The sequence below is a fragment of the Tachypleus tridentatus genome, chromosome 1, assembly GCF_004210375.1.
Source record: "Tachypleus tridentatus isolate NWPU-2018 chromosome 1, ASM421037v1, whole genome shotgun sequence".
NCBI lineage: Eukaryota > Metazoa > Arthropoda > Merostomata > Xiphosura > Limulidae > Tachypleus > Tachypleus tridentatus.
The window spans coordinates 35728506-35872684 of record NC_134825.1 but is presented as its reverse complement, the minus strand read 5'-3'; the positions used below and the strand labels follow the sequence as shown (position 1 = coordinate 35872684).

Below are 144179 nucleotides of genomic sequence, written 5' to 3'. Positions count from 1 at the left end.
AGTTTTACTTTTATTGAATGAAAACGAGAAGATAACTTATTTCAACTTATTCTAACGTATTCTTCCCGTTTTTTCAAGCAAATTTCATAATAGAGATTTAGTATAAGTTTAGTTTATTAAAATTATATCACGTAACCATCAAACTCCAATAAATTTCTTTCTTTCTGCGTCTTTCAACGACTTCAAATAGAAACAGAAAATTGTTAGCTTGAGAAAACATTATTTCAAATATTGAAAAAGAAAAATACGAATAAGTTTTAAAATTTTTCTTAAATTATTTTTTCCGTTCAGTAAAACATATTCGAATCTTATTCATTATCTAAGAAGTAATGTTTTAAAAGCAAAAACATTACTATACCTAAAGTTCCTGTAACATTATTAGGTGCGTAATATATGTTGTCAAAAACTATGTGTATGTTCAATAACACTATGTAACACAAATTTGTTCCTGGATAGTATGTGTTATTTCTTAATTGCTTATATTGTATCAGTACAGAAAATGGCCATTATTCCCTTCAAACTTTGCTTTTGTGACCTGGATAATGAAATTTAGAAATTAACCTGTTTTCTGTGCAAAAACAGGCAAATTTGCACATTTTCATTTACATAAGTCTGAACAAAACAACATATGAATCAAGATTTACATGTATTTATACTAAAGTTATACAAAAATGTTTAGAAGTGAGAAGTTTTTCGAGATTTGCAACTGTAATGTAAATCACTCTCATGTATCAGCCCCGAAATATATCTCCCATCATGTTTTCGTTATACGCTCCCAGGTCACAAAAGCAAAGTTTGAAGAGAAAAATAGGACTTTTCCATTTACTTTTGGTAAGAGCAATTGGAAAATGATACTTTCTGCCCAGGAACAAGAAAAAGTAAAAATTGTGTTACATAATGTAATTAAGTAAATGTTTTCTTTAAAAACAATACCACTACCTGAGTCAAGAGTATTTGTAGTGTCCTGAAAAATAATATAGTTCAGAATATCAATAATACCATACTACAATCTCTTATATCATCGTACAAATAAATGAATTAGTATAAAAAATATATATATTTTTAAATAGACTCAACTGTACGCAATTTAATTGTAAAAACATTCACTACCTAAAATGTATAAAGACTGTTAATTGGAAATAATAAAGCTGAAATGTAAAGTTAATTTAAAACTAGAAATAAATAAACTCAGTCGTCATTTACTTAATGTAAACGTATTTGGACAGTCGCTTGCCAATACAAATATCTCTACTCAGGAGCCTCACTGCAAGATCCAGATCAATATGTTTGTCTATGCTTTTCCTTAACGTTTTCTTGTCTGGAATTATTTTAATGTAGATTTTCTTTTTCCTGTTGCATAAGTCATAAATTATTTTTCATTGCTACAAAATGATATTTAAATTCGACTTACTATTTTTTTGTTTTGTCCTTTTTTAAATTTATGATTTGCTTGATTGTCTTAAGACTACTAACATTAAAGTTTAATATATTATTAAAATACATTATTTTTGGGAAATAAAATGTTTCTGTTAAAAATGTGTGCCACATCCTTAGTTAAAATCCACTTTCTAAAAGTAACTCAGAAAATCCTTGCGAGGTTACCAGGGACGCTCAGATACATCAGTTTCTCTCCAGCGTCGTTCGCGGAATTAAGGTTAGGTGCTTCTAGAATACAATGATGATAATACAAGGAGGGTATGGTAATTATCGTATTACTTGAAGGGGACTGATTCCATTAACATTAAAAAGAGAAGGGAAGAACTGTAAAGCAGGACCTAAAGTAGAGAAGGTTTAGTTGATCGACAGTGGTAACTTGACAAAGGAGACCAAGGCTATGACAAAGTAACGCGTTTTTGGATTAAGACGTTATAACTGACAAGATAACGAACTGTGGTAGAGTATAACCATAATTTTAAATTAAAATTTGCTTAGACAATGGTTTTGTTTCAACTTTAGTTTTTCATTTAAGTTTTAAATGAGAAGGCACCTTTTCAGGACAGGGATCTCAGGCTCCAACAATTCAAAGCGATAATTTTGCTGTGGGTTGGGTGGAGAACGGAAATACCCTGAGAAAATTCACTTTCACGATCAGGGCATCGAAGAGAATACCCTGACTGTACCCAAAAGTAGCTGAAAGAGTTAAAGAGCTGAAAGGGCTGAAACAACGCTAGAAATAAGATTTTGATATCCGTAGTGGGCATAGCACAGGTAGCCCATTGTGCTCAACCTTAAATAAAGAAATTAAACCTAATTATTTTTAGCTTAAATGTGATGCACGTTCTCGTTTTAGAGTCCGTAATTACAAGAGAATAAAAAATTAACAACTGCGGAAAAAAACAAATAACGATTTTTCGTGGATACGTATTCCTACTGCAATACATGATACTTCTCTAAACATTATGTCTGAAAGTCAAAGTACAATCCAATGGTACTTAGAAGATCGAAGTTGACATGTTAAATCCAATAATGCGCTGTACAACTTCCTACATTTAGTTGTGCTATCTTTGGTTATAACGAAATGTTACGTTCCAAATACTCACACATATATTTCAATAATATAATATTTCTTTATTGCTGGATTAACCGCTAACAGGCTCTAATAACTGAAACTTTATCCATTCTGGAGCAGAGCTTTCTTTATATCAATCTGTTAGACACTATAGAATGACTAATTGATAAAAAAGCAACCAAAAACAATGAGTTTCTTGTGTGATAACAGACAAACTGCTGTGAACTTTTACACGTTGTTGTACGATGTCAGGTTCTTAAGTGAGATGTAACAATATCAGCTTAGAACTATTTTACACGTTGTGGCCCTGGATCGTCAATAGAATATTCAGTTCCAGATCGGATATAAGAATCAGTATTGTCTGTCAGTTTGTAAAACTATTGTACATAAACATCCATTCGTAATAAATATTAGTAATGAACGTTATTATAAAATGTATTGTCTCTATGTTTATATATTAAAATATATTTGTTTTAAAAAAAGAAATTGTGTGTATCGATTTTGTTGGAAAATACCAAAAAACGTAATACTTGTAAACATTCAGTTAACTTCTAAATTCAAATTCCTGGTTATTTTAAATGGTAATACGTCAACATATGTAACGTCATAAATCGGAGACTAGTTCGAAATAAATTAAAAATACGTAACACAGTGTTCACCAGTTGCCTACCCTCTATTTGGTACTTCACACTTAAGAACAACTAGTGCAGATAGTCCTCGAGTAGCTTTGCATGAAATTAAAAAAACAAACAAACCGATCAACTAATATAAACATCTGTCTTAATTATACATTTATACTCTGCAGTTGTAAACCTTGGCTGTGAAAGCACACTCACAGCAACTACAGGCAACTACAACTGATACGTAATGGCAAAAACAGTAATTTTTGTTCCAGTAAAAAGTTTAACATTTCGCTTGTGTTTGTAAATTTATTTAGTAAAGTAAATAAAAAACAAATAACACTCACGTTAAAACTGTTTCTAGAGATTATTTGATTGAAGTACCACCAAAAGGAACATTTGTGTGATTTGTTGCATATACTTATTTTGAATTCCGCGCAAAGCTACACGAGGGCAATCTGCACTATCCGTCCCTAATTTAGCAGCATAAAACTAGAGGGAGGACAAATACTTATCACCACCCATCGCCAACCCTTGGGCTGCTCTTTCTTCAAAGAATAATGGAATTCACCGTCACTTATAACAATCCCACTGCAGAAAGGGCGAGCATGTTTGGTGTGACAGGGAATGAAACCTGCTACCCCAGATTACGAGTTGGGTGTCTTAACTATTTGGCCATGTTGCATATATTTTATATACTGTTGAATCTAAGTCTAGCCTATACAATATAAAAAATACACGAGTACAAGTTTATGAAAACACTATTATAACACGTTAAGTTTATCACTCAGTATTATATCCAAAAAACGTAAACCTGATCATCGAGTTATTGTTGCTGTTTTTTTAATGGATGAACTATTTTAAAATAAAATACAAGATCAGCCTAAAGTTTTGTAAAATTTATAATGTAAGTTTGTATTTCAATGACTAAAAATAAATGTTATCGTTTCTCGCATTCTACTGTAGATCTTTCTAAAGTCAATTAAACCTTAAATATACACATTCCTTAACCAACAGTGGGTGTATCGTTTGAAATTTGTTTTACATTACACTCCCATGTCGCAATTTCAATAGACTCTATAAAACTATGAATATTTTTGCTTCTTTAAAAACTGTGTATAACATATAGGTACTAATGATTTTGCTACAGCGAAGTAAGACGAATTGCTCTATTTGGAAAGCTATTCCCACGTGTGCCTTTAGAAAAAACTAACTACAGTACTGCACCAACATGCACGCACTGTATGCTTCACTGCAAGCTATTGATTTTGTCAAAATTTTTTCAGACCAGAGTAAGCTCAAAATCAAACGTCTGGGTATATATATCATTTAACTATTTTGTTCTAGTGTGAATCTTAGTTTTTGAATTTTGCACAAAGCTACTCGAGGGCTATCTGTGCTAGCCGTCCCTAATTTAGCAGTGTAAGACTAGAGGGAAGACAGCTAGTGATCACCACCCATCGCCAACTCTTGAGCTACTCTTTAACCAACGAATAGTGGGATTGACAGTCACATTATAAAGCCCCCACGACTGAAAGGGCGAGAATGTTTGGCGTGATGGGGATGCGAACCCGCGACTCTCAGATTACAAGTTGCAAGCCTTAACATGCTTGGCCATGCTGGTTCTAGTGCGATTCTAATTAGTATGTTAAATGTTGCATGCTTCCTATGTATAAGGGTCTCGTCCTTGTTCGCCAAACATTTTCTTTCTCCGCTAACAAGGTCATAAAGTCAAACATTGTCTTGGAATATAATAAAACCTCGCAACCACCAAAACTATTTTTTTTAAATTACTATAGCAGTTTGAAAAAATAATTTGTTGTTTTAACGCGAAACTACAGAGTGTGCTCTATTCACTGTGGGAATCGGATCTCGGATTTCAGTATTTTACTTCTGTAAACTTTCTGTACAGTGTGTGCTCTATTCACTGTGGGAATCGGGTCTTGAACTTCAGTATTTTACTTCTATAAACTTTCAGCTTGGTTAACGAAGGGACCGAAGAGTAAGAGGTAGATCCTGGCAAATATTAAATCATCACAATTTATTGATTCCATCAATTGTAACTTGAACAATAACTCATACGTAGAATCCATGCAACACAATATAAGGAAAAAGAAAACAAAATATTTAAGAAACTATCAACTATCATTATGTTGAGCATTTGAGCCCTAGCATGGTTCCTGTGAAGTTATGACTTAGTGCAATTTTTCATAAAAAATGTACAATATTTTTAAAAATAATTTTCAGAAATTCAAATATGATTTTGCAGAAATAGCTAATATTAGTGTGGTCCAGCAAATATATAATTAAAACGATTTTGAATATGCAAATCAACAAGTCAAATAACAACCACATCTGATATAAAGTCGTGGTAAAACGACATATACTAGAAATACGTTTTGACATTGTTTTTAGCTATGTTGATAGTATTACGCCTTTGAAGATTACTAGAATTTTTGAAAGAATCCGTAATGACCATTTCCGAAGCAAAATTTTCGTACAGTCTGGTTATAAACATGTGTTCAGATCATGGATTTAGAATTTACTAGGTTGGATTATCTATTGCACCTATGACACTAAAGAAACAAAAGAACAAATTACCATTCAGAGAAATGTCTGCAACAAGTCGTATACCAGTCGTGGTAAGTAAAATTAAGAGTTTTGTAACAGGTGAGGACCCAAGAACACAAGAGTCAGTTGCAAAAGCTGTCCATGTGCCTCAGGTAACACTACGTAACATTACCATAAACGATCTCGGTCTGAAAATGAGGTTACTAAGATAAAGCTTCTATTCATACCTCCTATTGAACTGTTGCATACTTTAAGCAGGTGGAGAATGCTCATCCCATATCATACGAAGACATACCAGTCAAGTCTTCGGACGCAGCGCCTAAAGATTTCCTTTGAAATCGGATTGTTGAAACGGGGGATTGGGATCTAAAACTGTCGCCCTCGTATAATAGATGGATTATAGATAGCCATCAAGGAAGAAGAGTGTGCTTTGGACACAAAAGTCTTACTAAAGAGCATTTTTTGCAATGGAGTTGTGTTACATGACTATTTTCAAGATGTACGGTCAACAGAACATGAACAAAAGTAGAGGCATAGTGGTGAAATTTCATAATCGTTTCAATATAACGTACTCAACCTTTGTAATTCTACTGCTTGTAATTACACACTTGCAAGTGCGTTTAGAATTCCTGGTTTGACATAACTTTGAGTTATCCTTACGTTGAACAGTTGAATTTTTGTTTACTGTTTATTGACTTCACTTTACCAAGAAATGTCATTGAAGGGAACCATTTATTTCCAGTTTTCAATCTAGTTACGCGTATGAATTAGGGTACAGTGCAGTACAAATAAAGCTGTAATTGGTTGCTAGAATTCATATCACTTTTACAGTACGTTAAAGTTTATTTTGACACTTGGAAAGTGTGTTGACCAAGCAACACATAGGACTTATTTAGACAGTTTGAATTACTTGATTCTAAAGAGGGTTTTACCAAGACACATGATGATCTGATGAAGCTCAATCTCCAGTAGAATAAGCAAACATTTTATCTAAACTTATGACAAATATATATTTAAATGATTTAGGGTTTTTAATTTTTCATATTAACTTACATCAATATATTCTAATCATATTTTGTTTACTGTTTTATGTACTTCCTCTCCTAAGGCCCAGCATGGGCAAATTGTTAGGGTGCTTGACTCGTAATATGAGGGTCACACTAAATATGCTCGCCTTTTGAACCGTGAAAGGATTATAATATGACGGCCAATTCCAATATTCGATAGTAAAAGAGTAGTTTCCAAGAGTTGACGATGGGTGGTGATGACGCGTTACCTTCCCTCTAGGCTTAGACTACTAAGTTAGGGACGTCTATCGCAGATAGCCCTTGTGTAGCTTTGGGCGAATTTCAAACCAATCATCTTCTAAGTATTCGTTTTACATTTTTTCTGGTGGTTTATTTCCGGGTCTTTCGTTTTGTGGGCAGTTTTTGTTATTTAATCAATAGTGACCAATAGTAAGAATGCAAGTGATTGGTAAATGAGATAACTTCAGAAAATTGTTATTTTAAGCGAGTTGCTATAGAAACAAGGTTAATGCAGCTGTTCTTGGGTATCAATTAATAAAAACAACAGTATCATATGTGGAATTGTAGGTTCATCACAACCATCATAGAATGAAACACCTGATGCCATTATAAAAAAAAATCGCCCTAAAGAAAATTAACAACATATTTTAAGGAGGCAATAAACTGGCAATTTATTAATTGGAAGATCGGTGTACAAACGTACTTAAATGTTATATCTATATGTTGAAAAGGTAAATTACGTGAATTATATGTAATACTTACGAATACCACATATTAGGTATATAAAAGTTATTAAATTAGAAAAAAAAAGTTATTTTCGCTTCATCTACTAGATACTTAGATATAAGTTGAAATCAAACAATTTTATGTAGTTTTTGTACAACGAAAATAAGATGATAAAAGACAAATCATTGATCGATATATGAGGCAAGAGAACTCACTTCCTGTACGCCAACTTCATAAAAGCGTGATCTTTTAAATCGAACGAGATATAAGGTTGTAAAGAAACACGTGGCTAATATAGATAGTTATTTCATTTCACTAACTCTGACGAATATATAACTGGTAGTTGATGTTCGTGTTTTATTAATATATATATACCAGAACACTGAATGATTTTGTTTATTATGAATTTATTCTGATAATAGCTGTTAGTCAGTTTTTACAGACGTCACAGATAAATATCATCGTCTATTAAAAGGAAAACTAAAGTCTAATAACGTGTCAAGTTATGGAGTTTGTAATTATAACGTACACACGTTTGTATCTTATTTGGTTTTACAGATAACATACCACTAGCTGGTTATCTTTAAAGGAAAAAATAATCAGCTAAATACCAGTGTTAATTTACGTAAGCTCGTGTCAAACTATAATGAGCAAATCTATGTCATATATGTACAAGCTGTCACCTTCCTTTACGACAAGTGTTCACATTATATCGTGTTCTAGAAGGTTGGTATACACAATTTTCTGATTTAGCAATTAACTTAGAAACAACAAAAAATATATGTAAAAACAAGTGCGTTGTTTCCTTAGCTTTAAATTCATATTTAGAAAAAGGGTTTCCTAATATAGGACTTTTTCTTAGCCTATTTTAAATAAAATACGAAAAAAATTCTATATTATGTTCATAGGAGCTGTTTAAGAGAAGAATAAATATTATGTTTGTTTTAGACTCATTTCCGCGTTGCGTAAACGAGTTACACCTGTGGCTGTAATTGGCCAGCATTTCATTTGTTTTGTTTGAATTAAACACAAAGATACACAATGGACTATCTGTGCTCTGCCCATCACAGGTATCGAAACCTGGTTTCTAGTATGGAAGTCCGCAGACATACCACTGTGCTAACCCAGCATTTCGTTATTACGCTTAAAAATATATATATTAGAAGCATATTTTTATCAATACATTTGTTGAATCAGGTACTTTTAAAAAAAGTGGACTTTTATATCGACGCATGTATGAAAACAAAGTATATGGATCCCGGAAATGATAATTTCGTAACGTGAATCTCACAAAACACGAGGTCGATAGAACCAGTTGTTTATAGTTCCTTGTCATGTCGAAAGAGGAATAACGCAAGTTGACCCAATGTCATGACATACGAATAAACTCGCAAAATTTTCGTTACTGTTTTACAGCATGTACATAAGGTCATCTAGTGCATGTAGTAAAAAGTAGTCGTACAGTGATGACTTCACGCATGTCAGACGGATTTTAGTGTCAGATGCATATTCTACGGATATTACATGGATTTTCATTCATGAAATGACATATTGTGAATGTATATAAGTTGTTTTCTGCTACATTTAGAAATATTTTTATACACCGTTAACATCGTCTTAACGTCTACGATTTCTCAAAAAGAAAAAGTGTTGAAAATAATATATGTACGTGCAATAATAAAAAGATTAGCGAAATCAAAACCATCAACTTAATTGTTTTGTTTGTTTTTGAATTTCGTACAAAGCTACTCGAGGACTATCTGTGCTAGCTGTCCCTAATTTAGCAGTGTAAGACCAGAGGGAAGGCAGCTAGTCATCACCACCCACCGCCAACTCTTGGACTACTCTTTTACCAACGAACAGTGGGATTGACCGTCACATTATAACGCCCCCACGGATAAAAGGGCGTCATGTTTGGCGCAACAGGGATGCGAACCCGCGACCCTCAGATTACGAGTCGCACGCCTTAACACGTTTGGCCATGCCGGGCCTACCAACTTAATATACGCGATTAAATTTTTACAAATAGGATATACATAAACATATAAAATTAATTTTGTTGAGAGGAAAAAAATAAATACATAAGTAAAAATAAATAAAAGGAAAATATACTTGAAAAAAAAAAGAAATTAAAATGTAACCACGAAACAAATATTCAACAAAGCGGCATAAAGCGTAGGATCGATCATTCTGTGATATACTCTATTTCTTGATGTGTCGGCGAAAGCCAGACCCAAATCACGCTGTATGTATCCAGAATTATTTTCCTTAATATATTGACATATTGAGGATTTAATGAGTATTAATAATCCAATAATAAATAATTACACAGGTAATATTTATCCTGGAGTTCTACAGGTTGAGAACACTTCTCTATCAAACAATGAAGCATATTATTTAGATTTAAACATTAAGATAATTCTAGTAATGTAATATCAGTATTTATGAAAAACACGATTTCACATTTCAAATACATAGACTTTCTTTTCCACATAGTAATATACCACCAAACGGCAAACAGAGTATAAGACAATCACAGCTTCATAGATATTGTTTAATATGTAGCAATACACAATTTCAATATCACTATAAATATATTAATGCAACAATTGATTTTTCATAGCTTTGGTGAAAAAAGTCTTGATCAGATATTTTCAATTATTTATAATAAATATAAAAATATTTATATAAACTTGAAAATAATGATATAAATAAAATTATATTGTGTACAATAAAAATAAATTCCAAAATTTATTGGGGAGAAAATAATTAGAATTACTTATTCAGATAATTTTATATAAGTCGACTAACGTAATTCTAATACATTATATATAAGATCTGTTGCTGTAAATATTTTATAGAACTATTAAATATCCAAATAATAGCATGGAAGTAGAAACTATTCTGACAGTAAAGAGTTAGGTTTAATACATTTAATATCTTAATATTTAAGTCCAAATGTCATACTGGGGCGGAAATGCCAATTTTCGAGGAAAATTTTCTTGTCTCCATTTTGATGTATAACATTGTAATTATTTTACTATTTAGTATTTCTTTCCCCCTCTTTCTTAAGTTTTTACTTTCGTGAGCAACTTTCCTGCTCTGGCTGTAGCCAACAAAAGGTTGTAAAGGTGTAGGCCGTTAAGGCCGTGAGCACCCAAATCTGCTCCTTTTTCCCAGTGGCAGGGCGATACGCTTGCGAACTTACAACACTAGAAACGTGGTTTCGATACCAGCAGAGAGTTCAGTGTGTACTTAATTAAAACAAGTTTTCTCTTTTTCAAGCATAATACATCTGCCAAATGGAGGTTTAGTCTGATGTATGGTGTTCTTCCAACGCAATTTGAGTTTTATTTCACCGGTACCTCCAAAAACAAGGGCATGTTGTATAATGACCCGCCCTATGATTTGTTTTATGGCTGCGTTTTTGTTTCATTAGGTATATTTTTTGTATACTTGCTTACTTTTTTGTTTATTTTTTCTTTAGAAAATCAAATTTAATTATTTTATCTAAATGTTGTATAAAGTTTACTATATCTTTCCTTTTGATGTGATCGTTTGTTATTGCTTTATTATTATTATGTGTGCATTAATATTTGAAATAAAAATTAACGTACTACGTTTTATTACAAGCATAAGAACACGCATCTTTCATTTATTGTCATTTTTTAGTTCTTCCAAACAGCCTTAGAGGAATATTTTAAAGCTTAACAGTTATATGATACGTTTTGACATTTAACGCAGTCACACAGCACACATATCCCATTATGTAGCTTTGTGCTTAACAACAAACAAACAAAATTAAATGTCAATAAATGTTATTCGAGTTACGTTCAATAAATTCATAGATTACAACTAATCACAAATATTTAAAATATCATACTCGATTATTGATCAGCCAGTTTATTTGAAGTTTCCCATATTTTCGAAAACATTGATTATTGTAGCGGAATCAAGATATATTAAATATTGTTTCCTTCTAAAACTTTTAAACATTATAACTTGATCGATGTGTTAAAATATAAGTGTTTATATTCATTTTTATGTTTCTAAATACTTTTCATAATTCTTAGAAGAAGGATTGGACAATAAATTATTTATGTTTGCTGATGACATTAATCTTTAGGCTGTGAGGATGTTGCTGTTTTACAAAAGGATTTGGACTGTGCAGTGAGTTAGGGGTGTTGCTGTTTTACAAAAAGATTTGGATTATGTGGTGATTTAAACAAATATATGGTAGATGTTTGTCACTTGTAACAAGTGTAAGATAAGACATTTGCAGTAGATATATGTGAGTTGTGATTGAAATAATTTTAACATTGTTATAGGAAAAACAACGCTTTCTGTTCTGTTTGATCAGTCTTTAAAGCTATCCAACCAGTATGCTGTTGGTAAAGCAAGTAAGAAATTAAGCTGTATTTACTGAAATATTGATTGCAAGTCTAAAGAGGTTATAATGTCATTGCATATGTCATAAAATTGGCCATATATGGGGTACTGTGCATATTATATGGCTTTTTACCTTAGAAAAGACATTGAAATGTTGGAAAGGGTTTAGAGGATGGCTACTCGAATGATACCTTGAATGGAAAGGATGTCATATGAAGACAGGTTCATATTTCTAAAACTGTTTACTCTTGAACAAAGAAGAGTTAAAAGGAATTTGATTGAGGTGTTTAAGATTGTTAAAGGAATTAATTGTGTTGATTTATCATTTTTTTATATTTAACAATGAGAATATTAAGGCTATGGGACACGAATATGAATTTTGGCAGGATAGAAACCATCTTAAGCTAAGACAGCTCTAGTTCTCTAACTGGATGATTAGGTTTTTGAGTTAGATGCTTTTAACTTAAGAGAAAACTTAAGAACTATTTTAATGATAAGGACCGGTTTATTGTTCAGTTTTGTGAATGGGACAGCCTAAATGGACAAAAAGGTCCTCTGTTTTCCTTTAATATTATGTGTCATATGTGTTTATTGAAATATTACTTCAGAAATTTTTGGAAAATAATTGTTTTAAACGTTTTGTTTTCTAAAATACATTGTCGAATCAGAAGCTGGTTAAATAAATAATAGTTTCATGTTTAATGTTTATGTATATAATTACTTACCTACTTTGTAGTTTTGACAAAGGAAATGTTGAAATATAACCTTAGCATATGTTTTTAAAATAATTTTAATGTTTATGTAAACTTTAAAATATTTACAGTGCAATATGGAGAAGCCAAAGAAAGACGCCCCTAGTAGCAGCATGTCCCCGGACCCATACCGCTAAAACCCGGGTTTTGATACCCGTGGTGGGCAGAACACTGATAGTCCATTGTGTAGCTTTTGCTTAATTCTAAACAATTACAATCAGTCAAAACCAAGGAAAGAAACTGCAGTCGTCATTAGTTATAAACCATGAGGAGATGATTGGTCGTAACTTCAAGTTATTTAAAAACAATTAGATTTCAATATTCACTTTTGATAAAGTGTTTTATCAAGTATTACAAACATAAATTAAACTTCTGTTTAAAATAGTTCGAGCTCGAATAGAAATATTTCGGTTTTAATATCTATAATATATTAATATAATGATATATTTTTATATTTCTAAGCGCGTTAAGTACCTTAATAACGATCACATTAAACAACAAAAATATTGTTAAAACATTTTACTGTATATTCTTGCAAGGTGAAACTTAGTTCCTATGTTCAAACACAGTAAGTGGAAAAATATTTTAGTAACAACTTTCCAATCGTCGTCATATCTCGTTTTCATTTAAAAATTTTAGCCTTCAATATATGACAATAATTTCCTTTAACAACTTTCCCCCCTTCCAATGTAACTCTAAGGACTTGTAAAGTTAAATACCGGATTTTGATAACCGCGTTGCGCAGAACTGTGAAATTTTGTGCTTAACAGCAAACAGACAAACCTGTTCAAGGTGATGTGGCTTATTTGGATGTTTCACCTACTTAAAGAATTACACTACAGAAGAGGGCAGACATGCATTCAAAAGTATTTCAGCTGGCATTAATCTTTTCAATCAAACATTACTTGAATTACTGCTGTGGGGCTTAAAGAAAAAAATCACTCGGGACGAAGGGGTATGAACACTTTCTGTCGTAATTGTATTTATATATGTTGTAATATTTCTTTTGTTACAGATTTCGTTGTATTTTTATCTTTAAGATTAATTACCAAAAATAGGAGGAGCAGAAAGTGTTTGTACAGTTCAGAACGTGTGAAAAAAACTGATATTCCTGTAAAAAGTTTGTTTAGTTTGGCGAATAAACTACATTATACCATTCCAGAACTAGACACTTGGTTCATAATTATTGGAATTTAGCCAGTAAAACATTTACTTCCAGCAATTTAGCGTCATCTCCGTCATTATTTGCTTGGTCATCATAACGAACAGGAAACAACTGTCCAGTGATTTCAGAAACCAAATTATTGTAAAATACAAGTCTCGTGTGTCTCTTTCCGGTATAGCTATACAACTTAATGTGCCGAAATCTACTGTTCAAAACGTAATTGTCAAGTTTAAGCTTACAGGATCAACTGCTAACCTCCCTCGTTCCGGACGCCCCACCAAAATTCCAGAGAGAACCAAGAGGAAGGTTCTCAGAGAGGTTAGTAGGAACCCTCGTTTAACATGTAATGACATACAGAAACTAGTTAGGGAAACTAGGGTGGAGGTAAGCACCTCTACAGTTACGAACATGTTACGTTATTCTGGGTTCAAAGCATGCCGTCCTCATAGAACTCCATATTTAAAGCCTGTTCATTTAGAAGCACGATTGGGGTGTGCAAGAAAACATGTAGATAAACCCTTTAACTATTGGAAGAGTATTCTTTGGTCAGACGAGACTAAAATCGAACTTTTTAGCCACAATGATGTTCGCTATATTTTCAGGTAAGAAAAGGGAACGAAATCTTTCAAAAAACACCTTCCCTACAGTTAAACACGGAGGTGGCTCGATCATGATATGGGGTTTCTTCAGCTTTTATGGTGAAGGTAGCCTTCACCGCGTCTACGGAATCACGAAAATAGAAGAGTACGTTGATATATTAGGCATTTATATCAAGAATGATGCTCGGAACTTGCGGCTTGGGCGTCGTTGGATCTTCCAGCATGACAATGACCCTAAGCACACATCAAAATATGTGCAATCCTGATTGCAGAGGAATCATATAAGCGTTCTGGAGTGGCCATCGCAGTCACCCGATCTCAACCCAATTGAAAACGTTTGGCATGAGTTGAAGACCAGGGTTCATCAGCATCATCCGAAAAGCTTTCAAGAGTTGGAGGCCTTATGTAAAGAAGAAGAAAATATCAGTCGAGTACTGTCAAACGATTATGATGAAGGGCTATGAGGAGAGATTGCGCCAAATAATTTACCTGAAAGGCAACACAACTGACCATTAAAGTAGACGCACGAACACTTTCTGCCCCTCCTATATTTGGTTATTTGTTTATAAACAGTTTATTTGTCGTTCAATTTACATAAAAATTTATGTAGATGTGTGTTAGTATAATATTTATAACATACCATACTTTCATTATCCTAATCGTGATACTTTTTACGTTATGATGAAAAAACTACTCACGACGCAGGGGTTCGAACACTATCTGTCGTAACTGTATGAGTATATAAATCTACCATATATCTTTATGTGTTGCATTTGTAATAATGATATACATTATTTAATTTAAGATAGTTCCTTTAAATAAATATTAATTAAATATTAATATGTGTGTTAATATGTATAATATACTATATTTTAATTATCCTACTAGTGAAATGTTTAAGTATGAGGAAAAACAAACTACTTATGACGCAGGGGTACGAACACTTTCTATCGTAACTGTAATACATTACTAAAATGCTCGTTAAATGCATGAAATGTCTAGACAAGTAAATCTTTAGTTTAGTTAATGTATCAGTAACTTATTTATTTAGTATTTTCAGGATACAATGACCCCAGAAAAATTATGAGGTTTCATTCCTCATTTCTCAACTAGAATTAGGCTAGTTTATATACACAAAAATATGTAACCAAAATAAACTGGATCACTTAGGAGTGGTACTAAATTAAGCAATGATATCTTATGCGCTATCGATCATGCATACCATAGAGAGGGAAACGGGTGATAAAGACCAGTAACAGTGCTAATACAGTGAAATGTAACAACTAGCTAATGGTTCTTATTACAAAATATGCCAGTACGAAATTCTATTCCTGCTTATAAATGTGTACGAATATAATTTTTTCAAAACGTAGTATCAAACTGCGATACGGATAACTGCTTTCAAAATAATAAAAAACTAAAGATATTGACTGAGTTATTTACATTTATAAATAACTGTTTTTAAATGTCAGAATGACGTCAGTTTTGATCTATTATCTCTTAATACTTCCTGAAGCCCAGATGTACCGATATATATTTGTTCGATGTAAGGAAATAGGAATTCCAAGGAATAGGATTTAAAGTGCGCATCCAGATTTATTAACATCTTAAAAAAAACAAAAACTTCTGGCTTTAATGTTAAAACCCTGATACTTAAAATCTTATAATCATTAAAAATAAGTTTTTGAAGAAAAATCTAACATTTTACTGTTATATGTAAAGCATTCTATAGCTTGAAAAACTTATTTACTCAGCACACACTCACTCCAAACACGAGCAATTTAGCTTGTGTAGAAGAGAGCATGTTAAGAATTCTGAATAACCCGTGTTGGTTTTCGTGAGCCATCAAGATTAATGAGCGTTGCTAACGCAGGTGATTGTACTAATGTAATCATGTGCATCTCAAAATACGTAAGGCCCGGCATCGCCAGGTGGCTAAGGCAAACGACTCGTAACTCGAGGGTTCGAATCCCCGTCACACCAAACATGTTTGCCCTTACAACCGTGGGGACGTTATAATGTTAAGGTCAATCCCATTATTCCTTGCTAAAAGAGTAGTCCAAGAGTTGGCTGTGGGTGGTGATGATTAGCTGCCTTCCCTCTACTCTTGCACTGCTAAATTAGGGACGGCTAGCACAGTTAGCTCTTGTGTAGCTTTGAGCGAAATTCAAACAAGAATACGTCAACTTTATTTTAACGTTTGCTCACATCTATATTTCTCATTATTATTTATAACATTTTACGTTTACTTTATCCATTGCTTAATGTCTTCTGGTTGCATTTACTTATAAAATTTATTAATAACTTTTGTTCAAAGCTAAATACTTACATAGGAAGCGAAAAATTCTGATCGTGCTATGGGCTTTGCATTCTAATTGGTTTTTAATAGACTAGGTTGTACCATTTATTTGGATTCACTCTTACACTAAATCAACACGCCTCAAATTAACTATAAAATTTAGGTTATTCGTATTGCTGTACCAGATGAAGTCATGCGGTAGTTCACTATATCTTTAAAATTCACATATCAGTCTAACTGTAATTTTTTTACTATTAATCTTTTCCAAACATGTATCTATTGTCAGTATTAAGTCGGTTTATAAAAGCAGAAATTCCATGTTAAACACTGAAATTAAAAAAAAAGTAAAAATATCAAAGTAATACAACCATGCGTAAATTTTAATGTAAGTGTTAAATAGTTTTACCAATAAAAATATTACGGGCAAGAAGAGAAATAGTATTTATTAACTTTGAAATAAAGCAAAAACAAAGTAATTTCAAATAAGAGAACCTGAAAAGCCTTTTTTATTATTATCTTAAAACAATAAAATTACACACATCTAACCCCTTTATTCAAACATAAAATAACAAAGCATTAACTAAATGTAGATAAACACATTTTTATAAGTTATAAAGATTAAGAAACATAAATAAAAACACTTTATTTATCATCCTAATTGTTTTAAGTAAATATAAAACTTATGTTTTGAACTAAGTTACAAAGACAGTATCAGCACATTGATTTTAAGTTCGTATTATTCTTGACAAAACTTGCGTCAGCTGATGAGTACACGTATTTATGAAACTTTTGATAACACTGGAATTCAAGTTACTAGCATAGGTTTGTCTTCTTTTAATATTTACGGTCTTAAATATAAAGATATTAGTATGAGTACAGACAATTATTAACCTAAACTAAATAGGAATTATGAAATATAGTAGAGCTATAATAAAGCCTGATAAAGGAAATATTTCCATTACGAATTTAGTGTATTTGACTAAAAGAAATAGTGAAGTGATATTTCGAGTAACGTGTAAGCTTTGGATTAATGCTTTAGTTTTTCCTAATGGGTTTTAAACTGAGCATTTTATATGCATGTTAACAAGTATATTTGTGTGTTACGTGTTGGCTGCTGAGGTTTGCTTAAACAAACTTTACTATGGGTTTCCCAAACTACTAGTTCAAAGAAATGCCGTTGGTTTTAGGATTAACCTCTTCTGTACTGTCTGCATAAGACATTTTGTAAGTAAAACTAAGGATACACAATTTAAGATATTTACATGTACATATTCTAGTCCTTCCTCTCTGACTTTCGAAACCTATGTACATCACTGTACGTTTTACAAAAGTGAAACATAGAAAACCTTGTCTTGTGCTTTGTAAGTCTGTTAGCAGAAATTCACTGAACACCATTCTCTCAAAATTCATGTTTATAGAAATCATAAAAAACATTCTGCCAACGTAGAAACAACAAATGAATAGTTATGTGATATAAACCATTTAAAGTGTTTCTAAGTGAAATTCAAAAGAAATAACATGAAATATATAATAAAACCATCGTTTAATGTTGATTAGATATTAATATTCCATTGTAAGTTTACTGTGAAAAACGCTGTAAATACACGCATGAACATATGTTGTATGTAAATTAAACAATAATTTAAACTTTCTTTCCGAAATGACGCTGAAGAACAACTGAAATATATGATACAAATTGCTTTTATGTAGAATAGCCGTTAATTTATAGGCATTTCCTTGTAAAATGACAGTAAAAGAAAACAAAACACCTCAAAATACAGATTAAAACAGTTATTTTATGGTAAATTCCATAACGGTGAGTGCTGCGAATATAACAGAATACACCACAAATTAGCTTATAAGGTTTGGTAGTGTAAAATATCAGTCATATGTCTTAGTGTGTATAAACATTTATTGTGTCAACACAGTGAAGAGCTATAAATTAACATAATAAATAATGCAATCAATTATAAAACCCAGCCTTATTGGGAGTACGCAATATCATATAAATAACTTGATTAATGCATTGATTCATGAACTTTGTACCCTTGCTATTAAACTGTTTACAGACGTAATCTTAAGGATATCTCGAATTCTATTTTCACATGTTAAGGAAATATTTTCATTGCAAAGTTAGTTAATATAAACTAACTAACAAACTAATTTAAGTTAAATCACAGAAATCTGTTTGTAGTGACCTTAAGTTTCATTGTAGGCAACAGTTCCAACAAATTATTATGTTGAAATAAACTGATTTAATCACATTGAAATTTGTATGGCAAGATATGACTCACAAGTTGAGTTCGTTTACACAATGATGTGATAGATTTCATAACATAAATTACTGTTATTACTTTGTAGTCAGAGTAAATGAGGAAACGGAAATGAAAGGCTTCAACGAAACATAAATTTGTAGAATTAATCCAACAACTGAAAGGCATGTGGTAATATTTCAGTTTGATATAGCAAAGATACTTTCCATAATTATTATAACTTCATTTATTAAGTACTAAAGAAAAAGTAATATGAAAGCTATGGTCATTTGAAATAATTTTTACTTATAAGAGAACTACATTCCTCTTTCATAAAGAGGTCCGATAGTTTTACACATCTTTTTATGACTTAGTCACTTGTAACCTGCAGTGCCTTGGCACGTCTTAAAGACGAGAAAGTAAAATCTTATTTTGATTCAGTATTCCAGAGTTTATTTTTATTATTTGTATTACTGTGTTACTTTGATTTCTAGTTTAGCGAGGCTATAATTAATTAACTCTGTATTCAAATCGTTAGTTCATTGTAGTGTCATAATCTGTGTAGAATATGTTAATAGACACTCTACTGATTAGTTGGTTTGAAATGAATTAGTAACTAATACACTGCATTTATTATTTAATTTAATTTAAAAGAAGGTGTGGTGGGACATTTTATTCGAGTGAAACGACAACGATCATTCTATTAATAAGTTAACTTTCTGCTATTTATTACAATATTTATCCATGGTGTTTTCAGGCATAGTTGCAAGTTTCTGCACGCTTCTCAGTGGGTTCATGAAGAATCAATGTCCTAAACATTTACAAGTTGTAAGCTTTGATCATTTTCACGACAAAACTAGCATAACATATAGATATCTTTCTTGAATGCTTTTAAATAATTTTCATAACAGTTTTTAAAAGTTCAACGTTTTTTTAGTTTATGTTTTTTTCAGTTTTCGGTTTTCACAATTTTCTTATGCTTACCTAGTTTCTTCCAATAATTGATATCGTAAGTGTACGTGAATAACTTATTGATAAAGATTCTATAAATACGATCTCAATGAGTTAGTAAAATTTTTGTTCAGGTAGAAAAAATTGAAAGTTTCATTTATTATAAAAAAATAAAATAATTTAAATATGATTTTTGACTGAATACCTCAAAACAAATAATAAATTTTGTTGTAAAATTATTGAAAAAGAATAACTTGGCTGAATGTTGTCTTTTATCAGAAATGACAAATCACTTAAGTTGTTTCCTTACAATACCACTTCGGGCAAGAGTGTTATGCATAGTCACCTTCAAACAATACACGAAAGCTAGAGATGAGTCACGTTAAGTTTGTTTGCTTGACGTTAAGCATAATGTTACACAGTGGACTATCTGTGATTTGCCCACCACGGGTATCAAAACCCAGATTCTAGCGTTGTAAGTCCGCAAACATATCGCTAGAGTAATAAAAAAACAACAAATTTTTGCCTCAGTAACTAAGTCACTGGAACCTCATTATTTGGATATGCTTTAGATCTGTTTCTTCCGCCAGTCTGAAGTCGATATCGTTATTTCTACTCATTGTTTTGCAGCAAGACAAGAGGCATTACTCCATTTTGTAATTCATGTTCGTGTAGTGTGTGGCATTACCATAAAATGGTGGGATGACGGCCGGTCTCCAAGTCTAACAGTGATGGAATCTTGGCTGTGGAGATATATCAAATTTAGAGCGTTCGTAACATTTATAGTGACGAATGACAGCGTTGAAGACCGTATAAAGGAAACAACTGTGTATTTCCATAATTAACACATCAAATTATTGAACTGATTTTTTATCAAATTATAAATATGATCTGACTTATTTACATTAAATAAATAAATAAATCTACTCAACAACAGATGTTACTCAAAACTATATTTCCGCTATAAACACTTCCCTCACATATGAGTGTGTTTTTTTTTTCGTATAGCAAAGCCACAAAGGGATATCTGCTCAGCCCACCGAGGGGAATCGAACTCCTGATTTTAGCGTAAATCCGGAGACATACCGCTGTAAAGTACAACATATATAAAGTACAACTTTATATCTCACATATAAAGTGTTTTAAACATTTGTATTTTGTTCACGTGCATCGCCGGACTTACGACGCTAGAAATCAAGTTTCGATAACCGTTGTTGACAGATTAAGAATAGGTCATGGTGTAACTTTGTGCTTAGTTACAAACAGATAACTATATACATCGCAGGTTTATATCCGGCTTATTAGAACCTTTTAGAGGGCATGCAGGAAAATATTGGTAAGAAATTTGTCTTCCGTCACCAGTAGAATCCACCTGAAGAGTAGAATTCTTTTTTTACATATACATGCATTGCATAAATTTCTTTCATTGTATTTTTCAATGAACAAAGAATAGAGTTGTGAACGACAAAGTAGAAATCACATAATAATGTAATATGTTTTTATACTTCCAGGATATTACATATATGGGGGGAACGATCTTTTACAATAGGTGTCTGTAACTTGTTGGTGGCAAATTTCAACATTAAAAGAACGTCATACAATCCACTTGTTTTAAAGTAATATATTTAAAACAAGGCAAACATACATACAAAATCTTCGTTACAATAGCCAGATGGGTTAAGGCGTTCGACTCATAATCTGAGAGTCGCGGTTTCGAATCCCCATCGTATCAAACATGCTCGACCTTTCAGCCGTGGGGGCATTATAATGTAGCGGTCAATTTCACTATTCGAGAATAAAAGAGTAGTCCAAGAGTTGGCGGTGGGTGGTGATGACTAGCTGCCTTCCTTCTAGTCTTACACTGCTAAATTAGGAACGACTAGTGCAGATAGCCCTTGAGTAGCTTTGCGCGAAATTCAAAAACAATATTCATTAGAATCTCTACCACCTTACCTTTATATTGAACTTATTTCTGACAGAATTAGAGTAAATTAATCTACAAGATCGTGGGCATCGTCATATACGTCAATCGAAAGGACTACACTTCCTGAGTCCAGAACTGTAATTAGTTCTGAAATCGGTTATGAGATGACGGAGCTTTAAGCTGAAAGTTTGTACTTAAAAAGAAAACAAAAACTTATAACAATTCTATGAGCTGATATGGCACAGTTATAAAAAGCATTTAATTTCCATTGATCAAGGCCGTTATTAGCGTTCCACGTAGTTCGGTCATGGAGGTATAATGTTTTATGAGCAAGTTTATTAAAGGCCGTATGTATACATGTTTCATAAAATTGCGTAAGATTATCATATTCATTGCCATTTTTCATACTTTATTAACTTTAGAATAAGGGAGGGGGTTATAAGTTTAATGTTTTGTTCCAAATGACTAGTATACTTAAGTTTTATCGACGACTGTCCTACTTATGAGGGAGGAGAAGCTATTCATATCGTTACTTTACGAACTGGCCACAAATGTTTGTAAGAGTCGTTTTCAAATCGTTTGTGGTGTTGTCCGGTACCTCTTGGTTTTGGCTTACCTCAATTCTAGAGTAGTTTCTTTGACAATGGACAGCGTGGAGGTGTACTTACGATTGAAAGAAAACTTAGGAAAATCGACTTGTATGCCCGTCATTCAGTGAAGCACATTCAACTCATATTAAAAGCACACGTGAGCTCATCTTATCTGCAGTGGTGCCATGGGTATATATTCCGTGGATCGACTATCCGTGAAGCAACATTATTTGTAGAAACGAGATTTCTTTGGCCTTTCATCCGTTTAAAAGGTACGTATTCATTGGGACAGAAATTGAAACCAGATTCAGCCGTATTTTCATACAGATATGTGATGAACACGATTATGGTGTGAGTATTCTGTAGGCAAGAATGAGTGTTAGCAGAGTATCAACCCCAAGGAACAGTACAAATAATATCACGTATTATAAGAACCACATCTTATATCCTTTGTTTTGCATTATGTTTGTGCAGTTGATCCTGGTGTCAGTACAATGTATGATAAACTAGCCGACATATCCCTTAAAGAAGAGAACACTGACTTCCTGAAGTGATTCCTACACTCAATGTACTTCAGTATATGTATGAGATGGGATGATGTGAAGAAATTTGCAGCTTCTTGCAAAACAATATCATATACTAAAGATATCCTAGAAACATATCTTTCAGAGAATTTGTTGAATATACCTCGAAATGTGATTTATGTCATGTACTTGTCTTTATTTACCATACTGCATCTTGAAATAAAATGTATATTGAGCTGTTAAGTCACTTCTATAATATGATGAGCACAGGCGAATTCTCAGTCATTTGCATTTTAATTTAATGAATAATTATTAGATGTCTGATTTCTAAGAGAACAAACTGATATTATTTTAACTAGACTAAACTAACAAAAATTCCAATTATTCTTTTATTTACGTTGTGTAGTGAATTGTGACGAAATAACGTTATCAAGTAAGTATGAGTTTCAAAGTAACACTAATGCACTTCGGATTTTTGTTTCTTTTCTGTTCGGATTTTCTCCAATTGCAATACATGCATGTACATGTGTTTATAAGCTGTAAATGCCTAGACATTTATATTTTTCTATACTTATATTACTGCTTAACTTTCACAAAGGACAGACTATCACCCTGTTTCACCTACACCATAGTATTTTGCCATCGTGAAATAAAACACACACTAACACAACCTAGTTCGTCACACCACCTTTTATGTCACCATAAAGAACATACTAACACTCCCTGATTCATCACACCCTTTATATGCTATGTTAAAATTAAACGCACACTAACATAAAGTTTTCCACCAACACTAGCCTTATACGTCATCATAAAAAAACACATTTTGTTTCACGAACACTATGTTTTTATATCAAACCAAATAAAACACACACTAACACAGCCTACTTTACCTTCACCACTGCTTTTGCCATTGAAAAGTGAAACACGCACATTAACACAGCTTAGTTCTTCTATACCACTTTCTAATGTCATTAATAAAGTAAAATACATACTGTCACAGTCTATTTCACTACCACCAGCTTCTAATATCATCACAAAGTGAAGCGCAGACTTATACAGCATATTTCATTCATACATCTATGTACTGCTACAACGTAAAATACACGTGAAAACAGTACATTACCTACACAACCTTTTTTCTCATCATTTTATAAAATACAGACTAACATAACTTATTTAATCAAGAACACTTTTTAATATGAATTCTTACCAGATTTTTTTTACATAAATACATAATTACGAAGTATTCTGTTTTTGTTTTGTTTTTACCTTTTGTAAGAATGCTCCGGGGATACCTCAAGTATGAATGAAGTTCTAATATGTCATGAAAAATAGATAACAGAGTTATTGAGTTGTAATAAGGTTTTTTATGTAAATACAATTATGTAGTAGATCAGTTAGAAACTATCTATAAAGATCTGACAACTTTTACAGAGCATTGAATACGAATATTTGCTGCGATGCAGCCGTCTTAAAACACATTTAAATTTTAAATACGGAAAGAAATGTTACTTATGACCAACACGACCTACAAAACAAATTGCTGCAAACTGAAATGGGTGTAAATAAAAATAAAAACTTTAAAACTTTGACATGTACGCTCTGTATAATAATTGTATACAGTGATGTTTTGCAGTTCATGTATGTAATACACCAGAATAAATTCTATTTTGATAAGCATAAACCAGATAATATGGCTTCCTAACAGAATATCATTTAATTTCTAAGTGAATTACAACACTAATAGTATAGCAAAACCGTTAATCTTTTGGTAGAAAGTAAATTGCACAAGAGCATTCAAATTTACTAATTTTAAAATGAAATAGTGATCCTGCTATAGAAAACAATGAAACAAGAATGAAAATCACTATAATAATTTATAAGATTTAATCCTTAGTTTGGTAGCTTTATACACATATCTGTAGGTCAGAGTAAGAATTGAATGTAAGTTTTTCTTGTTTGTTTACTTTCAATGTTATACCTCTATAAATTATATATACTTTACCTTTAGAAACTTTCGCGTATGTGTTCATCGATAGGTAGCGTCATCCATTGTGTTGAAAAGATATTTAGATAGGCGCATAATACGTTTATCATTTATATTATACTTGTATGTGTGTGTGTTTTTAATCGAGATATCAAAAACATATACTCACAGACCAATAAAGTAAGCTGGAGAAGTATTGTGGTGATAGTCGGAGCCATCCAGGCGCTAGCCCCGCTGACGTGATCAGAAAGGTAGGTAGTAGAAGAGAAAAGTTGCTATTTTAGAATTTTTTGAATTGTTATTCTGAAAATTTTAGTGTTCTTTTAGTTTATTAATAGTATATAAGCGGATCATATATTGAATCTAATACTTTAAATGATAGGTTTTTCGCTTAGAAATTCGATAGGGTGGTTTTCTGAGCGTGAATTATGTGGAATCTTTGTAGATCCTCATGTTTTAAAATCTATCCAACTAGTATCACTTAACTTATTTGTGTGCTTTTTATTTTGTTTTGGATACCTCTTATAGCAATTCTATGAATAACCAAAGATCCTTAATTTCAATTAAAATTTTAATATATATTTTTTGTTTTCATAATACCATGAAAAGCTATTGCACAAAAATGAAATATTATAATATATATGTAATTTCTTCTTAGAGGGACATTACGTATAGCAACAACGCCACTTTTAAAAATATTTAATTTTATTCCAAGTGTATAATAATGAATGATAAGAGTCATATGAAGGTTTTCTGAATGCTCTGTATGAAAACAAGTATTTATTATCTTTACGAACGGTTTTGAATAGTCGTTTCATTCAGATTGTAACTTTCACACTTACAAGGACAAACCATAGTAACCAAACAATTTTTAACATAGTTTTATGTGTTTGTTTATTTTTGTAACATTTTTTTTTCTGTTGTGGAATGAATAAAGGCTTTTCTAAATCTTGACAATGAGTTTTAGTCTTTCTTTCTAAGATAATATACACATGGAAAAAAAAATGAGCAATGTTATATTATACTGACCAAACATAACCAAGCTAATTTATTTAATGTGCTTTACACAATTTAAACATTATCGTTACATAATAACAGAAATATGGACTAATATTATAGCTATAAAATACTTTATAATAATATTTGGTAAAATTAATTGAAATAACTCAGCAGAAACGACTATATTAGAAAATCAAAAAGTTATATTTACAGACAGACTATATAGTACAACGATATATGTGAGACTAGTTATTTTGCAGAAGAGATATGGTTATTAGTTGTAAATGTCTAAGCAAATAAAACAGCACAGATCAAAAAGTCTACAGAAAGGCAAGGGTTTGTGCGCTTCTCACAAAATGTTAACGTTTCTACTGTGAAAACAAGATTTATGTTTATCCTTTAATATATTTAGTAAACAAACAAAAAACAGGATACGTGACATTTCACCGAGTATTTGCTCAATACATCAATCAACCCGTGAAACTGATATTGTAGAAGAATGAAAGAAATCTGTAGAAAAGAGATAGCAAATATAGAGCAGGTCTTTCAGTACCCATGTCTCATTCCAAGTATATATTTGTATGTTAGTAAAATGTAATTTTTAGTTAATACATTAGAATTAAAATCTCTCACATCTGCTTTGAAGAACAGGGTGGCTACAAAAAATACTGAATCACCTTATTTGTTTTGACATATAATTCTGTTATTAAAAGTATGATATAACTTAAAAGCACCACATCTTGTGCGGTAAGCAAACTGCTGATATGTCACTATGAAACTGACAAGTACAATAACAAAATGTGTACTGTTGGTTTATGTTATGACACAATAACTTGGCAAGTACAATAAAGGTATGTGAACTACTAGTGTGTCCTGGTGGAACCTGAGAAATACACGAATGATATGTGAACTACTGGTATGTCATGACACGAAAACCTGACAAAAATAACAACGATATGTGAGCTACGGATCTAACATGACACAAAAACCTGACAAATATTACAATGATATGTGAGCTACTGGTATGTCATGACAAAAAGATCTGACAAGTATAACAGCAATATGCGAACTACTGGTATATCATGATACATGACAAATATAACAACGGTATGTGAGCTACTAGTATGTCATGATGCATGACAAATATACCAACAATATCTGGACTAACAGTATGTCATGATGGACTTGGTAATAGGAAAAGTGTGTGCATTTATAAATACAACAAATACATTACAATACTGTTAAAGATGTTTTACATAGTAATAACAACAAGTTGATAAATACCTGAATTTAAAAATTCCATATATAGTTATATTAAGACTAACTTATGAAGTGTTTCACAACCACCGAATTTGTAGAAATAGTTATATTTGGTCATACGAAACGATCAGCCTGTTTCAGGTTCAAACATTTTTTTTCGAAAAGTCTATAAACAAAAGCGATATACTGTTTTTAAAAGCATTTTTATAGTTTCAAAATTTATGGATACATTTAAAGCCATACCATAAAGTCAAAACTGTGCTGGAAGCTTTCGAAATAAATCGATTATTCGGAGAGTTCATTTAGTCTCTTCATATGAGACTACTGTGAGTATCGCACAAAACTTTGTTTCAATGTTAAGTCATTTTAAACTTAGTTAATAAATATATCTACATAAGATTCTTTGTTGCTAAGTAAAAAAGTTTTGTTTGTTTGTTTTTTTAATTTCGCGCAAAGCTACTCGAGGGCTATCTGCGCTAGCCGTCCCTAATTTACTAGAGTAAGACTAGAGGGAAGGCAGGTAGTCATCACCACCCACTGGCAACTCTTGGGCTACTCTTTTACCAACGAATAGTGGGATTGACCGTAAAATTATAACGCCCCGACGGCTGAAAAGGCGAGCATGTTTGGTGCGACGGAGATGCAAACCCGCAACCCTCAGATTACGAGTCGCACGCCTTAACCCACCTGGCCATGCCGGGCCTAGTAAAAAGGTGCATAATAAGTTCACCGAAAACTTCGAACGCCAACTTTCTACGAAGAAAGATATCTAAGGCAATAACCACGACATCAGCTGCACTCAACTGTGAATTAAGTTTTCTTTTAACTTAAAATTCGTAATCCGAGGGTTCGCGCCCGCGTCGCGCCAAACATGCTCGCCCTCCCAGCCGTGAGGGCGTTATAAAGTTAAGGTCAATCCCACTATTCGTTGGTACAAGAGTATCCCAAGAGTTTGGCGGTGGGTGGTGATTACTAGCTGCCTTCCCTCTAGTTTTACACTGCTAAATTAGGGACGGCTCGGTGCAGGGGGCTAACAACCTACTGACTTACATACTTGTTGAAGAATCCGCAAGCGATTGCGGCCCTATGTTCCTAGACGGAATCTAATGGTGATATCTAAATAACTAATTCATATTATTAATGTACATTTGTTGCAACCTTTGTGCTCATTTTCACTTTTATGGCTGTGATTTCTTACCTGTAAGAACACCGTTGGTTAATATTCGTGCTCGTGGTTATTACATGGTAAAACTCAAGTACGCTAATAATATTAAAGACTTAACAATGCTAGATATTCTGAAGCTACCTGTATTTCTAATGCACGTTGTTACGTGAGTAGCTGAAACATTTTTTGAATTGTGTTTTGTTCTCAAGTTGTATCAATTAATATTTTCAATGCAGTTGAGCTTCCAGAGTGTAACATAGGCAGAGGATAATTGATCACTATTGAACAACTCTAAGTTAACAAAAATACAGTAATTTGTAGACTATATTATTATTAGAACATATAAACCGTATTAATAGGTTCTGAATCAAATGTATGCACTAGAAACATGTTTCATAAATTCTTTAAATTTATGTCTTTAATGAACAATAGACAAATAAAATGTGCTACTTGTGATTCTTAATTATGTTTTGAACAATGTCTGATCATAAATATTCCAAGTACAATTACTTCTTCACGTACCAAGGAACTGAACTTATTAATATAATATTTCACATAAGACAACTCAAACCACTCAAGACATTGTCAACGCATATTTGTGCTTTGGTGCATTTAAAATCAATTGAAACTTAGAATAAGAAGTCATTTCAATATACAAAGAAAAAAATTCAAGTATTCTATACGATATTTCGTGCAAGTCATGATTATGACTTGCACGAGATTTTTATTTTCTCTGGTAAGAAAACAATAGGCAATAAAAGTAACCAAACAAGTTGTTGTTGCTGCTATTCTTGAGAAAGCTAACCATATGTTATGCATGACACTGATTGTATTTGAAAAATATCACCATGAAAAATACACTAGTAGGTACTATCAATATTATTTCAAGTACATTTGAATTGAAAACAAACAATAAATCTGCATGATACTGTATAGAAAATAAGTTATTTCTCTCTGTCATAAACTTGGCATAAACAACACAAGAACAAAATCAAAGTTATAATTCTAGCCGGGATCTATATATTTATTTCTAAAAAATATAAATTTTTTTTTTGTATCAGTCATTTTTATTATATACATTTGGCACGGTAATTGTTACAATTTTGGTATGTACGTTAAATTTCCTTGTGTGATCCTAGAACTTATAAGGTAGCTGTAAATTAAAAAATAATATGCCTTTTATTTATTCAGAATAATCAAAATAAAGGAGGTTTTAGACATCTACTTTTTTCTTTTAAAACCTGCTCTCTTTCTCTAAACTTTAAAACCAGTTCTAATACAAACAAATAACGTGAAAATACTATTATCAAAACTGGTCGTCTCATACGCCAAACGTGTTAATATTTTTATCCTTAAGTGTAGCCAAATAACGAATAACTAAGAATTTATTTGTTCCTTAAGGAATCCTGATAGGTTAATCTTCGTTATGATACAAGTAAGATACTGTATATTTCTAATATTGTATTTAATGAATATGTGCGAATTAATTCAAGAATGTAACAATTATGTCTTTAATCTTACGTTTCATTTAAGTACTATGAAATAAATTAAAAAATGAAAGAATCTCACAAATGGAACATTTAAATACACAAACACACACAATATATTCTGCCAAGTAATTCAGACTTCCTTAACTAGACGTGAGGCTTACGATGACCATTTCGTATTGTTCTAATCAAACCAATTATTGGAAGTTTAATTTTCCTAAATCCTGAGCCCCAAGTCAGTTCAATATTTTCATGATGCAAATTTCATAATTTCCCAGAGGATAATAAGTAAAACTAGAAATAAATCATTTTATAAGATTCAATTTTTACATTTTTTTACGTATATACTTTATGTTAACAACAAGGAACATTAACGGTTGAATAAGGGAAACTATCAGAAATATTTGCTAATTATTTGTTGCTAAAACTATGAATATCATACATACCTACAACATTAAGACCAACAATAAACACTGGAATTAATAAAGTATTTCTCAAAGTAGAGGCATCAATTAACAATATTTTTGTACTGTTTATATATTGGTTTCAATGGCTTTGGAATGAACAGTTCTTCCTGAGACACATGCTAAAGTCTGAAAATATTACTCATTACATCCTTGAAACGTATTCCTTCTCTTCTGAGTAGCCAGACTCATCAGATATGTTATCAGTTTCTTCATCTATTGAGTTGAGCGGTTTAAGAGGACAAGGATTGGGGGACTTCCTCTACAGAGTCTGAATCAAAAGAATCACTTTCTTTGCAAATGACCAAATACTGGTCTGACAGCGAATCTACGTCATCTGGTGCAATATCAGAAGTTGACTCTTGTTCTGAAACTAGCGAGCCATTCGTCAAGTCTTCGAAGTCATCTCCATCCTCTTCCAGTCCTTCTTCGATCTCATCAATGGATGTTAACTTGGGGGCACTCCTAGAACTTTCCATTGGAGGCCTAAAATTTACTGTTCCGGTTATCAACAGCTGTTTTCGCCGTGGAATACTAAGGTGTTCGTCAGTAACATTTGCTAAGGACAGTCGTGCCTTCTGTCGAATGATTTTTTCTTTTCGAAATTCTTGAAGTGCTGCTGAAAGATTTTGATTTAGCTGAATCGCCATTGTTTGGGCCTTCTCTTCTTTTATGCATAGAACTGCGTGACACCGAAGTTCTTGCTTCATACGCCGGCCTTCGTGTCGATACACCCAACAAAATACACGGGGGTACTGAGGATTATGAGTACAAAACGTTATTCTGTTAGCCCAATACTCTGTAAGTCCGTGCTCCTTCGTTACTGCTTTGATTCCAGAGCTACACACCGTAATTTTCATATTTATTTCGTGTTTAACATTGGAACAATAATTTTTCCACAAAGTCAACAGCGGCTTGTCAACACAGTTTTCCCCCTTTGCCCATAGCGTCAAGACGTTTCCAAGATAAATTACTTTATACGTAGGGTCGTATTCCGTTATCGATACAGATTTTTTATTCCAGAACTTAAGTTTCCGTTTCACATTAGAAGGAGAAAATGATTTGTTTGGAAGAGCCATTTTTTAACGTGTTGCTTTATTTAAAGTCACAGTAAACACAGCATAATCTTACAATGTTCATTGTTGTAACTAGACAAAACTCCGTATGAATTCCGAATACCAGTCTCATATTAATCTGCGTCTGTAATAGAAGACTGTAGTTGAGCAGGGTCAGTTCAACGGCTTTAAGAAAGAAGCCGAAATGTGGCTTCTTTTAGACGTCGCCGCAGGGTCCTGAAATTCCCCAATGCCACTAAACCTGGCTTGGCTTGAGATTATCACGCCCTATACGCGGACCAGTGCGCGAGCTGAGGCAGACACTACCGACAACGACCAGCTCACTGAGCTATTCGGAAAAATTACACTAGCTAAACTTCTACTTTAATCACTAGTTGTATTTCTGTTTTCACGCATTTGGTGTCAATGATTTGAAAGAAAGAAAAAGGTTGTTTTGAAATTCTAAACGATTCATCAAACCAGACTCAGCAGATCAATGGATATAGATCTACCTGACACTGGAAAATACAGTCTACTGCTACCTGCGTGCACCATTGTATGACGTAACGAAAACTTACTCAGTTCTCATTGGCTAAACAAATTGGCTGCTGTAGGTGTTGTGTCTCAAGGTTTTTTGAAATATCATTTCTAAGCAAAATTTTTCTTCCTCTTTACCATAAGATTTCTATTTAAGGTTGTTAAAAAGAAAAATGAAACTTCACTTATTACTTTGTGAATACATTTTTTATTATTTAAAACGAATGTAGAGAATATTTAGCTTAGAAAAGATTTGTAAAAAGTAATAAACACGTTCACTAAAAGATTTTTTTTCAGTCAATAACTTGTGTGTTTGTACAATTTAGCCAATAAACATATGGAATACATATACATATATGTATGACAACTTCAACCAGCAAGTTGCATATTTATATTTTTCTGATCTTGAATTTCTATTCATAACGAATCTTACTAAAAGAGGGCTTGGCATGGACTGATGTTTAGAGCACTCATCTTACAATCTCCGCTTCGCGGATACGAAGCAGCTCACTGAAATGTATTGCCTTGAGGAGTTACAATGTAACGGTTAATCCCCCTATTTATTGGTAAAGTGGAGCACAAACGTTGGTGGAGAATGGTGTTAACTAGCTGCACTCCCTCTCATCTACCATTTTAAAAATCATAGACAGCTAGTGCTAATAGTCCTCATTTAGCTTTGCGCGAAAGTCTACAACCAAACAAACTTTCTTTGAAAGACTACAACTAAGCAATGCTTCAGAGGTAAAGCTTCATTAAGTTTCGTTAAGTCACCTTCGTGTATTTTTTTTCAGAGCATCTGACAAATATAATTTTTTATTTTATTTTACAGCCTCTAGAATAATCAATGTATTAACTTGTTTGAGTAAATACCAGCTAAGAAACATTTAAATAATGATACGATTACGAATTAGCCGCTGATAACAATTTAAGATAGTGTATTTGAATAGTTGGATATAACTACTACAGTTTTGTGGCAACCGGACGTGAATCACGAACTTTCGGATTCACGCTCCAGCAAACTAACCACGAGACTACTCCTGGTCCTATTGTTCTAAGCGAGAGTTATACGAGTTCTAAAAGAGCTTATACTGGCCAGAGTGAGTGCTATCTTACAATGGAAACTGAAAATTTAAAACCTGAACGATTCACTCGTTGTTAGTAACCAATATTCTTATTCTACACTGCAGTGATTTAAAGAACTGATCAAGGCCCGGCATAGCCAGATGCGTTAAGGCGTGCAACTCGTAATCTGAGAGTCACGGGTTCGTATCCCCATCGCGCCAAACATACTCGCCCTTTCAGCCGTGGGTGCATTATAATGTACGGTCAATCCCACTATTCGTTGGTTAAAGAGTAGCCAAGAGTTGGTAGTGGGTGGTGATGACTGGCTGCCTTCCCTCTAGCCTTACACTGCAAAATTAGGGACGGCTAGCGCAGATAGCCCTCGAGTAGCTTTGTCACTAGGTGACAGTTTAAAGTTAAAAAAACGTTTTCATTTTATTACAGCTACACAGTTTATGAATGTTTTAATTTTAGTACTGAAATAAAGAAATTTGAGATGTGTTAAATATCACTATACCTACCTTCTTATAATTCTGTAGATATGTGCATTGGTCACTAACTTGCAGCAATGGATGTATATATGGTAGGGTAAAGCTTAATTACGTATATTACTGTAAAGACCACTGTCCTGAACGCTACAAGTAGGTCTTACTGTAATATGCCTGAACTGGCGAAACTTCAATGAGATGTTTACACTTTTAACTTGACCTTATGGTAGCTCTCGTCTTGTTGGTATTTTTTGTTCCTAAGTTCTATTTAATAATTTTTTTCATGTTTAAATACTGAATTTTGAGTCATTACGAGTTCCAGTTTTCTCTTTCTTTCTGAAATCACTCCTTTTATTAACACTAGGGGAAAGCTCGTGCTTCGTATTCAAAACATTTATTTTGGTTGTATTCTTTTTTTTTAGTATGGATGACATTTACATCATGTAGGGATGATGCAAACGCTGTACGTACTATCTTGTTTGCAGTGTTTTCGAAGGCTCGATATTAGCTATCTCTACATTTACTATTTTTATTTTAAAAAGTTGTTTTCCTTGTTTTTTAATGCAATGTTTCAATAGACGTAAGAAGGTTGTTTTACAACAAAGTTCTTATGCAGTAATTGTAATATTTATTGTTTATATATTATTGACTGGATATCATTTCATCCTGTACTTAAAATTTTTTAAAATAAAACCAAATTTATGCACTAAAGCTAACTTCAAGGTGCAATGATTACATCGTTTACACAATAATTATAAATTTTTAAAATTGCTACTAGTTATTATCATTTATAAAAGCGAGTACTCCATTTGAAACCATGTAACCTCAGAAAGTTTGGTTGAACCCATTGTTTTGGTCATTGAGTTATCATTTTATAAAAAAAGTAGAGCAAAGAGTTCAAACTTTCTCCTGTAATATTTACAGACATATGAAATACTAGAAATGCATTTCAGTCAGAATAAGTCATACCTCGTTTGTCAATGATCTTCATATAATAGTACGTTCACATACAAATCGATCATGCATTGCTAAGTTTATGGATAAATGTGAAAGACCCGTATCTTGATTAACACTGACTCAAACCTTTGTAAAACAATGAGTTTAACTGTCGTGATAATTCTGATTCCTTTCTTGGCATTTTTAAAAAATACGTTTACCAATAGAAACATTTATAAATGAAAATAAAAGATTCATGTTTAGCCAGTGACCTCTGACCAGCATTTAAAAAAAATACCATTATCCCATAACTTCTTTGTGAATATATAATTACAAAAGTGGCTAACTTTCCTCCCCGTACTTTCAGAAGAAAATGTTTCTTTTGTTTGAAAAACCTTTCGTAGATTATATGGTAACGTTGCTAACACAAGGCTGGGCGTCCTTGTGGAGCTAATTGTGATTATTATGCATAACCAGTTCCACATATTCTCCTATATAACTTAAGCTTCCACTAAAATCGTGCTTGTTGTCGCAAAATTGTTCCCAATGTTTAAAATATATATGATTCAATAATTGCCCTGGAGTACAAAACAAACACAAACAAATATACAAATAATATTGTAAGTTATAGGTTTTGGAATGCAGAATTGTCAAGGGGACATTATCCATCTACGTTTTGAACTGGGGGACGCTGTTTTCTGTTTTAAATAATACGAACCAAGTGACGAGAGAGCACTGTTCCCTGCTTTCATTAACATGAACCGGGCGACAAGAGGGCACTGTTCCCTGTTTTCAATAACATGAACCTGGGGTGACAAGAGGGCAATGTTTCCTGTTTTCAATAATATGAACCAGATGACACGAGGGCACTGTTCCCTGTTTTCAATAACATAAACCGTGTGACACGAGGGCATTGTCCACTGTTTTCAGTGACATGAACCAAGTGAAATATGTGATTTGTATACAATTAAAAAGTGAAAGAAACACGTGTACTGACAATTGATAAACACCTATTTGGTATAATTTCTCCTTATTGTATTGAAGGACGAACTTGTCCAAAACCTACTCTGAACTTTGATAACGAAATATTAATCATACTCCCAAGGAAGAGAGGTACTACATTAATAAAAATGAGTGTTCACGTTTGAAGACCAGAAAATAAAAGTGACATCTATAGAGTGCACATAATGTATCGTAAGAACACTAGTGTTGATTCAACTAAGTTGATTACATTCCAGGACAATATACAATATGTTCATTTTGTTATGTTAAACCAAATAAAACATGGTTTCAGCCCCTATACAGCTAGACCCAAACTTCTGCTATCTCATCTGTGTACATGTCATAATGCCCGTGGGGAGAATAAAGGATTTCCAAACTACAAGCTACTTTAAATTCAGTAAAAGTTACGATTACAGTAAAAATGTCAATGTCTAATGTACAATGGAAATTTGTACAGAAAATAAGCACTTTAACCAGTTCTATATTTAAAATTATGAATGTAAACATCAGTATAAGTTCTTGAACTTGTATATCTGTATCGTGAAGAAAAGAGAATCTTCATAAATGTGCATATAAATATCAATATATTGTAATGATTCTTTATATCATGTTTCATATCTGTGTTTTCCACTTTCAACTTTAAGTTACAACACTATTTCTCCAACATTTATAGACTGTTCTACTCTTGCACGTAAGTGAACAATTCTGTTTCTAGAACTTTTAATTTGCTTTCATGTTATGTGATTGATAAATCTACATAGAAACACATACTTAAATTTCTGTAAATTAATATATCACCAGTAGCTGAGAAGTAGATTGTTTTTGTTAAACAAAAGGTTGAGATGGATTCATATATAAAGATTCTTATTCCCTTGTTTAAGTGAAACGAGACTTCTCCCTTATCCCCTTCGTACCTTCTCAGTTTTTAATGGATTTGACTAATATTATCAGCATATTACGTGTCAACATTTGTCTGAGATTGTGTTAAAAGTCTGTTCTTTTTATTGTTTTTTTTTAAATAATTCTTTTGAAGATAGTCCCTCGATTTATTTATTTCTTCTCAATTTATATATGTGACTTTGATGTTACAACTTTCCGAACAGAGTAACTAAACTTATTATTGAAAGTTTTATCAGAAAAGCTTATTTAAGGAATTTCTTTATTCGCATTTACATTCACAAATTAACATCATAACTTAACACTATTCTTACTACGAACGTGCCCGGCATGGCCAAGCGTGTTAAGGCGTGCGACTCCAAATCTGAGGGTCGCGGGTTCACATCCCCGTCGCGCCAAACATACTCACCCTTTTATCCGTGGGGGCGTTATAATGTGACGGTCAATCCCACTATTCGTTGGTAAAAGAGTAGCCGAAGAGTTGGCGGTTGGTGGTGATGACTAGCTGCCTTCCCTCTAGTCTTACACTACTAAATTAGGGACGGCTAGCACAGATAGCTCTCGAGTAGCTTTGTGCGAAATTCAAAACAAACGAACAACTACAAAGGTGTCAGAACAAATATTTATGTAGTTTTGGATATACTATGAGGATAAGTAATAAAGTCAGACAAATAAATCCTTTTTTGATAGAATAATGAACAAAGTAAGGGAATTTAAAGTGTAACAGCTTTAAATATGAGATAACTTATTAGACAGAAAATAAAGAACTTATGAAGAATACATAAAACGTGTACGTGATTACGAATCTTTATTTTATGTTCTTGAATGAAAAACAAAAGTTTAATTTATGCTGTCACGCAACATTCCGCAAAGACGAGATGGGAGTCTTTAATATAACTATCCCATAGTCTATGAATAAAATTCGTAGAGAAGCAATGAACATGGCGAACTTGAATTTTTTAAGCTTTTAGAGACAGTTTGGTTTGAATTTCGCGCAATGCTATACAAGGGCTATCTGCATTAGCCGTCCCTAAGTTAGCAGTGTAAGATTAGAGCGAAAGCAGCTATTCATCATCACCCACCGCCAACTCTTGGGCTCCTCCTCCACCAGCGAATAGTGGAATTGACCGTCACAGTAAAACGTCCCGACGGCTGAAAGAACTACTATGTTTGGTGTAACGGAGATTTGAATCCGCGACCCTCGGATTACGAGTCGAGTGCCTCAACCATCCAGCCATGCAGGCATTTTTAGAAATAGAAGTAACTCAAATTGTATCTTTTGGTCTAATTATGATTATAATATTTCTCAAACTAATGTGAAACTGAAACATTTCTCATCAGAAATGTAACAAAACGCTAGAAATTATTTTCCTGACACAAATGTTACGTTCTTAAGATCTGGTTTAAAACCTTAGTGACGTAAATTTATAAAGCAAATTAATCCCGTCGTTTATTTAACGATATTAATTTTATAAATTTTTTACAGCCAGGAAATAAATATGTCATGGCTAGAAATTGAGAAATGCTGTGCCATTAAGGATGGGGTTCGATTCTCCTCAGTGAAATCAGCAGATAGTCTGATGTGGCTTTTCCATAATAAAACACCTAAAAATTAAAGATAATGTACATTGTTAATATCAGAAACGTTATTTAAGGTTTTAAACAACTTTTTTATTATTTTTCAGTAAGACAGAATTATGTTGTGGTCTTCAAGTTCAAAAGCCTATTTTTATTTGGTGTATGTTATTTGTTGTTATAAAATTTGTGGTTCTCGTGGTGCAACCTTTTTTCTTGTTTTCAACATACATTTCGACTTTGTATCTTATAATGCAAACTGAAAATTTACCTTTTACGGTCATGTACTAATAAATAAATAATTATTTCTGACTAAATTTGTTCATGAAATTATTAAAAAGATTACCTTGCCTAAAGGTTTCGAAAAATAAATTCGTATACGTACCTCAAGCATGGTATTTATATTGACATTTCTCTCACTATACTTTATTCGGATTTTATACGCTTCTCTGTGTTAATTTATTAGACAAAAATAATTTCACTTCTTATAACACGTAACTTATTTGATAGATAGTATTTCCTAACACTCATACGCTTTAGAGGCCTAGTTTTAGTTATTTTCCTATATTTGTTTTCATTCGACGTCAGTTATTTTAATTTTATTATTAACATTTCTCCTTCTTGTGTTTTTTAAGACAAACTAATTTACTCCATTAATACCTTTCCTTTTTCTTTTTTTTGCCGTAAGTATTTCTTACTCGTTGAATAATATGTTTTACAACTATAATCATGTTGTTTCTTAAAAGTGTGTCATTGTATATTATTCGAAAAATAAATTTAGTTCAGAACCTGTATAGTTGTGAAGAAAATGCTTTTTGATTAAAGGTAAAATATCGTCGATCTAATATACTGAAATAATCTTTATTTTCAATAATGATGTTCTGGGTTTCATGTAACTTTTAAGACTCAGGTTGATGACCGTTGTTGCTCAACAATAGTTTATATGTAAAAAAGCCTCTGTATAGAACAGCGAGGTCAATCGTAAGCCACGCATTTTGACAAATTTTCTACAGATTCTCCAATGTGTAAAGAACTCTGTTTTTAAGACAACATTAAGAACGTGACAGATAAGTTGTCGAATGGGATCGCTGCGGTTTGGTCATATTTCTGAGACGAATCTCCGATATATGGGTGGAAGATTACAAATCTGAATTACCTTCAATGAACTCCTTAAGGAAACCAAGAGTTCAGGCTTATTGTAATGTTGTTGTTTTTTTAAGTAAGAAAGTGTTTTTTTTTCGTAACCATGTCTTGACTCTGTACATGAAGGCTTTGCTCCAGACTGGACTGATAAACAACTGCTATCCTGAACTGCATGATATGCAAGATTTTGTACGTTTTGATTGTGTTTCTTTATCTCTACATATTTCAATAGTATGTTAACATTTCTCTTCGGAAATATTTAACATATATTTCTCCAGCCAAAAACCGCTACTGAACGCTTGAGCTTTTACACATTTTTTTGTAGAACAAATATATATATACACATGTATAAGCGAGTCCAAACAAAACGAACAAATTTGAGTGATGTGCTACAGCCTTATTACCTTTCCATATTTTAAAGCGTTGAATTATTATTGAAAAACATCTATGCTATTTGCACAGTAAAAATTCCGTAAAACACAAACAGTTGAAGTAATTGACACAGGAAACCGCGTAGTTAATAAACTATGAAATTACACGTCGTTAAGAACAGGGAAGAGAGCTTATAGAAATTTATGAATGACACCTAAATATACGCGTTAAGCTTTCAACTGTTTTCAAATCTTGATCAGAATGAATCGTACGTACATAATGAACCTCTTCTGCATAACGTAAATTATATCTCTCAAACAGCTTTTCATATTCACCACGCGTCGCCCACATCACTGTTTCCAACACGTGACTTTCTAAGGTCATTGCCACATCTCGCATGCTCAAATGTTAAAACTTACTCAATAATTAGTATATACCTTACTAATAAATTTCCCTCAACAATAATAACAGTATATATATATATTACACCTACTCATTTATAGGATTTTAGAAAGCTCTCTAATGTTAGAAAAGCAGTCTAAAGATATTTTATGAGCTTTTGTTTGTTTTTAATTTCGCACAAAGCTACTCGAGGGCTATCTGCGCTAGCCGTCCCTAATTTAGCAGTGTAAGACTAGAGGGAAGGCAGCTAGTTATCACCACCCACCGCCAACTCTTGAGCTACTTTTTTAACAACGAATAGTGGAATTGATCGTCACATTATAACGCCCCAACGGCTGAAAGGGCGAGCATGTTTGGCGCAACTCAAATGCGAACCCGCGACCCTCAGATTACGAGTCGCACGCCTTAACACGCTTGGCCATGCCCACAAAATTCTTAAGGTGACATTTTTATCGGTATAACAAATTATCAATATTGATTAATGTACAACAGATATTAAATCAATTATGCATATGGGGATCATAAAATAGGGTGAAAACCATAGCTTATATAAAGTTACAGTTGAAAGAAATACATTAAAACTCCTTTTTCCTTTTGTTAGGTGCGGGTTGACCTTATGGCGGAGTCTGGATTTTGAAGCTGGTGATCCAGGCTCGAATGAGTGTGATATCACAAAATATTTGCATGCATTTTAGGCTGTAAATGCATTATATCAGAAAAACCAATCCATTAGTGTATTTGTTATGCGGTAGGTAGGTTGGTCTTGATTGACCACTTTCCATGCTCGCCCTTTCAGCCGTTGCTGTGTTATAACGTGATGGTCAGTCCCACTATTCGTTGATTAAAGAGTAGTCCAATAATTAGTTGTGGGTGGTGATGACTAGCTGCCTTCCTTCTAGTCTTACACTGCTAAATGAGGGACGGCTAACGCAGATCGCCCTCTTGTAGCTTTGTGCGATATAAAAAACAAACAAACGTTCCTCTAAATTCCAAGCTTCGAACTCGTGGCCCTCGGATTAACCACCTGGCCATGCCGGGCCTATTGAAGAAAGAAGTTTTCAGATTTATCGCTGATTACTTAAAGGCTCAAAAATATCGTTTCTGTTGAGGGTGTGTGGCAGCTCTTTTTGTCGCAAATATCCCTACACTCAGATCGTAAGAATGTGTTTAGATAAAAGGCTTAAAATTTCCAAGACGCAGATATTAATTGCATTTAATGACACAAGAAGACAAAGGAATATGGATCATCCTTAGGTCTCAGGATCATCCAGAAAGAAACCGGCAATGTATCGTATCCCAGCTCTGATAAGTAAAGTACTGGGTCTTGTAACAGGTGATAATCCCCGAGCACAAAGGTTAGTGACAAAAGTCGACCCTGCGACTCGTTGAGGCAACAATAATTACATAATGAAGGAGGATCTTAATTTGAAAGAGTAATACAATATGTATATATACAAGTTGTTTTCACGACATATTCGTTCAAATACTGAATACGTCGAAAAATGCTACTCCGTACCATATCATATCATCATCTTTGTACACTAAATGGATTATGGAAAGCCTGCAGATAGGGATGTTGTGCTTAGAACATGATAATTTTGCAATGAGAACTACACTTCAAATTATTATAAAGATAAATCATGGCAGCATGGGTTGCAATAATGTGGAAAGATTTTACAGTCACTTAAGTGTAATGTACTCAACTGCCGTAATTTATGATAAAGTATTACAAAAATTAATTACATTCATGAACGAACAAAATGCACTTCTCACGGAAATGTTTATATTGTCTGGTAATGAATCTCCATGTACAGATAATATATAAGCATATGTAAAGTTAGAGAAATTTAAATTATTCAGACGGTAGAAACTTACAAATTAATAATGATACCTACACATGTTTCTAAGTTGAGGTAAGTTTTTACGTTGTATACTTTGACCGCCAGAAGACAGAAATATATTTCATGATTACTTTTCATCTACAAAATTGCTGGCTAGGCATTTCCTAGACAGGTAACTATCACATGTATTATGACACTTCAAAGAGACAAAAGTTGGCTAGCACAATCATAAATTGTCATTCAGTACGGTAAACGTAACCAAGCGAATGATGAACGTTTCGTTTGTTTGTTATTAAACCTAAAGCCACAGAATTAACTATTCGTGTTTTGTCTACCACTTCTATCGAAATCCAATTTTTAGCACTGTGAGCCCTCAGATGTGTCACTGAGCCACTACGTGGAAACATAAATAACAAATAAATTATTTAAGCATAAACAACTCTTAAGCAGAGTAGTGGTGTAAGAATAAATTTATTAAAACTGTTTTTTGATTCTATTCATTTGTATTGTTTCAATAAATATTAGAAATACAATAAATGGTGGATTAAGTCCCCTCCTTAGTGCCACATTTAGAAATCGGGTTTCGATACCCATGGTGGGCAGATCACAGAGTCCATTGTTTAGCTTTGTGCTTATTTCCAAACAAACTTTGAATAAATCAATAATTTAAAATATAAAATTCAAAGTCAGGTAATCACCATTAAAATATTTAACATATTAATCTCCATATTTATTGACAATTGGAGTTAACTTCCGGAATCAGGAAAGCCAGAATCAATGGGAAAGTCACTGATCGACCAGAGTTACTTTAGTTTTCCCTTGCAGTCTTCTTACAGAAAGACAGGCTTATCTTGCCGTTATTGATAATGTAACGTTTGTCATTTTTAAACATTTTTATTACCCAAAGATCTATCAAAACCGGCTACTTTGTGAGCTATCATCAACATCTGGGATGAAATCTGACAGTTTGGAAGAAGTTATTTATGATACTGTTTTGTAAAGCCGTTCAACCTAGAGAATTTCTAATGTCTAACTTTTCAATATTTTTATATTAACAGTGATTTAGACCGAAGCTACACTAACATAACATATTTAAAGAATAACAGGTGCAATGTATTGGTTACTGAAGTTTTCCTTCGATTATCATTGTGTTTTTATAAATATTACTATTTACAGCGTACGTCTTAATTAAGGCCGGTAATAAGTTTTTGTTCAATAATTTTTCTTGTTTCTTTTTACTTTGAATTTCATGCAAAGCTGCATGAGGTCTATTTCCGCTAGCCGTCTCTAATATAACAGTTTAAGTATAGAGAAAAAGCAGATAGTCATCACCACCCACCACCAACTCTTGGGATACTCTTTTACCAATTAATTTTTGGATTGACCCTCAAATTATAACGCCTACGCGGCTAAAAGGGCAAACATGTATGGTGTTAGGAAAGACGAACCCGCGACCTTCATATTGGGAGTCAAGTACCTTAACCACCTAGCTATGCTGGGCCATCACAATAGGAGGAACTTGAAAATTATGAATAAAATTATTGGCCAAAATGAATAAAAAATAAATCTTTTCACTTTCAATTTTTATAAACTGCCTCAATCAACTCTCTGATAGACGCAGCTAGATGTTGTATCACATAAATTATACATTATAATGTGTTTGTTAAAATAATAATTGTTATTATGATTGTGCATTTTATTTATGTTCAGTCAAGAATTCAATTTGTCAAAATATACAGAATTATTTCGCAGTAGAAATCGTAACGAATCTCTCATTATTAAATGGACCTGTTTTGTAATTCTTGAAGGAAATCACTTTTACCCTAACAAAAAAAAAAAACACAAAAAAACACACACACAATTGGTGCAACTAGTGGGAATTATTCACGTTTTAAAAGTAGCTACGTTTTGAGTTGCACTCAACGTCAAATCCTGCAAAAAACAATAAACGTTCAACTTTTCTGAAAGAAAAAGAAGAAACAATTCTTTGATATACATTTAGTTCCACTGCGAACTACGATTTTTCCTGAGTCATAGCTGGCCTTCTCTACCCCATGTGCAAGGCATCATATATTTGTTATCACGTCCGTAGCATGAATTAGATGATTCATGGTTCATGTCCCATTCCGCAAAGTACTTACTGTACTTTGTGATCATAGGTGAACTATGAGAATTACGATCAAATTATATTGTTTGTTCAAACAAGAGCAGTCCTGGAAACTGACAGTTTATGTTAGTGTTGTTAATTATGTGCCTTCTCTCCAGTATATCACTTTAAAATTAGGGACAGTTATTCACAGATTAGCTTTCGTATTACATTTTCAAAGCTATAACGTTACTCAAAAGCCTACCCAGTAGTTTTTAGGTGATAACGAACAGTTGTTTAACAAACTATTAGTTGCTGGTTAAGAGATTCGCCCACATTTGATTGAAGTATCTACTTTTAACCTTCAAGTGTTATTGTCTTACTTACTTCTTATGATTCTCACTTTTAACGTACCTGTTTACCAGTTTATTGCCCGGCATGGCCAGGTGATTAAGGCACTCGACTCGTAATCTGAAAATCGAGGGTTTGAATCCCAGTCTCACCAGATATGCTTGACGTTTCAGGCGTAGGGGCGTTATAATATAACGGTCAAGCCTACTATTCGTTGGTGAAAGAGTAGCTCTAGAGTTGGCGGTGGGCGGTGATGACTAACTGCCTTCCCTCTAGTCTTACACTGCTAAATTAGGAACGGCTTTCGCAGATAGCTCTAGTGTAGCTTTGCACGAAATTCAAAACAAACCAAAACCAGTTTGTTCTATAAAAACTATCATTAAAAACATCTGGATGTGTGTCTTATATTATAAATTAAAAACATGTAGTGAGCTGTAAAAAATTGCTTTTCTATGAATATAAAAGCGTTTTCATGCTCTAAAGTCAATGAATGGGAGCACAAACACACCATTTTAAACATAATATTTATTAACATTTGAAAAAATGTCTGGCGTAAATATACGACTGTGTATAAATGTCCTTCCAGTTTTATCAAAATATGACAAAAAAGCGTTATTTAGCATGTTGTATAAACACTGGATTTAATACAACAACATTTCGATGTAGCTAAAAATTTTGTCATAGGTTAAAATATCATTTTCTCCAAACCATGAAAATATTCAATAGGTTCACTGATTGTGCTATGATCAATAACCGCAGAACTTCTTTTATTTTGTTTTTCATGACGTAACTAAAATACAGCAAGTTGTCTTCTTTTAAGGTAGAAAACATGCGTACTTTTTTTATTTCATTATTTAAATATATCAAGTAAGATAAAATATATCTTGTAAGTATGCTTAGATATGAAATATTTTTATATATTTTTAACACACCTTTAAATTATCATTGAAAACTATAGATTGATCCGACAACCTTCAATAAACGACTCTAAGTATTATAGATTGGCATTAGATTAACTTTGTAACAACTTTAAACAACTAAACATAGGGTGTGGTGTCATTCCAGCTAACTTGGGCTCCTTGCCATCTAAAAATAAAAAGACAAAAATAAAATTGTCAAATACAGGGCCTTAGTGAATGTTAAAAATTTACTGTTATGGTTCATATTTTTAATCAATAAAGAATTATAAATGTCTGAACAACCTTGGACTCATTAGATATCATGGTGATTTCTGTCGGAATCTTTGTTGTTCCAGACAAAAAAAGTAAAATAGTTTACATATATCAAATGATTTTAATAAACCCAGATATCAAATTTAATTTCAAGGAACATGAAACGTTTGTAAATTCAGTTGAATAGCAAAATTCTAAAACGAGACTTAACGTTGCTTTTTTTTTTAACTTCTAAGTCATTATGTATATGTAACGGGTAACAATAATGTGTTACACTTATGTGTAATGACATAGTTCGTAACAGGTGCTCCGTAATTTAAATTATAAACTATTTTTACTGCCATCGATTTTTGTTGTTATTTCTTTAATGACAAGGACGTTGACTGGTGACTTCAGGAAATAGTCCTAGTAAAACCTGGTATGTCTTATTTCAGAACTTGCTAATTCCATATATGTTACCGCTTTACATAGAAATACATGAAAAACAGAAAAACTCACCAGCTTTAGAGATTTTCTTCAACAGCCAACTCGAGAATTAAAAGATTACACAAAAATAACCTTCAAGGCTTTATTTTATAACTTCTAGCAGAACATTAAGAAATTGAATGGGCCTTACGTTAGGGCCCACAACAAGAAATTTAGGGGAATAAATTTATTTTATTTCATAGTTTACAATAACTTATCAAGAAAACAAGTGGACTTTTTTTTTTCACAGCCTTCAATAACAAGTTAAAGAAATGAGTCTGCCTTATTTCATAACCTACAATACAATATTAAGGAAAAGAATGAGCGTTATTTCATAGCCTACAATACAATATTAAGGAAACCAATGAGCGTTATTTCATAGCCTACAATACAATATTAAGGAAACCAATGAGCGTTATTTCATAGCCTACAATACAATATTAAGGAAACGAGCGAGCGTTATTTCGCAGTTTACAATAAAACATTATGAAATTAATAGGTTTTACTTCATAAGGTAAAATAGGAAGTTAAGGAAATAAATGAGCTTCATAAACTACAATGGACCATAAAGAAATTAATGGGTTTTATTTCATAGACTGCAATAATAAATTGAGGAAGTGAATTGGTTTTATTTAAGAGTTTACAATAGGACATTAATTAAAGGGATTATTTAGGTAATATGTTCAGAAATATGGCACGAACCTTCTTTGAATTACAATATTTTCTTACATGTGTTCTATGTCTGGATACAGCAGATGTAGTGTGACTGGCATATTATAGCTTATTCTCCTTCACTTTAATTTACGAGTTCTTAGAATTTTAACTGTAATTTAATATTAAAAGTGTAGTACAGTGTGTCGCTAGCAACTCCTTTAATAAAGTAAAACAAATTGTGATACAATTATTTTTTACTGCTTTCTTTGACGTAATTACTACTTTACAACATAATTTGACAAGCTACTTTATGTTACAGCATATTTTGATGTAATTACTCTATATTACAATATGCTGTGATATGATTACTATCTAGGTCAGGTGGTTAGGGTGCTCAACTTACATTCTGTGGGTCACTTGCTCGAATCATCGTCCACCTAAACATGTTTGCCCCTTCAACCGCGAGATCATTATTATATGACGGTTAATCCCACTATTTGTTGTTAAAAGAGTAGTCCACGAGTTGATTGTGGGGTGGTAATAACTAGCTGCATTCTCTCTAGTCTTATACTATTAAATATGACTCTCTTAAGGTAGCCTCGTCACCTAATTAGTGACGCTCATGAATGGATTAACGAGATTTCCACTATCTCTGTCTATTATCTAGTGAAACCACAGCCAAGAAAATGGGCTTGGAGAAATCATTAGCTATAACTGAGTCAATAGCAGATAGCTTTAATAAAGGAGAATACACTGTCCCATGCTTTCGTGATATTGAAAAAGCTTTTGACACTGTATGCCACAACAGGTCTCCGGTTCCGAATGACAGAAATGGGACTACCGTGTGGAATTATTCGCTAACTTTTTTGGAAAACAGAAAATGCAGAATAAATGTTGAGGGAATCTTTTCAGAGTTATTTACTCCAGAAGCAGGCGTCTCTCAAGAAAGGATGGTTAGTCATATCCTCTTCGCCATGTATTGCTGACAACATGTCTCTGAACGATCCAAATCATGGATATTCGTCGCAGTTCGCTGATGATATTGCAATCTGGAAAAGTCTGCCCCCACATCATTAATAGCAGCTATAAATATACAATCACAACTAAATAGAATAAGTGAATACTGCCAAAAATAAAGAACTTAAATAAACATAACAAAAACCCAACCAGTGGATTTCACAAAATTAAGAAAATAAAAAAAAACAGACTAAGTTATATAGGAAAGCGTTAGTATATTGTGTGAAGGAAAACAATTTTAGTAAGGGTGCTTGTTAAATAGCAGCTGCCTTTTTCTTGTCTGTTATTTCAGAATTTGAACGATTATCACAGATAACTGTTTGTTTTGCATGGAAGTCCAAAACAAACAAAGGAAAATCACACCATTCAAGAATACTACATTTATTGGGTTTATTGAACTCAGTTTCGATTAGTTTGGGCAACATTGTTAGTAGTATGTTAAATGTTATATTTAAATCAATTCCAGGGAATAGTTTAAAATGGAACTGAATTAAGGCACAGGTTAAATTAAACGTAGTTATGCGGTGAAATGGTTTCATGTAGTGTTTGACTGAGGCTAACATAAATTATACTTTTCTTTCTTGAATTTCTGTAGTATTCAAAGTAAAAAAGTCTTTTAAATTGTCGAATAAGACTTTTATTCAGCTTGTACACTGTAAAAGTACGCTTGCTATCAGAACTGTGAGTAATGTTTAGGTAATAAATCATCAGATATTTAACAAGCAGTTAAACTATTCCGTAAAGTTGCTCAACGAGTTACTAGCTGTGAATAGTGTTTACATGTTATAGCACAAATAGAATTACTGTTCAGGTAGAATAGTAGTTGTGCTACTTTTTAATTTTTTAAAGGTAAGAAATATATTCAGTACATATTAAGCAGGTTAAAAATAATTTCAAGCGTCTTTGAAAAGTTTATTCAAGTTTGTTTTTCATTAATTTGTAACATAATCCATATAGAATCTAGTTGATAATCATCTACACAAAAATGTTAATTATTTCTATAATACTAGTGATACGAATTCATTATTTTCTTAACGGTGATTACCTTTTCAATTTATTACCATTTTTAAAACTGTCAGGTTTAGGCTGCTAGTCAAGTTGCACCAGATTGTGGTTTGAATTTCGCGCAAAGCTTCTCGAGAGCTATCTGCCGTCCCTAATTTAGCAGTGTAAGACTAGAGGAAAGGCAGCTAGTCATCACCACCCACCGCCAACTCTTGGGCTACTCTTTTACCAACGAATAATGGGATTGACCGTAAAATTATAACGTCCCCACGGCTGAAAGGGCGAGCATGTTTGCTGTGACGGGGATTCAAACCTGCGACTATCCGATTACGAGTCGAATGCCTTAACACACTTGGCCATGCCGGGCATAATATCTAAGATTTCAGTCTCTCGTACTGTATTGAACATGATGCGCAATTTCAGTTATAGCCAATGCGTTGTTTATTGTACTTTTTAGGTAAGAAATACCAAAATGCTTTGTTCAATACTATTAGATTCTTGGCATTAGGTTAATATTATTTCTCTTTAATCCTTTCAAAAGATTTATTTATTCGCCGATACTTATTATAAATTGATTCATATTTACCACTAGCAACTTCTATTTAAGAACTTTACCCACCGAGAATTATTTTAATATTATTATTCTATAGCTTATTTATATTTAGCTTTCTTTCTTTTGTTATAACTTTATGACGCGGCTAAAAATTAATTGTATCAAGATAAAAAGTAGCGACAGAAAATAAGTATCGTAGAATAGCCCTCATTTTGTTTATTTCAAGTACAAACGTTTAGCTTTTAACTCCATCGTTTCTTGACCGATTTGAGACCGAATTACAGTTTTGGATCCTGAAGGTCAAACCCTTTCGATTTATGTATTTGACCACGCTCAAAGTCTCATAGAATAATTTACTACAGCCATGCCTAAAATATTTTTTATTTAAAGGTGGGCTGGTAGAGATCTTTATGAGAAATAAAACTCTATCGAGTATATGCGCGCCCCACGATGCAATTGCTGGCGCACAAAAATATAGCTAATAGAGAGGAGAAAAATGTCTCGTAGATTAATTTAGTCTAATCCTACCTAAAAGAATTTCAAGTGTCGCGGCTATTGAGGATTCTCTGTTGTTTATTTTAGAAAGTCACTTATTTGTTTTCGTTTTAGCACAAAGATACATACACAAGAGATTATGTGCACTCTGTCCAGGGTGGAGAATCGGACCTCGAACTTTAATGTTGTGAGTTGCTTTATTCGTTTGTAATCAGGCACAAAGCTACATAACGGGCTCTCTGTGCTCTGTACACCAGGGTATTGAAACCCGGTTTTTAGTGTTATAAGTCTACAAACATGCCAATGTGCTAATAGGTGCTAATACTGTGAGAAAGTAAGCTTGCTGCTTCCCCCCCCCCGTGGGATCAATAAGCCAGAAGCAGTTAAGTTAACGAGATCACTCTTTAAATATTTTCGATCAATATAAAAGGCATAAGATGATGATTTATTAAGTGTGGCGTTGACTAGTTGTATGTAAATAAGAAAACAATGTTGTTGTTTTTTCATTTTAAAGTCTCAGTAATCAAAACTGAACTCTTTATGTTGTGTAACAGTAACGTTTTGCAATCTGTCTCAAATATTATAACGTTACAAATCCACTATTCTTTGGTAAAAGAGTAGCCTAAGAGTCGGCGGTGGGTAATGATAACCGTCTGCCTTTGCTAAATTAAGTACAGCTAGCACAGATATCTCTCGTGTAGCTTTGCGCGAAATTTAGAAGAAGAAAACAAACAAACAAGCCTAAAAGAATTCCAAGTGTTATAGCTGTTAAAGTTAGTGTTACCTTTAATATTACTTACTTTGATAATATAACTCTTTCTAACACAGGCATCCTGTACTCATCTTTTGTCTTGTTGAATCTCGTATCTGAAACAAGTAGATACTGACTTATAAATGCAAAAAAATGTAGGAAACACGTAGCACATTGATATTGTTAATAATATTAAAAATACTAATTTATGATTATTTTTATGCAATGAATATATACACACTATTCAAGGTGATATACACAGGTTTAAGCACAAAGTATATATAATTAAATAAATCTCTACCAAGTTTATTTACTGTCGAATTAGATGACGCAATAAAATATAATAATAAAACGTTATGTGAAGCAGTATTAATTAAAAACAGTTTTGAACATTCGAACATAGTTTCGATAATAAATGTGAAAGTCTTTTATATTACATTATCCAGCTTGAGTTTCAAACAATAATTTTTACCATAAAGGTTACGTAAAAACTGTTATGTGACTTAATTTTCAATTATGGAGATTAACAACAGTCACTTGATTACATTCTAACTTATTAACAATACTGTTATATTATCTATAATAATATAATCTCCAATTATGGAGATTAACAACAGTCACTTGATTACATTCTAACTTAATAACAATACTGTTATATTATCTATAATAATATAATCTCCAATTATGGAGATTAACAACAGTCACTTGATTACATTCTAACTTAATAACAATACTGTTATATTATCTATAATAATATAATCTTCAATTATGGAGATTAACAACAGTCACTTGATTACATTCTAACTTAATAACAATACTGTTATATTTTCTATAATAATATAATCTCCAATTATAAAGATTAACAACAGTCACTTGATTACATTCTAACTTATCAACAATACTGTTATATTATCTATAATAATATAATCTCCAATTATGGAGATTAACAACAGTCACTTGATTACATTCTAACTTATTAACAATACTGTTATATTATCTATAATTTCTTTGTTTGTATTATTATTTTATTGAATGAGGTGCCTCTTTATTAAACACACATACACGTATATATTCTGTACAAAATCTAACGAACAACTGAAAATGCCATAAAATTTACAATTTTATATAATTTTTATTTACTATACAGTTATAGTCATATCAATTCTAGTGGTCGACAGCTCAGGTTCTGCGTTGTCCTTTAAATCTACTACTTACACCAGCTTTCTTAATTCAATCCATTTCTTGATAGCAACGAATCGAGTAAGTTTTTGCTGGCCTGTATTTCTTCTTTTTTTCGACTTTACCAATCAAAATCTCCGTCAATCTTACCTAATTATATACAACAAGCAATTGAGTTTCCGTTTCTCACATTTCCAACAGCTATCTCCTTTATTGTTTCTGCACATTAGAGTAATTCCACATCAGGTTTTCTTTCTTCTTAGTTAGTCTTCATCATTCGTCTATACATCACATTTCAAATGGTTCCAAAATTTTACGGTGTGATATACAAAAATATGGTTTGAACAATGCATTATGTGATATAAAAATATCGTTTCAACAGTGCACGACGTGATATAAAAATATTGCTTCAACTGTACACGATGCGATATAAAAATATTGTTTCAACAGTGCACGATGTGATATAAAAATATTGTTTCAACAGTGCACGATGTGATATAAAAATATTGTTTCAACAATGCACGATGCGATACAAAAATATTGTTTCAACTGTGCACGGTGTGATGAATAAAAATATGGTTCCAACTGTGCATAATGTGAAAAATAAATAAAAAAAGTTTCACTTTTCATTTAGGTCGATTGTTATCTAACAGGTTATATCATATCAAATTGTTTTCCATTACGTACCTAATGTTATTACTGTTGGTTCAGGATGAACTAGAAAACCATTGTAATAATGAAGATCGAAGCGATGTTCTGCCCGGTGATCACGTGTTAGGTCTCTACGTGTGTGAAAGAGAACACCGTATTTATTTTGCGAATGTGTGACCCATATTGGAAAAGTCGGCGTTTTGAAGCGACTTCCTAACTGCACAAACATTTTAACAATAGTGTTAGAGATATAACAAGATCTGTCTCTTACTTTTTTACTTAGAAATTAATATTAGTGTAACTTATGTCCAGTACAACTTACTTACACAGATGAGAACTAATGTATTATTTCTGTAATTAATGTGCTTAATTTAATATTCGAATCTAACTCGAAGTTTGTAATATCATAAAACAAGAAAAGCTTATGATAACCATAGAACATATTTATCCATCACTTGGGTACTTTCGCGGTTACCAGTATTTTCGAATCTAATCACAGTAATATCTTATGATGTTCAGATAGCTTACGAAATATAAGTCAGTCCTAAATCTATGTGCTAAACTAACAATGAAAACTGGCCCTCATAATAAAAAAGAACATAATACATAAATAAAAATAACAAAAACTAATATATTTATCAAACATTTTAGCCAATACTCTCTTTAAAATTATGATTATGAAAGAAGAGAATATAAGACATATCCTTTGTTTTATATACCATCACAGAGTCTCTGTGTCTGAGAGAGACTTCACACAAGTATAAGAAAGCCCTCATACACAACTGTTTCATAATATCTAGTAACTAAGTAAATTGTTCCTTGAATGTAACTTTAGATTATCTCAACATTTATATAAATGGATACATACACATGTTACTGTTCAGCTACAGCATCGGGTAAAATACGGTAAAAACTAAAGTTTACGCATATAGAACAAAAGAGAATATAGCTAATATTCTATTTAAAATAACAAAGATAAATACAATATAAAAATTATGCTAAATATAATGTGAGCTGTGTTAATACATAAGTAATCCGATTTTAGGGTCGCACCCATCATTTATACATTTAGTCAGTTTCCAGAGCGGATAGCTTGAAGTGACAAATAAAGTTAATTTACACACTTGGTCAGTTTACAGAGCGAGTAGCTGGAAGTGATAAATAAAGTTAATTTACACACTTGGTCAATGTAGAGAGTGAGTAGCTGGAAGCGATAAATAAAGTTAATTTACACACTTGGTGAATGTAGAGAACGGGTAGCTGGAAGTGATAAATGAAGTTAATTTACACACTTGGTCAGTGTAGAGAGTAGGTAGCTGGAAGTGATAAATAAAGTTAATTTACACACTTGGTGAATGTAGAGAGCGGGTAGCTGGAAGTGATAAATGAAGTTAATTTACACATTTGGTCAGTGTTGCAGAGCTGATAGCTGGAAGTGATAAATAAAGTTAATTTACACACTTGGTCAGCGTAGAGAGCGGGTAGCTGGAAGTGATAAATGGAAGTTAAATAAAGTTAACACATTTGGTCAGTGTTGCAGAGCTGATAGCTGGAAGTGATAAATAAAGTTAATTTACACACTTGGTCAGCGTAGAGAGCGGGTAGCTGGAAGTGATAAATGAAGTTAATTTACACATTTGGTCAGTGTTGCAGAGCTGATAGCTGGAAGTGATAAATAAAGTTAATTTACACACTTGATCAGTGTAGAGAGCGGGTAGCTGGAAGTGATAAATAAAGTTAATTTACACCCTTGGTGAGTGTAGAGAGTAGGTAGCTGTAAGTGATAAATAAAGTTAATTTACACACTTGGTGAATGTAGAGAGCAGGTAGCTGGAAGTGATAAATGAAGTTAATTTACACACTTGGTCAGTGTAGAGAGCGGGTAGCTGGAAGCGATAAATAAAGTTAATTTACACACTTGGTCAGTGTAGAGAGTAGGTAGCTGGAAGTGATAAATAAAGTTAATTTAGACACTTGGTCAGCGTAGAGAGCGGGTAGCTGGAAGTGATAAATAAAGTTAATTTACACACTTGGTCAGTGTAAAGAGTAGATAGCTGGAAGTGATAAATAAAGTTAATTTACACATTTGGTCAGTGTTGCAGAGCTGATAGCTGGAAGTGATAAATAAAGTTAATTTACACACTTGGTCAGTGTAGAGAGTAGGTAGCTGGAAGTGATAAATAAAGTTAATTTGCACACTTGGTCAGTGTAGAGAGTAGGTAGCTGGAAGTGATAAATAAAGTTAATTTGCACACTTGGTCAGTGTAGAGAGTAGGTAGCTGGAAGTGATAAATAAAGTTAATTTACACATTTGGTCAGTGTTGCAGAGCCGATAGCTGTAAGTGATAAATGAAGTTAACATAGTGACTTCTTAATTTTAACAATAGGAAGACTGTATAAATATTACTGAAACCAAATTTTCTATCGTTTGTGCCTTAAAGTTTCTAATTTTCTCTTTAAATGCAATAGAAGTACCAATGACGGTAGATGGATTAGTATTAGATTTATTCTTTTTTTATAATATTACACTATTTGTTTAAAGCCCTTCCATGTACTTCATATCTTTTTTAACAGAGTTGATAAATGTTTAGTCGAAACATTTTAAGCACCAATATAAATCTATGTTTTTATGGTGGCTCGTATAACTTGAAATCCAGAATAATTTATATCTTATAAGAATTCAGAGCGGACATCAAAGTCTATTGAAACTGTAATATATTTATATCTGCTAGTTTCTTGAGATTTACATTTTGGTAGATTGAGCTTAGTTTTAACAGATATTCTTTATATTTTTACACATGGAATCAATTTGTTCGATGTTTTATGGCGGGAGTGAGATGTATCTACTGTGTAAGAAACCTAAAAGTTCCATGTCATCTTTTATTTCAATTCATAATAAATTTATTCTACGTAATAGTGAATTTCTTTACATCTAATCATTTAGAAATTATCTTTTTAATTCTTCATGGCCAGGTGGTTAAGTCACGCGACTCGTAATTTAAGAGTCGCCGGTTTGAATCCTCGTCACACCAAATATGTTCGCTCTGTCAATCCCACTATACAGTGGTAAAAGAGTAGCCCAAGAGTTGACGGTGGGTGGTGATGACTAGCTGCCTTTCCTCTAGTCTTACACTGCTAAATTAGGGACGGCTAGCACAGATACTCCTGAGAAACATTTTGCGCGAAACTCAAAAACACACAATATTCAACTCTTTTGTTCATTTCTTAAAATATATTTACTTCACTGTCGCTAGTTTTGTCATCATCAACACTTATTAAGATGGTAGCTAAAACTTTGACCAAGAGGATTGCTCTCATTATTTTCACTACTTTATAAATGGTATTTCAACCCTTTGAACAGCAGAATAGCTGATGAAAAAAAATCATTTTCCGATAGTTTTAATATCAGGAAATTCACCATGACCACTGAAAATTAAGAAACTATAACATCTCGCTTTTAGTATCAGAACATAGTAAGTCATTGGGAATTATATGTAACAACTGTCAATTGAAAACCAGAACAGAATTTATCTCAAATCCATAAGTATCAAACCAGTATTAATTATAAAAACGCTTGATGTCCATCTTTCAAAGTAAGTTCATATTTAATTAAACAGTACACTATTATTATAGAATTAAATATCAGGCCTTTTACCTGTAGTATTAAGTACTACAATAATATTTTTCAACTCATGTTGTTCGAAATCCCCTTCAACATGGAGATCATTTTTCTCAGCTCTACCTTACCCACTCCATTCTTTGAACTTCTCAGGCACTATGCTATTACCTCTTGTTTATAACTCCAAAAATAGTAGTTATCGTTAGTTTCAATGAGTTAATTTTTTAACTTAGATATACCCGTGAGACAGCAGTCATTCGAGTCTGGTACGACAGCTAAGAGCCGTGTAAATACTAGCAGAAATGTCATACTACGAGAGACTGTTTGTCTAATCCTAATATTTAAACGTGATTAAAACAAATTTAGAAAAAGTGTACATTTTGTAAAGAAAAATTTATTTCTGGAAAAAGTGTGCAGTTTGTCTTTTTAGTCACACGTAACTCAAAATTTTACTCATATAAACTCTGATGTTTTTATATATTAAATTATATATTAATATCGTTTATTCAAAAATTAATATTTTTTAATAGCTGCCGTTTCTCAGTGCCACATTTAAAACATACGTGAATACAGATATAATCAAACCCTCAATACAGTTCTAGTGAAAGTCGTGTTCTTGTTGATAGTGGAGTACATTTTGTTTAAACGTTTGTTCCATTATAAGAAATAGTTGTTACACATACCACAGTTATGTATCTAATTGTCTGAATCTTGAATTACCAACGTGTAAAACTCTTCATACATTTTTCTCTTTGTGATGCCATTCAGTAGATAATGCAGGAGTTTTGGTTACATACATAGATATTGACATGCATACATAATGGTAAGATATGAGAAACTGCTTTTTCGGCTTACTGTACTCTTTAGCATACGAGTGCTAAACCTGCACGCTCAGAAAAATCTAATCTTTAGTCGCCCTCCTATTTTAGTTTTCTCGTTCGAAACAAACTCCACATTACTTTAGTTTTAACAAGCATTTCCAACATCCTTTACCTTCACAAATATTATACTGATAATGTTCACACTTAAACATTGTAAAGAACTGAACGTAGCTTAACATTTGAAAACACATCTTCTCACCTGTTTTGAGCTTTCATCATTTCGGTTCCATACAAGAAAACCAACGTCACTTCTGGACATTAAACCCACGTGTTCTTTAACCTAATATTTAAAAGTACAATCAAGGGTACGATAATTTAATTCTTTCGTTCGAATGTTCATAGGCAAATATGTAGAATAAAATATTGGGAAATATGAGTTTAAGTAACATTGTGAATAAAAATCAAATTTTATTTTGTTAGTTATAAATGTTGAACTTAATTTTGACCATAATACATAGTAAATAAAAGTGTCATTCAATGCTAAAGAGAGTTTCTAAATTTCATAACGTTAAACTGTTTCAGTATCACAATCTTTTCTTTTACAGTTGTTATGTGTATTACATATCTTCTTAGAGTATGCGTTATATATATATATATAACAATCATAATTTTTAAAAATATTGTACAAAAATAATTAGACAAATAATTCGTTATGACGAAAAACCCACATTGAAGTAAAATTGTTTTCTCAAGACGGCTTGTATGGGTATTAGCACTTTAACCTGAAGATAACCTAAGAAGGTCGAAACGTTGTTCTGTACTTTATTATTATTTAAAGTTCCAATACCCATACCAGCTGTCTTGAGAATACAATTAAACAAATAAAATATCTTTCACACGTTAACACCTGCTTGGGTTTCTAAACTACCTTTATACTTAGTAAGCCAATTTTCGTTGCTTGAACACAATTTATGTTATCAATTAAAAATTCTGAACTTTTTATAAGTATCTATACCGTATTTTCTTCGTCTAAGGAACGTATCACACCATTATGGAGGTAAGGTGTCGCCTTTCCTGTGAGCACCAACGTGACGATAGCTTGAGTAGCCTCATATACAGGGGTCAGTAGTTCGGTGTACTCTCCATTCAAGTCTTCTTGTACCCTGTGTCGGTCTTTACGTTAATTTTTTTTTCTACAAAGCGTATAACACTATATACGTGATATAAAAGCAGCTTTAAAAGTCCCTTATGATTTATCTCATTTTTAAAGCTTTAATAATAACAAGTTTTTCAAGATATCTTGAGTTAAACTTCTACGGTGAACGTACAGGGATATCATGCTTTATATATAAAAACGTATAATGTATTTTATAAATTTTTACCGTACTTCCCTTATTCTACGACATTTATATATTTATTTCCAACTGTGTTTTTTTTCTAATAGTGAATAAAATGAGTTATGAAAATTTACCACTGATATTTAAATGTAAATTTTATGTTCCTCTTATGTATACTTTATGTTCCTGCCAGTAGTATATACAAGCTTTACTATTTTTTAATGTTAAATGTAAAATATTACTTTGACATTTATGCTATCTTCATTGGCTCAGCGGAAAGTCAGCGGACTCACATTGCTGAAAACTGAATTTCGATACTTGTGATGGGCACAGCACAGATAGCCTAATCCGTATCTTTATGTTTAAAAACAACCAAAATTTACGCTTATATAGGTATAAATACCTTTTTGCTTGCAGTTAAGCACAAAGTTACACAAAACGATATCTATTCTATGCCTACTACGGATACCGAAACGCGGTTTTTTAGCATTGTCAGTCCGAAAACGTGCCACTGTGTCACTGTGGAGCCTGTATCTCCTGCTTGCACTTATTGTAAACTATACATTCTTAAGTATTTCGTATAAAGTTTACTTTATCTTTTATAATCAATACAAACTTTATTTTCCTGATAATATTTAATGTAAATGTTCAGTATGTTGCTTTTCTACTAATAATTAACTTAATCTCGACTCCTCCATTAATAGTACGTTTCCGATAAAATTTAATATTTTCCAGGTAGATTAACGGTAAGCTTAAGAGATTATAAGGCTAAAATTTAGGGTATGATCTCCGAAATGGACACAGCGCAGATATCTGATTTTACGGCTTACCGCTTAAACAAGCAAATAATGTTAGTGTAATTTTATTGCTCGCTAACATTTAGTTCAGAGAAAGTTTTGCTTTTTTAATTGCGTTCAGCAAACCAGTAGTAAAATGTAATATTAGTTAGTAATTATATTCATTTCTTTTATTTCATATTGTTTGATATTTGGAAACATAAAAAGACATCAGCAAAAAATACTTTGCTCAAAAATCAGTTCAGCTTATATTCAAGATTTTGTCTATTTGTTTATGTAACGTCCTTACTTTTTCTCAATAAAACATATTAAAATTTACTTTATTTTACCAGTTGAGTTATTAATCTACTGGGAGCAATTATTATTTTAGTAGATTTAACTGTTACTGAGATGATGCAAATATTTTCAGTAATTTGAAAGTATATATTTCAGTGTACAATAGATGGCGCGACCATAAAACGTCATGCGTTAAAATGTTGCGAAATATTTTAACAAAATCAAGCAGTCTGTTACTTATAATTAACATTACCTGGTAATACCGCGAGATAGGATTACACTGTATAAGAGCAACATTACCCCACTTCCTGTTCCTTGCTGGAACTGAAGAAAGAAATAGAAACACAAAATATAAAATTGTAAACCTGAAAATGTGACGAGCAAAACCAATAAAATTTGTTTTTTATTTAGATGTTTCAAGTATTCATGATGGAAATAGAAGGATTATTTTCACCTGTGTTGTAACTCTTCGTATAAGGACATTTATAAAATTATTGAACAAAATTTTATATAACACGAGAAAAAATTTAATACTGAATTATATGTATTTTATGTTGATATTAAGTTGAATTACATCTTCCTGTAAATCATCTAATTTAGTGGATTGCATTCTACCTTAAACTTTAATACGATTGCATCTTAACGTTAGCTGTCCTAGCGGGTTTTATCTCATTAAAAAATAGAAATGAAGTTATAAAAGCTCGAAATAATTAAGCATAAAAGTTCAGCTTTTCAACAGCACAATGCTTTTACCTAACCAGCAGTGACTTCGTATAACCTAAGGATTATACATTAAAATATGGCTTTCATAGCTAGTAAAATGTTAATGTGTTTTACTACCTTATAGTTCCTGATGACCATTTTAATTTGTTACTCCAGTCGTATGTTTGGCACTATTTAATGTCATCAGACCCACAAAAACATAATTAAAACGCAACTAAATTATATAAATTGTAAAAAGTAATCGACATTGCAACAAAACCATTCCAGTTACTAAAATAGGAATACTTTTCTACCTCTAATAGTTCGTGATCTGGAAAAAAAATTCTTAATTTGTTTGAAATGATTAAAAATACTTAAATTTATTTTTTCTGTGTAACCTCGAGTTTTCGTATCTTAGCCTTGTTTATTTGTATACTAAATCCAAGCTTGTATTTTATAACCGGCACCAAAATAACAGTTCGTATACTCTTTTTCTTTCAAGTATTGTAATTTGTAATGCAATTCTCCAACTTATCAGGAAAATATATTTTTGAGTTTCATTGCTAACCTGAGCTACTGCGGTTTCAAAAAAATACTTGTTTGTATAATTCTATTATTCAATTATTAATAAAATTTATACATAATTGAAACTTACCATATTTAAATATTTTGTAAGGAAAGAAACCACATCTTCCTTTCTATGAAATTCATACAGATTTATCTATTGAAAGAAGAGGCATACATATCGTTAGTAATGTGATTATTTACTTGAATATCGTTATAAAGTTGATATAAATGAAATAAAATCAGTTTTTAAGAGAGATTATAAATAGTCTCCTTTTTTATAAGTAAAGTTTACATAATTTACTGTGATCGAGAACAAAAATTAGTTTGTCTCCTGTAGCTCGTACCCTTTATAACGCTAAACAAAGGATTTTAGTGTCTACAATGGGCAGTACAGAAGTAGCCAATTGTATAACAAAGAAAACAGTCAGTTCACAGTACTTTCAGAAAGAACTGCACAAGAACTACCTAATTTAGAGCTGATAGAGTAGAGAGGATTTTACTATTCAGTATCACCCACCGGAACTCGTTTTTAGGACAACAGAACTCGAACCATGGACGCTCAGATTCACAATTCCACCAGTGAGGAATATAGTCTTACGAATTTCTTTCTCACTATTCTCAATATAATCGTACCGTCCGCAAAAGTTGTTTATATTTTTCAACACGTTGTAGTGAGAGAAAATATCACAATAGGACTAATAAGTTTTTGTTGTTGCTCCCTGGACTAGTTTCCGGGCTAGAACTTAAATACACTGCTTTGAATAGACATTGTGAAAGCCTTTCCATTCGTTTTAGCCAGAAATTTAGAGCTTAGGAGGGTTGTTTCCCACATTCGGTGAAGTCCTGAACAATAGACGTAGCAAATATCTTACATATTAAGACTTCTAACGTCTGTTCTCTTGTCAGAACTTTGAGGGAAGGGACAGGCGTGAGAAGCAATACCAATATTATGACCTATATAGCTGGCTAAACAGATGGTATATCTTTAACATGAAAGTTTTAACCTGTTGATATGAGTTGGTGAATTAGAAGGATTAGTTTTTCAAATATTTATTTTTTGGTATGTGCGAGTTATTAAAATAATTATATTTTGTATTTAAGGTAAAGAAACCAAGGTTGTCTACCGTTGTCGATAATTTTATTAATAAATATTTGTTTGTTCCTTTGTTTTTGAATTTCGCGCAAAGCTACACAAGGGCTACCTGCGCTAGCCGTCCGTAATTTGGCCCGGCATGGCCAAGCGCGTAAGGCTTGCGACTCGTAATCCGAGGGTCGCGGGTTCGCGCCCACGTCGCGCCAAATATGCTCGCCCTTTCAGCCGTGGGGGCGTTATAATGTTACGGTCAATCCCCCTATTCGTTGGTAAAAGAGTAACCCAAGAGTTGGCGGTGGGTGGTGATGACTAGCTGCCTTCCCTCTAGTCTTACACTGCTAAATTAGGGACGGCTAGCACAGATAGCCCTCGAGTAGTTTTGTGCGAAATTCCAAAACAAACAAACAAACAAAAACCGTCCCTAATTTAGCAGTGTAAGACTAAAGGGAAAGCAGCTGGTCGTCGCTCTTGGGCTACTCTTTTTACCAATGAATAGTGGGATTGACTGTAACGTTATAACGCCCCCACGGCTGAAGGGGCAAGTATGTTTGGTGTGACGGGAATTCGAACTTGCGGCCCTCAGATTACGAGTCGATCGCCTTAACCCCCTGGCCATGCGGGGGACCTAATAACCAAATGAATGCAAACCAGCTACTCCAAGGTTAAGTATTTTAGCCGTCTCTAATTTGGAACATATAACATTAAAAAGGAAGGTGACAAGTCGATATCATCCACCTCCAACTCTTGTTTAATATTTACAGCACAGAGCTGCTTAATAATCATTGTCGATGACTTTGAAAAAAAAAATGAATAAAGAGGATGACTGTTTGATAAGGAACACAGAATAAAGTAAAAGTCGAAATAAATTATGAATTTTGCGGTGAAACAATTATAAACATGCTTGAGAAAAATTAATTAACTATGATGTGTATGTTAAAAATTATAGTATAAATATGGTACCCAGATGGACAGCGGTAAGCCAGCGCACTTACAACGCTAAAATAGGTGTTTCGATTTCCTGCGATAGACACCCCAGATAACCCAATATGGCTTTCCTCTCACACAAACAAGCAAGCTTGAAATAAGGTAAGGGTGTTCAGAGCACGTGACCTTTTACACAGCTTATTTGCGTACCTTTTCCGTAAATCCGTCTGGAGTGTAGTTGAGATCTCTCTCCACATGAGCTTGAACTCCTGGTAGACACACTGTACAACATGAATTCTCAGTTCCAGCTTGCCAGATAATGTCGGACAAAGCCAGCCCCAAGGTTTGCTGCTGTCTCTCTCTGTATGGGCGTAATGGGTCTCTGTAATTATATATGTATTTATCCTTTTATACTATAAGGACAAATCGATTTTTGCAATAACAATACATAAAGAATGTAGATAAATAATATTTTATAGCACTGCATTTTCCAATACCGTCTTTACCACTAGAAAATACCTCGAAGCTCTTAAAGACAACGTTTTTAGAAATCTTACACATTATTCATTAATTTATAGACAACTGGCTATGTCCACATAGAAGAATCACGCCACGGGTTTTAGCGTTTTAGGTCCGTAAAAACATAGCTGACCCAATGGGGCACATTATTTATATTTTAGTGACATTTCACCGATGTTCAAAGCTAGCATCGAACTATAGTATTCAATATGGTAAAACAAATTACTTTTAAAAGTAACTGTCGAAACACTTTAATATCTACGTGTTCCCCTATGGATCAGTGGCAAGTTTGCTAATTCTCAGTTCTAAAATCTGAGGTTCGATTCCTCACTCTGAGCAGAGTAGATAACCCATTGTGTAGTTTGTATTAAAACCAACAAAAAACAACGTTCATAACAGGGCTTCTTTAAAAGTGGAAAGTTGCTAAAATCGTAGATTGTATTGGAATTCATTGTTAAAAAAATAACATCTTGGAAACGTATAACTACATAACTCTAATAATTATTCTTATGCTTGTATAGATCTCTATAACATACCATTTCAAATTATATAACAGGATATGTGATTTTCATATTTTAATCATTTATAAATAGTTAAAGTGTGCATGATCTATTCAGATATCTAGTATAATAATATTCCACTTGCCTGGAGAAGAAGGGAACATCTAACAATCTTCTAAACATGAAAAAATTACACAGGCCTGCAATGGTTTTATTGTCTTTTTTTACATGTTTTAAAATATTTATTTTACGCCAAATCCGAAAATTATATCAATATTTCTCCACCACGTAAAGATTTTTCACAAAACGTCATATGTACTTTCACATAAATGAATCATTTTTATTGAAATAAGATGACATTGTATTATGTTTAAAACGTTGACAACCACTGGCTATAAATTTCTTCAGACCAATCGCGACGTGTGAATCATACCCATCGTTCTAGAACACATGAGAAACACTTGTCCCACGTTTATGTATTGCTAGAATATAAACGGTTAAAAGCCCGCATGACGAATCATTTCTGAATAGTATTTTTTCATGGGTGCACTTTGATAATATTTTCTTTCCTTTCAATATAATTTATTCTTCGCTGTAGCAACAAGATGAGGTGTATATGACCAAAACATATTCTGTTGTATTTGAGGTAAATTTGTTGTAAAGAAACAAAAGCGAAGCATTAAAGAATTCGTCAAAAAAGCGTACTACGTGTATTTTAGAATGAAACTTGAAGACCAAGATAAATCTTGGGCTGCATACAAAGTATGCACCGTTTGTGTCGAAGAACTGTGGCAATTGACTAAAGGCAAGAATGCCAGTGGTCTTGTGTAAGCCTAGAAACCATGAAAATGACTGTTATTTTTGCTAATGTAACTCACAGCTCTTTCAAAAGCAAAATCTTCAACAAGGAATGTTTTTGGACCTCAGATAAGGAAATTGGGTTTGAATGAACAGTTTCGGAAAACAATGAGGAAAGTTGAAAAAGAAATTTTTTTATTTTTTGAATTTCGCGCACAGCTACACAAAGGTTATCTGCACTAACCGTCCGTAATTTAGCAGTGTAAGACTAGAGAGAAGGCAGCTAGTCATCACCACACATCGCCAACTCTTAGGCTACTCTTTTACTAACGAATAGTGAGATTGACCGTCACCTTATAATGCCTCCACGGCTGAAAAGGTGAGCATGTTTGGTGCGATAGGGATTTGAACCCACCACCTTCAGATTACGAGTCGAACGCCTTAAACTGACTAGCCATGCCGAGCCATGGAAAGGAAGTGTGTATTGCTTTGCAGGATGTTATTAGGAAACAACAAGGAAGTGTGTATTGCTTTGCAGGATGTTATTAGGAAACAACAAGGATCCAAATTACGAAACCGTTGTCAACAACGTACTCGATAAACCCAAAGAATTCGGTTCTAATATGAGATTGAACGTTGATTTCTTGCACTCTCATATTGACTATTTTCCTGAATATCTAGGTACCATCAACAAAAAGCAAGGGGAAATACTTCATCAAGACATTAAGGAAATAGAGAGAAGGTATCAGGGAAGGTGGAACCTCATCATGATGGGTTGATTACTGCTAGTCATTGAAAGAAGATGTTCCAGACGTAATACATAAAAGAAAGACCACAACATTTAAATGAAGATAAATATTTGCTTAACATCATTGCTCTTCCCTTTTCTTCATGTTGTTTTTATTTTTATCAACAGACGCAATAATAAAAAATGTTCATTGTGTTAAACTAAATAATAACTTGATCTAAGTAAGTGTTTTTCTTTTTGATTTTGTAAAAATTCCACGTAATAGGAAAAAGTGAGTATTATTTTCTACATCTGCTTAGCTGAATTATGTAGAATCTATTATTAAAATCAAAACAACTTTTATGAAGTTTAAATTTGCAGACCTATGTTATTCCATTTCCCAGTTTCAAGATTACAGCTGTACAAATTTTCATTTGTATGTTTTATCAAATATATCTCTTTTTACCAGCCAGATTAAAAACAGCGAAACTATACTCTGTCCAATTTATATGTATTTCTGAATACTCGACAAGTTATGTCAAACCGAATACTTTATTTGCTGTCATTTATCAACATGAGAATTAGCTATAGATAAGAAGAGAAAAATATTTGTTTTGATATTTAATAACTATTTATACAGTGAAAAGATCGTAGGTTTGAGCCTCATCTCACAAAACATGCTCGCCATTTCAGTCGTGGGGGTGTTATAATGTGACGGTTAATCCCACTATTCATTAATAAAAGAGTAGCCCCAACGTTGGTGGTGGGTGGTGATGACTAGCTGCCTTCCATCTAGTCTTACACTACTAAATTAGGGATGGTTAGCGCAGATAGCCCTCGTTTAGCTTTGGGCGAAATTAAAAAAACAAACAAACAGAAAAGTCTTGATTATTTATATAATGTATGTGTGCATCATCGAGAGAAATAACAGAACTTCATTACAGTCACTAATACTTAAATCAATCAATCTGTTTAACGTCAACAAATACTGACTGCGAAATATGTTACACAGAAATATCCTGAGAACACATACAGTAATTGATTTTTTTTTAAAATGCCTATAACATTCAGTGAAAGAGATTACATTGTCAACACTTTATTGTACTTTGTAACGTAAGCTGAAGTACTTAAAGAAATATATATACGAATGCTCAGAGAAATGTGAAGAAAATCAAAAGCCTGTATGGCTATTTATTTGAAGTCATATTCTTTTATCTTATGTTCAGTAATGTGCGCTATATCCTCCATGTATTCCATATATCAACTATCTTTATAGACTGGTACAAGATATTCTGAACATTAGGTCTTTTGAACATTAATTGGTATTTCAAAATGCTTTGTTTTCTTGTCGCCAGACATTATTATAAGTACATCAAGAAAATACATCTTGAAGAAATATTAAAAAAAAAAAAAACGAATTAGAAGATAGTCAAATATAGACCTATCAAATTTTTAAAAGTTTTATATCCTACAATATTTGACAATATATCTCAAATGAGTGTAGATCATTGATACAGCCACCTGGTGGCTCTGCAGTAAATCTCACAGCTTACAAAGCTAAAATTCAGATTTAGATAGGGGGCGGCAGACAGAGCACAAATAATCCATTGTGTAGTTTGTGCAAAGAAAAAACAAACAATCCGTTTGTGCTGATTTTGAAAAAAAAACATTAATTAACCATCATATTTCCCTATTTCTATTTGACAAGTTTCGGTTAGTTCCTCTCCATTTTATTTATGTTTATTGATTGAAGCGTAATTTAATTAACTATAATTTACACTTAATAAAAGAGTTTATGGCAAACTGATTAATATTAATAATGTAGTTATTTAGTTTCTATTTAAACTAATACGAACTATTTGCTTTGTTGTCGTAGTCCTTCAATAACACTTAATTAATAGTTGTATTTCTCACACCTTGACTACCCCTAGCAACTCAGAGGTAAGTATGAAAACTTATCAAGCTCCAGTTCAGGGTTCTGTCTATTCGATTGCCATAGACTAGATTAACCAACGTGCAGAGTTGCATTTAAGTATAACAAAACGTTTTAACACAAATTTAAAGATATAACTTTGTCTTTATGTTTTAAAACACATATGTTTCTTAATTTTCCTCTATGTTATGAAAAATAATACATAATAATATACATGTAAAGTTAACCAAGTTAAAGTTTAAAAAGATGAATTTAAAACAATACATACAGACCTAACATCAAAATAAAAATAGAAGATTCGAAAATATTAATGTTAAAACTACCCTTGTTCAGAATGTTTATACTATTGAAATTTTTAGTTCAAATTCTGCCTCGCTCTTACAGTATGTGTCAAGCTAACAAAATACGTCTTTCTCAGTCTTCTGTTGCTGTTTAATTTTTTAAAACATTCTAATCTATAAACGGGGAAACCATTTTTAGCACGTTTCAGAAAAATAAAAGTCCTTGCTAATTTATGTACCTTAGTAATGTTTAACCTTTTTTTATTTGTATTTGGGATTTTTTGTACGGTTTATTTGTATAACTTGGTCTAAGGGTAAACACATGTTTGTTATTAATATACATTTTTCTGTTAATACCTCAAGCCCTCTGATGGACCAATGGTGCCCCCCGCTAGTACAGCGGTATGTCTTCGGATTTACAACGCTAAAATCAGGGGTTCGATTCCCCTCGATGGGCTCAGCAGATAGCCCGATGTGGCTTTGCTATAAGAAAATACACAATACACATACAAGATCAATGGTAAGTCTGAAGGCTTGTGGCGCTACCATAACACGTTTGATTTCCTTTATGAGAACAGCTTGAATAGCCCCTTGTGTTGCTTTGTGCTTAACAATAAAATATCAAAATAATACTTGTCCTGCCAAAGCAGTCGTAGTACTTAGTATGTTATACAACATTTTAATAAAATCAGTTAAAGTAAATAATGAAAGTTTTCGAACCTCAGTATTGTCATTATAAGAATTTTAAGGTTTCTTAACAGATCCTAACACAGTTTTTCTGTCTCATTAGATTAGTTGGTCATACAACTATTATGAATTTCCTGGTTTTATCCATACACTTTAATATACTCTTTTTGGCCTTAAAGGGCGCTAAAACCAGGGAATGTGTGTGTATTAATGATAGAATTCACACTAGATGAAAGGTAAATTCCATCATTTTTATACTATTTTCGTCTTCATCAACGTTTTCCTGTTACATTTTATGATATTTATACAATGACAGATAGAGTTACCTAATACAGAAAAAAAAAACTAAGACGATGTTAAAAGTCTATTTTTTAACAATAACGTTTATTTACATATCTAGCTTTTGTTTGTTTGTTTGGGAATTTCGCACAAAGCTACACGAGGGCTATCTGTGCTAGCCGTCCCTAATTTAGCAGTATAAGACGAGAGGGGAGTCAGCTAGTCATCACCACTCACCACCAATTCTTGAGTTACTATTTTACCAATGGGACTGACCGTCACATTATGACGCCCCCACGACTGAAAGGGCGAGCATGTTTGGTATGACGGGGATCGAACCTTCGACCCTCAGATTACGAGTCGAGCGCTTTAACCACCTGGTTGGGCAAAAAAAAAAAAAAGAGGAAGATCAGAAATGAAGGGAAGGGAAGAAGATAAGTGAACATTTAAATACCAGTAGTAAAGAGTAAAGGAATACTAGCCTCCTAGTGACACACCGGTATGTCTGCAGATTTATACTTCTAGAAACCGGGTTTCGATATTATTGGTGGGTAAGACATACATATCTCTCTGTGTAGCTTTGTGTTTAATAACTAACGACAAGAATACTAATTTAAACGGAAGAAAGTAGAGTTAGAAAATGTGTGTTAGTCGCAGTGTAAAAAGAGCAAAGATGCACTGTGTGGCATTTTAATATGTCTGTGGCTTGTTGAATCAAATCTAGAGTCTACGTTTAACCATGAGTGCTTGAGACGCTTGTCATTACCAGAGTATTTTAAATTTAGTTCTCCATGAACATTTATTACTTACTGTATAAAGTTGTTACCGATGTATATGCTAGTTTCCTCCAGTTTCAGTGCATAAAAGATAAAGACAGAAACTAGCATGTTTCAATTTGGATTTTTCATTGGCAATAATTAGTTTATTTACGTACAGTTGTGAAACGTAAACCTTCTATATATTCTGTTTTATATTTTCCGCATCTTGTTTATTATTTATTTCCCAGTTTGATTCTGAATATCTTACGTATACCTGTAATTGTGATGTTTACTCCATATTCTGTTTTTATTTTATCACCGCACAACTATCTTCTCTTAAATGGTTTCAGACAGCGAATCTGCAGTTTGGTTGAAAATGTTGAGGGCTCAAACACCTTCGCCAGGCACTCTACACAACACGTTCAGATACGTTCAACTGTTGTTCCACAGCAGATTCGTACCCATGTTGAAGTATCATTAAAGAATCATATTAATCCCAACACTGTTTGAATACTAGTATACAAACTAGTTTTCATATACAAGTTTTTTCGCAGTGTTATATAATGCTCTTGACTTGTTAGCTTTTACTGACATTCATATTTTCTCGCATTTAGATAACATATTTATACAGTCTTGGCCAAAATGTTTGTATATTTTGTAACAACTAGAATTATTTTTAATAAGAAGAAATGCAAATACATCCAACGCTATTACACTGAACTATGTACGTTATATTAGACAACTGCGTAAGTAATTTGTATAACGAGATGAATTCTATGAGCATCACTAAACATTTACTAGAACAGCAAACAGCTTTATCATACAACTGTAGATAGATGTGTAATTTAGTACTTCGTCTATATATAAACCTTACCAAAACCTATATAAGGTTAAAATATGTCATCAACTGATTATAAATAGTTATATCAGTTCATAATAAACATTCAGTACCTAGTTAATCCTCCTCGTACTCTAATAAAACCTCCGCAAAGCAACGTGATATGTTATCAATGAGGTTATTCATATAATCCACAGTAATTTTATCTCAATTTTCGCTAGAAGGCGCTGCAACTCAGCTACCGTAGCTGGTTTAGGGTCGTGGTAAGCAATTTCTGGTTCAATTCTGTCCAACAGTTCTCCATGGGACTAAAATCTGGAGACTTTTCTGACTATTGCAATCTTGTTACGTCTTCCTGATTGAGAGAGTCCTGTACAATATACACATTGCTGGCAGTGGCTCTGTGCTCCTGGAACACAAACGTTTTGTTAAATCTTGTCCTAATATATAAAAAAAAAGTTATCGCCTTCACGTAATGCCTGTAGGTGGCGACATTAACGTTTCCTGCAGAATAATCTCCATATTTATTAGCAGGCCTAGCATGGCCAGGTGGGTTAAAGCGTTCAACTCGCAATCTGAGGGTCGCACCAAACATGCTGGCCCTCCCAGCCGTGGGGGCGTTATAATGTGACGGTCAATTCCAGTATTCGTTGGGAAAAGAGTAACTCAAGAGTTGACGGTTGGTGGTGATGAGTAGCTGCCTTCCCTCTAATCTTACACTGCTAAATTAAGGAAGGCTAGCGCAGATAGCCCTCGTGTAGCTTTGCGCGAAATTCAAAAACAAACAAAAATATAAACTGTATCAATTATTTTCAACGATGTATGCTATTTAGCACAAGTTTTCCTCATGTCACTAGATGAAATGTCTGGAAATGTCAATTATATTTTATAATTCTCGTTAATTAATTTATAACGTCATACGTTTTGTCCCACATGATGTTCTATTAACTCCTCTCGTGCATGTACATCGCTTCATTTATCTTGTCCACAGTTGCAGTAGATCCATAAAAAAATACAGTTGATGGCTCTTAATGCTCCTCGGTTTAAGTTGGTTTGTGAATAGAAATGTATATACTGTTGATACGATCACAGCTCTAAGAACTAAACTTTTCATTCCGCTATAAGTACAGTGGCCACATACCAAGATCACTAAGCATAGTTTACAACTCGCCAAGTACAGTGTTGAATCAAATAACTACACAGAATGTTCATTAGAAAAATCTTAAAAATATAATTATGCTATTCCTAATTAGATGTACAGTTAGAAGAGAAAGAAAACGGTCTTTAGTTCTTCTGTGCACATATGCATAGTATGTTAAGCAGTTAATCCTAATTTTATTTTTATAGAGCATACACAAAGTTTTTGTTCTATTTCTTACATATGTATTTAATGTGATTACATACAGATATCCTATAATAAAAATACCAAGCCCCTTTGTAGACTTAAAACGTTCACTTAATATTAGCGTATGTTATATACGGTAAAAAACAATGTTTAATAATTAAAGCACTTCATCTGGACGTTACTGCAAGTTATGTGAGAGTCAAATATTACAGTCGTTCTTTTACTATTTAAGTAAAGCAAATATATTTAATATATTTTACATTACAATTATTGAGTATTCTATGTTAAAATTTACAGAAACGGAATATCTTTGTTGAATTTCCAGTTGATTGTTGTAAAGATCTGGTCATGGCCCATAATATTGTTAACAATATAATAAACAATGATTTGGAGTAGATAGAGGTCATCAAAGCTTCCAGACTTATCTTTCCTATAAAAATAGCAGAAATCACATAGAGCATTATAACTGGAAATAGAAAGTCTGTAGTTCTCGATCGTGGTTTCTAAAAAATGCTTAAATAACATTCCGTATACATTAAAACGTGAGTGATTGTGTGCACATTCTTTATATAGTATACATTTTAATACGTAATGCATTCCTCTGGGTGACAAATTGCCGATTTCTGCGGAACGTTAACTGCAGAATTTTAACACTGGAGGAGGGAATTTAGTACAAAAATAGAACAGTGAAAAATATTGTTTGTTTTTTTGAATTTCGCACAAAGCTACTCGAGGGCTATCTGTGCTAGCCGTCCCTAATTTAGCAGTGTAAGAGTAGAGGGAAGGCAGATAGTCATCACCACCCACCGCCAACTCTTGGGCTACTCTTTTACCAACGAATAGTGGGATTGACCGTCACATTAAAACGCCCCCACGGCTAGGAGGGCGAGCATGTTTGGCGCGACTCGAGCGCGAACCCGCGACCCTCAGATTACGAAGCGCACGCCTTAACGCACTAGGCCATGCCAGACAATGTGAAAAATATTTTCAAGTTTGTTTGTATGTCAGGAATGAATACTGGAAATTTTATGATCGTTTGAAAATTGCAATTCAAAATGAACTTTGTTTTCCAGAAGAGTGCACCCTTTTCCAGGGGGTTTTCCTCTTTGTTTTCTTGTTAATTTTTCTTTTTTCTTTCATGAAAGTACATGCAAATAAATGATAATTCTTTTATGATTTCGTTTCTTTTTGGGGAGGGATGAATGCTTATGTTGCCCTTAAAACAAATATAGAATCCATAATGGAACACCTTCCTGGGTTCTTCCTTCAGTCGCTTCTTTCCGTCTTCTTTTTTTGTGCCATTTGGCTGATCCTCCTTTTAATTTCCTAATAATCAGGGAACTCTTTGATCGTGTTTGCCTCCTTTATCATCTCTTATCTTTCTAAAAGAATACTTCTAAAAAATGGTAGAATGCCAGTAGGTTCAGAAAGACCCTTCTTTACGTTATGAGAGCATCAGTACAAAATCATTCAACCAATTATTTTTTTCCGGCTTAAATAGCCCCGTGGGACTGAGAACAAATTCGAACCGTGCATCATGTGTTAATAAGGAAGACATTTAAGATTGTTTTTGTTTGATTTTCTGTAAAGGAGTTCGGCTTTAGTAAACATTGCCCTATATGTTGTTAAATTCGTTTAAGTCTCTCTATTTCATCCTACAAGTTCCTTCTAAAAACACTTAGTTTTCAAATATCAATCAAATACATGACTGATTAGTTGTATGTAACACGTGTAAACTAGGTACTAAATATTTACAAGTCAAAGCTACGTCGAAGATAACCTATGGAATAAAATCTACAACGCTAATGAACTGTAACCACAACCGAAACATCTTAAATCACGCATGTAATCAATACATTTATTTACATAAGCCAACGATATATAAAATCCACTTCTGTCTCACCTGTCTCGCGTTGATCCTGAAGGCACGTCTTTATTATTAAACAACAAATGTTTTAAAACGTAGGCTTGTACACACATGATCACAGACCCGGGATTGTTCTAAAGAAAAGGAACAAAGAAATGATTAATTAATGTATTCTAAATACTTTATTCAAATCACATGTTATTTCCTTCCGTTTTCTGCTCAACTAATGTTGACGTACGATCCAGGTGATATGTAAAGTTCTTAATTTCAATTAAGTATTTCATGTTCCTTTAAAGTTGTTAATGAAACACTATCGAATTTAATTTGTTCATAAACTGTTTTCCTTTTGTTTCACTCATTTAGAAACTAGTATTGTCAGAACAAGTTAAACTATAGAACAGTCATTATAAAAGATTTATTATTCAAATTTTTTTTCTCTTAACAGATTTTTGTTGTTTTTATAGTCATAAACAATACGCAACACCAATTATAATACGTATAATACAGTCTAGTAACCAATATATATATTTTTGTGTTGTCCAAAATAATTTATGGAGAAAGAAAAGGTAATTCATTTAATTTTTGATAAATATTTAATATTTTTAAGGCACTTAGTATGTTCCAACTTGTGTAAACGTTTAATTATAAGTACTTGTAATTCACTTTAGGTCTTAACCAGCTACACGTATAGAATAACAAGGTACTTGGGTTAGGGCGCTCGACTCCTAATCTGACGGCTGTGGGTTCGAATCCCCGTCACACCAAACATGCTTGCCCTTTGGAATCGCAATGGGGGCGTTATAATGTAACGATCAATCCCACTATTCGTTGGTAAAAGAGTAGCCCAAAGTTGGAGGTCGGTAGTGATGACAAGCTGCCTTCCCTCTAGTCTTACACTGCTAAATTAGGGACGGCTAGCACAGATAGCCCATTGAGTAGCTTTGTGCGAAATTCAAAACAACAACAACGAAGAGATATTTATGTAACGCGTATAAAATCAGTTCTATACTTCGTAACTAACCAATTCAAAAACCTTCATTTGAGAAGGATTTTTCCGTCATGCTGGTGGCCCGGCTCGAATCTCCGTCACACCACACATGCTCGCCCTCTCAGTCGTGGGGGCGTTATAAGGTTACAGTCAATCACATTATTTGTTGGTAAAAGAGTAGTCTAGGAATTGGCGGTGGGTGGTAGTTACTAGCTGCCTTCCCTTTAGTATTACACTGCACAATTAGGTAACTGCGAGCGCAAATAGTCTTCGTGTAGCTTTGCGCGAAATTCAAAACAACGTTCTATATTTTATTTGAGAAAAAAAAATAACTTCGCTTCCGTTCCATTTAAAAAAAGGATTGATAGCTCTACGTCCCACTCAGACCAGAGAAGTTTAGAAAGAACTATACCGATAAGATCATGAATGTACAAGATGCATATATTTTCAATTATCATTTATTTTAGTCAACTAACATATATGAAACTATCTTGTGCTGTTTAGAAACATGTTAGAAAATCGTGTGGAGTTTTCTGTTGACTCATTTCCAGAACCAGGATACATTTTAAATTCTTTCTTTTTAATAAATCTAAATGATAATTTAATTTAAAATTAGTTGTTATTGGTGAATTTTGAAAGTTATCGTTTCTTAATTCTAAGTATGAAACTCTTATTTTCAAGTGAAGAGCTTAAGGCTTGATTTGTGTATAACTAGCAAAACTTTGATTAGTAATTAATTACAATGAACAGAAAAACAGACTGGTTTTAAAATATTATTATGTCAATGAAAAATATTTTTGCATCACTTAATTTTAAAATAAATGTTACTTCAAAAATTAATATTGTTAACGGCTACACATAGTATCACAACACCAAAAGTGTAACGATCTGAGTTAAAACTCCTTCGAACAATGTTCTTATTTCTGAGCTTATTTACATTAACGCTTTTTACAATAAAAATAATAATAATCTTACTTTAGAAGTCACAAGACCATAACCAAACACTGAACCAGGCTCACGAAAAACCAGATGTGATTTCATCCACTCTTGATTTCCAATAGAAATGCTTCCACCAAATAGTAGAGTCCGTAAAGACTACAGAAAAGAACAAAATCATTTTCGTGACATTGTTCCCATGAACTTAATTACAAAAATATATAAATTAATCGATCCAGTAGTCCCATATAACAATTAACGTATTGTTAGAATTTTGGAAATGTCTTGTATCACGCAGTAAATGGAACACACGGGCAATCAAATATAATAGGCTAATGCGAAAAAGGAAATGTTAAATGCTTTTATGCAGTTTTTTGCTTTGTTTTAGCGCAAAGCTATATAATGTAATATCTGCGCTCTGACTACTATGAGGAATCAAACGCGAATTTTAGTTCCTTAATTTCTTAAATTTACAACTAATCCACTGGGGAATGTTATGCAGAGAAAACATTTTGAAAAGAAATTTTAGTTTCAAATGAAATTGTTTTGAATTTAGAGAGCACGAAAAGTTAATAAATTAAAACAAACGTGTATATATCAGGTCATTCCTTAAGTAATATCCGATTTTAGGTTTAGAAAAAGAAGAAGGATTTCAAACGCTTTTAATGTTATTTAATCAATAACGTATGTTCCATAATTATTAATTAATTACTACCAACGATTCACAAGCTTTTGAATGCCACTTCTATAAAATTCTTGAAATTTGGAGGAAAATAATGTAGAGATGGTAGTTTTGATACCTGCTTGTGTTCCAAGATATTTTCCGTCAAAATAGTTCTGAAAACTTTGAAATTGATGATTATCAGATGAGATAAGGTCTGGAGAATAAGGAGGACGTGGAAGGTTTTCCACACTAGCTCTTCAAACTTTGCAGATGTGATCTTTGCTGTATGGGGCCGTGCGTTATCCTGGTGTAACACAAAACCTTTGCAATTAATCAAAGCAGGCCACTTTTCTTTCAGTGCAATATTCAAGCGCTCTGATTGTTGACAATACAAGTCTGATGTAATTATTACATTGAGTGGCAGCAACTCAAAGTGGATCACACCAACTTTGTCCCGCCAAACGCTTGAAAAGACTTTCTTAGGGTGGGGGTCCATTTTGGCTGTGCTTTAGCCAGTACCTGCACTGAGCCATTTACTGCATTGTTTGACATTTATATAATATATCCAATTTTCAGCTTCAGTCACTAACCTGTCGAAAAAAACGTGAGCCACATTCGCGAAAGTGTAGTGAAAATGTCCACTCTTGCTCTAAGTTTGGCTTGTGTCTAATCGTGGGGATCCATTTCCAAGTTTTGACACATTTCCAAGCTGTTGCAGATGACGGTGAACTGTTGAATTAAGTTCCTGTGGTAGTTCTTCAACTGTTGCAGCACAATGTTCAACAAGTGCTACCAGCAGTAAGTCATCATTAAACTCAATAGGACGACCTGAACGTGGCACATCACTTAAGCTGTAGTCACTGATCTGAACTTCTGAAACCATCTTCGACATTTTCTTTCATTGAAAGACTCCGCATCATAAACACCTTGAATGTTTTGTGTAGTTTCTGCTGCACTACTGCCTTTTTTTAAACTCATAAAGCATTATATGTCTAATGTGCTTCTCAGACACATCCATCTTCATAAGAGTTTATTTGATTAATGATGTGAGAAAGTGGGGTTGGATAAGTTTCTTTTATTTGTCTAAACATTTTATACACATCCTACTACATATTCTAGTCATTAAAGCCTTCTACAAAGACAGAAATGATGATGCACTTTCTGTATTAAATTTTCGGACATTACATTATGGGTTGACTTCATAGTATGCATAATGTTTAATCTAGACGTTTAATCTATTTTATACCTATTTATTCGCAGTTTAACCTCTTTATTTCATTGGATTTTATTTATCTTTTGTAAAATTCATGCCTTACATTGTCCTTCTAAACGTCTTTAAAACTGCTAATCGTAATTAATTCTTATGTGACAAAGAAAAGAGACCCCCTGGTGACACGGCGATATGTCTGTGGGCTTACAATGATATAAATCTCCTCTGACAATTGCCCATTGATAGCCCATTGTGAAGAAAATGGCAGAATCAAATCGACTAATGCATTATTTTTCTTAAATGAATTAAATAAGCCTTAAATTTGGTATTCAGTAATACCATAATATAGCGTACAACATAAAACCAAAGCGTAAAGCCTAACTCACAGCACAAGGCGAGTGCAATTTAATTCATAAGGGAGTCAACATCACAATATGGCTTGCAGTTTGCAATATGTTGAAATCAACCTTACAAAATGACTACAGTTTTCATCATGTGTGAGTCAGTACCACATGGAGACTGCAGGATACAGCATATACGAAAATGAACTGTAGTTTACGATGTATGAAAAATCAACATCAGACTTCGACTGCTGAAATCAAGTTCATTTCAGGAAACAGAATATTTCAAAAATACTGAAAGAAGACTAGGTTACAATGTTCTTCAAAGAAGTAGAATAACACGTTAAACATCAGAACAACTATTTGCTTTAATATTTTCTATCATTCACTTCACTTTGACACCTAAGCTAAACAAGTTCTCTTTTTCTTATCAGCGGAAAGGTGAGGACTAAAGTAGAGGACAGAGGAAAGTGAGTCAGGAAATAAAACGCCTTTAAATGACGTAAATGAATTATCTTATTTCTTATTACATAACACCTTAGAATATAAAAAAAACAGTAATTGAGATTACAGTAACAAAAACTTGCATGAGTAATTGGAACATTTAACAAAAACCTATAAGGTTTATTGATATAACTCAAAATTCTATGGCTAACGAAAGACAAATAATTTTTTTTTAATATCAGAAAAAGAAAGAGAAAAATTGCTGATTAAAGTAGATAATTAGTTCGTAAGACAGCACAAAAAGTATTTAAAATGTGTAGCAAACCTGACAGCAAAAATGTTAATCCTTTGTAAAAGGAACTTTTATAGAACATATGAAGACGGAAAAACAAATGTTAAGTGTAAAATATGTGTAAAAATACTAAATACAATTAATAGGGTTGTACTTGAAGATGAAAAGATACATATATCTATAAAATTCTTCAGTCTCCGGCTGATGTGGAACTTATAGGTTCCATACTTCTACTGTAGCCATTTTAATAATTACAATGGCATTTCACAATTATATTATTAATACGACTGAACTCTTAATGCCAAATGTGAATCCTTCGATGCCATAAGAATAAGTCTAAACTTCAAAATTGCCATTACATTACTCTAGAAGCTGGGATATTGCTACTTGTCAGATTTGAAAGCTATGTTATGTGCCATCTTAAAACCGTCAAGTATGGCAAGGTGGAGTCCTCGGAATTGATAATCAGGGCCTCCTAGTTACTTAACATCCCTCATGAAACGTTACACCAAAATTAGGCTCAGTATCTTGGCGTTGGACTGATGATGGTACGAATATTCTTAACGGAGAAAGTAATTACAGTTATAACTCTTCTACAACTTAAAGTACCAATTAATTTTAGTGGCATCTTGGGGCTAGAACTTCAGCTCAAAACTCAAAACTCGGCATGCTAACTATTTTATTTTGCCAGGTCCTATATAGTTTAGTAAAGTTAGACTTTCATGTTTACTGCATTTTCAGTCCACCGCTGGGACAGCGATAAGTCTTCTGATTTACACTTGTAAAAGCTGGGGTTCGATTCCCCTTGGTAGACACAGCAAATAGCCCGATGTGATTTTGCTATAAGACAAACACACATACTCTGTTTTTAAGCAAACGTACACTCTAAAGATGACGTTTAGGAATGGAATATTGTCTTCATATGTTTAGGGCTCAACTTTCCACTGGAAAAAACCCTAAACTTCCATCACTAAGACACAAAATTGAATGATGGCTGCTACTAATATAGAAAAAAGTCCTTCTCTGGACTTCCTGAAGACGGGAGCTGATTAGCAGCTAAAACATAGGACAAAAACTAGTTTTCAATGATTTACATTTTCTTGGAAATATTATTGTTTTTATTTTATGTTTACAGATCACGTAAAATACGCTTTTGCATTCTAAACGTGTTGAGATGTTCAATATATGTTTAGACTCTAAAAGGCTTACAGGAACTGAATAAGGTATGTGCTTGTGATCTAAAAACAACGAGTTGAAAAAGATTCACTAAAATTTGAAAGAAAGAAAAATACTCCCCTGCCTCATACCTTTATACTACCTCCAGCAACTAATACTGTTAAAGTGCATGTAGGGTCAAGTGCCTGATGTTATTTTTACTTTACCGTCACTACCAGAAAGATAGAATCAACTCGTTAAGTTATATCGCGTCTCCATTTCATTGTCCATAGTGTGAGCTCTAAGCATCTTTTTGATGTTTATTTGTGAAATATTTGGTTTTATGGCCTGTTGTCAGCTGTCACATCACCGTTTAGCATAATGTAGTCCATAATTGTCGAATCATGACCACCATTGACGAAATTTATCATTTGATGTCTATTGTACCTTACAAGCCTGTTCATTCAAGTTTTTCTCGGTAATTTAGTTACCAAAGATATGGCCACGTTTCCAATAATTACTTGTACTAAAAGAGCACCTATTGTCTTTGAAAACCAAAGAGGTTTTAGCTCTGACCCATTATCCCCTCCAAACAAATCAAGATATATTTTATAAAGCAGTCACCTGCCACACAATATGAATAGTTTATTTTACTTAAACGAACAGATACAGTACATTATAATATGTGTTTGTATGATTCTAATAAGGCTACTATTAGTGTATGATTAAGTCATACTAGCTGACATGCTCGTTTAACACACGTGGAAGACAAGAGTGGCATACGTGGTTGGATCCGAACGTCAACCGTTTCAACATAATTTCCTGATGTACCCTAAGAAGACATCCCAGGCATAGTTACTATCATTTCAGCAGTTCACTAGTTATAAAAGGACACGTGGGAAGAGGGGGCATAAATTCGCTCCTGATAATGATTTTTGTGGGTCGAATCTTAAAGCCAAATCTGTATATATTTCCAAGAAGGAGGGACAGTTTGGTCACAGTCAGTCCAACGGCACGCCAGGCATGAACGAATATAGACTTTATCAAATAATGGATTACATTGTTGTTAAATAACAAAAATAATCTTATAAAAACATTATCTCTTCCAGTTTATGCATCACAAAATACATTTATATGAGTATGTCAGTCGGTCAAACATGGCAAATAAATAATAGTTTTCAAAACGGTTAAGTTCTAAACTAATATATCACTAGTTTGTAGAATAATCCTTTCACCGTTTACCGTGTACTAAAGTATACACGATACTGATGAACCAGTGAAACTTATAACTTTAATGTATCTTGTTAATGAAAGTAATATAGCATAGTGAACCTTACAATTTGCTTATCATTAAAACTTTCCACAAACACGGGCATACTCTAACATTTATCAACCTTTTTACTTGTCACTTACAGGTTCTAGACACTTGAAATTCTATGTACTCTTTTATAATTGCACGACATTTCAATAACACTTACCAGTCTCTTTACTGATACTATAACAGCTTTCAAGAATTTGAACTGGTACTAACACAACCCAAGACATTTATCTTTTACTACAACATTTGAAACATAACATCTAACTGAAGCACTTTAGATCTTAACTTGTCTTCTATAATGCAAGGGGCTGGCATGGACAGGTGGTTAGAGTGCTTGACTCCTAATCTGAAGATCGCCCTTTTAGCCGTGGAAGTGCTATAACGTAACGATCAATCTTACTATTCTTCGGTAAAAGAGTAGCCCAAGAGTTGGCGGTGAGTAGTGATAACTAGCTGCTTTCCCTCTAACATTACACTGCTAAATTAGGGACGGCTAGCGCAGATAGCCCTGATGTAATTTTGTGCGAAATTCAAAACAAACCTATAACTTCACCAACTCTTTACGCTTTTTAAGCATTTTCACTCATAAATTTTTAGCTACTAAACAAGTAAATGTTTGCCAGCCCTTTTTCCCATTCGTGTATTTTTAGTAACAATTTCCAAAAACTTGGACTTTAATTAACATTTTAAAACTCCCTTTGGTGACTACGATGCTTTACGTTTTATTGGTGACCGTTTTTACAAGGAATATAAGTAGTTGTTGTTGTTTTAAATTAAGCACAAAGCTGAACAATGGGTTATCTATTCTGTAACCAACACGGGTATCGAAACCCGGTTTTTAGTGTTGTAAGTCCGCAGGCATACCGCTGAGCCACTGAGGGTCCGTATAAGTTGATATGCTTCAAATGAAACAATAATTTTAAACTGTTGTAATCCAGGATATCCCTAAGTGATGGGCATTGAAGTTTTTTATTTTGTTTTCAGACACTTTTTATCTAAAACCAGTTGGAGAAAAAACATTTTATTCTCCAGATAACGATAAAACTTATTTTCTTTCTTTAGCCTACGTTTCACCATTGCTGTCATCAGGACTAGTGTTATAAGGGCTCTTGTACAATTAGCCCTGATGAAACCGCATTAGCGAAACTTTGACTGAATGTTTTTTATCATTACCTGAAGAGTGAAGGTTGTTTTTCTCAATCTTATTTTGGTATCGTGTAATTTTGGTTTTAACAACAAACGAACAAAAACTTCCTTTGAAAAATACATAGAAAGGCAGGGGAACAAACGCGCCCATGACTTGAAGTCTTTAGTTGAATGACAAAAAAATTATTTTTGAAAAAGAAGGAAAAACGTTATCAACTATTACAAGAACATTAAGTTGTTTGATTTTATTTTTTTTATATTTTTTGGGTAGGAATTTTTATTATATCTTTTCAAAATGTATCGTGAATGCCAGTTTTATTCACAATGTAATGATAAAGGGAGGCTTTGTACAATTGATTTCTGTACAGGTTCAGAAATCATTAAAACCGGTCAGTTATTGGTTAGGAATTCTAAGAATTTTAAATCATGAGACGAAAATCGCCTGTGAAAATGTAGGGTTTAACTACAACACACATCTTAAGTTCCCTTACATTTAATCAACTTTTCTGAGCCAACCAATGTAAGTTCATATTTCAATACTAAACATATATTTAGTATGCAACCATATTCATTTACGTATTCGAAATGTAATGACTAATGACAACAAAAACGATTTACTTATTATATATTTTTAATATTAAAGTAAAGGCGATAATTAAATTAAATACATTGCAATTTTACTTTTTTCTAGTAAAAATATCCCATTAATTGATAAGCTATAACATATCATATTTATTTAATAAGTAACGTTACTGTTTCTAAATTAAAAATCATTAAAAGCAATTCCAAGACGTTAGTACTAAATTAAATATATATATATTTAAAACATAATACGCACTATCGCAATAATTCCTGTCACAGGTGTACCACCAGATGGAAGCTGAAAGTTGGTTGAGTTTCTTGTTTCTTTACTACGAGGGTAAATAACGCTACCTGAAATACAATAAGAAATGTTATATTTGAAAATATTAGTTTACGTTGCTAGAGTCATTTTAATCTGTAGTTTTATTTATTCAATATTTACAATATATTTAAACTACTTTAAACATTTTATTATAAACTTAAGAAATTCTTCCAGAATATTGGACATTTCTTAGTTTTACTTGATATTTACATTGTTTAAGATATATACGAGTTTATTGTCTATATATTCCTACCTCTCGTAAGCGCTTCGGAATTGTTGTAAATTTTCATGTTAGAAAAATTCCTAGACAATGGAACCAAGCAGAACTCTTCTTGTTTCGCCATATTTTTGTAGGTTCTCTGCAATAAATGCAACCCTTAATTTTATGTACATTTGTAACAGAAGACAATTTCACAACTAGATGTGATTCACAACAAAACGTATAAGACATAACCGTACATATAAAACACCTATTAGCGAGTGCGTTGCCTATTTTCACGTTTACCATATTTGAATTTGGAAACTGTTTTTGCTGTTTGGTCAGTTTCACTGGTCAGAAGTGCAACGTCTTTATGCTGTATATCGGATAGCAGTGTATAAAAAGAACAATTTTTTTTTTTTTGCAGTTAAGACAAAAGCTACACTATGGGTATTCAAACACAGTTTCTTAGTTTTAGTATTATAAAATCTTAGACTTACCGTTGTGCCACTGGACCAAGGATATTTTAACACAATTTTTTTTCAATGTAATATAAAAATGTACACAGCTTTTTCAACAAAAGCAATTTATCGTACAACTTGGATTTATATATTTATAAAAGACAAGAAATATATGAAATTATTTATGTATGTGTATTCACGCATGCGCATTTATTCATTATACATGTATTTACATATGTGTGTTTAGATTTAGAAGTAAAGAATAAACATGTACATAATAAACGTGTGTGTGTGTTTTCTTATAGCCAAGCCACATAGGGCTATCTGCTGAGCCCACCGAGGGGAATCGAATGCCTGATTTTTAGCGTCGTAAATCCGTAGACTTAGTTTTCACCATTATTATATATTTATCTACGTTGAAAAATCTGGAAGAAGGCTTCAAATAGAGGCAAGTCTCTTATTGTTACGGTTATGATATCCATAGTAACGTGTAGGGTTTTGGGGTTTTGTTTGTTTTGAATTTCACTACTCCAGGGTTATCTGTGCTAGCCGTCGCTAATTTAGCAGTGTAAGACTAGAGGGAAAGCAGCTAGTAATCACTACCCACCGCCAACTCTTGGGCCACTCTTTTACCAACGAATAGTGGGATTGACCGTCACATTATAACGCCCCCACGGCTGAAAGGGCGAGCATGTTTGGTGCTAGGGGCATTCGAATCCGCGATCCTCAGATTACGAGGTGCCTTAACCCACCTGGCCACGCCGGACCATAACGTGTAGGGTAATTTGTCTCCATTGCCGTCGGTTTACTTACTCTGCTGACAACTGGCTCCTGCATCGTTCTTGCCTTCGCTTTCCTTTTCCTACCAGACTCGCATTTTCATCTTCTTACAGACAACACTAGCCCATTCGGTCCAAAACATACGTCAGTAATGTAACATAGACATGTAAACTTTACCTCGTGTGGTGTAAGGAAGATTTTTCAATCTTCGAACACTCTTAGCGATTATTTTTTTTCTTCGGAAACATTTAAACTAATACCAAAGTAACTGCCAAGAAATAAAGGTAGAAAGAAAGCTTACCGCAAAAAACTGAAACGAAACAACTCCATTACAAATCCTCATAACCAAACCATATTGCATAAAATTTCTTCTACGGACAATATGAAAAACATAGGTATAATTATATATTTCTTTTGATCTATTAATGAGCTTACACACACACCAAAAAACTATAAAAATTCAATAATTTTAACATTTCTCATTACTTTTTGTTTTTACGACACCTCTGAATCAATAAATAATATATTTTCATATAATATTCTCTAATAATATTAACATATTTTATCGTCGTTATTGTTTTTTAAATTAGTATAATCAAAATTAGCTAGGAAAATTACTAAATTCTGTTCTATGATATTGTAAACATAAAAAGAAAATTTATTTTTAAGAGTGCAAATTTTGATCATTTGTGATGTTCCAAATTCCTCCTCGTCGCACCAAACATGCTCGCCCTTTCAGCCGTGGGAGCGTTATAATTTAACGGCCAATCCAACTATTCGTTGGTAAAAGAGTAGCCCAAAAGATGGTTATGGGTGGTGATGACTAGCTGCCTTCCCTCTAGTCTTATACTGCTAAATTAGGGACGGCTAGCGCAGGTAGCCCTCGTGTAGCTTTGCGTGGAATTCAAAACAAACCAAAGCAAACCAAATTCCTATAAAATACGAAACTACAGTGTATTTGTTTGAAGTTCAGTATTATACATGTTCTTTATATTAGTTCAAAAACATTTTAATTCTTCAAATTATAAATGACGTAGTGTTTTATGACAGTATTGAAACCACTCGTCGTGTTATGCGCTTATTATTTTCTGGAGGTCTTCTTGAGTAATATAACTTAAAGCGACAGTCAATTAACAATAGTTTGACATTGAACTTGGCCTTAACTTTTATCAGAGAAAAACTCCCTTAATAATGTCATTAATAATTTGTGACACAATGCTAATGAAACTTATGATATTAAATCAATCGATCAGTATTGTATTATAATGTACAATATTTAACGTTTTAAACAAGTGTTATATTAATTTTATCAGTCATCCTCCGATGACTTAATTGTCAGTCTCACGACTTATAATGCTAAAAGTTGGGTTTCAATACCCATGATGGCACAATACAGATAGCCTATTGTATAGTTCAGTGTTATATAAGAAAACTAAAGTCTGTTTACTTTTGTCTGTAACGTATTTACCGTTATACATTTATTTTAACACCTACGTTTTTTCAGTTTGATGCACGTGACCCATATTGTTGGATGTATATTGCTCAAGTCCTACCTGTTTTCTTAATTTGTAGAAGATTCTTGTGAGCAAAAATTACCTATATGTAATTTACGCGTTTTCGAACGTTGTTGAACGTTCGAAAATCTTGCGTGAATCGTATAAAAGCAGCTAGTCGAGAGACAGTTATACATTGTTTATTAGCTACAGTCGGTATGCTATAAGCCTCGGAAGCTATAATTGTGATTAAGTTTATTGATCGAAAAACTATAACATTTGATCAGGAACGAACTAATCAACTTCAGAGAATTAACTTCGGGCGTTAGTATTTCTACAAGTACATTAGATATCTACTTTCCTTTGTGAAAAGTAAGCTCGTAAACCCCTATAGCGTAAACAAAAATAGAGTTAGCTTGCATTTTCTTCAAGTAAAGTATATCTATGTATCAACATGAAAGCAATTTGCACCTCGTGGACCAAGATATTGTTTGTAAATTTTTCACTTGAATTAATTATTTGAAATAAATATTTGTATCAATCGTTTTTATAAATTGTATTTTCTTGTATATTAAAATATATTTGTGTTAAAAAGCAATACTGTGTGTATCAATCTGGTTGGCAAATAGCATAAATTTCACACATAGCCACATTCAAATAACTTTTAAATTAAAATTAAAATTCCTAGTTATTTGAGATCGTCATACCTAATATACTAAATCGGAGACTCATCCAAGATAAATTGTAATATGTAATATATCATAGAAAGGTTAACTTTCAGAATTTAATTATTATGTGAGTTTATTCTTACATTTTCTATTGAGAGGTGATTGGTTTACTCCAAGAACACTCATGGCATAATGGTTAGCATTCTCCGACTGTGTATTTGATGATTCTTCTTATCGTAGTAATTTGCTTCTCAGTTTGAAGCAATAGGTGTGTTGTAAGAGTGGCAGTCAAATGCAACGATTTGTTGACGGTCCTTTGTGAAACTTTGCGGGGAAATTCTGAAACAAACAAACACTGTTTAATATTCATATTTTATTTAATTGTGATTGTTATTAATCGAGTGTCTAGAGTGACAGTGAATAAATCCTGTCCTGTGCGTGTTGAGCACGAATGAAATTCTTCTCTAAAAATAAAACTGCTTGTATTAAAGCCATATGTTTCATCACATAAATTATTCAACACAAACAATAGAACCTGCAAGATCGTACAAAATAGAAATCGAGCTTGGTTCTTATTTCTAGACATGTAAATATAAATAAAAACTCAAAATACACCTCTCTGTATGAATTGCTGTAAAGAAATATGTTCTGTAAAAGAGGCAAGTTTTATGTAAATTTTCTCACACCTGTATTTTCACGCAACGTACAAGTTCACTGAGATTTTGTTTTTTTTATTCACTTTTATGTTCCGGAACCAAACAAATTATAGTATGGCCCCATTTTTAAACTGTTAAGTTATCAACAACTGATTTCGTAACGCAACTTTGGTTTTGGCTTGGTTTGTTTTGAATTTCATGTAAAGCTACACGAGGGCTATCTGCGTTAGCCGTCCCTAATTTAGCAGTGTAAGACTAGAGGGAAGGTGGCTAGTCCTCACCACCCACCGCCAATTTTTAGGCTACTCTTTACCAACGAATAATGGGATTGACCGCACATTATAACGCCCCACGGCTGAAAGGGCGAGCATATTTGGTGTGACGGGAATTCAAACCTGCGACCAGTAGATTGCGAGTCGAGTGCCTTTACCACCTGGCTATGCTGGTCCATGAGATGTAAGTATGTCACTTGTTTGATATATCTTGGTAAAAGCAAAATTAAAAACACTTTTTACGTTGGCCCATAAACCCAGTGACACAGTAGTATATTTAGGGACTTACAGCGCTAGAAACCGGGTTTAAATACCCTTGATGAGCTAAGCACAGAAGACCCATTGTTTAGCTTTATGCTTAATTACAAACTATTTTAATGTTACTTTTATTTATAAAAATTCATTCATTGTTGCCCGCCCAGTAACTCAGCAGTATACTTGAGGGCTTATATCGATAAAATTCAGGGTCTAATCCTTGTTGTGGGAACGTTACTTATAGTCACTGTATAGTTTTTCCTTTAATAACAAACAAGCATCAAGCGCTTTAAATCCTTTTTGAATAATAAAAAAGCAATTCGTCGCTATATGAAATGCGTTAATTAATCTTTTTTGATAATGCTTTAAAACGTTAGAAGATTAATGGTTTATTTTTAAGTGCAAAGATTCCAAGTTGATTAACTGTGGGATTGAGCTGATGAACGAGTTTTATGGGTAACACGTTTAAGATTCATTACATTTCTTAAACTCAATTAATACTGAAACCTTCTCCGTCCAGAAATTGACCTCTCCTCCAGAACGTCAGTTTCATTTCCATTCGAAATAGACTTTCTCAATGTATAATATTTTTGTTGCAGTAATTCTATATAGGCTATATTTTGAAAGTAAAATAGTAAAAGCAGATTCAATAAGGCAAATATTTCACTCATGCGCAGTATCCCACAATGCTATTCGGTAACTGTTGTTCACTTTCGTTACATAGGCCGTAGCCTACATCATATTAAGCAGACTTTTATTCTACAAAGTGTAATTTTAACTGTTTCTTCAAGTTTGAAAGATAATTGAAATTTAATGAAACAGTAAACATTTTGTAAAAAAGAATAATTCCAAATTTTAGTTACTTATTGCTTTAATTGTTACTTACACATTTATATTTATCTGTAGGTTATTTACTTACTTATTTTGTTTTCATGTTTCGTAATTTTGTGTTTGTTTGTAGACCAGATGCACCAAAAAAGCGACACATCGCGAGAGACCAATCTGACGTAATTGTTTAGCATGCCTAAACATGTCTAATTGTCGAATAAACTCTTTTTGGGATAGTGTGATTGCTATGAGAAAAATGGTCAAACCCACTATTAGGTCAAAGAAGAGTAGCCCAAAAGATGCAGGTAGAGTATTTATCTAATTGTATTCTCTCTGGTCTATCCGATAAAATATAGAGACAGATAGCCCCTATACAGTAGCTTTGTGCGAAAATTCTAGAAATACATACGTCACGAATCTGGTGATTGTCATAAAAATGTCTCACTAAGATACTTCGATTAAAATTAAATTCACAGTCAAAAGCATTATGTTTTTTAATGTGACACACTTTATTGGAGTGCTTTAACGGTTTTGGTTTTCGATGTAAATAAATATATACCTAAATGTGTCCATTAAGAATTATTTACTGTCACCAAGAGATTATTGTAATATTTTGGGAATCAACATGAGAAAGGTTCTTATCAATAGCCTAGACTACGCCTAAGATTATTAGAAATTATCAACAGTTAATCAGTTATGCAACTAAACAATGATTAAAGAAGTACTTTAAATCAACCAAGAAATATTTTTATGAATACATGTGTACGACACAAGTTATTTAATTTATTACATGTTCTTGTTACAGACTACTGTTTGCAGTTCATTTAAATAAACTTATATTTCTTATTTTCAAACTGCTTAATTTTGATTCTCAACTTTACATGTTACAACTATCTTTTTCTCGTGGCCCTCCACGTTCCTCGGATGTTCAACAGTAAGATTGAGGTCTTATAAAGCAAAACGATTTACATCATCTTAATGTTTGCAAATAAGCGTGAAATTGAAAACAAATGAGTGCTAATATAAACGTTTACAGTAGTAGTAAATCAAACAGTTCTAATATAAATGTTTACAGTAATAGTAAATCAAACAGTTCTAATATAAATGTTTACAGTAGTAGTAAATAAAACAGTTCTTATATAAATTTTTACAATAGTAGTAAATCAAACAGTTCTAATATAAATGTTTACAATAGTAGTAAATCAAACAGTGATTTTTTGTGTGCTTTCTCTTTTTAATATATTTACCTACTAATGTTAATTTTTACAAAAGGCTAGAAAGTTATTTATTATGTTAAATGTTAATAGTGACTTTGCAATGGAAAAGGGAATGGATAACCACAATAAATATTACATTTACGTTCGATCCACAATAGGTGTTCATATCGATGTATATTAACGGTGTAACTAGTTATAGACAAACCTAAGTTTTTAGCGTATATTATGCAGCAGACTATGATTGTTTTTCGTATGTAATTATCGTTTTATCAACAGATTTATCCAGAATGACTTTCTTATGAACAGTATCAGAATAAAACTGTTAAGTAATATTTGTATAAGCTTAAACTATGTCAGTAAATATTGTACAAGTTTCATACGATTGATAGTTGGTAAGGACTATTCAACAATTGATCAATGATTTCACAGCCACTAACGAGTAACGTTTATTTTAAATGATATAGGTACTATCGTTACATTAGGCCGGAGTCGGTCAGATACCACCGTGTAGACAGAAACTCATGAAGATAACATTAAAAGAAATAAATACCAATATAACTCGAAAGTAAAAGTTGCAAAAAATCAAAATTCACTTTAGCAGCTCCAAAGACACAAGTCACAATCTCTTTAACGGTCTGCTAAAAATAATTTATAGCCATCCAAGTTTTTAAAGTATCTTATAATTTTGTCAGTTTAATATATGGTTCAAACCTAACAAAACAATCCACATAAAGTACTTTTAACTTATCTGTATAAGCAATTTTTTCATAGTTTAAAAAAAATCAAAGCAAATCCACTCAGATTTATGGCTACCATAATTACAAATCGCGAATGCCAATATCACACTTCCCACAGATCACGTGATTTGGAAAAGTCTGATAATAAAGTATTCCAATAACTTATGGACACCACGTACCATTTTAATACCAACTATGATATTGATTTTTGTCACTGGATTTCCAGTCATCTTTTAAAAAGATTATTTTTCTTGCTTTAAAAAAACAGAGTCAAAATTTACAGATATAATGAAATTCCCGGATATTTAACTTATCAAAATGGCTGTGACTTTCAATCACCTTAAATTCTGAGATAAGCTTTTGAGATACGTTTCTTCCCATTTTGAAAACATTATACAACAAAAAGAATAGCGATACATTGGTCGATTCTTTGAAAACACCTTCATGTTTACTTAAATAGATGATTTGTTTAAGGCACGGTATGGCCAGGTCGTTAAGGCACTCGACTCGTAATCCGAGGGTCGCACGTTCTAATCACACCGAATAGGCTTTCTCCAACTTTTGAGCTATTTTTTACCAACAAATACTGAGATTAGCCATTGGTGGTGTTGACTAGCTGTCTTCCACTGCTAAATTATGGATGGCTAGCGCAGATAACCCTCGTGTAGCTTTGCACAACATTAAAAAAAAAATCCAAACAGCTTCAGTTAATGGAAAGATATAGTTCTGCTTATGACGTACCAGATAACACGCGCATAACATTCGACAGTTGCTCTTCTATTCGATTACATGTTATAGAATAAATGTTGAAAATTATTTTCACAAATTGATAAGAAATATTACGAACAAAATATTGTGTGGACAAGTTTTAACGTTTTACTCTAAATAATTTAGTTATACTTCTAATTCTAATTCTTAATAATTCAGTTATAATTCTAATTCTTAATAATTCAGTTATAATTCTAATTCTTAATAATTCAGTTATATTTTTAATTCGAATTCTAATTCGTAATAATTCGAATTCGAATTCATAATAATTCTAATTCTAATTCTTAATAATTCAGTTATAATTCTAATTATAATTCGTAATAATTCTAATTATAATTCGTAATAATTCTAATTAAAATTCTTAATAAATCAGTTATAATTCTAATTATAATTCGTAATAATTCTAATTAAAATTCTTAATAAATCAGTTATAAATATAATTAAAATTCTTAATAAATCAGTTATAAATATAATTAAAATTCTTAATAATTCAGTTATAATTATGATTACAATTATAATTCTTAATAATTCAGTTATAATTATAATTCTTAATAATTTAGTTATAATTCTAATTCTTAATAATTCAGTTATAATCATATTTCTTAATAATTCAGTTATAATTCTAATTCTTAATAATTCAGTTATAATCATATTTCTTAATAATTCAGTTATAATTATAATTCTTAATAATTCAGTTATAATTATAATTATAATTCTTAATAATTCAGTTATAATTATAATTATTAGAAATTCAGTTATAATTATAATTATTAGAAATTCAGTTATAATTATAATTCTTAATAATTCAGTTATAATTATAATTCTTAGAAATTCAGTTATAATTATAATTATAATTCTTAATAATTCAGTTATAATTATAATTCTTAGAAATTCAGTTATAGTTATAATTATAATTCTTAATAATTCAGTTATAATTTTAATTATAATTAAAATTCTTATTAATTCAGTTATAATTATAATTATAATTCTTAATAATTCAGTTATAATTCTAATTCTAATTATACTTCTTATTAATTCAGTTATAATTCTAATTATAATTATAATTCTTAATAATTCATTTATAACTCTAATTCTTAATAATTCAGTTATAATTATAATTCTTAATAATTTGGTTATAATTATAATTCTTAATAATTCAGTTATAATTTTAATTATAATTAAAATTCTTATTAATTCAGTTATAATTCTAATTATAATTCTTAATAATTCAGTTATAATTCTAATTCTAATTATACTTCTTATTAATTCAGTTATAATTCTAATTATAATTATAATTCTTAATAATTCAATTATAACTCTAATTCTTAATAATTCAGTTATAATTATAATTCTTAATAATTTGGTTATAATTATAATTCTTAATAATTCAGTTATAATTTTAATTATAATTAAAATTCTTATTAATTCAGTTATAATTATAATTATAATTCTTAATAATTCAGTTATAATTCTAATTCTAATTATACTTCTTATTAATTCAGTTATAATTCTAATTATAATTATAATTCTTAATAATTCAATTATAACTCTAATTCTTAATAATTCAGTTATAATTATAATTCTTAATAATTTGGTTATAATTATAATTCTTAATAATTCAGTTATAATTTTAATTATAATTAAAATTCTTATTAATTCAGTTATAATTATAATTATAATTCTTAATAATTCAGTTATAATTCTAATTCTAATTATACTTCTTATTAATTCAGTTATAATTCTAATTATAATTATAATTCTTAATAATTCAATTATAACTCTAATTCTTAATAATTCAGTTATAATTATAATTCTTAATAATTTGGTTATAATTATAATTCTTAATAATTCAGTTATAATTTTAATTATAATTAAAATTCTTATTAATTCAGTTATAATTCTAATTATAATTCTTAATAATTCAGTTATAATTCTAATTCTAATTATAATTCTTATTAATTCAGTTATAATTCTAATTCTAATTATAATTCTTATTAATTCAGTTATAATTCTAATTCTTAATAATTCAATTATAACTCTAATTCTTAATAATTCAGTTATAATTATAATTCTTAATAATTTGGTTATAATTATAATTCTTAATAATTCAGTTATAATTTTAATTATAATTAAAATTCTTATTAATTCAGTTATAATTTTAATTATAATTCTTAATAATTCAGTTATAATTTTAATTATAATTCTTAATAATTCAGTTATAATTCTAATTATAATTCTTATTAATTCAGTTATAATTCTAATTATAATTATAATTCTTAATAATTCAATTATAACTCTAATTCTTAATAATTCAGTTATAATTATAATTCTTAATAATTTGGTTATAATTATAATTCTTAATAATTCAGTTATAAAGGTAGATTGTTGGGGTGGATTTGTTTATGCCACCGTTTTTGGTTTGGCAGCTTAGAGATACCAAATTGATAACATTTACAGATCACCTAAATAACGTTGATCAATCTGAAGCTATGAAACTAAACAAGACAACTGTCTATCTTTCTCAGACGAAATTGTAAAAAGAAATAATAATAGAGCTATATTTGTACAACTATTTACAGAAAATCTCACTCAGTTTATATGCTGTCACATCAAATATCGTAGCACCCAAGTTCTCAAAAGTTAACAGGTTTTTATACTCATATAAACCGTGCATGTAACATTTGTTCCGATACAGTGATTTAAAGAAACGAATTTAATTATATAAAAGTCTTTGGTAATGACGGAAGTTACACCGTTGGCGTAATTGAACGTTTAATACAAAGAAAATACAATTTAAATTTAAATTAGGAATGCAGTAGACGAAGCAGTGTTTGTGATAAGAAAAGAAACAATATTGTGATATTGACCTACGTAAACGTTGTAACTGGGTGAGTTACCAATGTATTTAAAAGGCATGTTTTTTCCCTCATTTTATTAAAAGTATAATAATACTTCTTAGCACTAAATATACAGTAAGTATTATACACAAAATGTATGTATGAAATTAGATTTGATTATAAAAAATATTGGCCAAATTAAACGTAATTTGAAATACCGCATTAATTGACGTTAACGTTTTGCACGTGAGGAAAAGACTTCAATTTGTCTGCTGACCCAACGCATTGTAGAAACAGGTCACTCAATACAGCGACATAAAACAATAATTTTAAATGAACTCAATACAGTAAATGACTTAATATCAAACAATCTATTGACGTTTTGTGTTGTATATTGAGTTCATACGTGCAGTATTCATGCCATCCAAGTGAATTACAGTGAGTTTGACCATTCTTATATAAAATTTCGCTGTTCGGGTAGATTGTTTTTTACTTTTGATCATGGTGTTGGAAGCTGTCAAAATATGTTAATTCATTTTAAGTTTTATTTTATTGCGTAACGTAAATTGTTTTCCTCACTTTTTTAAACTAAAGTTTATTGTATAACAATGTCCTGTTTATATTTTATATCCATATGTTTTATCGTCTTTTGAGCCTAGCATGGCCAGGTGGTTAAGGCACTCGACTCGTAATCTGAGGTTCGTGAGTTCAAATCCCCGTTACGCCAAACATGCTCTCCCTTTCAGACGCCTTATAATGTTTCAGTCAATCCAACTATTCGTTGATTAACCCTCATACATACGGTGGGGGTCAAAAATGGGCCCACTTGTGTTTAAGTTGTTATAGAAATATCAAAGGTGTGACTTTCGGGCCTAAAAATGTACCTAATTTAATCTATACTAATAACATACTATACTAATACGTTTTACATGTATTTTATGCAAATGGGGTATTACACCCCTTGTCTAATGTCGAAATTCACGTTTTCCACATTGGGGGTCATTTTTGACCCCCGTTTAAAAAACTCAATTACAATTCTGGTAAACAATCAAATAATATATTGATATGAAATTTTGTGTTCTAGAACATTCTAGAACACTCTATAAATGTTCTCGAGCATTCTAGAATATTCTTATCTACGTTGCATAGAGAGCCCTCAATCGATGATGAATCAGGAAACCTGAAATAATATCATACTATAACTCCACCAAAGGAGGAGTCGATACACTAGACCAAATAGTTAGATTCTTTTCCACAAAAAGAAAGACCAGAAGGTAGCCAATGGCACTATTTTATAACATTCTTGATGCTGCCGCATACAATGCTTACCTTCTCTATCGCCAGCGCCATCCAGAATTCACATCAAAGTACCAAAAAAGAGCAAGACGTGAATTTCTGAAGTTGCTTACTGATGAATTACTGCCTGAAGAAGATACAAATGAAGTGATCCCTCCAAAAGACAAAAAGTTGCTGAAGAGAACGTTAGGAAATGGTGTCAAATATGCGCACGTGATTCAAGGAAAAAAACTTCTTCAAAGTGTATCAAATGTAGTAAAATGGCTTGCAATGACCATAAAGTTACCCAGAGTGTATGCATAAATTGTATAGAATAAATATTTTGTCCAAATTTATACTTTGCTTATAAGAAAATAATTTTTTTTAATATTTTTGGTGGGGGTCAAAAATGACCCTCAGTGTGGGCAACGTAATTTTTTTTAGTGTGTGTACTAGGGTTAAAAATAATAGCCCAACGGTTGGTGGCGATAACTTTTCCTCTAGTCTTACACTGTTAAATTAAGGACGGCTCGTGCATATAGCCCTCGTATAGCTTTGCACGAAATTCAAACCAATCTTCTGTTTAGTTTTAAGGGAGGCTGATACCTTTTCAAAAGTCTGCTCTGTCGTGGGAACGAAAGAGCGTCGTCCGGGTAGACAAAATACCAATCACAATAGTTTTATTTCGAAACCCAAGGTGTGCAATCCAGAATGGTTACATAAGTCAACCAACTCGAGGACCTTTACAATATAAGCAAGAAATAAATTACACTGAGTCCCATTCTACAGAAAAGGATATACACTTTATAAACAATTATTTACGTGAAGACTTATATTGAACTAACATTTGTCAACGTGAAGGATTATACTTCCGTCAATATTGATTGATATAGAGGTTTATATTTTTAATAAACTTTCTTATTTCCATAATGTTTATAACCTGAACACCTTATCTATATTACTCAGTTTACTTTAAACTTTTGTACTACATGGTTATAGTTCCTCCTGGTAATACTATTAGTTAAGGGAAATAATTTCTTTATTTATTTGTTTTGAAATTAAGCACAAAGCTACACACTAGGTTATCTGTGTTCGGCCCACCAGAGGTATCGAAACCCGGTTTCTAGCGATATGAGTCTGCAGACATACCGCTGTGCCAGGGTGTAAGAGAAAGTAGCAGTTAAACCTTACATGGCGTTAGTGTAGAGCAAGTCATGCACGTGTATATAAATACTTTTCCAGTGTTCTTGTATATCACGAAAACTTAGCTGAAGAACCGGAACAACTGGAAAAACCTGGAACTCTCTGGAACAGTCTCGACACCGGAACACTTTGATGTCTGGGACAATGAGCAACTTATGTTCAAGAGACATCAAGAGACATAATGGGATTGACCGCACATTATAACGCCTCCACGGCTGAAAGGGCGAACATGTTTGGTGCGACGGGGATTCGAACCTGCGACCCTCAGATTACAAGTCAAACGCCTTAACCCACCTGGCCATGCCGGGCCTAACATGTCGCAACCCATTTGCTAGTGTATAGCTTAGTTAATTAGAAAATTTCGTTGAAGCATGTGTTTATTTTAAAGTGGTACATTGGCTCTGAGAAAGCCAAGTCGAATTATTTGTTTAATATTACCCAACAGGTCCATGGGTCTGTCACTAGTCCATATGGAAGTGTTGTTGTAAAGTGTTTGTTTATTTTAGTTCTTTCACTTTACTTGTAATGGATAACTATGTTACTGAGTTATTCCAATAACAAGCATTTTATCTTTCTTTGCTTCTCTCCGGATTCCCACTGCTAGATTACATGTTACTTTGATTTGCTGATACGGCAACAGTAGCAAATTATCGTAATTTTATAAGCAACATAAAAGTGAAAAGAGATAAAAATGACTAATAAAGCTAGCCACGCTATCAGAAATTTTCAAAGCAAAATCCACAATTCAATATCAGAAATAGACTAAAAAATAATGCATCACATCAATAGATGAAACATATTTTTATGAGTCAACGTCAGTTTTGTTTTATTAATTATATTATATAAACAGATAATTTTATGTTTATGGGATGTTTGTGTATTTTTTGTGAGTATTTTGTATTATGTCTTTATCTCATTCACAAAATGAGGTTAACATAAAAATAACTTTCATAAATATTCACATAATATTATATACCAGTACCTCGACTTCTCAGAAAGGAGGACCTGCTGGTATAGCAGTAAGTCTACGGATTTACAACGTTAAAATCAGCGTTCGATACCCCTCGGTGAGCTCATCAGATAGTCCGTGGCTGTGCTACAAGAAAAGATACACACACATAAAGATGTGTTACATTTACAATGAAAGAAGAGAAAATAAAGGTGTTGATGAGTCCTTTCATGATAAAGGTTTGTCCTGAAAAGTATTATCTATCACCTTTATATATTTTAAAATTTGATTCCTCTAAATTTTGATTGTATTTGCTGAAAGTGAGAGAGTTGCTTTAGCTCTTCGTTATTGCGTTCAAATAAACCGTAAATTTACGGCCTGTATTAAGTGTGAATTTTTTGCTTGTAATTAAGCACAATGTTACACAATGAGATATCATTGGTCTGCCAAGTATAGATATTGAACCCGGATTCAAGCGTCGTAATTCCGCAGATATACCACCATCCCTAGTTGGAGAGGGAGTGCATTAGGTGTGTAACACAGTTTATATTTTATATTTTGAAATATTTCATAATAAAAACCATAATCAAAATAGATTAAATGTACTAAAATGTTAGTTATAGCGGTAAATATCGCTAATTTTCATGCTTTGTTGTTGTTTATTTGTGATTACAACTGAAATGAGTATATTTTATTGATTTTACAACAGTTAGACATATAACAAGTTTTTATTATAAAACATCAAAAGAAAAACAATTTCTTTAGAAAAAGTAACAGTTTTGTACAGGAAAACTTAGAAAAGACGAGAATACATGACTTACTGCCGTTGAAAATATTTAATATTCAATACTATGTTAAACTGATTTCTTTCAAAGATTACATATCTTATAAAAAAGAATGAATAACATGAAAGTTGAGGCCAATAAATATGAATTTAAAATATAAAAAATGTTAATCTGTCATTTTAACACACATGTTGTTCCCTAATTTCCATCACATTTATCATAAAACACACTTTAATTGACCTAAACCTTTTCAATCAATAACTGTATGAAACTGCTGTATATTTGAAAATATTCTTAAGTAAAAAAATATTGGTTTTAACATTTAACTGTTTGCTTAAAAAATGTAGCATCTTTGAAAAAACTAGCGGTAAATTTTAATCTATTCATATTAGATAAAATAAATGCCCTCCAGTAAGTCAGCGGTATGTTTGCGGACTTACAACGCTAAAAACCGGATTTCGATACCCGTGGTAGGCAGAGCACAGATAACCCGTTGTGTAGCTTTGTGCTTAATTCAAAACAACAACAATAAAATAAAATAAACTTTCGAAACAATATTTCGTTACTAAGTAAATATAGTTAACAATAACGATATAACCTAAATGGAATGTGCAAATATCAATCAAATGAAGGGCATCCATGTTTACGAGTTACAATAAAATAAATCAACTGGACAGACTGGCTTCGAGTTTGTTAAATTGTGAAATGTATTAGAAAAAGTGAAGAGTTTGGCAGCTGTAACTCATATACGTATTTTCCTTTCATTTGCGGTTTCCTACAGTATGCACTTAAATTTAAAAATACAGTACAAATGTAAGTAAAAAAAAGAATTTAATATATAACAATCTAATATGATATTTTGAAGAATCAAAAATATTTTGTGAATTAAAAACCTTCGGCAAGCTTGAGGTTATAACTGCAAACGTGTGAAAAGATTTGGAATGAAAAATCAGCACATGTCAAACTTAAAGGCGTATTTTGGGTTTGTATTTATCCTATGTTACCAAAGACATTAAAAGCTCACCTACCTCCACTTAATATAAATATAAATTCCATGGTGTAATGCTGCGTAAGAAATCAGAGTCAAAATACTATTAAAATACTTTCAAAATTGTTGCTTATTAAATGCAGCTTATACCATATAAATTTCCGAGACACATCAGTTTCTTTTTCAAACATTAACACAATTGTGATGAGAAACTACGAATTTACTGAACATGCAGTAAACATGAAAAATCGGCACAGAATTTCAAATTAATCATTATTTGATTTTTTTTTCCTCTGCCACTACTCAGAATTTTAACATAGAGAACAGGACTGTAGTTCAATTCTTCTATTGTAGAGCTCTAGTTTGTATTAGGTATAAATCTTTGGGAAAACAACGAAAGAAATAAGTTACTAGAGCATTGATTTGTGTTTTGTTTTTGAAATAAGTGGATTATTACAAACATAGAGTGGTTTAATAATGTTATATATGTGATCTACTTTACTTGGCTTTGTTCATTAGTAACAATAATGTTCTAGACACTGAATGTTATGCTCTTCGGATTGACGAAATTCTATGAATTTTTACTTCTTTCAGCATGATAATGTATCGTTTCACAGTGACAGCAGTATGCAACTATAGTGTGACATGAATAGAGCCCAGAACGCAAAAAAAATGTTCTCGAATGTTTTGGAACGCCGACTGAGAGGCGAAAAAGAGACACGTCGAAAAATATCATTACACGTAAAGCTTCTTTGTAAAAGGAGTAATGACTTATTTTAATAAACATGTGGTGATGTTAGCAGCAAGATTCAGTAGCAAATCACACACTGTAGTTAATACCAAAGATGGACATACTCATTGAAAGAGGCATCAGTAGCAACTATAACACAATATTTTTGATATCGTACAGATGGGTAACTAGCTGACGAACTATGTTTAAATTACCATGTAAGTTTTTATTATTTCTTACTTACTTGAATGGCAAAAAAATCGATCTTACAAACGGGTTCCTATGAAGTTACATGTTCTCGTTTTAAAGCGTAAGAAGGTTTTTTTTTTAACAAACATTTATTATCCGACTAAATATTAAACTGAAGAACGTGGATTTGTTTGTTTGCTTGTTTTTAATTTCGCGCTAATATACTTAATGGTTATCTGCGCTAGTCGTCCTTAATTTAGCAGTGTAAAGCTAGAGGGAAGGCAGCTAAACATCACCATCTACCGTCAACTCTTAGGGTACTCTTTCACCAACGAATAGTGGGATTGATTGTCACATTATAACGCTCCCACTGCTGAAAGGGAGCATGTTTTTATGGATAGCTTAACAAACACTAGTATAATTAAAACCAGCATTTATTTCTTATGGATGGTGTAATAAACAATAATATCATTAAAACCAGCATATGATTCTTACGGATAGTGGATTGATCGTCACATTATAACACCCTACTGCTGAAAGGGCGAGCATGTTTTCACTCGGTATTTCTTATTTCCTTTATCTATAAATATAATTTATTGAAGCGTTCATTAGACTAAATTATTAATATCTTTCCGTAGAAAAGTTCCATTAAATGTATTATTCTATCCATAAAAATATACTTAGTTCGTTACTGTATTTTATGCATCTGTGGTAATGCAATGAAGTGCTTAAAATAAGACCACCAATTCAATCAGTAACAGCAAATATACAAAATATTGTTTCTTCTATTTTAGAAATCAGTAAGTATTGGTCGCGACATATCCTTATAAATTTTAATCCGGTTTCATTTTATTGTGCGGCTCGTCATGGCCAGGTGCTTAAGGCACTCGATTCGTAATCTGAGGGTCACGGATTCGAATCCACCGTCACACTCTTGCTCTTTCAACTGTGGGAGCGTTATAATTTGACTGCCAATCCCATTATTCGTTGGTAAAAGAGTAGCCCAAGAGTTGGCGGTGGGTGGTGATGATTAGCTGCCTTCCCTCTAGTCTTACACTGCTAAATTAGAGACAGCTAGTGCAGATGGCCCTCGAGTAGCTTTGCGCAAATTCAAAATACACAAAACCATTATATTGTACATATTCAAGAAATATCCAAGTAAGGTCTAAATTATTTTGGTATAGTAAATTTCCATGCAATTCTCATTGAGACACAAAATAATTCTATCTAACTGCAATAGCTTCTTTTTAACAAGCAGCTGCAACGAAGTTTCATGGTCAAAATATGTTGTTTTTTCTCAAGCCTAACATAGTTTCGTAACTGGTTAAAGAAACATGGTAATTTCTTATTTATAAATGCACATGTAAAACATGTTTCAGTTAATAGATCAGAATACAAAGCTATACAAATTGACATGCACACTTCTGTTGACTTTCTCATACTGAGTTCGTCAATTTAAACACGATTTATGCATTATTAAACTTCTAGAAAATAGATGGAAAACATACAATGCATCCTTCTGCATATTGTAACCTCTACCGGAGCTGCAAAATGGCACAAATAAAATAAAATTTGGTGACATTTAATGATTTTGAATACTCTGTCTATGTTTTTTTATACTATTAAACGACCTAAAGAATATTGTATTGAAATAAAACTTCTAAAATCTGTGTATGAAAATGAGAGTTGATTTGATTTTTCTTCTTTTGAATTTTATTTAGACATTTTTAAAAAGTAAGTTTTTATATAATAATCCACATCTCTTTCTCTGTTAACTAGGGACGGTGAAACCCTTTGATGAGTGCACCACATTGTAAATATAAGTTACTGTAGTTTCCTCCCCTTTGCTGCTTCTCATGGACACAGAATAACAATAATGATAAAGAATACGCTCTTCACTGTAGGATTATGGGTACGTTATGATAGTAGCAGTCAAATTCCTCTATTGGATGACGACAACCAATGAGTTGAACTGGTTAACTGGTGGTGGTATTGACAAGTTTTTTTTTCCAGTCTATCAGTTCAAAATTAAAAACGGCTAATACAGATAGCCTTCGAATATATTTGTGCAAAGTTAACAAAAAACGACATACGAGAACCACACATTGATGTATTTTATACAATTAACACATATAATTACTTCTATTCATGAATGGAGCCTATCGGCCAAACTGAAAAATTTCACAACAAAATATAATAATCTTATTAAGTAGAAAGTGCCAGTAAATACATATGTAATTCGTTCTTTATTCGTCTAGGTGTATCCTTACTAGATAGTATTTAAATCTTGAAAGTATCTATTGACAATTATTAAAACAAAATTAAAGAAGCCTGGAAAACAAGCTGATACAAAATAGGAGTCATGTATGCATTATTAAACAATGTACCATAAATTATGTTTCCAGCTAAATTTTTGTCTTAAAATATACTTATTTGCTTCTCTGAGTAAAACACTATGCCAGTTTCCCACTCTTATGTTCAGGAGCATACGTAGAAGTACCACTAAATAGGAAACTGTTTCTTGAACTTTCTCAGTATTATAATGGTAATCAAAGCCACTGTTTATTCAGAAACGTAAATTTGTCTCAAGTACCTATTCTATGACTGTATCTACTCTCTTTTTCATATAAATGGTTTATTATTGCTTCAGGTTTATTCTGGTCACAAGATATAGTTAATTAAAATGAGATGAATGATGTAGTTTCCACTGATTAATTCTTTACTGTTGGCGTAGTTGTGTATAAAACTGTACCATGAGCATCTTGTGAAAAAAAGAAACATTTACAAACATTGAAAGAGAATTAATGTTATGTTGATCTTGAAAGTTCTTTTCCACCCCATGGTGAGGATACTTAGTAATAAATCAAGTTCTCTAAAGAGTTTGTTTGTTTGAAGTTAAGCACAAAGTGACACATAACTAATATGCGTGTTATTTGATTTCTACCCATTTTAAACTACAGTACAACATTAATTCATCTGTCTAAAACTTGGCATTTCTCTGCAGAAAGTCAGGCTATAATCAATTGGGAAGTTACGGAAATGTTACTACAAGTTTTTCATTAACTACGTTTCAGACGTTAGTTGTTATTTTGCACCATGTAGGTTACTCCAATCGTAATTAGAATATATCTATGCTCTGCCCACCACGGGTATCGAAAGACAGTAATTAGCAGTAGAAGTTCTCAAACATACTGCCCTGCCATTAGAGGGCAATCGAAAGAGAACGTATTTACATAATCCTCGATGGTTGATCTGTCACAGATACCACACCTTTTCCTTATTTGTGCTTCAATACTTTCAAGAAATAAATCATCCGAAAGTTTTATTTTGTCACAATTCCAGGAAACATGCATGTTAAGAGCACTAACAACATTGCACATTGATATGTCAAACACCTTTTTTAACTCTGATATTTTATCGCTAATTAAGCTATATCCATAAACCATGAAACACAAAAATTAATATGCGTGTTGATTTCTACCTGTTTTAAACTAAAGTACAACATTAATTCATCTCTCTAAAACTTGGCATTTCTCCACAGAAAACCAGGCCATAATCAACTGGGTAGTCACGGAAATGTTACTTCATAATTCTTCAGGGACTACATTTCAGACGTTAGTTGGCTTATTTTACACTATATAGATTATTACAGGGGTAATTAAACTATGTTTTAATCGAAAGTAAGATTGATTAAAGCAATTCTTTTGTTTCTAATTTCCTGTTGAACGTTTCCTTGAACTAGAAGTAAGTTTTTTCTATCAATTTATGGAAATAACGAAATGTTTTCTTTCTTTATTTGCCCACAACAACATCTTAAACAAAGTTATCTTAATATGCTTTATTTCTACCAATGGGCCAAAATATGTAGAATCTTCAGTAGTAGATTATTAAAAGTGTTAAAATAATTTTATTTTTATTAGTTAATTTTCCCTCCAGTTGTTCAGCTGTAAGATTGAAGGGTTATAACACTAAAAACTAGGTTTCAATACTCACGGTGAGCAGAGCACAAATAACACTATGTAACAATTTTTTTTACTTTTTCTTGTTCCTGGGCAGAAAGTGTTATTTCCGAATTGCTTATGCTTAAAGTAAATGGAAAATACCTATTTGTATCTTCAAACTTTGCTTTTGTGATCTGGGTAATGAAATATTCAAATGTGCCCATTTTCCAAAACATTCCAGGTAGATTCAATGCTGAATAGCTGATAGAGAGTTTTTTCGAACTTACAAGAATTTTCAAGAACTTTCTAGAATGTTGTAGAACTAACGAGAATTTTTAAGAACCTTTTAGAATTTTCTAGAACTTTCCATAGTAATACATATATAAAGGGGCTCATCACTACCACTTCATTTTAGTTCTAGCTGCCCATGTGAGCACATAGACCTATTTAATTTCATCAAAGATGGCGTCAAGAAGCTGCAAGCATTCTCCAAGCGCATTTTGCAATGTATGTGGCCAATTTATCAAGACAAGAGCGAAAAAGTACTCTGTGACAGCATCTGCCAAAATGTGTGAAGCCTACAAGGCATATTTTGGCATGCCTGTTGGGGATCAAGACAAACCATGGGCACCTCATTTTACCTCCGAGCACTGCAACAATCTCCAGAAGGTAAGACGGACAAATTTTGGTTGCTTAAATAGTAAGGTTTTATATTATACAATAGGAAGCACTGGTCACAAAGGACCGAATGGGGAGGCACAATATCAAGCGTGAGCCATTAGTGGACCTCCAGAAAGTGTTGTTCTCACCATTGCACATAAAACTGGGTCTTATGAAACAATTTGCCATAGCTCTTGATAAGGAGTCTGCAGCCTTCAAGTATCTTCGAGACTTCTCACCTAAGCTATTTGATGCAAAGGTCAAAGCTGGTGTCTTCGTTGGACCACAAATAAAGAAGATCCTGAAGTGCACAGAATTTCCCAAGAAGCTCAGAAGGAACGAAAAAAAAAAGCTTGGGGTCAACTTTGTTGCAATGGTTCCGGGCTTCTTGGGCAATCACAAGGAAAATTATGTGGAACTGGTTGAGGCTCTGGTGAAGAACTACGGCAAAATGGGCTGCAGGATGTCCCTGAAAGTCCACATCCTTGACGTTCATCTTGATAAATTCAAGGAGAACATGGGGGCATACTCAGAGGAGCAAGATGAGCCCTTCCATCAAAATATACTGGACTTTAAACACCGCTACCAAAGGGCGTATAACGAAAACATGATGGGAGACTATATTTGGGGACTGATACGTGAAAGTGATTTACATTACAGTCGCAAATCTCGAAAAATTACTCACTTCAAAACATTTTTGTATAACTTTAGTATAAATACATGTAAATCTTGATTCATATGTTGTTTTATTCAGATCTTGTGTAAATTAAAATGTGCAAATTTGCCTGTTTTTACACAGAAAATAGGTTAATGTCTAAATTTCATTATTCAGGTCACAAAAGCAATGTTTGAAGTGAATAATGGTTATTTTCTGTACTTTTACAATATAAGCAATTAAGAAATAACACATAGTATCCAGGAACCAAATTTGTGTTACATAGTGTAATTCGTGTGTAGCTTTGTGCTTAAACAACAACCAGTTTGTCTATCTTTATTCAATATTGCAATGAAGGATAACATCTAGGATATGTTTAACTTCTTCAAACCCTTCTAGTGAAGAGAGCCTTCTTTTCATCCAAAGTATTATCAGTACACAAGTCCATTGATACAGTGAAAATAAATTTAAACAAAATATATTTAAGTAGTGGCAATGTTCATGTTTGTCAATTCCGTCTCCTGCAGAACAAAAAGCAAAAAACACGGAAGTTTAATCAATATAACGGTTTAATACTCTGTGTGTGTGTCTGTTTTCTCATAGCAAAGCCACATCGGGCTATCTTCTGAGTTCACCGAGGGAAGTCGAACCCCTGATTTTACCGTTGTAAATCCGTAGACTTATCGCTGTGCTAGCGGGGGACTTGATATTCCCCTCACTTTCATATAGTGTTTCTCAAATATCTTTAACTTTCCATCTTCCACAGTTACGAAGACATAGTTTTTGCATTAGATACCTCTGTCTTTACAGGTAAGGCAGGTCAGTGTTTTTCTAGTAGCTCTCTCCTTTAAATTTTCAACAATTCAGTTTTCCTACTGCAAAGTACTACGAGCACAACTCGTGAAATTGCGCTCGGGGTATTTTTTTTTTTGGTTAAACGCTGTTTTTTTATTATGTTATCTATTTGATGAAATTGTTTAGCTGGTTTTATTATCTTCAAGAATAAAATGGGACTTTTGTGATAACGTCCGCTGTTTCCCAAAATGCCTTAATATTTGTTATATTTTGTGATAACTTGACTTTTCATATTAGATTTCTGAGGATTTTTGTTAAATCACTTAACATAAAAGCTGTTACCTAAAATTATTCTTTTCAGTATTATAATGAATTAACACAGAAAATGACATCTATCACAATAACGTAAATAATTTTTGTTTTGTTTCAGAAAGGCTGTTCGGCTAACTCACATTCAGTAGATATGATTCTTTTCTAATACCTTCTATTCAAACAAACTTCTGTGGTACAACATTGGTAGGATATGATTAATTTTAGTAGAACCAACGTAATACTCGTTTGTTGTTGTTGTTGTTGTTTTTGAAATTTCGCACAAAGCTACTCGAGGGCTATCTGTGCTAGCCGTCCCTAATTTAGTAGTGTAAGACTAGAGGGAAGGCAACTAGTCTAGTCATCACCACCCACCGCCAACTCTTGGGCTACTCTTTTACCAACGAATAGTGGGATTGACCGTCACATTATAACGCCCCGACGGCTAGGAGGGCGAGCATGTTTGGCACGACTCGGGCGTGAACCCGCGACCCTCAGATTACGAAGCGCACGCCTTAACGCGCTAGGCCATGCCAGGCCCTACTCGTTTGTTACAAAACACTTATTGGATTTGGTCCTATTGAACCAAAGTAAAATGAAACATTAGTCAGGTTTTTAAATGACGAAATTTTAATAATTTAATTTTGATATAAATATAAAAACTTTCGAACTGAAAATTGTGTTAAGTGTTTTAAGCTAACAAATAATTGAAGAAAGCAACATAGGACTGAGAAAACCTAAGTGTCAGTTGAAAAGATAAAAAAAATATTTTCATTATTGTTCATTGCTTTTATTCATGCAACGTGAATAACTTATGAAAGTCATAAAAATAAACACATATATTTGACTCGTTCCTAATCTGTTTTGAGGAGATGTCTAACTAACATATTATTTACATTTATTTATTGCTAATCATAATATGATTAAACTTCACCATCGTAAGAGCTGTTGTCATCATTTACTGATAAAAATAACAACTTATCCGATACTATGTTTGTCGTATCCCAACTGAACTGAAAAGACCTGGAATTGAACGAAAAGCTTTCTTTCATTCTTTACTTTTTGCCAGAAGTTTTTACATTTTTTCACTATATAATTTGTGTGTAATTTTTATGCAAAATAGATTTTTTTTAAGTTCAAATCGCTTATTCTACAAGCGCAATTTCAATATATTAGTTTTGTTGTTGGTAAGGCAGTATCAGATTTTTTGGTTTGGTTCTTGATCATGAATGATCTTTATCGGTCTTATCTTTTAAGTTAAATTATGTAATACACTCATTTATTATATAAATTGAACATAATTTCATGACACTGTTTTGTTTCTTGAATGGTAAGCGTAAAGCTGCAATTGGCTGTCTCCTGTGTGTCCATATCGGCATCAAACCTCGACTTTTAGCTCGATAAGCCTTAAAGACTATCTCGGCTAGCCATCCTGAATTTAACAGTGAACAATTAGAGACAGAAAACAGCGATCATCAACATTCACCGCCTAATCTTGGGCCGCTACTTTACCAAATGAGTGGTATTGATTGTAACATTATAACATCCCAACGGCTAAAAGGACGAGCATGTGATAGAAAGGGGCTTCCAATCCAAGGCCTGCAGGTTGTGATTCTAGTGCATTCTGGCCATGTCAGGTCCTGTCTGAGAGATAGAAATATTCAAGAGACGATATGCTGCTGAGAACTTTCTGTACTTTAAGCTGTGATGGTGTTATGACTATGACAGTCAATTAAGAATATCATGCTAGTGGAGAATGCTATTTACTGTTTCTTTCTCTCTTGTCAGCAACTTTGCATTATATATATTTCTATCCCAAAATCGTGGTACGTCTGATGCTCAAAACATAAAACACTTTGGTTTAAGATATTGAAGTTGTTACTAAGAGTTGTTAAAAATGTTTTTCCCCATGTGTTATCCATTTTGAATGTTTTAGTGGAGTCTTATAAGCATCTTGTCGTAAATGATTATATACATTCTATATTAATTCAACATAAAAATATTAAAATAGAAGTCTCCAACTGTGTTCCAATACTTTTAATTCAATTCATTTTTTTATTATTATGTAAGCAAAATATTCATATGTCGTATCCCATTGTATATAAATGAACAAAACTTCTATTACAATGAACGATTTTTTACAGTGCTATACAGAAAAATTATATATTGCGCATGATTATATAACTGTATTCTGTAGAGTTAACCACTACTGTTTTAACATTATATTAAATTAAATGATACGAATAATATTAAAGTCATATAAAAAGAAGAGCAACATGAAATTCGGAACACGTGGCTGTAGCTTCTAGAATATATAAAATGAAGTGAGCAAGTAAAGAGTACATTGCCTTGTGCTGTTTTGTTCAAACCTACATAACATTATTCATTTACAAATAAAAAGACTGCAAAATTTCAGTTGGAAAACGGTCACGAATTATAAATTTATTAATAAACTTTCCGTCAGGTGAATTCCGATATTAATGTCACACACACTTTGTTGTAAACAAAACATTAGTGATTTAAGTTGTCTGATTTATATTGCGTGCTTCCTATGTTATTTCCACGGTTTAATAATTTATATTATTCATTCTAATCACTTCTCAACTCAGGTCTACAAACGCACGGAACATAACATATACTAACACAGTGTCAAGAACACCACTATAACGACAACATGTGCGTCTAGTAGTTTACATTGTAAAGAAAACTAGGCCCGGCATGGCCAGGTGGGTTAAGGCACTCGACCCTTATTCCCCGTCACACCAAACATGCTCGCCCTTTCAGCCGTGGGGGCGTTATCATGTGAAGGTCAATCCAACTATTCGTTGGTAAAAGAGTAGCCCAAGAGTTGGCGGTGAGTGGTGATAACTAGCTGCCTTACCTCTAGTCTTAAACTGCTAAATTTGAGACGGCTAGCGCAGACAACCCTCGTGTAGCTTTGCGGGAAATTCAAAAAAGAAACAAACAAAATTTTTGTTTCAAAAATAATTACCTTCAAGCTTTCGAAACAAAAAATGGAAGCATATATATATTTTAAAATACTGGGTATGGTGACAATGTTTTTATCTTTAGTTTCCTAAAAAACGTCAACATTCTAGTACTGTTTTTATCTAGATATTTCTGTTCTAAGCTGAAAGACTATTGTACCTCCTATAATATGTTGGAAATCTGCCACATGTAGTGTAATTTAAATAAAAGAAAGTGCATGAATGTAAGCTGAATTCAACATTTAGCCCCCTGATTTGGTTCTATGACAGTAATGTATCATTTGTGTTTGTAAAATATATTTCTATGGTGAAATAATTCCATACAGTAAAGAAAAAAGAAAACAACAGATGAATACAGACATCATATAGTTTTGATAAAACTACAAGAAAAACAAAGAACAAGAGAGAAGCACAGAGATACAAAGAGGAGTTCGAAATACACTGAAAATAAAAATTATCTGCTTGTCACGAAAGTGCATACATTAAAAAAAGTACAGGACCACTTTGGCAATGTACCATTCCAAGCACGCAACTTAGACTTTCTGAACAAAGTACAAAAGTATGTATTAATATATGTATTGTTCTGCAGACACAACCATAAGGTGGTCTACCTGCCCAGTATGCCTCATGTTCAACCATAACATTGCTTTCCCATCCAATACGCGTTAAGTTCAATAGAAGACGGATACCCTGCAGGTGAAACACTGATTGAATTCCGCTTTCTAAACATCAGAATTTCTTAAACAGGTATAATAGAATAGTGATATTCTTTCAAAATATTTGAAACTACGACAAAAGTTCGTCAACGTTGATGGGAAATCATTTTGGAATGATTAAAGATAATTATAGAATTTAGCAAAAACAAATTTGTTTGTGCCTTCAAAATGCATCTACTATTCACTTATTTCATCAGTCTTAAAATAATTCTTTTTCTTAGAAATTACGCAGAAAAAATGAGATGTATCATGAGAAAAAGTACGTGCGTACTCTAAAACAGATTTAAATAGCAATATTGAGCCTTTTCACTGTATTCTAGGTCATAAAACATAGTACGGACGTTCCAACACGCACATTTTGACTCTGTCGCTTGTACAAAGGAGAAAAGATATTTTGTAGTAATAAACTTTTATTTTGCTTTATGTTTTAAGGGCAAGTACGTACTATATTTGAATTAAAATATCAAAATAATATTTATTTATTAACATTTTTCCCACCTAAAACGTTTTAAACACTAACTCTAGAAAGTTAGTAATAATATGACTGTTTGTAGTCTAATTTAACCATTAAGCCTAATAAGTAAACGTAACGAAGGACTAAAACATTATTTAATTATACCTGTTATGCTGTTATATCTTCGAAGTTAACAAAAATAAAGAATTAAAACAAACCTTTCTAAAAATCAACATTAATATTGAACATTCAACAACATGAACACCATGGTTGGCCCAAGAACAATCAGTTGATAGTTTGATGCTAAGCGACGATGTGTATTGTTAAGCACTTCCAAAAATAAATAAAAGACAGAGAGTACAAGCGTTCTCGAGAGCGTGACAAAGAGAGTAGGACTTAGTGAATAATGCTTGTTTGTTTCGAATTTCGTGCAAAGCTGCACGAGGGCTATCTGCGCTAGTCATCCCTAATTAAACAGTGTAAGACGAGAGAAAAAACAATTAGTCATCACTACCCACCGCCAACTCTTGGTATACTCTTTTACCAACAAATAACAGAATTGACCGTAACACTATAACGCTCCCCACGGCTGAAAGGTCGAGCAACTTTAATGTAACGGAGATTGGAATCGTCATCCCTCAGACTGAGAGTCGGACACCCTCACCATCTGGTCCTGCCAAGCCTGTGTGATTAATGTACCACTAGTTCAGTTTGGATAATTATAACATAACAACAAAACATATAGTGATTTATATGAATATATCGATGTATGTATATCTTTATGCCAAACTGAAACGTTTATTATAAATATGTTTTAAAATTCGTGTGTGTTAAAACAGACTTCTGAGTGTTATCGGCTTACGTTAACAATTTTATTTCAAATACACTTAAAGTTAATTTAGTGTAAGCTCTTATGAATCGTGCTAACAGAATAATAAGAAAAAAATTGTTAAATAACTTATACATGTAATTGATACGTTATATTAAAGTGATTTTGCATTCTTCTAATTTGATAAAGGCTATGTCACTACATCTGATCATGCTCTATCTGACGACCGTACATCTTGACAATAGCTCTGTAGCATAGTTTCTATTGAAAATGACTCCAACGCATTCTCACAATCCTGATGTTTCCACGAGCCTTTGGTGCACGAGAACGACGATTTTAAAGCAGATGTTTCAACAGTCTGATTGCACAGAAATCCAAAGACGCTGCTTCTCCAGCTGTTTCAAGTATACGATGGTTAAACATGCGTTCACTTGTCTTGTGTTGATCTTTTAGACCGAGAAACTTCTTAGTAAGAATACGCAGTATTGACAAGTGAAAGCTTTTGTTATCAAAATCTGGGATTTTACCAGTGAGAAGATGTCGTACGCTACTTACAACAAATGTGATTCGACTTATTGAAGTATCTTTCTGGATGGTCTTAGTACCCCAAGTTGATCCACATTACTTTTTTCCTTTTGCCGTTAAGTACAAGAGATAATGCCGTTTTCGAAATTCTAAATACCCGGTTTGAATGTTTTTTTACAACTTTAATATAGGAATATTTTAATCTGAAAATACTGTTATATCTCCTTTTCAAAAGCAGTCATTTTTCTGTAACATCACTCTGTCTACTTAACGCCACACAAAATCAAGATGTAGTGTTGATATGTTCCGTTCTACCGCGACTTTATATGTACTTTAGTTGTCGTCACGTGGCTCGCTGATCGACATATTCAATATAGATTAAACCTACTTAGATCTCTATATTTACAAAGTTTCAAATTTAATAATTAATAAAGTTTATACGTTCAATGCTTCACCAAGTGTCTTTCATCAAATTTTAGAAGCTTAGTATCCCTAGAAGAGCATTTTCAGATCCTATTGTTTGTTTATTTTATGTTTGGAAACGCTTACAATTTTGTTTTATCTGTTCTTACACATACGTGGTATTATTAGTCGCTGGAGAAAGATGGAAGAAAACACTATCAGAGTTGTTAAAACGTTGAAAACATAAGGGAGTGGCAGCTAATTTTAGTATGGCCAGGTTTAAGCGGGCTATCTATACCCTGCCTACCGCAGTTATTGATCTCAATTTCTACCATGATAAACTTTTAGTCTTACTACTGAACTACAGGCTGGAAAACATGGAATATTTTTTGTTTATTTGCTGCTATGCACAAAGTTACACGATATGCTAACTACGCTTTCCATATCGCAAATGTCAAAGTTTAATATGCCCCCAGATTTAACACGGAACCATCGGCAAGTCTGAAGTGGTGAAGTTGTGGACAATAAAATTCGTAAGTATGTGAAAGAGCCTGGACATTCTGAAGAAAGATAAATTATGTTAATCAATAACTACTATTTGGAATCGTTAGTCAACTCCCTGCCCTATGGCATAATATGGACCTCAAGACAGCAACTGTAAATTTCAACTCAACATCACATTACATATGTATTTCTAATGACGTAAAAGTGAAAATAGAGAGGAGTTTACAACACTATGTCATTTACACTATATCTGCCGTATTGATTGCCAACGAAGTCTTTCCTTACAATACCACGGTTCTTCAAGCAATTTAGAATATGATAGACGCATTACTGTTGAGATGCTAATTATATTAACAACAACTATTATGGTGTGAAACAAATTAAGTTAGTTAGTTAGTTTGTTTGTAATCAAGCCCAAAGCAACACAATGGGCTATCTGCGTTCTGCCCACCAGAGGTATTGAAACCCGGTTTTTAGCAGTGTGAGTCCGCACACATACCGCTGAGGCACAGGGGGCATTAAGTTAGTGGAATGTGATTTTTATTAAGTCTATACGAGTCATTTACCAATCATAATTAAAGTAAGCATTAATAAAATAGTATGGTTTATTTATTCTTTATACCAAATACTCTTTATTTATTTATCTATTTTTCACATGAATTAACTTTACTCATCACTCAGAAGAAATGGTGAACCAACAAACTATTACTGTTGACGGTCAAAGTGCCATAGTGTCAAAAGGATAAGACTATATTAGTAATTATATAGTGTTATTTGTGAAATTAAAGATAAATATGTAATTACAATGTCATCCATTCTGTGTTTGCAATGTCCAGTGCCGATGATGCTTTGTGCCTAGAATTAGTATAACAACAAAAACAATAGTGGTAACTGGTATTTTTATCAATTCTATATTATTCAGTTGTGGCATCTTTAAAACGTGTTGCCAAGTAATGTCTTGCACAGAGAGAACTCTTCGATAACGTATTACTTACGCATAGAACAATGAGAAATGTTCAACATTGTCTTCCAATTTTCCGTATTAGTGCAATAAGCTTCTAGCCATTATACTTCGGGTCAAGAAATGCATTTTACTAAAAATAAATTGTTTGTTTAGAATTAAACACAATTGGCTATCTGTGCCCTGCCCACCACGGGTATTAAAACTCCCTTTTCCGTGTCCGAAGACATACCATTATGTCATCGGGCGCTACAAAAGAAAATTATTTTACCAACATTAAGCTGGTTTGATAATTTCTGATATACAGCAGTGGCAACTTTGCCAAAACTTTCTTCTATAATTGTTTTCAAATAATCATTGAGATAACAAAGAGTAATCCAAAGTAAACCTGATAATCTGGTAAAAATTACAAAGATATGAATTTTAGTGTCACAACAATATTTATTCAATGTCTTTTACATTAAATTTGTCTTCTTAATTCTAGTTTCAAACATGTAGTGTTTTTAAAACAAAAAAATAATATTTAAGAAACGATGAATTGTTTTACCCAACACACTGAACGAAAGTTATCCCAAAATTATTTTTTAACTCTAATCTCAAGAAACACTATGATTTAATTCATGCACAAAAAGAATTATTAAAGAATTATCAAAGATCTTTTACTTGTTTTTCTATCCCTAAAACTTATATCATACAACAATACCAAATTCAGTCACAACGTATGTGTATGATTGTTTGTTTAGAATTTCGCGCAAAAGCTACTCGAGGGCTATCTGCGCTAGCCGTCCCTAATTTAACAGTGTAAAACTAGAGGGAAAGCAGCTAGTCATCACCACCTCCCGCCAACTCTTTTACCAACGAATAGTGGGATTGACCGTCACATTATAACGCCCCCACGGCTGAAAGGGCGAGCATGTTTGGTGCGACCGGGATTCAAACCCGCGACCCTCGGATTACGAGTCGAACGTCTTAACACGCTTATGTGTATGATATAAATTATGAAAAGCACTTGTTTTTCTAACTTCCATGAACAAGAGAAGGGAAACAAAAATGTGCTAGAAACACTTAAAGACAAAAATGTCGTCAAGACTGATTTTTATATTTACATTTAAGAAGCACAAAGAGAAGTTTATCACAATAATTTTGGCACCAAAGATACATGAAAAACCTTTCTTAAATATTACCGATCCTATAAACATACGACAGATTCAGTTATGAATTATATTAATCATAATTTTGTTTCCTAAAGCGATATATACACAAAGAGAAGAAGCCGTTGTGTGCAACTCTTACAAAGAAACAAAGAATTAAAAACAAATCATATACTAGTATTAGCAGCTACGATATAGTCAATGAACACTCAGATACTGGTAGAAAAATCCGTTGCAATAGCACTAGATTAAAGAGAAGTCGATGAAACTGAAGTCACAAAATACAATTAGAAAATATGAAACAACTATTGTAATTAACTACTGTTTCATGTTTGAAAAACTTCGATACACAAACAGAAAGTTTAGAATGTGAAGTCCATCTTTTCCGTCTTTGTCAACGATATTTATTAGCACAAAGAGAAAGGTTAGAAATGTGAAGTACATTATCTAACTTTTTTATCAACGCTATTTCTTACCACCAAAGAGACAAGGGCCATTAATACAACTGTATTTTTAACATTTTTTCGGTCGAGGTAATGTTGATTATATCCTATGTGGCTTTAAAAAAGAATAAACCTTGTTTTTGTTTAAATACATTAATAAACAAGATTTAAACCTAAAATTCCTCACACAAAAAAGAAAAATGTTTTCTAAACTTCCTAAAAGTGAACATGAAGGAAAAAAACATTTAATTTGAAAACTCATCAAAGGAAGACACACGAAGAAACTTATGTAAACTGTTTTTTTCGCACGTGATAAAAAGTAAAATCAAAACATTAAAAGGATGTATAATAGTAGTAATTGGACTGTGCACCAATGAAAACTTTAGAAACGAAATAAAAAATATTAAAGAATATTTCAAGACAAAATAATTACCCTTTAAGTATAACTAATGACACAAGAAATTAATGAATAAAAAATTAACACAAATTAACAGCAAGAGAAATAAATGGTCAAAGCACTCAAGAAGAGAAAGAAAAGAAATATATTTTGGGGTCAGTACCATTTGTAGGTGTTATTAACGACATAGTAATTAGTTTAGGGCATAAATTAAGCAAACCAATTTACAATTAAATACAAAAAGTAAAATGTTAACTAAACTTGGAACTAACGTTAAAAGTTTTCTTTCGAAGTTATGCAATACTGAAAAATACAACAATGGCGCAGGGTACAAAACAGTATTTCTAGATTACAAAACTTTCTACATTGGAGAAACAGATAGGTAAATGACTACCAGGTAAAAAAACAAACAAACATGAAAAATGAAAAGTGTAACGTAAATAAACATGATTCAAATACAGCCCAACATAGACCCTCAGAGGCGCAGCAGAATGTCAGCGTAATTACACCGCTAGAAACTGGGCTTTGATATCATGGTGGGCAAAGCTCAGATAGCCCATTGTTTAGTAATGTGTTTAATTCCGGATAATCAGTCAGTCAATCACAACTCGAAATAAACTTTTGAAACATTAAGATATTAAATATAGATAAAAAACGAGCAAGGAAAAAATCTATGTATTAAATGAACTAATAAAAATGTAACATTAATAAAGCATCAGGAGCACCGTTATATTTGTATTCACTTGACTATATTTAAAACCATATAGAGCTAGTATTTGAAACTGCAATGTATTTGAACCTTAAATGTAGTACGTGATCATGACTTACTTACTGTTAGAAACGTAAAGTTGTACAGAAATAAATATATCATTTCACAAGTAACAGGCCCGGCATGACCAGGTGGTTAAGGCACTCGACTCGTAATCGGGACGTCATGCGTTCGAATCCCCGTCACACCAAACATGCTTGCCCTTTCAGCCGTGAGAGCGTTATTAAATGACGGTCAATCCAACTATTCGTTGGTGTAAAGAGTAGCCTAAGAGTTGGCGGTGGGTGGTGATGACTAGCTGCCTTTCATCTAATCTAATACTGCTAAATTAGGGACGAATAGTGCAGATAGTTCTCGTGTAGCTATTCAAAACAAACCACAAATAACTATTTCGAAACTTTGTGTTATCGGTTACTAAATCAGATTTTTTTTAATAATATATCTCTAGTTGCAACCTGTAGAACACGAGTACACTCAAATTCAAAGTGGTCAGTTTAAAGTGTTAGTGAATCCACTTTATAACAAGATACTTAGTGAAGCGTATGAGCTGCTTCTGATACTGTAATAGTCTATAGGGCATACTTTTGATCAGTTAACCTCAGTAAGGATAACGCTAAACTTACTGACATCATGTAGTTTTTGAGTTGCTTAAGGATATTTCAGAGGAGTTTTACGGGAATTAGATCCAGATATCTTGATAATCAATCCATGATTCCTTCAATTTGTTGCACAAAGTAATCCACCATAACGTCTAACAGTAAATCACCTGGAATTATCCTGGATCACAACAGAAACTGGCCCAAATGCGATCCCCAAATGGTGATTCAGCTGAACCAGAATGTCAGTATGTTCTCTGAAACACGATATTTCCTCACATCATTATTGAACTACTAACGAAACGAGTTTAACAATGTTGCATTGAGAACATAATTCATTCTAGCTTCACAGAGTGCCTGTCCACCACAAACAGAAACATGAAACATTGAAATATTTATAAAATAACATATATTTACTCTTTTATTTGATTTCGACAAAAGTCCAAATAAGTTCTTCTCGACCTTAAATCAGTTCTACTGATCCTCTCGTCAGTTGTTGTTATTAAGTCCTCATAGAGTCCCTGAATACTAGAATGACAGTTACAAATAAGGCCGTTAAGCAGTAAGCAGTTTTTTCGTGATAAAAAAAGAATTATCTACCATAATTAGGCCGGCTAAAGTAAAAGTCAGCTGTATAATAACATATCGTCCTCAGCTGGGACAGCAGTAAATCTTCGGATTTACAATGCTAAAATCAGGGGTTCGATTTCACTTGGTGAGCACATCAAATAACCTGATTTGGCTTTACTATAAGAAAAACACACACAAATAATAAAGTATCTATAGTCATCTAATCACAGACCTGTATATATCAAATTATTAATCACTTGTTTAATGTAATAACCCAATTTACGTTATTGGAAGAACTCCAATATTCTGAACTTTCATTAAGGTCCTTTGGCTGTTGTTAGCTGGCAATAATGTCACATAACTATGTAAAAACAATAATTAAAATAACGTCTATCACCGAAACAGCAAATCAGCATATACTCAAATCTAAAACCAAAATTAGAATATTTTTCTCAGGTAACACATGTAAAATGCCGCGAAATAACCATGAACTTTCAGAGCAGTTTACTTTGAATATCATTTATTGTAAAACACATCTTCAGAAAACTTATGTTAAGAAACGTGATTTGAAGTTTCTCTAAAGCTATAAACATTGTGTGTATCCTACATAAAAACTAAAAAAGAATAAAGACGTATTACTGATACCAGAAAGAACAAGCAAAATTATTTCTTTACAATAACGCCAGGTGGCTAATTCACTTTACTCGTAATCTGAGGTTCGCGAATTCGAATCCTCGTCACTCCAAAGATGCTCTCTCTTTCAGTGGTAGGAGTATTATAAGTGACAGTTAATTTCGTTATTATTTGAATTTCGTGCTAGCCGTCCCTAACTTAGCAGTGTGAGACTAAAAGAAAGGCAACTAGTCATCACCACTCCACCAGTTATTGGGATACTCTTACCAAAGAATAGCGAGATTAACCGCCACTTATAATGCTAACAAACAAACTTTATAATAAGAAAGGGATAATGTTGAAACGAATTTTTCAATTCCTGTTTTATCTTTTGTTTTGTTACCGATACCAACTGGAACGGCTTGGATTAAGAAAAGCAATGCACTGATGACACGTTAAAAAAATTTCAAATTGAATCAATCTGAAAGAGTACATAACATATGGGAAATTGTTTAAAAACTTAGTTAATCTGAATTTATTTAATGAAAACCGTGGAGAAAGAAATGATACAAACACGTAGTTTGAGTATTTATCATAAATTAATAATAAACTAATATATACCAGTTGCACATTTTACGGCGTTATAAAGCACATGCATATGTAGACATTAATATATACGTAAGGACACTGCAGTGGCTACGTTTGTAAAGAATTTTCGCGTGCGTCAGGACAGACGTGCGCTATTAAAGTATACAGGATACATTAAACAAATGAGATGGTGTTAGTAAATACGAAATGAATTAATAAAACTGCTGTTTCAAATTTTGAATGTAGTGGTAATAAAAATTCATTTAGTTTGGGAGACTAAGTTTAATTTTTTGAGCTTCTGATAAAATAAGCTTCCTACTTAAATTGAAATTAAAAATAAACCCGGTAATAAGTAAAGTTGATTGAATATACCATTCTTGTATTATTTGAAATGACTCGTCACTTGGGTATTCTCGCTTTTAACGACAACAAGGGTATACTGCACGACGCAGAAAGTACAATAAGTATATAACACAAATGTCATAACACAGTCCGACAAACTATTTAATTCGATATAATTTCCGTGCTGTATGAAATATTACCACGTAGCGTACCAGCAACAATATTGCGGATCAGAAATAACATGAAAATAAATAACTAAAAAACTAGATCAGTTCCTGACGATTTAGGAAACTGTGTTACTTATCTGTTTTATTGAAACCATTAATATCAGTCTGGACATTGTTTCAAAACATGATTAACAAAAACAAGATTTTTTTAGACCAGGACAGAAAAGCCAAATTATGAAATAACTAGAGAAATAATAATAATAACAAATCAGAAGATATCGACTATCTAAATGTATGGCATGACCACATGTATCCATCTTTTCAAACTGAAAAAACAACAACAAAAACTGCACTCTGTACTGTGGAGCCGTGAGTGACGTTAAAATTCTCTATACTGTTCGGCCAAACCAGAATAGACCAAGATTTGGCGTGCATGAGGTTGACTAGCTGCCTTCTGTTTAGTCTACCAGTTCAAAATTGGGAACGATTAGCTCAGACAGTCATTGTGTAGCTTTTCGTGAAATTCCTAAAGTTTATTTGTTGTTCTTAGACACAAAACCACCCAATGTACTATTTGTGCTCTGCCCACCACAGGTAATAAGCGTTATAAGCTTACTTACAACTTTTCCGCTTTGCCATTTGGGGTTGGCTTCCAAACAAAACTGTGAACTGGTTTTTCATAATATCAATCAATGTAAAAGTGACTTTAAAAACTGAAAACAAACTAAAAATCAAACAAACAAGACTTGTATTTTTTTCTGGTTGTGCTAAGTAAACATACAGCTAAACATGTCATCGGCTTCGTAATATATGAGTGAAATGATTAGAAGGTCTTAATTAAACAGTGGACACGTATAATTCGTTTCTACTAGCATATAGCTGTATTAAACGAATTAACTATATATATATCAAGTTCATGTGAGTTTTATTTGTATGCTGTAATATTTTTAATTAGTTATTAAGTATCGGTGTTAACAAACAACTACACTGTTCAAGGTAAACGAGGTATAATCAGATTTTTTATGTTACCGCAATCACAAAGCACAACTACCAACAAGTAATGTGATTGGCACCTCTGTGTTTGTTTGTATACGACACGTGTAATTTTACCAGTTAGTGATCAGATTGTACATTTCTTGTGCTTTCTTTAAACTTGTACACCACTATGATAGCAGCAGAAGTTCTAAAGGTAGTCAGGTTGACATCGTAATACTCTATCTCAGGGCGCTAACGGAAAGATATGCACATGTTCATGTTGTAAATAGTAACATGTCCGCTAGAAGCTATTCAAATACACCAAGTCATTGCAGAATTGCAGCAAGTCTCAAAAGTCTGGTTAGCAAATTGTGGACTAGCTTTAAGACTACCAGTAAAGTTGGTCAGAAACACGGTTAGTGTAGACCATTAATGACAATCTCGCAATACTGTTGCTCTCTGACGATGCAATAAATTAAATATTCTGAACAGAAAGTGGATGACCAGTCAGAAAGCAGAGAACCAGAAGCTGGCATTGCAAGAATACTCTTTATACCTGACAACTAACAGTGTACGCTACTTTAGTCCATCACTACAAAACAGCCAACGTACACCGTTGTACAGTTTCTAGCTATTATACAAAAAATCTTAATAATAAAACCAGTGAACTATCGATGAAGAAGCCAAAATTCAATACAAAATAAAAATGTGTCTTATTTTGAGAGTTATTTTTATTCCACTTATTTGTCACAAAGGTTAAAATAAAGTGTCTCATACACACTGTTGACATTCTTCAGTTATTATACCAACAACTTGAGTAATTGAACCAACAATCGATGCTGTTGAATTCTATGTGAGTCAATGACCTTCTGGGGTAATAGAGTCCAGATCTCCTCTGTCATCAGAAAAGCTTCCACTTTGTTAACTCTACTTGAAAGGAATTACCTGTCATTAAGAGTTATTCACAGCATTCTATCCATGTTCAATTTGATTAAACTTTGATGAGCATAGTGGCCAGTACGTTCACTATTACTAATAAACTATTTTTTTTTAAAAAAAGGTTCTTGAACATTTGAACTAGGAGAGGGGTGATGCATTGTAATCCATTACAAGATAGTTCTGACTTAATAACTGTGGTTATTACAACACCAACGATTATAAGGTTGCATCTCAATGTGAACACCAGTGTTATTATCCGGACCTGTATGCTACCAGAGCCACGTGAGTAGCATTCCGTTATATAGTTGGGGCTAGATGTGGTGCTATCATTTCGGTGTACATTAGCGTGTCGTGTTTGGCTGCAGTGTGAAACATGATTCATTTGTCAACATTCACCTAATTGTCGCTTGATTGATCATTATTTTCTCTGATGGAAGAGGAAAGGTGGATTTTTTTCCCGAGAAGCTCATTCACTCGCATAGTTAAAGAGCATTATCGTCCTAGGACTTGTATGTGTTAGGCTTCATCACCTAAAGTTGGTTGGCTCGGTTAGTGTAATTTTTGGCGTGTTAATCGGAAACTGTCATTGGTGTACAAGAGCTAGTTTATTTTAAAATATTTGCCTAATAAGAGGAATAAAAATAGTCCTTGAAATACGACACATTTATATTTTTATTAAATTTTGGCTTCCAGCTTCGACAATTCATTGGTTCGGTCATTGTAATTTAAGGACAGGGGTGCTTAGTTTGTTTGTTTTGGATTTCGCATAAAGAAACATGAGGGCTTTCTGCGCTATCTGTCCCTAATTTAGTAGTGTAAGACTAAAGGGAAGGCAGTTAGTCATCACCATCCACCGCCAACTCTTGGACAACTCTTTTGCTAACGAATAGTGGGATTGGCCGTTACATTATAACGACTCCACGGCTGAGAGGGCGAGCATGTTTGGTGTGACGGGTATTTGAGTTGAGCGCCTTATCCACGTGGTCATGCTGGGCTCAGGTGCTTGGTTAAACTTGTCAATTATCACGTGATTCGTGATGACGAGAAACTCACTTGAAGTAAAACTGTATCTCAGGATGGCTAGTATGGGTATTAACACTTTTACTAATAAAGCGGAGAACAACATTTTGACCGTTTTAGGTCACCTTCAGGTTAAGAAAGAGCTCGTAGTTAACAGATCCGGCCGATAATTAAGCAACCAAGAGGTACATCTACTCAATACAGGATTCTACTTCGCAGTAACACCGGGAAATATTCCATGAAGATGACCTAAGTATGTCGAAACGTTGTTTTCTGCTTTATTAGTAAAACTGTTAATTCATACCAGCCGTCCTGAGTCAATTATTACGTTCCATAAAACTGAGTATGCAATAAGGACCTAATGAGAGTATTTATGATTTATTAACAAGAGAAACAAGAAAAGACGACATTATCTAACATTGTCCTTTATACAAATTTTACTTCTTAATGGGTATTCTTAGCTAGTTTATAAAAAAGTAAATCAAAGATGCTAGAGTACTTAATTACAGTAGTTCTAACTCATCATAAACTATTATCCGCAGATGTCGGATAATACTGTTAATAACATTGATTAGGGATACCGTAGTACTAGGCAGGTATAATAGCATTATTTTAAAGCTAGCATCTACGATTATCTTCCTCCTCTCTAGTCTATCACTTCACAATTAGGGATAGCTAGCTCACATAGACCTCAATCAGTTTTACGCGAAACTCAAGAAACAACCAAACAAAACGTACGACTCAATTTGGGGACTAGAAATCTTATTTCACGAGATACTTATGACCCACACTCGTGTGTTGTAATGGTGTTTTTTCTCTCTCTATTTATCTTTTAATTTTTCTCTTTTTCTTTCTAATTTTAATTTTTATCCAAGTAGCCATCTTTCCACAACGTTGTATACACGGGAGATGATGTTGTGAGCACTCATGCCTGCGTTTTTGTTCATGTTTTCGTTTTGTAACAGTGGAGATGTGCTAATTCAGGTTAATTAAGTCTGCTAGTCGATATATCGCTCCTGTTTTGTAGGTTTTATTCTACAGACACCTACAAACTCAATATACATATTACAATTTCTTACACTATTATTTTTATCGTAGTGTTACATTTTTTGTTGTTGTACTTCCTGTATAAAGTTTTAAAGTTGATGTTTCATAGTTTACATAAAGGTAATAGTGATCATAGGTTTTGAAATGCTGTTTGTACTTTTTTCTTTCTAAAGGTATAACATTTATGAAATTTGTTGGTTTTCATTTCATTCTGCATGTTATTAAAAACAAACAAGGTAAAAATCGATTTGATATATCATCTTAACGAGTTTTATACGTGTGTTGAATTATGAACAGTTCAAATCTCCAATGACGAAGCTAATAACTGATATAAAACATTGTTTTCCACTGTCACCCTGATGATGATTTTTATACATTTTCATCCGAACATTATCCCATATTCGACGTAGTTACGTGAGCTTGTATGAATATTTTCAAATTGGAAGGACACATAGGAATTCTTTATAACTTTTTATTTTGTATGAGTTTTTTTTTTTCAAAATGTTTTTACATTCAATTGGCCCCGAATGGCCAGGTGGTTAAAGCACTCGACTCGTAATCCGAAGGTTCGAATCCCCGTCACTCTAAACATGCTCATCCTTTCAGCCGTGAGGTCGTTATAAGTGACGGTTAATCTCACTATTCGTTGGTAAAAGAGTGGCCCAAGAGTTGGCGGTGGGTATTAATGATTAGCTGCCTTCCCTTTAGTCTTATACTGTTAAATTAGGGACGGGTAGCGCAGATACCCCTCGTGTAGCTTTGCGCAAAATTCAAAACAAACTAAAATTCTACGTACAAAACCTCCGAGATAGAAAATGACTTTATACTTTCATGTACAAAAATTGAAAAGCGCTTTACGCCAAAGCATAGCTGATCATATTTTTTTGTTTTCGCTTTCTGATGTCACGTGAGTAACTAATATCATAATGAAAGATTTACATATTTTAGTTTAATAGATATTTAATTTCAATTATCTCGGTTTTAAGATGAAGCCAGTTCAATTAAACATGTCTGTTGTTTGTTCGTATATCTTTTTCTGCCAATATCGCGTTTAATTGTAATGTCCGTGTATGCACAAGGATAACCGTAATTTACAAAAATATTGTTCCACGTCCCATGTTATCTTGGTAAAACGTATTTTATTATCGATGGTACTCATTTCGATGACTATCGCTGTGCACTATTTCTGACATCGTGGTTTCCATCAAATCGGTCTTAAATATTACGTTAACAAACTTTCTGCTGTACGAAGAAGACCCAGGTTGTCAAGAACAAGTCTGAGCAGATCAAAAGAACAACAAACTAAATAAAAAAACTTGACATCGATTGCGATTGTTTGTTTTTAGTTACTTTGGACATCACTTTCTATAAAACTGCTGCTAATTTTGAGAAGTGACTAGAAGAAAGTGAACCTTCGTAAACTTCAAATCATTGTTACCACAAGTACCTTCTTTGTACAGTTTACTGCAGTAGTGCCTTCTTGGTTTGATAGCATCTCTATATAACTAACTCTTAAAATATCTATATGTAATAGATGAAGGCAGATTTTAGAATAAATTTGAGATGCTTTCTATAACTACAGTGTTAAAATACCGATAGTATGTTTATAAAATAAATTACTAAATGTGTATGAACCATAAGTGTGGTTGAATTTCACGCAAAGCTACACGAGGACTATCTGCGCTAGCCGTCCCTAATTTGGCAGTGTAAGACTAGACGAAAGGCAGCTACACATCACCACCCACCGCCAACTCTTAGACTACTCTTTTACCAACAAATAGTGGGATTGAGCGTCACATTATAACGCCCCCCACGGCTGAAGGGGCGAGAATGTTTAATTGCGACGAGGATTCGAATCTGCGACTCCAGGTGACGAGGCGAACGTTTTAACCCATCTGGCCAGGTCTATCCGAATCGTAAGTTCAACAGGACAACAAACAGAATATTTCCACTTAATATTATTGTTCACTTTATTGATTTCGAGCACTTAAAAAGATAATCGTTATGTTAATATATATATTGTGCATATATAAAATTGAGATGTATTTTCACATGCTAAAGTTGTAATATATTGTTTGTTTACGTGAACATATGTTGAGGTGACATTCTGAAGTACTCCTGTTTTTGCTAATGTTGCTATTCTTATTAAATAAGTCCCCCCGCAACCTACGGATTTACAACCTAAAATCAGAGGTTCGATCCCGGTCGTGGACTCAGTAGATAGTCCTATGTGGCTTTGCTATACGATAAAACACAAACACCTATTAAATAAAAACCTGCAAGTGTTTAGTGGTTATTCTGTTTGTAAATAACCAAAATTTAACAGATTTTTAACTTTTGATTGCGTAAAAATTGTTAAATAAAATACCGCTTTACGAACGTTTTTCGAAAGTTCAACATTGTTTACAGAAGTTAATATCATTTAATTTTACTGTTCTGAAAATGCAACAACACATGTTGCTGACACACTGCGTTAAAAGTTTTGTGTTTGTTGTTAAGAGTAAAAATACACAATGAACATTATATGATAATCCTATTTAGTAATGTTGTATTACATTACTATAATGTCGCATGTTCTTAGACAGTCAATAATTGTTTCCAGAACTTACAAGATAATTCGCCTGTTAATAGTAAAAATGTGAAATTCAATTTCTAATTTGTGCGTTCAAAATCTGCAACTTGAAACAAAAACAACAAATTAACCGTTTACTTATGTCTCGAAATAGCAGCCTCTAATGATATATGATCTTATAAGTTATAGCTTGCATGCATGAACTTCTAAATGTGTCATATTCCCTTTGATATACATGGAATATTCTATTCACACATGAAAAAAAATTGCAGCTTCAAAAATTAGGTATTATTTAGGTCAGATGTTTATTAACAAACATCTGTTTAATCTGTTTGTGTATGAAGATCACTTTAATATTCAAAATGCTGTAAAGAGTTTCGTAATTTTCGTGCAAAGCTATGCATATGGTTATCTATGTACAAAAAATAGTCTTCCTCGTGTTTGAAGAGTCTAACATAAGGCAGCTAGCTAGTCAACCCTGACAGCGTACTCATGACCCCTTAGCGTGAGGCACGATTTTCTGGCAGCTGGTCACGAACCATGGACTCTCCGATTTACAATCCAAGCACTCTATTAAGCTACGATCTCCAAGTCTGAAAAGCAAAATTGAATCAGAGCTTCAACTTTTAGATTCACTAAACTGAATTAGAAGAAGCACTGTGTTTTAATCCCAAGTATTTAATATTTAACTTTATCAAAACTAAATCTGTATATTGTCTGTAACCACATTTTTCTGTAGAAAAGGCGTCAGAGTCGTCGTGTATTATGTTCAGATGCAAGACAAAAAATTGTGTTTTATATTTTATATATCTATCTCTTTGTTTTTGTGTAAGAGTGTGCGTAACATCTCAATGAAGAGTCACTGATGAATGGTAGTCAAATGGTGTGAGGTGAGGGGGTATTCATTAGACTAGTAAGTCACATGACTACATATTTTCATAGAGAGACGTCAGGCGGTTAATATTTCTAAAGTAGAGTTCCAGAGAAGGATAATAACAAAACGCAAGGATCGGCAATAAAATAATCTGAGGTGGACAGAGAGACATTTTGTTGTGTGGTTCGCTCTAGAACCACCAGAGGGTACAGTTGGTTGTCAAGCTGTGTCATATTACACAAATATACAAGATTTTAGCACGATATTAGTTTTTTAGATATTACATTAAGAAAATAAACTACTGTTTCATTCTTTATATCTCTTAACACGATAGATCTTCTGCATTATTATCAGGTCCAATTTTATTGTTTCAATTTCAAATGATATTATTTGTACTTTATATAAATAATATAATTTTATATTGTTTTATCACAGTGCGATTACGTATTTATTGGCGGATACATCTATTATAAATATGTAGTATTTATACATAATACATATGTAAATAAGCAGCATAAGAAGGGTTCAAGAAGTTACAGCAATTTAGTAAACATTGTCTCAAAAGCAAGCAATGCTCTGGAACATTCAAACTGCAAATAGAAACTGTAAATATTAAAAAGTGTTAGAGATAGGGAACTCTTGTACTTCATTCCCGTAGTTATTTTATTTCTAACTTGTGAATCCACATCTCAGGGTTTTAAGAAACCCAATACTTCGCAAAAAGAAATTTTTGCCAAAGTTGAAAAGTTGAACGGAATTAAAATTACGAACGTTCAGACATTATCAAATGATTGTTTGTTTCATGATGCTCAAAAAGAGCTCTAGAAACATTTTCAAAAATCAGAAAAGGCAAAACTGCTTTATAGTCTAGGACAGTGTGCAATAATGATACTATGTTTTCTAAAATAAAGATATAAAACTAGCTATGAATAATCCCCAGAAAGTTATAAACGCAGTTAGTTTCCCATCTTACCATTATGCGCTACAGTGACTCAGCAATAAGTGTGGTTTATGAAGCTAAAAAACATAATTGGTTTTTAAATTTCGCGCAAAGCTAAACGAGAGCTATCTGCGCTATTAGTCCCTAATTTATCACGGTAAGACTAGAGAGAAGGCAGCTAGTTATCACCACCCACCGCCAACTCTTGGGCTACTCTTTTACCAACGAATAGTGGGATTGACCGTAATATAATAACACCCCCACGGCTGAAAGGGGTAGCGTGTTTGGTGCGACGGGGATTCGAACCCGCGATCCTCGTATTACGAGTCGAACGCTTTAACCCACCTGGCCATGCCGGGCCTAGAAACTGAAGAGAATAACGTTATAAAGCTACTAAAACTTGAAGTCTGATGAGGATGTGGTAATTCCTTACCATTGTATGGAATTCACTAATGTATATTTATTTTATTATATATGTTTGTTTTAGTTTAATATATATTTAGAAATGCGAGTACCTGATACTATTAAATGTGTATTGCGAAAGTCCCTCATATTCTCTAAATCAGTGTAAGAATCAGCAATATATGTTTTACATTGTTGCATATTTAACTATCGAGAACTTCGTCTAAAGATTATAAATCGACACGCCAAAAGACAATTTAATACTGTTGGTCTGCTAATTCGTAAGCTATAATTGTGTTAAATGCTTATTAATCGCAAGATTACACTATTTGACCAGAAACATTTATAGATTTCGAACATTACAAACCGTTTAACTTCAGTAAATTAACTTCGGACGTTAGATATTTCACGTTTTCCTAACTAGTATAAAATATATATTATTTAAGGTATATTTAAGTCATTTTTAGGTATTTCATGTAGGTTTTCTGCACGTAGTTAGTAATATCCATGTAAACTAGACATATCTGATAGAAAGATAATTAGCATGATAAGATAAAGGTTATTTGTTGGAATGTCTACATTAAAATAAAATTCTACCAGATTGACCTCGTATTTGAGTCCATTACCTGTGAGAGTTAGACCATTTCAAGAGGTGACAAAAATATCTGAGGTGGGGGTGCTTTACCTATTTATAATTTATTCTGAATATTTATTTGTTGTAAATACTCTAAGGTCTAACTTGAAAATGCGAAAATATTCTTAGCTCCAGTAGTCATTTAATAGAAATTAGAAACTGGTAGTTAAACACGTACATATTCTTGTATAAATATTTATTTCAATTTTGATTTTCACATCGATGTTTTTGTCATCCATTCCTGTTTGTATTCAATCAATTTCCACATACAATTTCGTGAATGTGCGTTTTTGTGGTTCCTTTGCCTAACTGTTGGATTTCATTTTAAATATAAAGATATTAATATTTAGATAGGAAAATTCATACCAAATAAAATAACATTTATTTCGTATTCTAAAGAAAATTTCCAAGTCCTACCTCAAAATTACAAGGCAAAGCGTAACCTACTGATTAACAACACGTCAGAAAAAAGATGGAATTTTTAATATTCGAAATGATGCTAAACACGAACTGCGGGTTAATCTGTTGGCTTCTTTATAAAAGGCCACAAGATATTGTTTTTCACTTAGAACACCTGTGTAGACTGCCGATGATGCTAGTTGATTTATATCTCTCCTTTTAATCAGAGGTTCTAGATTATGGACAACTAGTCTAAACTTTGGAATCTCTGACCTAGTCGTTTAGACTAGGTATCGTGTTATGTAGGCTGAAAATAACAAATCAATATATAACAAAGGAATGCGCCAGGAATTCGCTATAATGTAATTTTATTGAAACAAAGTACATTTTGTATTTCTCACAAATTAATTACTTTCATTTTTCATTCTACTTAATGATTCATATCTTGTACATGCTACTTTGTCTACTCAAATAGGCTACTAATGGCTCCAAGCTATATAAAATAAATAAAGGCTTATATTTTATCATAAATTCAGGTTTCAAATGTGTTATTCAGATATCTCTGTAAAACTATCTGCCAACATTGGTTGGTACATCATACATACGTAGAATATAAACAAATAAATTATAAATGAAGCATAAATGTGTACTACATATCTCAAAATAAATCATGTGGTATGGTTTGTTTGTTTTTTAATTTCGGGCAAAGCTACGCGAGAGCTATTTGCGCTAGTCGTCTCTAATTTAGTAGTGTAAGACTACAGGGAAAGCAACTAGTCATAATCACCCACAGTCAACTCTTGGGCTATTCTTTTACGAACGAATAGTTGGATGGACCGTCACATTATAACGCCGCCACACCCGAAAAGGCGAGCATGTTTGATGTGACAGGGAGTCCAACCCACGATCCTCGGATTAGAGTCTCTTTTTTGAAATATTGTAGAAACTAGACGTTACATTGGAGACAGATGTGTGTGGTAAGCTCTTGTACCACAGAATCGTAATATTTAAGAGACAGGGTGTTTAATAATGTCGTGTACCACAGAAACTCACGGTATGTAAGAGACTGATATGTTTGGTAAAGTGTTATGCCACTGAAGTTTAGGGTATGTAAGATATAAATATGTTTGGCAAAATTTAATATCACAGAACCTCGGGGTAAGCAAATGATAGATATATTTAATAAAACGTTGTTATTCAAAAACCTAGGACAGAAAAGAAATAGATATTTGTTGTAAAGTGTTTCATTACTGAGATCGGGGTAAAGGGTACGTATATCGTGTGTTGCGTATTGTTATATTTTATCTAGAATAAGTCTCTGAATAATACGTGTGTTGCGTATTATTATATTTTATCTAGAATAAGTCTTTGAATAATACGTGTGTTGCGTATTATTATATTTTATCTCGAATAAGTCTCTGATTTATTATATTACGTATTACGATTTCAAAGATCCTGTTTTTTTATTTTAATTGAGAAGTTGATTAAGTGTCGATATGTATCAAACTTATGATATTTGCCAACAAGTTTGATACAAACAATTTTCTTTGTGAACATAGATGATATATTTTAATATACAAACAATAACACAATTTATAATAACGGTTATTACAAATAACTAATGCAAATAATAATTCGCATTCAAAGATTTTACAAACAAAAAATATTGAGTCTTCTATCTGCTCTGGAACTGAATATTTTATCAATGGTTCACGATGAGCGAATTACTTTCGAGTTGATATCAGTACAGATCTCTTAAGAAATAGCTAGATAGTTCTATTCGTGATTGGCCTCACGCTGCTAAACAAGCTGGCTTTTCATCGACGAAGATATCCAATGTCCTCGTAGAAATACTATTCTAAGAAGGAAAACGGCTTATAGTATTTGAAATTTATAAACGTCCTAGTCCATTATATGCAGTTTCCCGATTGATAAGTGTTTATCACAGTTATAGTTTTCGAGGTTGACTGTAAACTAACTGTAACAAACCAACAATAATATTCTTTCTCCGCGTATTGCAATGGCTACCTTTCATAATCTTTAGCGAGGTTCTTGAAATTTCAGCTGGTAATAATACTGACAGTCACTATTATTTACATACACACATCGTACATTGTTGATTCTTATACTCGAGAATCTTCTACGGAATTTAGAGAATAGGCGAGACTTTCACAATATACATTTAACAATATAAAGTACATGCCTTTCTAAATGCGTGTTTAACTAGAATAAATATATAGTACTAAATCCATTACAATTTCAACGTTGTACCACTGAAACTTTGAGTATATCAGAGACGTGTGAGCACGGTAAAGCATTTCAATACAATAACTCGGGGTTAGTAACAAATAAAAGTTTCTGATAAAACATTATATTCCAAGAATTGGGAACAGTTAATAACATAATAAATTATAATAATATCTCGGTTCAAAATGTTATGGTTGCATATTGAACCGTATAACGTTTCGGTCGTCTGGTTTAGTTATTTTCCTTTGGTGAATTTAATCTATTGTATGCAGTAAATAAGATAGTAAGTGTTCATCTATTAACCTGCTGTCTGCCAAGTATTTCAGCTGCTACGATACAACTCTAATGCTTCTTCATTTTGTAACTTTTTTCGTGACACCACTTTGGATCGAAAGTGAAACAATTTGTAAGTACGTCAAATGCATGTATGATGCTGACATCTAGCGTTGAAGTTAGGTATTACTGAGAACAAATTAAGTCGTCCGTGGCACTATATTACAGATCAGTTTCGACGAGTTATCTCGTCTCCGGCACTGAACAGGTTAAGTGTCACATAATTATTTATTTTCGTGGTTTTAGCAACAAAAACTCTTTAATATGCAAAATAGCATTATCTTAACTTTATGAGAATCAGCCTTTACAATACTTTTAATTACTAGTTCAAATATAGTGAAATAAATATCATTAGCAAACCAAACTGAATTTTGGTGGCAAAGATTGTCCCATTTATAAAATATGGTTAGTGAAAAATATTAATGCAACATAGCTAGTACATGTTTTTACATTGATCCTATAATGTCTACATAATTATGTTTTAATTAACTGCTTAAATCATTTAGTAAATACAATATACCGAATTTTCTCATTATTCTTCATAAATGCATTGAATTCTAATAATCTACGAAAACCTTTACTGCTCTCAAGAAAAATCATAAAATCTTGGTTTTTCAAAGTTTTCAAGCGCAGTGTACCATTGTTACATGTTCGCGTTCTGTCATTTAAATCAGGAGATCTGTGTCAAAAATGCTACTTTTTATTTTTTGTCAGAGTAAGTAAATAATTTATATGCACTTATGAATGACTTGTATGCGTAGAAATAATTAGATCTGGACGATGTTCGTTACTATTGTGTTTGTCTTACTGAAAAAGAATATTTTATTTACTAAAATTACATGAAAATTTAGATAGATAACATTCACTAGGACAGTCTAGGTTTAACTACAACTCTTCAAAGTCAAACCGAATAGTTGTCCTAACAGTTAACACGCAAGAAACGTATAGTATTAAATACTCAGATACATTTTTTTTATTCGGTAAATATATTTTGGCTATCAGTAAGTTCATGAAGTGTAACTTTTATGATTAATAATTAATTGTTTACAAACCTTCATTAAAACAAATACCATACACAATTTTAAAGATAGAACATGGAGGTTTATAAAACCTCAGTAGTACAAAAAGTCGACACGGCAGAGTCAGGTGTTTAAGGCACTTGACTCGTAATCTGAGGGTCGCAGGTTTGAATTCCTATCACACCAAACATGCTCTCTCTTTCAGTCGTGAGGGCATTATAAAGTGACAGTCAATCCAACTATTCGTTGGTAAAAGAGTAGCCTAAGAGTTGGCGCTTGGTGGCGATGACTAGCTGCCGTCTCTCTAGTCTTACACTGCTAAGTTAGAGACGGCTAGCACAGATAGTCCTCGTGTAGCTCTGTGCGAAATTCAAAACAAATAAATATAGAAACATCCAATATGTTCTTAATTTTCTACCTTTCAAAGCAGGATGTCTTAAACTCATTCAAATTAAAGTAAATAAAACACCAGACCCTCAATAAAGTTATGTATTGTTTTTATTCTTCAATACATAAAACTCATAATGAACCTCAGTATTTTCTCATATATTCATCGTTGTGCAAAATACAACTGTGTTTTAGTTGCTAGCTCTAAATCATTTAATAATAAAAATAACAAGAAACGTCTTGTATGTTTCGACATTATATCGTTAGATACTTTAAAATTCATTATGATCTGAATGTATAATTGTATTTTACAAATGAACCTTTAAAACATGGTTGAATACTTTTTTAATTCTGCAATTCATTTTACCAGTTCAATATAAGATTATATAATTTTGTGTGCTTTTTCGGAAACTTTCATTATTAAGGAGTACATTTATTTTTAAAATCATGGCACATATGTAGTAACACTATAAGTACATCACAGTTGTTAGGAGGTCCTTAAACATGGGGTAAAAATAAACCAGTGTAATGTTCGATTGTTTGTATTAACCTGATGAAAGTATATTTTATATAAATTTAAAACTTTTATGAGCTTTATTTCACGTTTCGGCTGCTTTGTTCTTTTTATGTTATTTTTTATCAGTAGAACAAATGCTGTCAAAAAGCAATTGATAATTAACGTCGAATTTGAAGTCGAAATCACAATAATTGATATTTCGAATAAGAAACATCTTGCTTTGGAAACTGGTGTTTGAAATTTGATTTAGTCGTGTGTTTACAGAATCACTTTTGGAAAAAGTTTGTTTGAAATTAAGTACTAAGTTACATAATGGGCGATCTGTGCTATTCCCACCACGGGTATCGAAACCCGGAGTCTAGCGTTATAAGTCCGCAGATATACCACTGTGTCACTGAGGGCTTTGAAAAAAAAATTAATGTAAGAATCATCTTATATGAATTACCCACGGGATAACAGATACAATAAATGAGCCAATGACACGACATTACCCTGTGTAGGTGGCATTAGAACAGTGTCCCAAAAAGTATATTTATGTTTATATAAAAATGCAAGTGTAAAGAAAGTAGTGAAATATTTTAACTTACATATATTACAGAGTGTCTTTATAAAACTAAAGCAATTCTCATGAAATAATGTATGATTATTTATTTAATTTATTAATTTGTGGATACTGTGTAATTTATGTATATATACATATACTGTTTTCATTAAATTTCCCCCAAAGCTATTAGAGGGTTGTCTACGCCAGCCTTCCTTAATTTTGAAGTGACAGACTAGAGAGAAGACCCATTAGTCAGCGTTAACCTCCCCTGTCTTGAATTCCTCTTTATCAACGAATAGTGGGATTGACAGTAACGTTGCAATGTATCCACGGCTAGAATTAATTGTAACAAGTTTTTAACCTGCAACCCACATATTGCGAGTCATTACGTCACGTAAGGCCTATTCTATATATATAAAACTTCTATGAATAATTCAAACACAAAAACAGACGAATTGTCACATTTTTTCTGTGACAATTTAGAAACAATTCTCATCGTAGGATTTATTTCAGCAACATAAAAAAAGCAACTTAAATACAAATATAATCAAAACATAGTACTCCATTTCATTACTGATCAATTTTTAATTCTTTAGTGGACAGATAGAACAAATATTTGAGATATCAAATATGCCGGATAAAATTCACTTACTGCATAACAGTCTCGTTAGGAATTTTCAATCTACTGCGTTGGACTGCAACTGAAGTTATTACCAATGATTAAACAATGAAGAAAAGATCTCGTGAATTTCGCTTTAGTCTCACAGTTGCACAAGCAGCTTTAATGGAAGTTTTTTTTTCAGTATTACCAGATATCTTATCAACATTATTCAATATATCTACCAATCACACATGCATGAGTTGATGTTCTATAATTTAACAATGATCTGTATATTTGTGACTGGATAATCAGAAGTGAACAATATGTTTATTATGATATTATTGACTTCCACCGTTTCGGTGGCAATTTAGTTAAGACATAGAAAATTGTTGTCGTTTGTTATTAAGCACCAAGCTACACAAAGAACTATCTGCCTGCCCACCACTAGTATCGAAACCCTATTTCTAGTGGTATAAGTCTGCAGACATATCAATGTCCCACTGGGGGTAGGGAAATATGTAAAATGTTAATAACAAAAGTGGATAAAATTCCACACAGGGTGTGGATTAACGATATATTTGGTGTGAATTTACACAGTTGCACTTTTTTGTGGTGCAATTGAAGCACATTTTATTCTGATATCGTACTTTGTGGTACTCTAACAACATTATGATAGACAGATCCAAAATCAGAGCGGTCATGGATCGATCAAGAAGAATATTGGATCTATAATCCATGTAACGTCTCTGATACCTTCTTAAACTCCAACTACCATCAATGCAGCTTTACATCATGATGCTACATCAGAGAAATTGGCAATGATAGCAGACAGGCATACATAGTCGACAAATTAGTAGTATGTACCAAAAATGCAGATACCGTACAATGATGAAAAAAGCCCCGGCACGGCCAAGTGGTTAAGGCGCTCGACTTGTAATATGAGAGTCGTGGGTTCAAATCCCAGTCGCACCAAACATGTTCGCCCTATTAGCCGTGGGTGTGTTATAATGTAACGGTCAATCCCACTATTCGTCGGTAAAAGAGTAGCCAAAGAGTTGTCGACTAGCGCAGATAGCCCTCGTGTAGCTTTGCGCGAAACTTAAAAACACACAAACAAATAAGATATGGTAGCCCTCTTCAAAACATCACTAGTGTTGCGACCCCTCCCTGCTGCTATTCCACTATTGCTCATCTTGTTTCACACATGATAAATGAGAAAGGTAATAACCGACAAGTAAACAGCGGTAATCAGAATTAATTTTTTAGTGCTAATAGATTTTCAGTGCATTTTATTTTTTCAAGTAACCCAGATTCTAAATTCTATTAATGATAATCACAACTTATTTTACACGAATATAAACAAATGCATGGATTAAAATTTTCGTATACTTTTAACTTAATAAGATATTACAGTTCTGTCTATTGATATCAATTTAATGTTGAAGTACCCACATTATAATGCGTACATTTTTTGCCTAATTAGAGGTTTAATATTTATAAAATAAAGAAATAAAATCCTTAAACAACAGTTATAACTATGGAATACAAAATACATTTTTATTTTATAAAACAATGTTTTAGTGAAACTAGCTTAAGTATCTAACATTTCTTACGATCATAATTCATTTTTCAAAAACGGAAGTCCGTTAATTAAAAAAAAAACTCTATCATAAAAATCCAAATTTTAAGATATACCTGATTGTTAGAATACTGGAGAATCTCGATCCTTGAAAGAAATCTGACCTTGTTCAATACAGATCCGGCAGTTAGGGTTCTGGAATCAGGTGTTTAGGGCGCTAGTTGAGAAGTTCTGGCTTCAGGAAATGTTTGACAAACGTTATCAAACTGCTTACTATCGGCCCAAACCTGACTTGACGAACTGAGCCACTGATAAACTTTCCAAACGTTCCCACCAGTTTATGCTTGTAAATCGATGGAGTTGTTACGTATCCAAATGACGCACTACAGCTTGATTTACCTCAGACGGTTTTAGGACATAGTAGGTTGATTTTTTTTTAATGTCATCAGAAATTGATATACATGTGATTAACTAGTATTACCAACATACCAGGTTATAACTTTCCGAGATATGCCACGAAACCGTCTTCTGTTACCATCCAATATTATTTAATTGTTGCTACTCATTTCAACTGTTTATAAAAAAAGAACATTCATTTTATTTTGCTCCTTTCGGAATTATTTAAAATTTTGAAATATTCAATGATATAAATATACGATCATTAAGTTTTTTGCGTTATTGTAGTTTTGTAAAAATTCTTAATGAACAATAAAACGGTTAACTATCTCTTAAAATTTAAATAATATAATATATACATATATATATACCTATATGTTTTGTAACTTTATTTATTTATTGTTTTCAATCATATGATTACACTGGTCAACAAAGTTTTTGATGCATTTATATCAAACACTTGGTATTACATAATTTCTTGCCCTGATTTCAGATCTGGAGTTAGTTTTTTCCTCAGTGCTCTACTTTTTTGCAATCAAGGTATTTGAAAATCTCAAAATTTCGTCATCATCACATTGACGTCGTAGTCTATCATGAAAATATGTGATAAAATATGTTATAAAACTCTTTAATATAGCTGGGTAATAAAAAAGAAAATGCAAGATAGTATAAATGTATTCACGTTATTTATATAAATTCAATTTTATATCAAGTTATAATTCAATTTATTTATATAAAACTGATTAGTAGATAAGGCATTTGCTACTATGAGGAGGCAAAGCTCAATTGCAGTCTACTCAGGCATGAATTTCCGCTTGTAGCTCTTGCGTTTGTGGACTATCTCAGGGCATTCTCGTTTAATGCTCCAGCAGTAATCTGCCATCATATGTTTGTCCCATCTCCCTTGGTAACGCTCTTCCATGGTCTTGAGGTCCTGATGGAACCGCTCGCCTTGCTCGTCACTTACAGCTCCTGGGTTCTCAGGGAATCTATCAAGATGACTGTACAGGTAATGGAGTTTGACACTCATGTTACATCCAAGATCGCCGAGAAAGTTTGCCATCACCGCCACAAATGAAAGCCATGCAGTCCTTTCCTTGTCGTTCATCTTTCTGGCAAATTCTTGATCACGCACAAGTGCACGAATCTGTGGTCCATCAAAAACACCTGCCTTGATCTTCTCGAAGGACAAACCAGGGTGCACAGAAAATATGTGTTGGAAGCATTCACCATCAGTATTCAACGCCTTCATAAACTGTTTCATCAAGCCCAGCTTGATATGGAGAGGAGGAAATATGATCTTTTCTCGACTGACAATTGGATCGTTGACAATATTTGGCATACCTGCCTTCAGAGTCTCACGTATGGGCCACTTCTTCTGGTTCCAGTGCTTTTCTCGAGCTCGGCTGTCCCACATGCAAAGATAGCAGGGGTACTTTGTAAATCCTCTTTGTTGACCTAGGAGGAAATTAACCATTTTGAGGTCCACACAAGTTGTCCAGTTGTGCTCGTGGTATTTTAGTAGGTCAATCACAGTCTTAATGTCCTTATATTCCTCTCGTAAATACACAGAGTGTCCAATTGGAACAGCTGCATAGACATTGCCATTATGAAGTAAAACGCACTTCAAACTTTGCTTAGAACAATCTAGAAATAATCGCCACTCATTTGGATGGTACTCTGGCATCCATAATTCCTGGAGAAGACCTGAGATATTATGACAATAAACAAACATATTCTCCTCTGTAAAAAATGGCACAAAAGCTGCTCCCGATTTCGGAAGTATGACATTTTAGTTGTATGGCTCAGCTGATTCTTTTCTTGCATCCTGAAAGCTAACACTTCAGCTGCATTTTTGGAGAGACCCAAATCACGCACAAGGTCATTCAACTCTGGCTGGCTAAACTGTTGAGTTAATGACTGTGGGGTCTCATAAGAAAGATCGCCAGATTCTGAAAGTATTTCTTGAGTTTCATCAGCAGTTTCTTGCTCTTGGTCACTACCCACATCTTCGGATGGAAGAAATCCTTTAAAAACTGGGATTGGGAGCTCATCAGAGTGCAGAGTAGGTCGGATTGCTGAGGGGATACTAGGATATGAGATTTTGTGTCTGTTTTTCTTGCCAATGCCCTTTGTATTGATTGACCAGACAAAAATAGCAGTCAGTTGTGTGGTCCATCGGTTCTCGCCAGGTCATGGGAATTCCGAAAGGTAAACCCTTTCGTTTCCCTTTTGTCCAGTCACGCAGCATTTCCTCGCAGTTATGACACACAATATGTGGGGCCCATTTCTTGTCTTCGTTACCAAGAGCAAGTCTAAAGTACGCTTTATAAGCACGCCTCACAAACGATGTTATATTACGCCTTTGACGAATAAGCATGAAGCATCCACAAATATAACAGAAAGCGTCCGGCTTGTTCTCACATTGACGTCTCTTTGTAGCCATGATCAGATCTGAAACAAAATCAAAACAATTTCAATATCTCTGTTGATAACATAAACGTGTAAGTAATTAACACGTTTCCTGCGATGGAACCCACCGGTGTCCCACTATTGTCTTACCTTTAACAAAGTTGCAGGCTAGAGACAAGTGTAACGACAACCTCACGTTATCATAGCTCATGCAGCACTGAAGCTGTCAGATGTACAAGAGCATCGCAGCAGTTGCCGGTTTGCCAATATAGGCATCGCAGGAAACGTGTTAATTTGACCACAAACGGCTAGAATAAAAAACTTAAAATTGCATTAAAACTAGAGCATGTAGAGCTGAACCGTTTTCATATTTGAATTTAGCAGGTCACAAAGGGTAAGAATGAGTAAAAAAATCTTATGCAACTGAGATTTCGAAAAAATTTGTTGACCTGTGTTATGTTTGTTTGTTTACTTAAAGTTTTGTTACCATGATCTCCCAAAACTATCTGGCTGACTGCATTGCCCCAGCATGGACAGGTGGTTAGGGTGCTCGACTCGTAATCTGAAAGTCGTGGTTTCGGATACCCAAATATTCTCGCTCTATTAGCTGTGGGAGCGTTATAATGTTACCGTCAATCCCACTATTCGTCAGTAAAAAAGTAGCCCAAGAGTTGGCGATGGGTGGTGATGACTAGCTGCCTTCCCTCTAGTTTTACACTGCTAAATTAGAGACGGCTAGCACAGATAGCCCTTGTGTAACTTCAAAACAAACAAGTATATCAAAACGAAGCCCTTTACTAATTAATAAATGCCTTTCCTCATCAAAGTTCAGATAAGCGTACATTGCGCAAAAGATGTATTTAAAGGTATTTGCAGTTCGTTATATTTTAGGTATGACGACGAAAAAACTACTTTCATAAAATAATGTTGATTGCCTTTTCTGTCTTCCTTTATGTAAACCAGATCCTTGATGATCCATGATATCATCAGAAATGGGAAAGGAGTGTGGCGAGAGTGAACTCTACTTCTCTCAATTAAGACCATTATCTGGACAGAACGTGTCATCAAGTTTCACATAGTTGGAACCGAATGTTCCGTCCAACTGACTGTAAACACGCCAAATGCGTCAGCATATAGCAGACCAACGTATTGTAGGATGTGAAACCTATAAGATAAAAGCAAACGTACCCGTCCCCAGCGAAGGTAAAGTTTAAGTTAATGTATCAATATAAATTAGTTCATGGACTTTAAAAAGGTTACTTGTATTGCACTCCTGTTCTCACTCAGAACCAAGGCACTTAACTACTCATACCAAGAGATTTAGAAGATTATAGAAGATAAAGAAAGTTGGTGAAACAGGAAATTAGGACAACAAAAAAGATGTATGAGAAAAGGTTGGATGAAAATGTAAAAATAAACAGTAAGAATTTATTTAACTATATTAAGGGTAAATAAAATGTTAAAATGGGGGTAAGACCCTTAAAGGGTGATAAAGGAAGGATAGTATCTGATAATTATGAAATGACTAGGTTATTAAATACTGTGTTTTGTTCGAATTTTACTAATGAAGATTTAAACAGTATTCCATATCTTGAAAAGTTGATAAATGGAAACGAAATCAAATACGATGGCCGCATTAATTCTGATCTGGTTAAGAAAAGTTTGGAAAGTATATAAAGCAATAGGTCTCCTGCACAAGATAATTTTTCACCAAGGATTTTGAAGGAGATTAAAGGTTCGATATGTGAGACACTTACTATTATTTTTCTCAGTCCTTGAACAGTGTCTCAGTAACGAGAGACCCATTAGTCTTATATCAGTTGTGAGAAAAGTTTTGGTAAGTGCGTTAAAAGATAATTTGCAAAATAATTTAACAAGGTTTAGAATTGTATTGGATAGTCAGAATGATTTCACTAGGGGAAATCTTGTCTTATAAATCTTTGGACGTTCTTTAAAAAAGTTACTGCATATGTAGATGAGGGTGAGAGTGTGAATTTGGTGTATCTGGATTGTCAGAAAGTATTTAAAAAGGTTCCACATAAAAAAAACTTGTTAAAATATATATCTATAAAGTTGGAGGATAAGTTAGCAAACTGAACAGAAGAGTGGCCAGATAGAATAAAACAGAGAGCTGTTACAAATAGAGTCAAACTGGATTAATGTCACAAGTAGTGTACTTCAGGGCTTATTCTTAGGACCTTTGCTCTTTTTGATTTACATCAATGACATAGATGAAAGAATAGTGAATAAATTACTTAAATGTTTAGATTATATTAAGGCCTTTTGATGTTTCTAGCTGTAAATAGAATGTTGCTGATTTACAAAAAGAGTTAGATTATTCGGTGAGTCGGGCAAATAATTAGGAAATGGGTTTTAATTATAATAAATGTACGATAATCCATGTGGGTTATTATAAATTGAATTAAAAGTATAATTTTGATTGGGATAACCTTAACAGTGCTATGAAGGAAAATGATCTTGCTGTAGTAGTCGATCAGGCTCTAACGCTATCCAAGCAGTATGATCTTGTCACTGGTGGAGCAAATCGGATTTTGTGTTTTGTTCACAAAAATATTGAATACAAGTAAATCTAAAGTATAAATTCATTGTATAGGTCTCTCGCTAGGCCAAATTTTGAATATTGTGTTCAGTCTTGGGTTCCTTAAATTAGGAAAAAATTGAATTGTTGAAATAGTTCAGAGAAGGGTTACTAAAATAGAGCCTGGGATGGAGTGGTTGTAATATGAGGAGAAGCAGAAATTTCTCAAGTTGTTTTATCTTAAAAAAGATTGAGGTGTTAAAGATTGTAAAGGGAATTGATAGTATTGATGCACCATCTTTTATATATTTAACAGTAAGAATAGTAGGACTAGGTGACATAAGTATAAATTTTGGCAAGGTAGGAGTCATCTTCAACTAAAACAGTATCCTTTTTCTAATAGGGTGGTTGGCCTCTGGATGGGTTGCCTTCGGGTGTTATAGAAGCAGTACATTTAAGTGAGTTTAAGAAAAAGTAGATAAGTTGTTGTTGTTGCTTTGAATTAAGCACAAAACTACACAATGGGCTATCTGTGCTCTGCCCACCACGGCTATCAAAACCCGGTTTTTAGCGTTGTCAGTCCACAGACATACCGCTGAGCCAGGGGGGGGGGCAAGTAGATAAGTATATGAATGATAAGTGCTAGCTTTAAGAACTTTTTTATTTATTTAGATTTACTTTATAGGATGCAACAGTCGGGATGGAAAAGTAGTTCCCATGCTGTTCCAAAACATTATGTTATACTGAGAAAAGTAATTGTTGAGCACTTCAGTCATGCAGTATCCGCTCAATATGTCGCTCAACAACAATAACACATTATGTAGACTTACATAGTTTTTCAAGTTGTGTCACATCTTGAAATATGATAATGGTGTTATTAATTGCTAACAATTAATGTAGGATATCCTGCTTATAAATGATATTTGGCATCAACATTGTTCATACTTGTTCTCCTGTCATTTAAAAAGTGAATGTTACGTTCTTCCTGCGCACATAAACATTCTACAAGATATTATATAAATTGATATGTCTACCAATTTTTGTTCCAGTCCATGCATACTGTACTTCCCCCATTACCATATGCATCACGTTCCTGTATGAACATGGGGCTAGGTCTGATTTCAGATTTTTTCTGAATGAGCATACACCTGGTTTCACCTGGATTCAGGGTGAAAAATAACTCATTTTATTGAATATATACATATATATTATATTTCTTTATACGTTATTGGCTCGATGAGCACCTTCTGTGTGTAGCATACAAGTAGATATTGTGAAATCTGTTTATAACCGTCTCTACACTAGCACAGCATCAAAATGCGGCTAGAAACGTTTGATTCAGTCTCGAAACAGGTGCCCTAGAATTGAAGTGAGCAACGGTTGATAAAAAAATCGTTTCTTTGTGTTGAAAATGGTGTTCTGCCTTGTCTAGGTATCAAACAACTGTATTTTAAATTGTAAATAATTCCAGATTCTTATCACACTTTATGATACTTGTAGCTTATTCAAAACAGACGGTTATCTCTAGCATACGCCCATTTATCTGGCGGCTCTTTACATGAATTAGATATTGTTTAGACCTTATCTGTGACTCATAACTAAATTGACACACTAAAAATATGTGTTTCACTTCAAGATCAGATAGATTAACAGTAAAATCATTACATATAACATATAAGGCTTTCTATTTCTCTCTGTTTCTGATGTTATTCGTGGTTCTTAAAAATTTCGCGTAAATTTAGTCTTTGTTCTTCTTTACTTCTCTCTCCTCCAGTATTGCTGGTTGTTATTGTCTGCTCCGTCTTTTCTTTTCCCATCACGTGGCTTATGAATTCAGCTTGATTCTTTCTTATTTCCTTCGCAACATTACTTGTTGTGTTGTCTTGTACCAATAATTGTTTATTACTTTTCTTCTTATTCAGTGATATTTTTATGAACCACATTTTGGCTGCTTCAAACTTACAACCTTAAAAACAGGGTTTCGATACCTATCCTGTAGCTTCACATTTAAATCAGCAACAACCTCTTTTATTGTCCATGTTTCTCATCCAAATATAATTAGGGTGTTGATGTAAGATATTTTTTTCGTACTTCAACTGACATATTTTTATAACACATCTTTTACATTTTGAAAGTCAATGATAGCAACCATTATCATCATTTTAGTATTTTACTTGCACTTCACTTCTGATATTTTTTATTGGCCAAAATAGTTAAAACGGTTAACTTGTTTGATGTTTTGTTCCATCAATTTTAATGCTGCGTTTTTGAGATCTTACGTCTCTTTGAGATTACATTACATTCTTTTTTTCCTTCTTCTTGAGAGTCGATCCTTTTTTCTTACTTTCACCAATAATTATATTTACCATTTCTTCAAGATCTATCTCATTTTTAGCATTATCACCATGCCAACCATATAACTCAAGTTATTTATGCTATGCTCTCAAAATTTAATTACTGGTCTATTTTATATAGCTACTAGAATCATTTCGCTATACAGTAAGAAAAGGTCTGGAGGTTTGGTTTGTTTTAAATTCTCACAATGCTACACGAGGGCTATCTTCGCTAGCTGTCCCTAAATTAGCAGTGTAAGACTAAAGAATCAAACTAGTCGTCACCACCCACTGCCATCTCTTGGGCTACTCTTTTACCAACGAATAGTTGGATTAACAGACACTTTATAACGTCTCCACGGTTAAAATGGCGAGTATGTTTGTTGCGACGGAGATTTGAACCCTCGACCCTCAAATTACGAGTCGAGCGCCTTAACCACCTGACCATGCCAGGCCGTAATAATTAGTACAGTTGTTTCCAATCTTTTCGTCACCAAGGACCCCTTTTATTATTTTCCGCAGAAAATGTCTGGTGTGACGAGAATTCGAACTCGCGACCTTCAGATTATGAGTCGAGTGCCCTAAGCACTTGGCCATGCCGGTCCAGGTCTGGAGTAAAAAAACATATTCTTGTGTAACGTATATCGTTTTATTTCTTCAAAATTGCCGGTGTCATTTCCTATCTGTATGGATTCATTTTGTTCTCAGTACAGATTAGAGAAGTCATTAACAATAATGTAATTCAAACCAGTTTTACGTACTAGCCCTGAAGAAACATGGGTTAAAAT

At 32.8% G+C, this 144179-nt stretch overlaps 1 protein-coding gene and 1 pseudogene across 1 annotated transcript; both read right to left on the bottom strand.

The window, feature by feature from the left end:
• Positions 1 to 27726: 27726 nt before the first annotated feature.
• LOC143246208 (protein FAM43A-like) lies at positions 27727 to 31826 on the bottom strand (annotated as a pseudogene).
• Positions 31827 to 44595: 12769 nt separating this feature from the next.
• LOC143246493 (inactive ubiquitin carboxyl-terminal hydrolase MINDY-4B-like) lies at positions 44596 to 136003 on the bottom strand. Its single transcript, XM_076493343.1, has 15 exons — positions 135828 to 136003; positions 96651 to 96764; positions 85764 to 85959; positions 82273 to 82378; positions 81954 to 82048; positions 74585 to 74704; positions 72658 to 72755; positions 62300 to 62471; positions 60161 to 60226; positions 59057 to 59127; positions 57409 to 57556; positions 56653 to 56733; positions 51990 to 52170; positions 50173 to 50239; positions 44596 to 45097 (listed from the first exon to the last, which is right to left on the bottom strand). Exons 4-15 carry the CDS (start codon positions 82361 to 82363, stop codon positions 45049 to 45051), a joined length of 1239 nt encoding a protein of 412 aa, XP_076349458.1. The 5' UTR covers positions 82364 to 82378; positions 85764 to 85959; positions 96651 to 96764; positions 135828 to 136003; the 3' UTR covers positions 44596 to 45048.
• Between the last annotated feature and the right edge of the window lie 8176 nt (positions 136004 to 144179).

Bases quoted from the DNA above. Each gene is read 5' to 3' on its own strand.
- LOC143246493 (XM_076493343.1), bottom strand. From the start codon at position 82,363: ATGGCGAAACAAGAAGAGTTCTGCTTGGTTCCATTGTCTAGGAATTTT. The intron at 74,705-81,953 runs GTGCGTATTATG...TCTTTTCTGTAG, and splicing joins TGACAGGAATTATTGCGATA to TCTTTACGGACTCTACTATT. The intron at 62,472-72,657 runs GTGAGACAGAAG...ATATAATTACAG, and splicing joins TCAGGATCAACGCGAGACAG to AGACCCATTACGCCCATACA.